The sequence below is a fragment of the Haliotis asinina genome, chromosome 6 (assembly GCF_037392515.1).
Source record: "Haliotis asinina isolate JCU_RB_2024 chromosome 6, JCU_Hal_asi_v2, whole genome shotgun sequence".
Classification (NCBI taxonomy): Eukaryota; Metazoa; Mollusca; class Gastropoda; order Lepetellida; family Haliotidae; genus Haliotis; species Haliotis asinina.
This window is the reverse complement of record NC_090285.1, coordinates 52,464,587-52,608,765: the sequence shown is the minus strand read 5'-3', so window position 1 is coordinate 52,608,765 and position 144,179 is coordinate 52,464,587. Positions and strand designations below refer to the sequence as shown.

The 144,179-nt window shown below is 39.1% G+C and overlaps 3 protein-coding genes across 4 annotated transcripts; 1 reads left to right on the top strand and 2 right to left on the bottom strand.

Annotated features, from left to right (window-relative positions):
* The first annotated feature begins 50,929 nt into the window (after nt 1-50,929).
* On the top strand, nt 50,930-131,466 carry LOC137286768 (small ribosomal subunit protein uS9m-like). Of its 2 annotated transcripts, XM_067818760.1 has the most exons (15): nt 50,945-51,044; nt 51,893-52,028; nt 52,567-52,670; nt 55,938-56,000; nt 56,461-56,491; nt 57,249-57,328; nt 65,217-65,314; nt 67,510-67,585; nt 68,249-68,374; nt 68,980-69,022; nt 72,451-72,556; nt 74,815-74,984; nt 75,203-75,281; nt 76,254-76,312; nt 131,456-131,466. In XM_067818760.1, exons 1-14 carry the CDS (start codon nt 50,952-50,954, stop codon nt 76,264-76,266), a joined length of 1,218 nt encoding a protein of 405 aa, XP_067674861.1. In that variant the 5' UTR covers nt 50,945-50,951; the 3' UTR covers nt 76,267-76,312; nt 131,456-131,466. The 2 variants fall into 2 exon arrangements, with proteins under 2 accessions (XP_067674860.1, XP_067674861.1); XM_067818759.1 differs by lacking the exon at nt 131,456-131,466 and having other exon boundaries at nt 50,930-51,044; nt 76,254-76,341.
* LOC137287950 (beta-1,4-N-acetylgalactosaminyltransferase bre-4-like) lies at nt 77,963-102,844 on the bottom strand. Its single transcript, XM_067820318.1, has 6 exons — nt 102,706-102,844; nt 85,927-86,168; nt 85,141-85,328; nt 84,725-84,847; nt 79,281-79,373; nt 77,963-78,137 (listed from the first exon to the last, which is right to left on the bottom strand). The coding sequence occupies exons 1-6, from the start codon at nt 102,842-102,844 to the stop codon at nt 77,963-77,965; spliced, it is 960 nt and encodes a 319-aa protein (XP_067676419.1).
* LOC137286770 (carbohydrate sulfotransferase 15-like) lies at nt 122,350-142,492 on the bottom strand. Its single transcript, XM_067818761.1, has 8 exons — nt 142,447-142,492; nt 139,820-140,054; nt 132,238-132,445; nt 128,665-128,787; nt 127,522-127,678; nt 127,067-127,220; nt 125,177-125,324; nt 122,350-123,674 (listed from the first exon to the last, which is right to left on the bottom strand). The coding sequence occupies exons 2-8, from the start codon at nt 140,027-140,029 to the stop codon at nt 123,490-123,492; spliced, it is 1,185 nt and encodes a 394-aa protein (XP_067674862.1). The 5' UTR covers nt 140,030-140,054; nt 142,447-142,492; the 3' UTR covers nt 122,350-123,489.
* Nucleotides 142,493-144,179: the final 1,687 nt, after the last annotated feature.

Below are 144,179 nucleotides of genomic sequence, written 5' to 3'. Positions count from 1 at the left end.
TTCATGTATCACCTGTGTAATCACATATTGTGAAGAAAACATGTGGTTGTACCTCGTTCTACTTTCGTCAAATAAGATTAGGCTAAAGAGTTGGCAGTTACCCAATGACCAAGAACCAAACACTAAAATTAAAGAACAGAATAATTCACAAAGATATTGATTTATTTGGCACTTCCCAAAACGACTGTCAGTAAACTTTCTATAAGTACGTTCTTTGAACGTATAAAAGTTGGCTGTTAACGAGCACACCTAAACATCACATATCGACGCCTTCATTTGACACTAAACCCGAAGCATGCCCAAAGGAGACATATTTCCCATTAATCATGAATATAAGAAGGAAAGTTTCAAGTCTTGGAAGCGAACTATTGATTATCCGTGCATCAGCGTATTGCTTCCAGTCATGCAGATGAAGTGCTGAGCAGAGATAGCTAGGGGCGTGAAGAATGCACTGAGGTATGCTTAATCATAACAACAACAGGCAAATGAACAGTGGTGTGGATGAGGACACAAAAACACTATCTTCCTGCATATCATAGCCGTGGTCAATATGGCGGTACGATTGTGAGGATCCTACGAACAATGTTAATAATACGGAAGTTGGAGATTTGTAGACACATTGATTGATACACGTTTTAGTGTTGTTAATGCATATTGAAGACGTATGTATGATAATAGAGGGTTGTCATCAAATGGTCTCGCATGCAGTATACATGCAAAAATGGACGTATACATTCCAAAGGAAGGAAAATATTTTCATCTGTTTTGCTTACTCTTGGTTCATCTAGACTTTAGTGATCCATTCTGTTTACTTCGTGATTAGAGTGTATTTTCTGTAATTTGTATCGTTATCGTTATTGATATTGTGATATTATTGGGTCACAATGTTTCGAGTTTTGAGTGATATTTATTATGGGTAACATTTCGTATCATCGGTAATAGTGTTTCAACGACATACCTCTAAGGTAGTGTTTTAGAGCTGCCTCCCTTTGTTTTGTGTTTTGGCTGTTGGTAAACCAGAGGCAGATCGCGAAGCTTCGATACCTCGCTGGAATGCTCAAGAATCACAGGGATTTAGAGTACTTTTGCTACTTACATGGACCCTAGTTGGATTTACATCATCCTTTCAGCTGCTAGCGATTGTAGGAAATGTTAGCCAAAATTGAAACAACAAGAATACCACGTTTTAAAACTCTGGTAAGTTTAAAGTGACTTTAAACATTTGGGACTCAGCCTCGCACATGACCTCCTCAAATCAGGACTGACAGAACATACAGGTGTAGCCTATAGCAGTTTTATAGCATGTATTTTATTAATACCTATTTGAGTGTCCTACTGCTTCTGCATCAGATCATGGATGTAAGATCTGCTGACTGCTTTAAAATCTGAGCATGGATTAAGAAGTGGTGTCACAGATTTGTTGAGTGCTGCAGCAAGATCGGAAACTGTATTCCCAGAATGCCATCGTGGCTGGGTAACCAACAAAAGACAATGTCATATTGACAAGTAGATGGAAGGTTGAGATGTACAGACAGTGGGCATATTGTTTAGACAAGAGTTTATGCAAGCGATTAACAAATGTGGGTAGACGTCAGTGATGATCTGATTGACTTCCCTGGCACTGGGTTGGTGCACACCTTGGTCGCTGTTCAGCTGCGGTTGCAACTGTCTTATCGTTAAAGACTCTAACAGTTTGTGCTTGCGCCCATCATGAATGGTAAATACGGTTGATTGTTGCCAGTCAGCTGAGTGGGACAGTTTTTGATGATTGGTTCTGACAGAAGTGAGTTTTTTATCCATTTTTAGTATAGGTAATTTTGTGCTCATTCAGTCTTCTGTAAAATGGGCGGGATGCAACCGAAGTACAAATGTTGGGTGGAAGTGCACACATTACGCTGCTTAAGTAAAGACAAATGATTTACTTTACAACACAGTTGGAGGTTGTATCGACTGACATAATGGGAAGGAAGGACATCCGTGATTCGAACCCAAAGGCGCCTATGCACCAGCTCCCGAAGTTATATCTTGTAATCAAACAATATGGCCGTGAGATACATATAAGCGCCAAATGTCAAGCTCGCTGTGTTTCCATAAACTCGAGCATGTTCTCGAACACATTTCTTATATGTTTTAGCGGGATATACGTCGTGACCAATTCTCTAATTATATCGCAGTAGCCACGAAACTGCATCGTCTAACAAATAATACCTTATGACATTATTTGTCATTGACTATCAATGATGACTGAAAATAAGATCAAGATCAATCATGTTATTGCATTTCAATCCGGTGACATGTTCAGATGAACCGGGCAAACTAGAAATGGATTAATACAGCATGATGTAAATAGCAAATCCGGTGACGTACGTTCAGGGTCTGACACCATGGTTCAAATTATAATTTTGTTTCTGTATGATTAAGTGTTTGGATAAAGCAGGGGATGCGTGTTGCGTTGGAAAATTAAGACAAATATATTATTTTCAGAGGAGCACCTTTGCACATAATCATCACAATAATCTGTTAGTAGGAAGTGCGATCAAATGCATTAAACGCACGTGTAGTTTCCCAGCATACAATACAATACATTAGTGAAAAGGCCACGAAAAGGATTTGGGTGGTGTTGTCTTTGCACATAGGGAGTTTTATACGACACGGCAAAACATATTTGGTGTTCGCGTCTGTCAAAATACCAATAGGTCAGCATCACTTAAGCTGTGTAACCTCACTGAAGTTGAATATCTGTGGCCTGCAGACATTATTTTTGTAACCGGCGTCTTTGAGGTAGAATATGTTCATGTATTCGGAATGTATCTGTGTCCTCAGCTGCAGGTTGTCTGTCATTTGCAAATTACATTGTAATCTCATGTCTAAACGCAAGAAAGTAGATAGGCATATGCCGTTTCTGCGATGGTGTGTGGTCCTGTGCATTGCCCTCAAGACACAGATCAGTTGGAGTTTAGCAACGTTGGGCGCAGACAGTCCCTTGATGAGGGACCGTACGTGTTTGGCAGCTCGACTCCTGAGAATTTCTGGTACTTCTGTTCTGACCCGGAACGAAGCACACGTGATACGCGTGGCCTCACTTAATACATTTCTTCCAAATTGCATCTGTTCAGCTTGCACGAATGGGTACCCGATGGGACAAATGAAGGAGCAGTTACTTCTTCGAAATGCCCTGCGATGTAGTGGAGGTCCAATCAGGTTGGATTGATACAGGTTCAAAGAGGATTTACCGTTCCATGCGAACTTGTTTTACAAAAAAAAACTGAAACAAAACACATGGGAAGAACACAAAAGTTACAGTTTGTTGTTCTAGTGCCATCGAAACTGAATATTTTCCGTATATAATGTGTCCTGTGTATCATGATTGATTAAAGACATCAGTAAACTATATCTAATTAAATTTACAGATAATATACAATTTTTATTTTTATATAATAATCAGATCGAAAATGTGAGGAATGGAAATTCTCTTGCTCATGTGAAATATTGTGACATTTTTATTTTTATATAATAATCAGATCGAAAATGTGAGGAATGGAAATTCACTTGCTCATGTGAAATATTGTAAACAAAAGCGACGAAATCCCTTCACTATGCGCAAGAAATCTCTGACGTGATCCATATTATACAATATATCTTTCAATGCCGTCAGGGACATTCCTAGAAGCACGTAGTCAGCATGAAATAGAAGAGCGATTGGTTGCTTCATCAAATCTACGAATATCCCAGTTTCAATTTGACCGCTTCACGTCTTGTGGTGGTACAACAATGTAGTGATCTGAAGATTGAATAGAATGCAATTACTTTCAAACTTGATATTTTTTTCAACCGGTATTGGATAAATTGTACAGGATAATAGAATGCCTACTGAATGCTATGGAGAGTTACCGACCTGGAAATTTGGTGATAATACACAGTTAACGTATTTAAACGAAACCATACTGTTTTGTGAATCGTCATCTTTTTAGTGTGATGTCAAGCTGTACATGGGTTAGCTTCATGACTACACACAACGGCAAACACCATATCATTGAGTCCTTTGTGGTGTTTGTATTAGAGCAAAACTAGGGGTAAAACCCAAGCACCATTTAATGAATAATGTGCATTGTGAATATTCTCACATAATATGTATTGTAAACCAAAAGTTACTGTGTTCTGTAATCTGATTGGTTGAAAAACATGATTAAATGGTATTAGATTCCCGGAAACTGAAAGACTATTCACAGCGTATTGACACGTAAACAATTGTTTTGTTGTGTCATCAACAGTGGTGACGTCATTCAAATCATATTGTGAATGACGTCACAAATGAGCAACTCCAGATGCTACCATGAGAACCGGCTGAAACGACCCGCTGATGACACTTCACCGCTGTGTCCGTATTCGATGTAAACGAGTGCAGACACTAAAACCCTTTGGTTTACTTTAGAGTAAACCGCCGTCGGTTCCAAATGCATTCCCGTGCTTCAAATACTCAATAACACCCGGAAATTGGCCAACACATGACGTCTATCTCCTAATTCTTACACTGTCTCTTTAAGTGCAGTTTAAACACGTCCGGCATTCACAGCATTGTAGTGATACGTGTGGACGTATTTGCTTTGCACAGCTCTTTAAATATGGAATCAAATATGTTAATAATAATATGTATTAGCAATTAATGGTAAATTGAAACACATAATCGCTATTGTCATTAAAGTATCACTCGAAGCAGAACATTGTTTTCGTAATCACCTCAAACGAATCCAATGAAGAGGATGACTCTACATAAAAACATTTCATGACAGTGAGATGTCTGCCATTGAATGTACCATAAAGCTTCAGAAAATGCTGCATATATATGTGTGTGTGGCTGTGTCAAACATCACCAACACAAATGAAGAAGCAAATTCAATTTCACTTAAGAGACATTGAAAGCTCCAGGTAGCATATCTATGCCAGCCACGACAATTTCGTTCGTTCCTTTAGTTTAGTAGAAACTAGTGACTGTCTCTTAGCATCAGTGATTTTGACTTCCCGCATGCTTACAGTCTGTGGGACATCATGACAAGAGGACAGATTGGACACCAAGCGGAAAAACACTGAAGAATCGAAAGAACTCGGCACGGGACCAGCCAAGTTCTATATCTCTATTTTGTTGCAAGATATTTACATGTACACCATTTGCCGCTTCCACTAACTGACTGATGAATCTGCAAGAACTTTAAAAACTTATATTTACGACCGTTTAAGTAACGGTCGTATTGCTGCAGACCCGGGTTTGAATCCAATTATGGGTACACTGTGTAAAACACACTCCTGGTGTCCCCGCCATGCTGTAAAACTGCTATAAATGTGCCGTAGAAATTGTGTAATGAATCTTCCACGTCAGTATAAAAGGGGCTGTCCAAAATACTGAAACAAGGGCAGGTTACTTTCCAAAATGAATCCTTGCAGATCTGTTTTCGAATAACATCCAGTGTGTGTTAGCATGTGACCTCTGGTCAATATTTGCCTTCCTTTGTTAATAAATAAAATCATTTGGAGCCAGACAAGCCCAGAGTTTTAAAGTCAGGCACAAGTAATGTGTGAAAGAATGCATAAATCTAAACCTCAGTCTCAGCGCTCACATTCTTGAACTGTTTGTGAACGATACAATACGTCTTAATGTCGTCCTGGGCTGCTCTGACAGATCACTGACAGCTAAAATAAGTGGCACGGACGTAATATATTAACTGACGTATTACGTCGTTACCATTATATGAATGACAAAATTTCCTTTCACGGCCATCAGGCACATTAACTCTATTGCGGATTCCCATGGTTTAGTAAGTGTGCTAAAATTACCGGTTTCTAATTTGGTGTGAGACGCTTATCATTTTAATCGACAAAAGACTTATAAAATGATTTATACAGAGTTATCTTGACTTTGACGTATAATCAATAAGAACAACCTTATCTAAGAATCTGCCTGCCTCTGGACATTTTATATTTTGTTTGGAATGAGTCTAGAGTCTATAAATGTGCCCACACACAATTCAAAATATATATTCAGTTATATATATATATATATATATATATATATATATATATATATATATATATATATATATATATATATATATATATATATATATATATATATGGGCACATTTATAGACTCCAGACTCATTCCAAACAAAATATAAAATGCCACACACACACAGAGAGAGAGAGAGAGGGAGAGAGAGAGAGAGAGAGAGAGAGAGTTAATATTTAACGTCACATTATTGCAGCCATATCGTGACGAGAACAATTTAAAATTAGACTGCATACCACAAATATCACAATCTAAAACCCTGTTGACGAAGCACAGTAAAACCACTAGTATAGAGTAACTAAGAGGACAATACAGTATAAAAACGGACTGTGCATTGCCAACAACTGAAGGTAGTTTACCATACTAGAGACCATGGTATATGTATTCCGAATGGAAAAAGACTTCAGGTTACCTTGCGTAATGGCTACCGTATTACTGAAACTATTGCTTGCCTCAAAATAAGTTCCACTTTAGCAAAATTACGATGCATAGCTCCGTGCGTTGCTTTCATGTTCGATTCCCTTCAGTTGTATTAAAATGATGGTAAATCATACATTATTAGTGATGTTCATGTCATTCCTATTTGTGTGTTTGCCTTACCAGCCAATCACCAAAGTATTCACTTCTTCAGATGTTCTGAATTTATAGGTCTGTGATGCCATAGAAAATGGTACCTAGTTCCAGTGTCTTGAAACTGCTGATACCTCACCCGCATGTTGCTCACGGGACACTGATCTCAATAACGCAGGCGAATATGGATTCGAAGCCACAATCACACAATCTTTGCACGGTCTCTGGAATGTAGTCACTGACATCAACAATTGGTGTTCTGGGGCAACTGGAGCAATACAAGAACTGACAAAAATTAGGCATTAAACTATACATGTCGCAGAACTCTGGAAAAATACCAATACTGAAATAACAACAAAATAATGCGTGGAGACAATCTAATCTTCCCGGCAATTATCTCCATCCATTCTAACAATTATTTACCAGTTCCAATTTGATTATCAGCTATCCAGAGGCGTGTTTTGGATTAGGAAATTGCAATCTTGACATGATGATTACCTTAATTGTCGAGTCCAGGAAGAAGGAAAATGACCATTTTTCATTGATAACTCATTTCCAAACAACTACTCATGATCGGTGACATGTTTATTTAAACAGAATTCACTGAGTAAGTACTCTAAATGTACACCCCCGACTATACACAGACACCATTTGCGGTGATTTTATGATACACCGAATTTACAGTCGTTTTCGTTTGTCAGTTTGACGTCAGGGTAACAGAGAATGGTATTTGTAACTATATGATTGTATCTCAGATTACACAATAACGACATAACAACTAGTATCATACACTGTAAAACACATGCATATGGTTGTATAGTTGAAACATATGACTAACACTCACAACCAGCAAAATCCCAAAGTTGTTACCGACATGCCGCCTCTAATGTTTGGACTAATGCCACGTGAATAAATAAATTCTCATACTTCGAGTTAAAACACGCACAGCAAATCCTTCAACTTCAGGTTTCTGTAAAGCCCACTTGTGTAAAAGCCATATTCTCATGTTCCTTCTCTTGAGCTCTTGAGTAAGCAGGTTCAAATAGACCTGTACTGAGAATAAAGACTTAAAGGTTCTTTAAAAGACGGTGTTTCAACCGACTTTCTGGGCTTTTCCTGACACGCACAACAATGCCATTAGTTAGCCCTAATGCGTATTTTACACCATCTTGCCAAACTGTTAACTTATTAAATGCTCGTTACGCAAAACGTTCTTGCATCCTGGCAGTGAAATCAATGAACGGATTCTCTAATTTGGATTGTCAGACACTTTTTGTGTGAAATCCAATTTAAGTGTTATTTCTACTAATTACGAAAATGCTTGGAACGTAATGTTTAACAAACTGCAGAGCCGACGGCTGAACACGTATCCACAGGCGCACAGGTGAACGGTAAATGGGGCCAAGTGTTCTGTAACTGTTTTGGAGATGGGCATTACATGATCTGGGATGTGGAAACAGCTGCAGCAAGGACATGTATTACTGAGTGAGGGGATCCTGAATACTGTGAGAAATCGGGACGAGATTTTGCAGGTTGACGCTTTTTCCCATTTGGGGTGAATAAATACGTGCATTTTGTATACGCAGTTTTTTAGCCAATCAAAGAGCAACTCGTCGTTGGTGCTAGCCTATTAAGGGTGAAGAACAAAAATCACTCTATGCTGCTAGTTTTCTAATAAAATCGTGAGAAAAAGGTAAATCAAATAACATTTTTTTTATATGAGAGGTTACAACATGAGAGCAGATCATCTAGCGCTTACGAAAAGGTTAAAGAAATATTTAGTGTTTCTTAGCGGAGAGGCGATAATGTTCTAATGCATGAGTTTGACCTACAAATGAAAACGTTGTCTTTTCTCGCGTTCCAACCACAGTTATTCGGTGAACGGATTTTGACATTTAGATTTAATGAAAAAGGAACGTCTCTGGCTTTCGTTTTGTACGAATAGCCGCTGTGTGTTCTGTGCTTTGCAACCCTGAATTCGTTCACGAACGTGAGGAGGTGATTTTCACCTTTGAGTGCGTTACATCTCTGTATTTGTAGATGGCTGTCTGTGTACGAGGGCCCCTTTTACAAAACTCTCGTAAGCCTAAGATCTCGTAAGTTTTCTCGTTATCATTGTACCTCCTATACTATAACAGATGAGTTACGGATGCTACAAGAAAAGTTACGAGATCGCAGGCTTACGCGAGCTTTGAGAAACGGGGCCCTGGGACGTATCATGTTCATAAGTACAAGCCACGGTGAAGGTACCACAGTCAGAGGTATGTTAATGATTACCCTGGACCGCAAAATCTGTGTACGTCTTACCTTTACGTCTTCACCTTCCACCAACTAACAGGAACTTAATTGACAGGGTGAAATACTGACCATGTATTTACATGTGTCAGGTGTGCTGTGATCGTTATCATACCTTGAAACAAGTATCTTTCCATGTGATAATATTTCACCCGCAGATGATTCACTGATTCTGTTTAGTGGCTGTATGTCACAATTACTTTTGCCTTCTAATTATTTTTATCCATTGATATCTGTTTGTGGAAACAGGTATATGTCTGCTGTACTGGCATATATCCGAGAAATATTTTCTTTCGATGTGCCCTGAATGTAGACTGCATGTTTGAGATCATTATGCCAAAACAATTTAGCAAGACAACGTTATATATAAAACGCGGGAATGTTAATTATTAATGCAGTTGCGGCACATTGAAAAAGACAAACGCCCTCGCAACCATACGGAATCTCTGCTAAAAGCAGAGCCAGTTAGACAGTTGCAACTGTATTGTGAACATGCGTTTGGTAAATTGTGAACATGCGTTTGGTAAATTGTGTTCACTCGATATTTGCTCTGACGATAAACAGGTTCTAAAGTGAGCACAACCTGACATGTTGGCAATGATAACGTTTGTAAACATTCACAAAAAGACGTGCTTAGTGTTTCATACTATTCAGTGGCTCCCCTCCCAATTCAGAGGTTGTCATGGGAATAGTAATTACACCATGCAACTTCTTATTCCAAATATGTTCATAGCTAGGTTAACATTGTTCTATATACGCACAACGAGCGTCTTTGTTATATAAATTCCTTGGGAATTGCAGGCAGAATATGTTCCCACTATCCTAGTGAGGATCTTCAAATCTCAGAAAATTTACAAATACCAATCTTGTCAACATGATGTATCATCCTGTCAAATATCATGTCTTGTGCATACTAGAGTTTTCAGACCTTACCTTATGACAATTACTTTAACGGATCAAGTTGTCTGGCCTGTGACGTGGTTGGAAGTGGGACACCTTATCCAGACGATGTAGATCATAGCTCACCATACTAATCACTACATTTTGCTACAGCAGATAATGGAGACTGATTATGTTCTGAAGCTGCATTTGACGTTCATGCTGAGAATTATGGAAGCCTGTCTGGGAATATAGTCTGAGATGCGAGTAGTTACCACGGCATCCGTTCCGAACACAACTTCTCCTGATGGTTCACTGGAGGGTACAGACTGTTATTGCCCTTGGTACGACATTGCTCCGGAGGGGGCAGACAAACTCAATATAGTACACTCTACGAGGGAGTGAATATCGATTTAGAGATATTCGCAATTTGAGAGCCTTTTGTGCGAACGGGCACAAAACATGTTGGTATCATATAAACACATCTGTGTGTGGTTTAAAGAACTGAATGTAATTGCTCATTATATCAAATCGGAATATGTCGAATAGTAATCCACAGTTCAAATGTTACCTTATACATTTGGATGCAGATGTTTCAATTGTGCAGTGGTAAACAGAAAAATACAATATCCACTTTATCGATCCGCATCACGTTTCCTTTCCCGAAATCTAATATCCTTGGGGCGTTATTATATCATGACATCAAATAAGCAGAGTGCGGTTTAGTACCGAAAAAATAATAGGTTTTCTCGTTAATGACAATATAACCGCAGGGCATTGTTGATGGGATCAATAAAAGTAAGATACCAGAAAAATCATTCTGGTGAAAGACACATGCCATTAAATTTCACGTCGCAATGGCATGAAGGTGATGGTAATGTGATGCCTGTTCTGTCACACTCACTGCATTAAGCGGACAAACAATTGAAATTAACACACGTTTCGATATTTGATTACATTTTTTATCGTACATGACAGCTGCCTCCTTAAAGTCCTCAGCAAGCAAAATGTAGTTGCAAGATATGTTTAACTTAGTCATAACGGTTCATTAGAAGAACACTTTGCGTTCTAATGGCAGTATAGCGATATATGGCATTACCTATTCACCCTAGTTGCACATTTTGTTTATTGTTGCCTCATACTCATCCAAGTCACCCCTGCAAATGTCCTGTTACAGGTATCGATGCTTATCTTTGGATGTCCGTCAGTAGGCTTTGTGGTTCGGAGGCAGAAGTAAAAACTGCATATACCTATGAGTAAATGAACCTTGTTAACCAATAACATCAACAAGCAGCTAAATTTTTTAATGATTTTGAATGTTGTGTGGATGAACCAGTCAGGTTCACATGCGTCCCTATGAGATATATGACATTATGAAACCCCATGCTGATATGGCGTTTATATTTTATCCTCTGTCAGAATTCAAGATTCACTATGACGTGAGCGACAACGGTTCAATAACGCATAATGCTTTTAAGCTCTTCGGTTTTACTTTAAATCAGTCGGAAAATATTTTCATGAACTCAGCTAACGTCAGAGGTCAACTTCAAGCTCAATAAATCTACTTTATTGAAAACTTGATGAGTTGGAAGACGTCTCGTTGTGCGTCACACATCTTATAAAGGATTAGCAAATTAGAGGGTTGCAGATGTTAGTAGTAATAATCATGTTGCCTTCTGACGTACTTTTTCTTGTTTAGCACTACGAATATTAGATTAAAAACTATTAAAGGTGTCAATGCCCGTTATAAAGGAAAACAAAAATCAATGCCCTTTGATTACAAGACACCTGTTTGAAGCTCTTTTATTCATTAACTTTTGACAGCTTAATGCAATAGTAACGTTGCGAAGAACAAGAACAGAATATCAGAGTCAAATGCAAGCTTCGAACAAAACAGTTGTCCTGAAGCAAAAGAATCAGTGACTTTGTACATATGAGGCTGGTTGTTGTGTTCATAACACACACACGAACTTACACTCAGAGTAATAACGAAGTTGTGTCATCATTTGGCCTACCAACATTTCTCTTCCTATTCGTCAACGTAGACCTACATAATAAGAACATTCAAGAAACCTAGCTGTGAAAGATTTAGTAGAACTATTTCTCACTGAAAATCAAGACTTTGGTGTGTTGATATTATATTTGTGTGCAGTTACTTCAGATTTGACTGATTTGCATTGTACAAGAAACCTCTATTGTGAATCGTTGTATCTTGCTATTTGTCTGGTCAGTACAATATCTTAGACTTGTCTGTGTTCTGAGGGGACTTCTTACACCTTTTGTCACGGCAAATTATTAACCGTAACACCATGGTCCCTAGCATGGGGATCTTCCTTTACTTGTTCGTGATGTATAGTCCGGGTTTTGTGGTGTTTAGTCCGAATAGTGTCACTAGGTTTAACTTTCCAAACTGGTTTTAATTTCTGCTGTGATAATCTAGTTGTTTTAGTTTTCTTTTGACGACAGGATTTTGTAATCTACATATTTTTATTTCAATATCAAACATGTTCTCGTCACGATATGACTGAAATATTGCCAATTTGACGTTAAATATTAACTCACTCACTTACTAACTCACTCACTTACGCAAATCCCACGTGGCGACATGGCATGGTAACAACTGCAGCAAATAATTAGTTATTATATGATTATTTGAAACGCCGTATTTATAAAGAGTATAGAACCTAGGTGCATGCATAAAACTAGTGGTACTAGTAGCAAAAGGTGAGTGAGTGAGTGAGTTTAGTTTTACGCCGCACTCAGCAATATTACAGCCATATGGCGGCGGTCTGTAAATAATCGAGTCTGGACCAGACAATCCAGTGATCAACAACATGAGCATCGATCTGCGCAATTGGGAACCGATGACATGCGGCAACCAAGTCAGCGAGCCTGACCACCCGATCCCGAGTCGCAGTAGCAAAAAGATGCTGTAGCTAGTTACACAACCTACCGTTTTCGACGTTGCTCGCTAGACCTGTACAGGTCCATGATGCATGATAATACAACAGCACACAGCCAATAGTATTCTCCAGTAGTGTCAGGTGAGTGGTCACCTGACAGGTCACCAAGCAGAAGATCAGACCATAGTAAGAGATACTGTAATGTATGTACAGATTTCAGGACCCAGTGAGGATGCTTCCGCCAAAGTATATATACTCTACAAAAAAAGTAGGGGATAATGAACTGTCAGTTTGGATAGAAACTGTAAACGTTAGCAAACGTTTCAATGACAGACACCTTATGAACGCACCACCATTTCCTTCTAGTACCACTCCTAAACACAACGCAGTAGCCCCATAGACGTGCATGGGGTCCCATTCTTGATTTTGACGTTTATTTTTCAAGAAGGTCGAGAAATCACTTAGGACATTAATTTTGACACTCATCTTGCATCACATATTTGTTAGTGTTTGGTTTTAGTCGCTTGTTTTAAAAAAAATCGTATGCATGCAAATTACATGCCATACACCAATCATCTCTTAAAAGCGACTACATTTCAAATAGCTGTGGTTGTAAGGAAGGGCAAATGGTGATGCACAGTCAAACATTCAGTAGAATCATATCAACATTGATTGACTCAGACAAATCTCCTAAATATTTGTAATGGTAAATAAAAAAAATGAGGATCCCCTACTTTATGTAAGAGTGTGTATATATATAAGAGTTGTCTCCCATACTAAGTACTGTAGGACATTATGTAACACCTGTTTTACGATTAATTCTGTTATCCTTATTCGTAATGTATAACTTGGACTTCACTATCTCCTTGTGTATTGTGCAGGATGCATTTGTTGACGCTTTTATTTATTGCTATTGTGGCTGGCTTCCTAATCCCTGATGTTTATAGAAACATATCCCCTAACTTGTATATATGTTCCTCTATCGTTATGCTGTTCATTACTTGTTTGATAGCGGCGTTAGGGCCTGCACTGAAACGTTTAGGTTTTTAAAGCTTTCACAACCACTGACCTTGTTCAACAGTTCAACCATATACTGATATCCTTCCTTACTGCCCTAACATCTAAATGCCTCCTAAAGAAGTGAGGGAACGACCCCCGTTTTAAATGATTTCCTAAACATCGATTCTTTCTACGCTGGCACTTTCATTATCTTTTTAGCCACAGTGGTGTTGGTAATTTGACCATGAAATGTGTCGACGTATACCGCGGTGTCTGAAAAAAAACTGTTGTTACATACCTCTTTATCAAAGCCAACACGTCAGCCTTCGTAATCAGCACCACCTCAATTTGGTGTCTTTCGCTCATGCCGCAGGTAGAATCCCCGGGAAGACACCGGCGTCTTTGAGGTTCAAAATTTCCTGATTACATCCCCCGTGTAATCTTTCGATACCTTACAAATAACATTATATTCAGATATACTGCGCATGGTTTGCTAAGGATCAACGCCTTAGTGCAGTGTGCGTCTATTGACATGGCAAAGAAAATATTGCGTGAAGACGTTACAATTTGACGACAAATGAAACGTCAAAACAAATCTCGAAGACAGATTCAAGTGCCCTGGTCTGGTGACATGACAGGCCATTCCATGTGGAAAGATCAGTTGGCATCAACGATGACCTCGTGTATTAAAGTCCGTCAGGTTAAAGTCCCGTCTGGTTGCCCGATTTAAGCACTGTCCATACGGGTTTTACCATGTCTTTTAAAGATGACACCGCCATGTCTTCCTTCAGGTGTTGTGATCCCTAGTAGCAAATGGTGTTGTGCTCTGTGATAACGATGTGTATGGACTATGTTGAGATACATAAAAAAAACAGTTACATTCAACTCCTCGCGTACTTCTTTCCCAAAGCGACATGACCTTTCATATGGAAACTGATGTCCAACAGGCGAACCGTAATATATCAATCTTTGTTTTTGTCAGAAGATAAATTATAGTAATGTAAGTGTACTTTACATTGTCAATGACGGTTGATAACTTATTTTAGAAGTTAATTTGTATACTCCGAGTGAACGTGATTGAAAATACATTCTCATTGCTTCGACGGACATTTGTCAATGAGCTATATTACACGTGCATGTTGGGAGATGGGTGAGTGAGTGAGTTTAGTTTGACGCCGCACTCAGCAATATGCCAGCTATATGGCGGGGCTATGTAAATAACTGAATCTCAACCAACCAAACCGTTGATCAACAGCATTAGCATCGCTCTTGGCAGGTGGGAACCGATGACATGGGTCAACCAATCCTAAGCATACGAGTCGGTTAGTCGCCTCTAACGACAAGCATGGGTTGCTGAAGATCAGTTGTAACCCGGACCTTCGCGGGTTGCCTGGGGAATGAGGACGATATCATGACATAGAAGTGTTATAATTTCTTGGAAGACTATTACTTGTATATATTCCACAGCAGTGACTCAAATTAGACTCAATAGACGATTTTCAAAACTGCAATGCTTTCAAGTTTTTATGTTGGTTCTCTTATCTACACCTGTATGGGTCAGTGACAACAGGTTTGTCTCAACATTCTGGGATATAGCTGGCATACATTACAGCGAGTGAGTGACTGTAGCAGCATATTGTTCTGACCATTGTTGAAGTTTCTCTCAGTGTGTCCTTGAACCCAAGATCCTGACTCGAGCAAAGGATAAAAATCACAGTGCCATGGCCTTTACCCCCACAAACATTTGCAGCCTCCACAACGACCGCAGTGTCTGATGATAATATCTTCAAGACCCTTAAAACCCGAAAGGAAATTGTTGCATACTCATGTGTCATTAAGTTGTCAAAACAACTGACGCTAGCCGCCGTCGAGTTGTCAGCCTGTGGCATAATACCTTAAACAATGTGCTTTTAAACAAATACATGATTGGAGTGTTTTGTGCTAAGCAACATGAACACTTTAGACCTTCCACTTCCAACTGCTGTACAAGATGACGTTTCTGAGATCGCAACTAAAGACTTGATGTTTTACTGGTACATGGGTAATTGACAATATTCATACGTAAGTTACAGAAATTATTTCATGAACGTCTTTTCTAAGGATGACTTTTGCAAATATCGTAGTACCTAATTAACGCTCCAGCCGTTGCATAAGTGTGCTAATTACAGTCTGAAATTAATCGTAAAGGAAATATTTTCATTAGACTGTTTAGAGTTTTCTTGATTATTTAACAGTGAGAGCTGTTCAGCGTGAAAGGACATTTGTTACTAATGTAATAAGTATCAAAGGTTTGCTGGCACATGAAGGACCAACCATTTGGAATTGCGGCGGCGAGACAAGACGGTTTTAGCTGCAGCTGCAAAATACGTAAGATAGCACTATATTACACCTATTCTGATTAAAAATTACACTCAATGACCGTGGCCCCGTTCATGCTGATGTGTTTCTTCTCATTTGAAAACAAGACTGTTAAGTCAAAACAAACCGGTTTGGATGAGTCGTTTATGTAAAAAACACTACAGGTACATCGATGATTTGATATCCATTAATCATCAAGAGTTACGAGGGTTGGCTGAAAAGTTCTAAGCCTCACTGTGAAAAAAGTTACAAAGTCCACGTTTGTAATTTATTTTTCTACATAGTCCCCGTCCAAGTTCACACACTTTTGCCAGCAATGCTGCAAGGCCCGAATCACGGTCAGGAAGAAATCTTCTTCAGCTACCCTAAAAAAAAATCAGTCACAGCGGAAATGTGACCGGCGAGTTCCTTTTTCATTTTGGGGAACAGGTGGAAGTCAGAAAGAGCCAAATCAGGTGAATAAGGAGGATGGTCAATGAGTTCAAAGCCACAATCGCGGATTGTTGACATGGCCACCACCGATTTGTGAACAGGCGCATTGTCTTGGTGGAAGAGGACACCTTTAGCGATCATCCCTCGTCGTTTGGCTTTGATTGCTTCTCGCAACTGGTTCAGTAGATCAGCATAGTATCTGCCGTTGATAGTTTGACCTTTTTCAAGATAATCAATGAGCAGAATACCCCTGGAATCCCAAAAGACTGATGCCATCACCTTTCCAGCTGAAGGAACAGACTTGGCTTTCTTCGGAGCTGGTGAATCAGGATGCTTCCACTGTTTTGACTGTAGTTTTGTTTCTGGTTGAAAGTGATGTATCCAGGTCTCATCCATGGTTACAAATCGTGCCACAAAATCATCGGGATCTGCTTCAAAACGACGCAAATTGTTAAAGGACGTCTGGAACCTGACACGTTTCTGTTCTGCTGTCAAGAGCTTTGGCACCCATCTTGCAGAAACTTTATTCATTCCTAATTCGTTGGTGATAATATGCTCAACCCTCTCATGAGAGATGCCCACTACACTAGCAATATGTCGAGTAGTCAATAGTCGATCATCCATCAACATATCGAGCACTCGCGTGATGTTTTCTGGCGTGGTTGCTGTTGAAGGCCTTCCTCAGCGTGGGTCATCATCAAGGCTTTGTCTGCCACGCTTAAATTCTGCAGCCCACTTCTTTACTGTGGAAAATGAAGGAGCATCTTCCCCTAGAGTGGAGATCATGTCAGCATGTATCTGTGTTGGGGACATCCCTTTCTTTTGCAAGTACTTGATGACTGCCCTGTATTCAGTTTTGTCCATTTCTGATGATTTCAGAGGGTAGGTTTACCAAAAGAGCTGTAGTTGAGATAAAACTATTAGTACGTTTGTAGTTCTTGTGTCTATGATTCACTAAATGATTGTCCTCATTGGTGGCAAACACCTGTCTCTACCTGGTGGGGAAAAACCACTCAGACTGAGAACTTTTCAGCCAACCCTCGTAACGACACATAAAGGAGACAGTCGAGACATGCTCGTGTGCTTCCTGATTATTACACTCACGAGGCTGTATGACAAAAGACGACTGAATTAAAATGTAGAAACAAATATTTAACTTTCCCATTAATTATACGCAATATTGTGGACATTTCATAACAGGTAAGGTACAATGGAGCATATATGGAGGTTTAGATTCTCAACTCAGAAGGGTAGTGGCTGTATCCTCAAAATATTGTCCTCCTGAGAAGGTACGCAAGTTATATATAAACTTATTAACTGTTTAGAACGTAGCATTTTTGTGATTTTTATTTTGGCTAAATCTTCCTCCAATCGCCAGCTGCTGGTGGGGATGGTGTAAATACAACTAGGATCCGTGCAGGTAGCCAAGGCACTGTAAGTCCCCATGGTCCCTAGGTGTCCTACCTTCAGTTGTTGGTGATCTATAGCCCATTTTTATATTATGTTGTCGCTTAACACTTTAATATTTTATATGCTCTCTAAAAATTCTATGTACTAGTTGTTTTACTGTTCCTTTGACGACAGGATTGTACAACCTTTAAATATATTTCATACTTTTTATGACCTCAACGAGCGCAACCCGCTTTGGGGAAGTGCCCATACTAATAATAAAGGTAAAATCCTTGAGGAACTTATTTCAGACAATAACCTATGTATATTTAACATTGATTCACCAACCTGTTTGCATCCAGCAACGGAGACGTATTCTTCCCCGGATCTGCCAATCAGCGATTCTACCTTATTCATGTTTAATGAATTTGAATGGATGGTCCATTGAAGACCTATGTTTGAGTGATTCTCAAAACACTCCACCCTGGTTATGATCCACCTTTATCACGACGAAACTTCGCCAGGGCTGACTGGTCATTATATAAGACAGTAGGTACTGATTACTTAAAACATGACATTTTTGCGACCAGATCCAATACTGTTATTTTCAGATATACTGAACGACATTGCTGATCAGTCTATACCAAAATCTTCTACAGTTCCACACATTCGTAAAACATGGCTTAATAATGAATGTAAACAGGCCAGAAAGAGTAGGAAGAAAGGTGAAAAATATTTTCGATGCCAACCTACTGTTTATAATTTGAATAAAGTAAAAATGTTAAATGCTAAGGCTTCCGCATATCAAATCCCTAAAATCTAAATGACTAAAGGCACTCGATCTATTAAAAGTCGTGTCAAACTCAACGTAGGGAGGGGATCAGGCCACTCTCCTGCACCTATATAGATCACTTGTCCGCTCGAAGCTTGATCATGGCTCCACTGTATATGGTGGGGCCTGCAAAAGCAGCCTAAAACTGTTGGATTCTATCCATCACCAAGGTCTGAGACTTTGTCTTGGATCTTTCAGAACCTCTCCAATTGACACTATTTACTTAGAGGCGATGAGCCTCCTCTTAGCCAACGCCGTATAAAATTATCTTTGCAATATATCACTAAACTATATTCTAGCAATTTGAAACCTGCATATAACTGTGTCTTTCATCCTCTCTATAAGGATTTATACAATAAGAAACCGTCCCTTGTTCCACCTCTTGGGCTTAGGATTAAACCTTTCATTTATGCTGCTGGCATTCAGCTAGACAATATGTCTCCTTCTCATCTTCTTTCTTCTCCTCCTTGGCAGTTGGTTAGACCACAGGTTGACCTAACACTGACCACATTTAAGAAGTCAGAAACTAATAAACTACAGTATAAACAAGAACATAATCAATTAAAAGTCAATATACTAATTACAAGTCCTTATTTACAGATGAGTCCAAGGACGGTGGCGCTGCAGCTTATGCTACTGTCATTGGATCGAAAACAATATCTTTTAGATTACAGGATAGCAGTTCTATTTTCACAGCTGAATCTAACATATTAACGGCTCTTAAATATATTCAAAGACACCCTAAACATAAACAACACATAATCTATTCAGACTCTCTTTCTTGCCTTCAGGCGATTAAAAATATTTCTTGTAAACATCCACTTTTAATAGAAATTATTGAACTGTAAAATGATCTTGCTACTGGCCAATACGACATCGTCTTTTGTTGGTTACCCAGCCACGTATGCATTTCTGGGAACACAGTGGCTGACCTTGCTGCTAAAGCAGCACTCAACAAATCTGTGACACCACTTCTTATTCCATACACTGATTTTAAAGCTACCATTAGATCTTACATCCGTGATCTGATGCAGAAGAAGTGGGACACTCAAGTAGGTATCAACAAATTATATGAAATAAAACCCTACGTCGGTTATACTTACATGGGTTGTCAGTCCAGATTTGAGGTGGTCATTATGGGACGATGTCGATGACGACGTATACTCACGAATATTTATGAAAAGGTGACGATCCTCCGTTTTGTATCCCTTGTAATGAAAGAATCACAATCAAGCATGTTTTGCTTGACTGTGCTGAATATTGCATCACAAGGGAAACGTATTTTAATTCACAAAGTATGAAGGATCTTTTTAGTAATGATAATTCTCATTTAATCCTTTGCGTTTTAAAAAGAACTAGATTTGTTACATGACTTGTAAGTAGATAAATATTTTATGATTGGAAGTTGAATTAGGAAACAAGATTGTTAGTGGCTGTATCCTCGAGGGAGGTTTAAGTACCGTAAAATTATTGTCCTCCCGAGATGATACGTAAGTTCCCAAACTGTTGAAGTCAGATTTAATCTTCCAATTTTTTACCCGTAGAATATGTGTCATTGTAATTTGTGGCTAATCTTGCATGCAGTCGCCAGCAGCTGAGGGGATGGTGTACATCTAGCTAGGGTCAATGCAGATAGCTGATGTACTGTAAGTCCCCATGGTCCCTGGTATGGTGATCTAACCTCTGTTGTTGGCGATCTATGGCTGTTTTTATATTGTACTGTCCAAATAGTGATACTATTATATTTTTATAAGTTTCCACGCTAGTTTTAATACTAACTGTGATAGTCTAGTGGTTTTACTGTCCTTCGTCGACAGGTTTTTCATAATATGCTCACATATTTCTTTCTTTTTATGTCACGCATGTTCTCGTCACAATAGGCTGCAATATTGCCTATGTGACGTTAAATATCAACTCACTCACTCACTCACCTTCTGGCTATTAAAAGTATTTCTTCTAAACATCCACTTCTAATAGAAATTATGGAATTGTATAATGATCTTGCTACTGGCCACTACGACATCGTCTTTTGTTGGTTACCCAACCACGTAGGCATTTCTGGTAACACGATGGCCGATCTTGCTGCTAAGGCAGCACTCAACAAATCTGTGACACCACTTCATATTCCATACTCCGATTATAAAGCCACTATTAGATCTTTTATCCGTGATCTGATGCAGAAGAAGTGGGACACCCAAATAGATATAAATAAATTACATGCAATAAAACCCTATATCGGTTATACATGTACCTACTTTGGCTGTCAATCCAGATTTGAAGAGGTCATCATGCGACGATGTCGTATTGGCCACACAAGGTATACTATTGGAAGGTGAGGATGCTCCGTTCTGCATCCCTTGTGATGAAAGAATTACAGTCAAGTATGTTTTGCTTGACTGTGTTGAATATTCCATCACAAGGGATAAGTATTTTAAATCACGAATTATGAAGGATCTTTATAGCAACGTAAAATCTCATTTAATTTTTGCATTTTTAAAAGAATGAGATTTGTTAAGTGGTTTGTAAATAGATATATATTTTATTATAGGAAGTTTGAATCAGTAACTAAGATAATTAGTGGCTGTATCCTCGAAGGGGGTTAAAGTACTGTAAAATTATTGTCCTCCTGAGAGGATACGTAAGTCCAAAACATATGAAGTAAATTTAAACTTACCAGGATTTTTAAAAGTAGTATTCCTGTATTTTAACTGTGGCTAGCATCTCTTACAATCACCAGCAGCTGAAAGGATGGTGTAAATCCAACTAGGGTCCATGTAGGTAGCAAAGGTACTGTAAGTCCCCATGGTCCCTAGTATAGTGATCTACATTCTGTTGTTCGCGATCTATAGCGTCATTTATATTGTATTGTCTAAATTGTGATATTAGTTGTAACTTTCCACACTAGTTTTATTTCAAATTGTGATATTCTAGTTGTTTTACTGTCCTGCGTCGACAAGTATTTGGAATATACATATAGCCCTTTTCACTATTAACTCTTCTCGTCACGATATGGTTGCAATATTGCCAGTGTGACGTTAAATATTGACATACTCACTCACTCATACTTTTTATTGTTGTATAAGGTTCTCTCGTCTCGATATAGGTAAAATATTGCCGATGTGATGATAAGTTGTAACTCACTCCGTCACTCGGTAGTGTCTTATAATCAAATGTTTACACATGTTTATTGTGACATCGGAATGGAACACTAGATGTATTTGTAATAAATATTAGCAAAGGAAAATGTGCATGTACACCTCGCATACATTTTTAAAATAGTGAGTGAGTGAGTGGGGTGGGTTTCACGCCGCTTTTAGCACTATTACAGCAATATTACAGCGCTGTACACCAGAAATGGTCTTCACCCATTGCATCCATGTGGGGAATCGAACCGGGTCTTCAGTGTGACGAGAGAACGCCTTCACCAAAAGGCTAACACCTCATCTTTGAAATAAGTGACTACATAATAACTTCACTGAAGAAAGGGATTGTGTATGCTTATTGTTATTTCTTACGCTGAAAACAAAATACGGTTGTTTACAAAGAAATTATTTGAATATTTATCGTGCTGTGCCAGAAGAATGCAGATACCGAAATACATACTGTGATGGAATTGTATATATACACAACACACACACGCATATATATATATATATATATATATGTGTGTGTGTGTGTGTGTGTGTGTGTGTGTGTGTGTGTGTGTGTGTGTGTGTGTGTGTGTGTGTGTGTGTGTGTGTGTTGTGTGTGTGTGTGTGGTGTGTGTGTGTGTGTGTTGTATATATTACAGTAATAATGCTTATCGTCAACCACAGAAAAGAGGTATATCCTCCTCGGGATATATATAGTTTCTAGTTTCTTGTATGGAGGTTATTCTGTCTGAACTTACATGGCGGCTATCACTATGCACTTCACAATGCAATAGATCCAATTCCTCATCATTAAAGAACGATGTCACATGTAATCCAACGCGATTGTTGCTACCCAATTCGCAAGGCATATCTAATTTGTAAGATCAAACTTTTTGTTACCACAATATTCGAAGTACGAAGGAATCCAAGTTTGCCTGAAAATAGAGATAACGTCAGCACATTCCATATAAAGGATTTAACCTTTAATTTTCACTGTGATGACATAACATATAGTAAGTTAGAACTTTTAGCGTCTCTATTATGTTTTCAGTGAAATCTCTTATTGAATGTTTTATGAATAAAATATTGACAAAACAAGCTTTGTTACGTAAGCTATTGGACTTATTTGCTTTTATTAAGAACTTATTTTCCACCCAGCAAGCAAAATAGGCGGTGTCGTAATATTGGTTATATTTACCTGAAACGTGGGTACATATTTGTATCATTTACCTCATCGAACAAGATCGAATAACTATGCCAGATAGTATTGTTATCACATTATCAGAGTATAAAGCCTGCAGGGTACAGTCCTACTGGATCAGATTGGAACATTCCTACTGGATCAGATTGGAAGTGTGGCATGCTTCTTGTTCAGACGAGTGATGCTCTGCACTTGCTCGTGACAGCAACAACAAGCACTAATTGCATTAGTGAATGTCTGAAGTGTCAATAGACGCGCGAAGGCCCGGGGTAGAATAGGCCTTCAGCAACCCATGCTTGCCATAAAAGGCGACTGTGCTTGTCGTAAGAGGCGACTAACGGGATCGGGTGGTCAGACTCGCTGACTTGGTTGACACATGTCATCGGTTCCTAATTGCGCAGACCGATGGTCATGTTGTTGATCACTGGATTGTCTGGTCCAGACTCGATTATTTACAGACCGCCGGCATATGGCTGGAATTTTGCTGAGTGCGGCGTAAAACTAAACGCACTCACTCACTGAAGTGTCAATAGCTTTGTTGGACGCACTGGTTTAGCTGGTCGAGACTTGGTTCTAAACAAATTCCAGTAGAGCGGATATATTTCAACCCGAGACGTTTCACTCTTTATTTCGCTTTGTAAGTGATGTTTTGACATATAACTTCTACACGAGTTACAATCTATATATTTTGGTATTGATCGTGTTTCACCGACAAAGTCATTACTCTCGAGAAACATTGTGTTACACAACAGTGGGTGAGCTGATAAACAGTTTGGTTGATAGGGTCTGAGCCAGATTATACTAACGAAAACGTTACCTTGCTTCATATAAAGTTCAATAAATATTCTAATTCTGAAAATGAATGTAACATCTTTCAGTATCTTCATGGTGCCATTTCATCGACTTTAATTTCGTGATGTGTCATTTCGGAGAAATGCGTGTTTCCCGGAACCATGGTACTTTTGCACATTTTGGTCACTGAGAACAGCGTACAATGATTGTTTAGATATCATAGTTTGGAGTTTTTACTATAATGTGTGTAACGTTTAACGCCCCACTCAGCATTATAACAGCTCTGTAAATAATCGAGTCTGGATCAGACAATCCAGTGATCAACAGCATGAACATCACACAACACACGTTATACGATAACGTGTCAACCAAGTCAGCAAGCCTGCCTGCCACTCGATCCTATAGTGGCCTCATATTTGAGTATGGATGTTGTTGAAGATCAGTTCTTACCCGGATCCTCACAGGTCCTTTTAACTGTAACCAATGCATACGCAATGTCATGGCTTGCTGGAACTCTCTGCTGTGAGATTCATAGGAAACAGTCATACAGTACCATTTAAATCACATTTCCACGGTAGCATTTCGACCTCGTCATAAACAAGTGTTTCTTGTCCCAGCGGTAACTACATTTTCATCGTGTATTTGTTGTGTGCAAGGTTTAGTTACCAATGACAGCCATGGGATCATTGATCAAATGGATCTGGAAGGAGACAAGCCAGGTTCGACATCAGTCAATTCGCCTGCAGTTTGTTGTTGATCTTATTTCGATTACTATAACCGAGTCCTCGTTCATAGAGACGAGTTTTGATCAAAACTTATAGCATCGAAACACTTTTAAGAAGTTTTGTTCAATACACAGTTTGCAATCAAGAGTATTTTCCTTGCCGACGAGCCTAGTCTCACAGTCCCTGAACCACATTATTTCCCTACTGCCACGCCCTTTCTTTAATGCCTTTAATGAAGCAAGTCCAGATTTCCTCAGGTTCTCTGGTCTATCTGGGACGCCTTTTCAATTTTTATGGGTTAGTTTGTTACTGTCAAAATTATCTATATTCACAGAGTAAGCATTAGTCTACGACGAGTCACCATGCAAACGACTCGACACATACTGATATATAACGTCCGCCATGGAAACATTTCTGAAATTTTCACGTCTGTTCCATGTTGCATAAAAATAACAAACCATTGCAAAATGTAAAAAGAACGAGAAGAAGAAAATATCGAATTGCCTCTTTAAGACGTCAAGACCTCAAACTTGAAAGTTTCAGAATTTCAGAATATTACTTTCCGAACCTAAAGGGGAAAGAAAGGGGAACTTTGAATGTATCACATTCAGGCTAAGTAAACTTATTCCAGTTTCGTTACACTCCACTACTGAGTCTAAGAAGGCCTAGTAGGAGGTCGCGTTAGGTAACTTTTGAGCGGCCTATGACCGTCCAATCAAACACGAGAAGGCCGAATGGATTTAACCAATCAGATAACGGAAACTGTTTAGGTTTTGGCGGGACTTCGCTATTCATTGACACTGATCGACAATGCACATAAAACACATGTATTTGACCTGCAGTATATATGCTTAGGGCTTTCTGGTGACATAGCTAATATTTCCACACGCTGACATACCCGAATGGTGAAAAAATGGTGTTTAAAGTGATTGTTTAATCACTGTTGACAGTATTGTAGGGTGCTCCCTGTGCATTACCCGGTAGCGATCGTAGGGAAATAACATTCGGAATCGTTGGGTACAAACCTTTGTTACGAGTGTGTATTTTCTGTATATTTTGTTATTAAGTAATAATTGTTATTGGGTTACAACGTTTAGTGTTTTGAATAATAAGTATGATGGGTCACATTTGGTATAATAGTTGGTCAGCATTTTTAAGATTTTGGCAGCGGCTCTCCGGAAATGATCTGCCTTGGTTTTCTATTTGTTACTTCCGGGAGACTGTTAGAGATTTTCTGCTGTGTTGGCGATGGTCGTATGTGCCCGAACTTTCGGGAAATTATGACTGAGTATATGTATATAAAGGCTAGTTGCCGTGTTGAGACAGGGGGACACACATAACTGGAGTATACAATCGCTGCCAACGCCTGAATCTTCATAGCCGCCGTCAGACCGCTCACTGTATTACATTCTGCATATCTGTTTCTTTCTCGCATTAAGACTTTGGTGAGTTTGTTATACTATATTTTGTGACTCATTGCCTTAGATTTTGTCTCAGTTGTATTGTATTTGAAATCGGTGTTGTGAAATTGACTTGTGACTTTGTATAACTTGCTCTTTATGCCAAATAATACAAAATTTGAATGTTTTTTACTTGTCTTTGTTCTGTTTTGCTGGTTCACGGAGGATTTCTTACATCGTTTGTCACGGCAAATTCTTAACCGTAACACCTTTCCGACGTAAGAATTCAAAAGGTATGTGCACATGTTCACTTTCGCGATTTGGTAACCTGTGTACCGATTGGTAAGTCTCAAAGGTTACCTGACACGCCCTCCGACTAGGTTTTGTTAGACTCAGTAGTGGAGAGTATCTAAGTTTACTTAGACTGGTAACGTCACCAAATTCACTTAAAATCTATTTAATGTCTTGCATATTCCCACTGACATTTATTTACTTCTTCAACCACTCCACACATCCACAACAAACGTTGTCTGGAAAGAAATTATCGGTAGTTTGTGGGTGTAATCTTCAATGGCCCTGAAATATCTATAATGAAATAAACTCTTAGGTCGATCTAATTTGCCTGTTTAGATATGATCTACAAAATGTCATTTATCTATTATGAGCATCGGTCGCATCTATTATGCGTGGGGAGTTAGTGGGTTTCTAGGTTTCTAGATTGGAATTATAGCCATAACCACATTAACCGACATATAGTTCATAAACAACCATTTAACTGTCTCGACGGCGTTCAGATCACCACAGAGTAATTACTTCGGTGTCACTCTTATTTCCGTTTGCCGTATCAGCCAACCAATGTCTCACATTTATAAGGAGTATGAAAAAATATTCTAATAACCTTCCTAAATTGCTGGTGTCACAATACCGAGCAATCATTAACTGCACAAGCTATTTGTAATGATAGTGAAATGTTTAGTATCCTTGTATATTTTGCAGTACTTAGAACTAAAGTCCCCATTTAGACCGATCGGTGAAGATCCTGGTTTGAATCGTTCTTCAGCAACCCATGCCTGTCATACGAGGCCACTAGGTGGACTGGGGCTGGCACATGTCATCGGTTCCCAATTGCGCAGAGCGATGCTCATACTGTTGACCACTGGATTGTCTCATACAGACTTGAGTATTTACAGACCGTTGCCATATAGCTGGAATATTGCTGAGTGTGGCGTAAAACTAAACTCATTCACTCACTCGATTTAGTGTGAGTGAGTTCAGTGTTACGCCACTTAAAATCACACATTGTACTCATGTGGGGAGGTCTTTGGCGTCACAAGGGAACACTTTAACCATAGAGCTAACACACCGACCATCTACATTTAGAAGCACCCTAGATAATACATTTTCCTTCGTGGGAATATGAACATGCCCCTTTTGTTGTGTGTATTTGTCATATTGTGAAAGAACACTATCATATGTCATAAAATTCCTGACAGGCCATGTTCACATCTTGGATCCAGGTTGAGACACTGGATGCAGGGTTATGTTTTTGGCGTTACGGAATACTGACCTAACAGTAAAGGGGAGTTTCGGTGTCTAACCCTCGACCCACTCTACCTTGGCACGGCTAAGGTGCACACGTCATTGACGTTATCAAAGCAGATATTTTATGAGGAATTCACTAATCATGAAACAGTGGCTGTTTGACTGATGTGTTAAAGTAAAGACGAAAGACGTTTGACGCCTTCACTAAATAATTACAGACTAGATCTGTTATAATCAGTGAATGTTGAAATACTTGTTTTATAATTGCTCCACATTTCTTCAGATTTATCCTCCAATTTCGACCTAATAAGCGCTTATCTAGCTACATTATGCTGTTTTTCGAAGAAGAAATAATGAACCTGCATGATTATGACCATCCTATCTTCCTTCAAACAGAATCTCAAAACGACATCTTCCGTCAAGATTATATGTTACCAAAACTGAACCCATCTCGTTAACAGCACTGTCATTATCTTTCCTCGGAACGAAATTCTCCCAAACGATTTCGAGCATAATAAAAATACATTTCTGGTGTAAATGTCAAGACACTATTGCAATCAAGAAGAAACAAGTCATATATTAATGAGAAAAAAATTCTCACATATCGTGTGGTCTGTTATTCGGTAACTATTTTGTAACAGTGCTTAACGTATTACCAGATGCAGTGGCACCGCAGCCGTGTTGACGATGGCAAAATGGCAAACTGATACGCTGGTGAGCTTATACGGGGCTGTTCCGCAAGGTGTTGTTTAAAACAGAAACTCAAGTAATATTGACAATGTATAAAACACGTGGTTGATATCCCCACGGACACTAGATGACAAGTGTTCTTGTTAACATACGGATCGGATCTTTGCGCGCTTTATTGAAACTGCGAAAGGACAGGCTGTCATGGAAGTTCATCATTGATTTTTAGTGATATATGCCATTAGTATGATTTAGTTGTTGTTTCATGCCTCACTCGCCAATTCATGGCGACGGTCTGTTAATAAACGAATATGGACCAGACAATCCAGTGATCAACAACATGACCATCGATCTGCGCAATTGGAAACCGATGACATGTGTCCACCAAGTCAGCGAGCCAAACCACCCGATCCCGCTAGTCACCTCTTTCGACAAGCAGCAGTAGCAAAAAGATGCTGTAACTAGTTACACAACCTACCGTTTTCGACGTTGCTCGCTAGACCTGTACAGGTCCATGATACATGATAATACAACAGCACACAGCCAATAGTATTCTCCAGTAGTGTCAGGTGACTGTCACCAAGCAGTAGATCAGACCATAGTAAGAGATACTGTAATATATGTACAGATTTCAGGGCCCAGTGAGGATGCTTCCGCCAAAGTATATATACTCTTCAAAAAAAGTAGGGGATAATGAACTGTCAGTTTGGATATGAACTGTAAACGTTAGCAAACGTTTCAATGACAGACACCTTATGAACGCACCACCATTTCCGCACAGTCACCTTTTATGGCTAGCATGGGTTGCTGAAGGCCTATTCTATTCACGGGTCCAGTGTCAGATACGGTATGCCAACACCACATGTTGGATTAAGAGATTTCTTATAGAGGACCGATGCATTGCCAACACAAAATTCCTTACACGCCACTATGTATAACCAACATATGATATGTAATCACAGAAAAATGCAGGCAGATGCAAGAGCTTGGGCACTTTATATACGAACATTTTTCTAACAAGGAGCAATATCATAACGTGTTGGTGCTTTCAATGAACGTATCCTCACATTTCATCTTCTCGAGGTGATGGATCCTAACCATGTACATGACATAACATCATTAACGGGGAAACCCGAAGTGTCACACAGAAGGAATCTGTGATACTAACCTACGATCTGTTGATCCAAGCATGAGAAGGGAACGCATATCGATGCTTGGCTACGGGAATATCCCGTAAGGTCGATTCTAGAACCAATCTGTCGTGCCTGAAGTTGCCTTGTTACAAAAAAACATTTCTTCTTGCAGCTACGGACTTCAACAAAAAGGTCACTTTCCACCTTGGTAAGTCTTGAATAGATTCAATTTTAACCAAATTTCAGTGGGACATTTGTGACGTAATCATTTACAATCGGTTTGAACAAATGAATTGTTGCACTGCCATATTCTTCATTTTATTGTAAACAATACAGAGCTACCACTTGAATCCAATGTGCACGATGAAAATGTTTCGAAAGGTTATAAACATATAGCCTGTATTGCTTTAACCTTTCCCCGTGAGAGGATAATTAGGAATCGTCTCTGCTTATAAGCTCGCTGATCCTTAAGGTTCCTTTTCCCCGTATGAACCTCTTCAACACAACCATAATTTTGTTTTACTTGATTACACTCAGCTCTTGCGTGAGAAAGTTGAAATAGGTCTACAAATCTATTGAACAAAGCGAGGATAAAACTTCTGAAAAAGGTGGTGTTTTCATCCGGGAGGACTGAGTTTTTTCTGCGCATACAGATGTCGCTTGTGACCTTTAGCGTGGAGTTTGAAGTGCACTCAAATCCATCATTTTAACTATACAGCGCTGGCTTTCACGTGATGTTCTAACACTCGGACAATAAACCATTAATCTCAAACGTGTGAATGATGATATTCAAATCACTTTGCCAATTACAACCTTTTGATTGAATTATCAAAAACTGAGAACGAAATTATTGTTAAGATCATGAAATGAGGCATACCTATAGTGAACTTTTTTCTGTGGGTATGCGTGTTCTTTGTCTTTCCTTTTCTGAGTATAATTGTGTTCATTATCTTTGAGGGTTTTTTTTTCACGTATACAGTTGTTCCCGGGGGAACGTCCATTGGCGTTAAGGAAGACACAGTAGACACATTCCAATAGAGTAAGTGACTCGGGGGAGCAGTGGGGCGGGAAAAGCTTACCGTTTCTTAAATAGAAGCTTATCATTGTTTGATAATAAGTCACATGGACATGCTCAAGCACATGTCAGGAACTAAATCGGGTTTTCCTAGATAATGGAAAGGCTTTCCTTACATTTATTCAGATGTCGCATATCTGTATATGTTACTGCATTCTTGAATGTGATGCTGTAATTATAATTGTAATTGAAATTACCCTGGTATTAGGACGTAAGAAGTTGTAAGCATTCATTGCCTTTTACCCATGGTCCCGACTATGGTGATCTTTCATCAGTTCTGAAGCATCAGAATTGGAATGTCCCAAACTGTACATACCTTTAAGTCATATGCTAGTTCTTAGATCTCTCATTGTGGTAATCTTTCATCACAAGGGATAAAAATTTCAGTTTCAAAACCGTTAAGAATCGTTTTATAATGTTCATTTTCATTTGATTATTGTTTTTAGAGGAAATGGAATTACTAGAAATATTGCCGTTGTGACCATAAATTGTAAGTCACTCTCATTGCCCTTTGAGAATGTTATATTAAATGAATACCTATTTGGTGACGAGTCCAACACCTATTACGCCTGTGGTGTTCTCATCTGACCGTTTATCGTCAACGCAGGAGAGTAACCGGTGTTTCAGAAACTAGATTCCAAAGGGACCAAAAAGTGGAATAACTATGAAAATTGTATGAATGGGTCATTGGAACTCATGAGCTCGGAAAGTCAAATCTCGAGTTGTATCGACAGCATCCGCCACTTCCCAAAGGAGCACAAAGAGCATGAATAGTCAGAATACAGCTTTACTCCATTGATACCCTCTATCGGCATCGAACACCGTTTCCTGAATGTCAAATGCCTCGTACACGTTGTTTTTCGCCTCTTATGCACATCTGTGAGTTTAAGCTAGTACATTTGAAAGCGTGTAACATCAATAACACTATACATGGGACAATTAGTTTGCCTTTACAAGACACATCGACGGGTGCAGCTTTGTATGGTGTGCTGTTTAACTGCGGCGGTCTGCAAATATTCGAGTCTGGGCTAGACAATACACTGGTCAACAGCATGAGCATCGATGTACACAGTTTGAATACGACAACTTGTGCCAGCCACTTAGCGAACCTGGTCCCATTAGTCGCCTCTTACAACAGCGGTGGATGCCGAAAACCCTAGTCTTCATGGGTAAGCTGTGTATTGGATAAGTACTAGTTCTATAATACAACTTATTTCTAAAGGACCGTGGACACTAATTTCTAATACAAAGTTGAAGGGGGAGGAGGAGGACGTATTACTTTAAACATGCACACATCATTGATTACCTACAGAACACACATACGTTATGAGCTTGAAAATCATTTCAACAATATCCTCGAGCTCAATGACCCCAAGTGGCATTGTGAAAACATTTATAGCTTTCATAATATGTACAGGGTCACCCGGGAGAAAGCCCAGGCATTGCCGTTCGTGCGTGCGTGACCAAGAGTCTGCTTAACGCCGATTGTATAAGGGGATACAAACAAAAACAACATGGATAATCCCATTTTACCAACATAAGTACACTTTAGAATGATTTACGTATTTTATGTTCTCGGTACTCAAGCAAGAACGATTCATGAGAACTGTATTTTTGTTGTATGGTTTGGTTACTTTAGATTGGTTTTTAAATGTCTCATGTGAGACAGATACCATTGTAAGAAACATCCTACGCGCTGACGTACGTTTGACATTGTCAGAAAAAAATCGAATTGGGGAAAGTTCATTTCAAACTTGTGATTTATGTGTTATGATGTTCGCCCATATTCTTACAGAAGGTCGGATGAGCACAATGGGAACACGATGTATACAACGAACACGTGAGATATCAGTTTCTAATAATGTAACAGTAATGAAAGAACTGGTCACACATCAGAACCAGTAGCTGACTGCCAACGACTATTGCGATGTCATGTCCCTGAAGCTTGAGTACTATTTTTATGGATATACAACTTCTTGACTCTGTGTAGGGGAAGTTTTGACATAGATTCTAAAGTGGTCAAACACCTGTTTGGATCTATGTCGAATAAGGAAGTCGTATATTCATGAAAATATTCCGCATTCTTCATCTACCCAACTTCTAGATGTTGTCCCTGACATGTCCAGCGAGTGAAAGACCCGAGCGCAGTGTTGTCACGACGGACACAGCCGGTGTTGTATTGTGAGACAATCCATCGACATTCACGTCTTGCAAATGGAAACTGTTTCGTTCCAAATCTGTTGAGAGGTATCGAGTTGACAATGACTCCTTGATTGTCGATGACGGCCCGGAAAACATGACACGTAACCAGCGGCGTGTTCAAAATGGACTCTCGGCATTGTGTGCGTCAATAACATCAGTAAGCTGTGACGATTTGTAAAAGTGTGAGCATGGTAGATATGTTCCATCTGGACGATCGGCAATAATCGGACCCTAACTGATTAATGTTGCAGCAATTAGAGTTCGGTCACTCAAAACCAATTAAACCTTCAATGTTGTCGCTGACCAGTGACGATTTGAAAAGTATCGATCCTTAATGGCAGATTGTGAAACACTGAACGGATCCGACTGCACGCTGATTTCAAAGGGCTGATGAGCTGCAGACTCTACATTCCAGACATCGCATCGCTAGTACTTACATGAATGATATATGGATGTAAGATAAATGCTTCAAAACTCTCTGACAAGCAGAACTAATACGTTTTGCAGAAATAGTTGCTTATTGAGATTTATCGAACGTCATTTAGTTGAATCCTTCGTTGACAGGGTTATATATATTACGTGTATGTGTTATGAATTAAGAGCTAGTTTAAGTCACGACATGGCTGAAATATTGCCGATGTGACATTAAATCTCACTCACTCACTCACTCACTCACTCACTCACTCACTCCTTTACTTGAACATGTCAGACCCAGGAAAGACACCCTTCGACTACTTCGTTCGGCAGGTGTAGATTATCGGATGTGTTCTGACATCCACTAAACAAAGATAGTTATCTGATATATAGAGCTGCATCGGTTATCGCTTCAAAATATTTATGTCCTCTCCAGTGTGACCCTCACTTCTTTCTTGGTCCCCCTGGTCCAGCCGTTCATCACATAAAATGTCCCGACAATGGCAACAGTATACGCTCACAGCGAAAAAGAGGTTTGGTAAATTCGACCATGTTTCATTTATTATATATATATAAGTTTTTTCATCCATTGCTATAGAGATGCTGGATATTTGTAGCAGCTTAACCGGATGGCAGGGCATTGGCTGGTTTTGTCCTTGGGATGACATTCAGCATGAACCGGTAGGAACATAGTGACATATTCTATTGAGTGAGCCATAATGTATATGCGATCATCATTTGGTTTGACAGTCGCTCGTGACAATGTTGTATGAGCAGTTTAAAATACTGGTTGCAGATCTGGCAAAGTCACAATATGTTGTCAACTTACCGCTGCATTGAATACATCGAAGCCATGTTGGCTGTTGATAACAGTGTCAGCCTGAGGAATGAAGTTGTGTTTTATTCTCTATTTTGGCTCTAAAACAATTTCTCACTTTCATAAAAAAGTGTTCAGCCTGGAAAAAACCCCTCACCATTGAAGTTACATTTCTCCTGGTTTACCGTTCTATTTTCAACCTGTACATTCAGAAGCAGATATAACTGTTAAGCTCTGGGAATCTGGCGAGGAACATTTAACATTATTCTTTGCAACCTCATCTTTCTGGTTTAAGAGAGGTCTGAGTGCCTCATTCAACAATCATTATGGAATAAATAAAGAAATTTCTTCTTTAGCGCCAGCAAAATCTGTTGTGACGATATGGATACACATGGGATAATGGTGATAGGAAGCAATAACAATAAGATGCCAGAAATCGTTCTGCTTGGTAAAGGCCAAATGTCATTAGAAAGGTCGCCGTGTCATGGAGGCTTGTGTCATGGTGACCTACGATGCTAACTCTGCAATCACGCAAGATCACGTATAAACTGGGTTTGTGATGAATTATACTCATGGAAAGAAATAAGGATGCACCTGAAACTACAAGTTTTTTCTTCATAAGAATATAGAAACACATGTACTTTCATGGGTTTCCGTATTCCTTTTCATGAGCATATAATGTGTCCTGATTTGCTGCATTACCCCCACTTGACTGTATACAAGACACCTGAGAAGATCCGGGTTTGATCTGATCTTCATTAACCCATGCTTGTCGTAAGATGCAGCTAATGAGATCTCATGATCATACTTGCTGACCTGGTTGACACATGTCATCATATCCCAGTTGCATAGATCGGTGTTCCTAGTGTTGATCACTTTAATAATAGTCCGGTTCAGCCGCGATTATATACAGTGTTGGTTCAGAACTTCGGCCATGTTGAACTGTTGAGAACTGTTGCTTGAAGAAATTGATTGACAAGCTAACTGCTAACAGGCATTGTACGTACAATGTGTTTGAAAAGGATATCTGCCAGTTCAACATTATTGAAATCATTTGTATTAAGTATATTGTACAGTAGCCATTTGCATAATATGTGTGTCCAAATGTGGAAAATAAGCCACTCTTGGGGAATTGAACTATGTCTCAGGTTCCAACACAGCGAAATGTGAAAGAAAGTGAAGTGAGTAGGCATATTTTCTAACGAGTTTCTAAGTTTTAACGAGTCTTTCTTTAAAGAAAGAAACAAATGAGAACATGTCACCCACGTCTTGGACAAATCAACCATTTGAAAAATACACACATTTCTGACATCTGATGCGCTGGCATTTTTAATGATTATCATTCGCCCTTTCTTTACTTGTGAAATGTCAAATATTTGTTCACAAATGGCATTGCGCCATTAATTTTTCATATCGTTGACATCAGCAAGCACATTAAAATAAATATAGATAAGACGAGAAAACACAATGAAGCCTTAAAATTCGTATCTGTATGAGGCAATATGAGAGTATATTAATGTACCTGGTGATAAGTTTGTGATAAAGATTTAAACTTTTCTAAGCTGTTTTCACTGTTATTCCTCCACGTACAACGTGTGCTTTTGTACCCCGTTCATTGTTCTGTTTTGTTTGACAACGGTATAAGGTTCTATGCCAATACGTCACTACTGCCGGTAGTTTGACTTATGATAACATGAGCGTAATTACAAACATTTAATGTTTGTCGTGTATGACTGCATATTATGAAGATCTGGGTAACAATTGGCCTTCAGAAACCCATACTTGTCGTAACAGGTGACTATCGGAATGAGAAGATCAGACTCGATACCTTGGGTGACACATGTCATCGTACCCCAACTGCACAGATGTTCAATGTTCATGCTGCTGATTGTCTGCAGACCTATTATAAACGGAAACTCCGTTGTTATACAAAATATGGTTATATCGCACGTGACTTGTCAGAGAACTGATACAACCCACATTAACAAATACAGCAGAAAACAAGAATCCACTGTCGTTATCAAATGTCTTGGCAACAAACCAAAATTCTCCACAACAAAGTCGCAAGAAAAAGAGCAAACGTCCACAAACAACTGGAAGCAAGAAAGCAGGCAGTCATTAACAAACACCATGGATTTCTAGTAAAACTAGATTCGTGCAATAAATTATGCAACACTTACATTTGCTGATTGAAATAAACTTTCAGAACAAAAATACTCGCGGGAACAAGGACACTGATTGTTGATATCACAGTTTCTAACTAATGGTCTATTTACCTCTACAAACAAGCTCTACCAATATCAGTTGTGTTATTATGGCTAACGATCAGTACACTCGCCAATGGCTGAAGAGATGGCTTAAATCCAGAATGGGTCCATGCAGGTAGCCAAAGTCCCCATGGTCCCTAGAGTGGTGACCTACCTTCAGTTGTTGGCGACCCTCATCCCGTTTGTATATGTATTGTCCTAATATATGCTAGCGTTGTATCTTGATGTTGAGGTTCTTATTACTTACATGTATTTATGCTGAATCTAAACTTGTTGTAGTCACGGTATAGCTGAAATACTGCCGTTGTGATTGTACGTTTACACGCGCTCTCTCAAGCTGGTGCCTTCGAGAAAATGAATGTAAATTTGTTTTCAGGAAAACTATAGAAACGCTTTCATGCATCCAAAGTTCAATCGCCATGACACAATGTAAAATTGACATTACCTTGATAAAACATAATAGAATCGGTTTTCTTCAAAATTTACCCTCTGATTGTGCCTCGAATGAAACTGTGAACAAAAGGTTCCTCTCTTGTGCTGTATTATACATCATACGTTTTCAGACAGACAAAAGTGACTCTTCATGATATCAATCAGTGTGTCATTCTTTACAACCATTTGAAGATAACATCCCGATGTATCTTTGCATACATCAGCACTTATACCAAAGGATGTTTCCATAAGAAAGAATTACGAAATGTCTCTATTTAATCACATTCCATACAAATATTATGTTCGATTTGGGTTTAAACACATAATATACTCTTCAAAAAACAGAAGGGGATCTTCAACTTTTTTATTACGATTAAATATATTCAGGAGATTTATCGGTGTCAAGCAATCTTGATATGATATTATTGAATGTTTTGAGAGTGCATCACCTTTTGCACTTCTTTACAACCAGAGTTTTTTTTAATGCACTCGCTTTTGAAAGATCACTGGTGTATGGCATGTAATTTGCAGGTATACGATTTTCATTTTAAAACAAACGACTGGAAACAAACAATAAGAAATGTGTGCTGCAAGATGAGTGTCAAAATTTAAGTTCTAGGTCATTTCTCTACCATCTCCAAAAATCAAGAATGGGACCCATGCAAGTGTATCGGACTACTGCGTTGTGCACGTGCATATCATACGATGTGTTTACAGGTGGTAATAGAGGGAAATAGTGGTGCATTCATAAGATGCCTGTCCTTGAAACGTTTTGTTAACGTTTACAGTTCCAATTTGAAGGTTCTTTATCCCCTACTAAGAGTATATATTGCCTGTCTAATCTGCATGGTAGTAACATTTTATGACTACATTTATTACACGAATACATGAAACCAATTATCCAAAATTAATATAATTATAGAGAAAGTAGGTAGAATATGTTGGTTCTTTGACCAGACATTTCATTGACCAGCGGCATGGACATCTATCTCAGCATCTGGGATACGTTGACATAACATGCGTAAACCATGTCAGCTCGCCATCGAAGTGTTGCTTGGTAAATAAGATTCAGACTAATGGACCATGCCCATTGCATTTGGTGTGACAGGTCCCCACTATACGTGCCACAGACTCACTACCATACTTGTCAAAGACAACAGCCATACTTGTCAAAGACACACCACCATAGGTGTCACCAACACACAACCACCCTTGTCACAGAACCACCACCATACGTGTCATAGTCCCACCGCCATACTTGTCCCAGACCCACTACCATACTTGTCAAAGATCCATTACCATACTTGTCACAGTCCCACCACCATACATGTCACAGGCCACCACCATACGTGTCACCAACACACCACCATACGTGTCACAGTCCCACCACCATACTTGTCACAGACCCACTACCATACTTGTCAAAGATCCACCACTATACTTGTCACAGACAAGCCACCATCCTTGTCACATACCCACCACCATACTTGTCACAGGTACAGCACCATACGTGTCAGAGACACACAGCCATACTTGTCACAGGTCCACAACCACACGTGACCCAGACCAGCACCCAAACTTGTCACAGACACGCTACCACACGTGTCACAGACCCACACCCATACCTGTCACAGACAGGCCACCATTGGTGTCACCAACACACCACCATACGTGTCACAGGCCCACCACCATACGTGTCATAGACACACTGCCATACGTGTCAAGTACCTATCACAATACGTCTCACAGACCAACACCCACACCAAGAGAAACCGTCACCCCTGTAACAGACAAACTGTGATACTTTGCACATACCGCATACATGTCACAAAGCCGCATACATGTCACGGATCCGCCATTACACTTGAGGCAGTAGTTTACGCGACTTTGCGTCATTCCCGTGGTATCAAGCTGCACGCCGTTTCACCTTTTCGAACGGCACTCACTTTCTTCGAAGTGTTTGGCGTAATTACTGCTAAACCTCTGACTGTGGCTGGCGTTTCTAAAAGACGTCTGTTTAGTTCATCCCACGGATGCTCATTTAGGTTGACTTCCGGTGACCACGCAGTATGTTACTCTTCTGAACTCTCCGGACATCAGCACACACTTCAGCAAGGCAAAGACGAGCACTAGTGAAATGGCGCTCGGAGACCGCATATCAGTGACAAAGCGATGATGTCAAATATCGCTGTCTGTGTTTGTTTTTGCGTTTCCAATCTCCAGACACTTTGAATTATCATTCCGACAATTCTATCTGATGCCGTGTCCCGAAGAGACTAAACAGATACCATTAAACTTCCTCCCCAAATATTCCATCTCATCGTGATCTTTCTTCATTTTATTTACTTAGAATGCATTTAGCAAAGGATTCCACATCATGCATTAGGTCTGAGAGTATTACCACGGTTCCTATAATTTCAAAATTGTGCTAAATTAGTAACACAGTGAAAGTTCTCTCATTTGACGTATTCTGCAGTGAACAAGAGGGACATCAAAGATGCTGAAACAACTTGTGATAAAATAAATGCCACTTCAGCCGCTGAAATCGTTGAAGAATTATATGTCACCAGAGTAGGTTCTTCTCGGTCCCTAAACTATTTCAGATAGTTGAACGTAAAATACACGTGTGACGCGAAGGAGGACTCGTGATAGGTACACAAAGGCCCGTGGGGCGGGACAAGGACACCTGAGACGTAAACAGGGACATTTGGGAAGTGAGCAACGAAGTCCTTTTTCGAAGGCGTGAGATCCGGATGTTGTAACAGAAATTTTCCGTGCTAGTGACCGCGACTTGCCATGTTTCCTTCACCTTGACCAAAGCCAGGAACATGAGCTGTGGACAAAGGTTAAGAGCCATATTGCCTGCTTCCTGCTTTACGTTCATATTTCTCGGAATATTATTAATTTGTGCTCAGGGGAATTTTCGAATCAGACTTTGTGAAATGTGTTTTAAATGAGCTTAAGAAACCCAAGTGAGGCTCCAAGATTTTGACGTAAATGACAACTGCGTGATGTAAATGTCAACGTCATCCATATTAACGTCATCACTGTTTTGATAGTCCGTGAATGAACAATAACGTAGAGACACGGACTCGATTTTTATTCAGCAAGTGCAAAAGCTTCCTATCAACACTCACCCCTTTTTCACCAGTTGTACATTACATTATTGACAGTTCTCGCGGATCGTCATACGACTCATTGAGTAATATCAAGATATCGGAAACATGACACTTTGTCTATAGACGCATGTTCTGGGAGAATGAGAACTAATCTTTTCGTCTGCATCTAACTCGTGCGTTGTATGTGTTGCATAAGACACTCGTTGATCTTCTGAATATGAAATGTAGTCAGGAACGTCGAAATGTTTTGTCCCCATCATCCACATGAAAATCGATGCAGATCTTGCAGCACTGCAACGGTTTCCTGAAGTTTTATGAATCTATAAAAGATATTTACAATCTTATGGTATTCCTCTCGGAAAGTTTCATATTCCCAGCACGATTCCAACTGATGGAGCTTCGCAAATGAATTGACATTGTGAAAGATTTTCTTGTCGTTAACCTACCAGGAGAACCATTACAGTAGAACTTTGCGTATTGCACGGAGGGATACGAAATGTACACAGAAATGTAAATTACATTATTGTGATTTAAAAAGAATTAGAAGATTTAGAATGCCGGTCCTACGAATCCCAGACGCTTTCACATGGAAGCAAAGGATGAATGGGCCAAACACTGGTCACGCACTGTCGGTAGGAAAGAGTCCTATTATTTGCTTCATTTTACGTGGATTGAGTAAACTGAATCAGCAATAAGTTAAGTTGATCAAGCATAGACCATCCCTCCTCCCAGTGCAAAACATGTATGGCAAGTCGCATTTCAGACAGACACTTTATTCGGTAAGATGTGGCCTTATGGCACATTCTACAGTCAACATATAATGTATTTATAATGTCACGTGAGCACAAATTGTAGTATTTATCAAGCAATAAATATATGTTCTAGTAATGCGGCAACTGCACGTATAACAAGAGCATTTTGAAAGTTTAATAAATTTACCGTTAACATATTGTTTTCATGGACACGTTTAACATGTTGAATATACTTCTTATTCAGATCTTTATTATTATCACAAGCAAATAATGCAACAGTTGCATATTTAATTACATCAATATCGTTGTGTTTTATTAAAATGGTGTAATGGTGTAGGTAAAAACCTAACTAACGGGATCGAGTGGTCAGGCTCACTGACTTGGCTGAATTGCGCAGATCGATGCTCATGTTGTTGATCACTGGATTGTCTGTCTGGATTGTATATACAGACCTCCGCCATATAGCTGGAATATTGCTGAGTGCGGCGTAAAACTAAACTCACTCACTTATTTTCTAACGGTGTCAAATATTTCTCTGGTTCTATAGCTGACTTAATGGTATCATAATGGCTTAAATGACTATCATCAGCAAGAATTTTTAATAGATTACAGAACTGATTAAGGTGTCATTGTCGTTCAACCTTTAGTAATTTACATCAGTTTTCAACTGGTATGCAACTTCATAAAATTCATCATGAGACAGCAGCTTTCCCCCCAAAACAGGTGCCGAATTCCATTTTTGCATTTAATGCTGCATGTGATTGAAAAATGATCCTAAGAGGCGGTATCTGATACACCACCAAGTAAACCAGCCATACGGTATACTTCGTTGTACATCTCATAAGACCGTATAGTTTATTATATATAATGTCACATACATGAAAACAAAGCCATGTTGTATGACGAATCACATGAAGCTTGGAGGTCATTCTTCCTTTGAAAAACACCAGCAACAAAATCTCCTTCTACATGACATTCAAAGTCAGCCGGCATCTATCTAGTCTACATAAGTACAGAACTCACAGTCAGAGTCAGTTCAATGTTGATTTGATACTTGGGATATGTACTCTAAGCTGGAATAAGTAGCTCAATGATTACTTACTTGACATATACCAGACTGCACTGCCACCGAAACGTCTCTGCATTAGTCGACGTGACAGGTGTTTTACGCGAACACAATGTCAACCTGTCCACCGAGGGCTTTAGCCACAGATTTGTGCGGTATTCATTACTGTGACCAGAGCGAAGAGTGAATGCTGGTGTTCCCGTAGACAACGTTTATCACTTCCAAATGAGCACCTGCCAATCAAGATGGGACACTTAGATAATCTTCGGAGAACACGAGACCTTGGAGGTCTGTATAAACAAACATATAAGGTCAATGACTTCACTATTACCGTATCCTACCAGGTAATGATAAACTTTTACTTTTCATTCACCTCATCCGTGATTAGAACGCCGTGGCGATAATTGAGACATTTTTGTACATGAAGATTAAAGTGTTTGGTTCCATGTACATCAGTCCTGTTATACGGTAACTTGAAATCTTTGGACAATTAATCATCTGAACAAATATGTATTTCTTCAAGATAATGAGAAAAGAACACCACATTCAGTGACCACATTCACAGAGCACAATGTAATTTGGTTCAGAATTCTGTGATTAGGAGTTACTGGTGATAAATGTTCTACATGATAGCAATCGTTTCGCTGTCCGCCGTATGGATTAGACCACCTTTATCAAGCGGCGAGTTAGTGTCACACTCGCAAGGTTTCAAAGCTTGTTTCGTGTTTTGAACGAGTCAAATGACTGAACGGCCACCACACAGACACAAACACAAACACACACACACACACACACATAACCACACAGATATATATGCCTTACGTCCCCGCGTTGTTTTAATAGGTTTTATGACGTACGCTCATCACTTAGCAAACACCTGGCACCATCGCTATTTGAGGCTGATTCACGAACTTCTGCTCATGCTATGGTTAAAGTCGACTAAGTCTGTAGTAAATAGTTCTTGTGAATGCAGAAAGGACAGGCAACATCGGTAACAGCACGACTCGGAAATAAAGACAAGGAGAACATTAGTTCTGATTGGTGATAGAGACTGACAAAATAATCTCGATGGATGGAGACATCCATGTAATTAAACCGATGAATCCCACGAGCTGGACGGTGACGTTCTCTGCTCGTGGGTGAAATCTATGGATCTCTGGTAGTTTCTTTTGATGCCAGATATGGATAGTGGGCAAGACTTGGTTGTCGCTGATGTGTTGGGAAAAGCGCATCTCTAGGCAAGCCTGTTCACGTTTGTGACCCTCTTAGTCATTTCACGAAATGACTGTAACGTATGTAATACCTTTCCATTATAAAGTCTTTAGAACAACATCAAACCCTGGTTGTGACTTAGTGCACTTTGACTATATGAGGCATCAGTGACAAACAAAGGTATCGTGTTTGATGTGTCAAGGGAAACAGGGAATCACACGTTACCTCGCTGTTCGTCTCTTCCTGGAGGCCCACTGAAACAAAAAACAACCACTGACCTGGAATTAACAAGCTCAACTAAGGCATGTATGTTAATCGTATTTTAAGTCACCATCAACGGGTATGTAAGATATGGACTGCCCTCCTCGTATAAGCTTTTAAACTAAGGGAGTACACGCAAAAAACGGATTAAATTACCTGCAGAAAAAGGTCCTTTAGATAAAAGGATAGACTATTCCGAGACGTTTTTCAACATCACGTTACTCATCGATTCAGTCTCATTTCCATTTCTGTCTAAAAGACACACGATGACGCATTGGAAAACTTTTAATGAGACTTCACATACAAGATAGATATTTGTTTCTTGAACTAGTAAATCACAGGCCCCATTGAGACCTTCATCAAGCGAATCGTATATGTATCGTTTTAACATAGTCCCAATAGTTGCAAAGAAAATTAAATATTTAAGGGATATTTCAGGAATTTAGTCATCGACGGGGACGCACGAAACTTACTTAATGATTGGGTGAAACTGTGTATTTCTCAAACACAGTCAGATCCTAACTCGTGAGGATTAGGGTTAGAATTTGTCGTCAGGTACGCATGCTTATCAGAAAATGCGACGATCGGGATCGGATGGGCAGGCTTGCGTGACACATGTCATCGTATCTCAGTGGCGTAGTACGATACTCATGATATTGATCACTGGATTGTCTGATCCAGACTCGATTACATGCAGACCTCCGCCATAATCCTAGAATATTGAGTGCGGCATTAAACAACAAGCCAACCAACCAACAGACAGAACCAAATACAATCATACCACTTTGATAATTACGTTGTCGACAACTTACATATACTTTGAAAGTCTTCATATAAAAAAGTCCTTTATAACACTGAAATTATACAGCCCACATGGACGTTAAGCTGGTGATACTGAGCTTAAAAACTGTCCTGTTCTTTCAATAGCATACTTAATTCCAGTAATTCTTGTTAAGCCGTTGGTTTGTTGTTGATTTCATGTTGTATATTTTTTTAAAAATAAACAGTCCATCACTCTTCTCTTAAACAATGCCCTGCACTGCGTTAAAGCTTGTTACATCCACAGGGATATATAATTCCTAAATGTATGTTTATTATTTTTAAGTAATTTACATGGTTACATGGCTACTTATGTTAGGTGTTTTACTTGCCTACTGTTTCAATAAAGAACGTCTTTCTGTGACTCGGGCACAAACCAGGACGAAGGACATCTTCGTGAAAACGTATATATACTGGACAGCAAAAGAAATGCAACTCTGACTTTTTGTCAACTTTTTGAATATGAACATAAACATGAAGGCTTACTTTCGTGAGATTTTATTTTTTCGACACTTGCGTTTCCTTTGCTGTCCAGTATACATTTTGTAGACTGGATACTTGTACCCTTCGTCTATAAACTTTGTGTAGACATTCTTATCCCCAGCAGACATTTATGGGTATTGCATTCTTTCAGTTTATATTTTTTCTTTTCCTTTTTCAAAACCCTTATTTCCGAAACAACCTTTGATAAGTACTTGAGGCTAAACAATTTCAGACACAATCAACGTTTTTACGGCAAATGTCGTCGGACTTCCTATATCTACTGTAGGATGGCAGTTTACTGTCGTTCTAACAACGCTCCAGGTGAAGTGTGTGCATTGCTGGTCGAATCGTTGTTACTGTACCTTTATTACTCAACGTACCATGATTCTTAAAAACAATTGCAGGCGTTGCATTCTTTCAGTTAAAGACAATTCCGTTGGTTTTAACGACAAGTCCTTTCAGAAATTGTTCTTGTTTACAGTTTATGCACTGATGTCCAGAAAAGGCAACTGCCTCAAAGATCAGAGGAAATAACCATACTCCGCTGTTCAACAGTGAGTTTCAAAGACTAGTTATCTTCATTTATTATACTTTCATTTTACGTTGTTGTGTTTCTTTCTGTCGGTTGCACAGTTTTGTTTCGTCTATTTTACAGCTAGTTGGCGCATTCACTAAAAAAACAGGGCCTAGATTTTCGAAGCTCTCTTAGCACTAAGGTAGTCGTAATTGATACACTTTAACATTAACTTGCGACTTAGCGCTAAGAGAACTGCGAAACTCTAGACCGTATTCTATTTCTTAGTATCGTTGCGTCCCTTGTTTGATTAGAACTGACACTGCCATGTCCTCAAAATGAACCTTTGATAAGTAACGACGGGTATGCTCAAATGTCCGATGTTCTGTGCTTTGTACTCAAAAAGTGTAATCACAAATATAGCATGTTTTATTTCATATCTACCCTTTCATGCACACGTCACTGTTTCCATCAGTGTTTGCTTGAATTGTCATTTGAGAAACCGATCTTGAATGTGTTCCCTTCAGATTCCCAAGAGCCAGTATTCTTGATTCTGAATCTAAAGCTGCCCTTGTTACAGGTCGTGACTACCTTCGTTCTTACTGCTAGTTTTATTGGGACGCTGAATAGCACAACGGTGAACCATATTTCACCACCACTGCACACGGAAACGAGATTTTCTCATTATTTTTCACCATGTGGGAACAAGACTCTGTCCCTTTAATTTTGAACTAAATTAAAAGCTTTCCTTTCGGTTTTAAATACCTAACTTTATCGACCTTCTTAGCCATGTCATCGATGTGGGTAGCGCATGCTGATATGTAATACTATCTGTACTCTCCACGGGGAGATATCTGAAAATATCACATGATTAAAAATATTGCATTAGTGTGATGGTGGTTTATGGAAACTCATCACGAGGTCGAACAAACGGGAAAGTCGACAAGGATGTGTCATCAAGCCATGAACGCTTTGGGGTAACTACAACAGTTATAGGTTCAAACATTCATTCGTATACCGTGTAAAGGTCTTTTAAAAATGAGAGAGTCTGTGGAAACTGACGTTTGCATGACGTACGCTAGGAAGCCTCGGTTGTTCATCCCTATAGTTTCACACACGTCTATACGTACGTTAGAATCCTGCAAATGTCACAGACCCAGGTCAGACTTCATGGTACCAAACGTTCATCATGACGTTCGCATGAAGTAAGTCAGGACGCCGCAGTGATTCCTCCCCGTATCTTCACAGACCCACGTCAAACGTCAAAGCTCCATACGTTGACGCTTACATGACGTACGCTTGGAAGACACATTGATCCTTCCCATATCATCACAGATCCATATCCAACTTTGTCATGGCACCATACGATGACGCCTACATGACGTACGCTAGGAAGACACATTCTAACTTTGTCATGGCACCATACGATGACGCTTACATGACGTACGCTAGGAAGACACATTGATCCTTCCCATATCATCACAGATCCATATCCAACTTTGTCATGGCACCATACGATGACGCTTACATGACGTATACGCTAGGAAGACACATTGATCCTTCCCATATCATCACAGATCCATATCCAACTTTGTCATGGCACCATACGATGACGCTTACATGACGTATACGCTAGGAAGACACATTGATCCTTCCCATATCATCACAGATCCATATCCAACTTTGTCATGGCACCATACGATGACGCTTACATGACGTATACGCTAGGAAGACACATTGATCCTTCCCATATCATCACAGATCCATATCCAACTTTGCCATGGCACCATACGATGACGCTTACATGACGTACGCTTGGAAGACACATTGATCCTTCCCATATCATCACAGATCCATATCCAACTTTGCCATGGCACCATACGATGAAGCTTACATGACGTACGCTAGGAAGACACATTGATCCTTCCCATATCATCACAGATCCATATCCAACTTTGCCATGGCACCATACAATGACGTTTACTATGCTGTTCGTTAAGAAGCCACCGTGATCCTTCAGAATATCATAAAAAAACTTCATCCACTTTGTCGTGATACCACGCCATACATTATGGTTCGCATAACGTACCTTAGGACTTCTCCAGACACGTTCACCTCCATCCAGATGGATGCTGGACTCGTCTGAAGAAAACTTGGTCTTCGATTCCCCTAGTTTCTGTGAAAATGAGCTATTGCTGTAAACACCATTGCCACTCGACTTGTTAACTTCTTTTGAGGACCTTTCACTGAAGTGCAAAAGTGTAATATTTGCCCCTGTCCTCGTAGGAAGAACGTAAAGGGCATTGGTTCGAATATCCAATTCGAAGCTCTTTTAGCGCTAAAATAGTCGTAAGTGCCATACGTTAACATTAACTTACGACTATCTCAGCGCTAAGAGAGCTTCGAAAATCTAGGCCCAGAATCATTCATCGTGAGCATCATCTTGGATGTAATACTATCAGAGGAAGTGAAAACCTGCGTTCCTACGTAAGTATAACCGCCGAAGTCCGACTTTCTTCCATCGTACAAACAGAGGATAATGACTTAATATTGCCCTAGGTGATTACATATAAGAAATCCTGCAACTGTTGAAGAATTGCTTCTGGTCTGTTATAGCATGTTTTGAGGTTTGAATGTGATGCTGCGTTGTGTTTTCTTTTTTTCACAAACAAGCGTCCATTATATAAGCCATACAGTGCGTAATTGCACATTTTCAAACAAAAGTCTCCTCGTCAAAGTACATGTACCTTACTTCGTTTCACGACACGTGGCCTACCCGCGGATCTGTCAGACAACCTCGTTCCTGGAGAACTTTTGTTTCTACTGGATCAGACATCCATCGACTTTGAAAATTTTAAGAAACTAGCGAACTTCAGATGTCTGATTCTTCTCGTCTGGCAGCAAAAAGAAAATCCCACCAGCGCATGAAATATACAGATTGGTTTGAAGTTAAACAGAAGCTTGGAAACTTCAGCCAGACTGCTACGTACAAGACATGAGATCTTTTTAAGCGAGAGGAAGTGGGTAGCGTGGTTAAAGCGTTCGATCGTCACGCTGATGTCACGATTTCAGAGAGTGATGTTCAACTCGGGTGTCCCACGCCGTGATATAGCTGGAATATTTTTTAAAAGCGACGTAAAATCAAATTCACTCTATCATGATGATTGGCTGTTTCTGAAATGAACATACATATGATCAGGGATGATCTACAACAAGCTTATGTAGTCTCCCTGATATGATCTACAAGTCTCTAATGCATTGTAATGGGGTGGTGCCCCTATATAACCTGTCACCATGTGGCTAAATGAGCGCCGGTGGAACGTTGAAGTTGAACACTATGATCATAGGTATCATTAATGCCATCACATTTTATATCAAGCTCTTCAACTGAATAAACCCTAATATCCTTTAGGAGCGGTGGGGTAGCCCAGTGGTTGAAGCGAATGCTCGTCGTACAGAAGACCCGGGTTCGATTCCCCGCACGGGTACAATATGTAAGGCGCATTTCTGGTGTTGCTGGAATATTGCTATAAGCAGCGCACAATCTCACGTCGTGTGGACATTCTCCCTGTCCAAAATGTTCTATATCACCTTTTTCATAACGGTGTTAACATCTACCCCGAAATGTCGCATCTATTACAGTGAGAATAAGTTGTCAATCGATGAAATCTGCTCATTTTCATCATACCAGTTTCTTAAGGCCACTTGGATAACGTTGAACTCGCTGTACACGTCCAAAGTGCGTAAAGTGCCAACTACACGCTGTCCTGACAAAGAGATTATAATTCAAGCGTATTTTGTTATCATAATCAAATCATATATGGTATAAACATTGCACTAATCGAGCCTTGTCATTAAGAAACCTTGTAGGATTACAATAGCTGTGCTTCATACATCGTATTTGGCAAATGATTTGCAGCAATGATTGTTAGCCTGGGTACTCATCGGTTACGATCCCTCTTTATGTTATTTGAATGGTTTACAAACGCTCTTCAGTGTAGACGCGTTGAATCGATCTATCTGGTCTGCTGAAAGGGGATCATTTTGTATGTCTCTCCCCTGGTTTCATCGGACTGTGATAATATAAGTAATGGGCTGATTTATTGCCTCGAAAATACAATCCATTTAATGCTGAAATCTCATGATCAGGAATTGGAAGCGCACGTAAAATCCCTTACAGCTTCCATTCTCTTTGAAGATGTGACCTTCAAGTCTGACAAAAAACTCAAGACCATTCTGAAGGCCAATGACAGATGTACAGATGTACACCAACCAAGACCACTCACAAGCCCAGGGGCTACATCTACAAGCTTATGCGTGACTGTGGCAGTAGCTATGTAGGAGAGACATCTCTCCCCATAGACATCAGGCTGAAAGAGCACAGAACCTCAGCAGAAAAATCAGATCTAAACCAACCCTTTCTGAACATGTTGTCAACAATCCGTCACACTCCATTGACTGGCAAGCAACTACAATCATAGCGACGAACGTCCATGATTGGCGACGACGCAAGCTCTCAGAAGCCAGCAACATCAAGAGATTAGCCCCACAGATGAACAGAGACCAAGGGGTTTACCTACCCAATGCCTGGGAAATCAATTAGACACGAGGCTTCACCAATTATCTGCTATCCACCGTTACAGCATAATCCCCCCCTTAGTATCTTAGCTTTTGTAAATTGTTAGTCTATCATCCCCCACCATTGTACACCTATCAATACATTGGCTTCTCCTGATTAATCCATTGTAACAACACCATACCAGCTTTTGTATATTTTAATCCCCTTTTTCATCTGCTATGTTTCAGTTGTATATACATGCTTAAATCACCACTCTGGTTTCATGTACATTACTAGTATATATATCCTGTTTAACCGTTAGTTAGCATCCACCTGACGAAGGGGCAAGGAATAGCCCAGAAACGTGAAAACAATAAAGAAGAAGTTGACATCCATAACATTTTGTCGTGTATTAGAATACCGACTTCTAAATGCCTCTCAAGAACCTCAGAAGGTCACCAGTTTCTCTCAAGTAAGATCGAGTAATTATAAGTGAGCTTAGGTTTACGTCGCTTTTAGCCATATTCTAGCAATATAACGGTAGATAACACCAGAAAAGTGCCTTACAGATTGTACCCCGAGTCTTCAGCGTACGAGCGACTATTACACCGATCCCTGTCGAAGAAAAGCACGTAGCAATTTTAGTATACGTTTGGCATTTTTAATATTCATCTCAATTTCGTACACAGGGTAGACAGTTCTCGATCAAAATTAAAATCTGTAGATTGCATCATCAGTATAAGGAGTACCTATTTTCAACGTTGTTTCATTTCAAAGACCCGTCGACGCCGTGATATGTGTACGCGTTTAACGATCAGTGCAGACACCTTTACATTTCGTTATGGATTATTTGTAAATCAACCCAATACCCGGATTAGAATTGGTCTTCTGGTTAAACAAAAACTAAACTTGATAAACACATCTATCATCGTGACTATAGTCACCTCCACAGTCGCAATATGACGGAAAATAATGTAGATGCAATGTTACGTTTTGACTCACTCTTACCGATAGCATGGGAATTGTCCGGACAAAAAGAGAGAAACATACTTATTCGCCAGTCGGTCTGACCAACCGACCGCGCTTAGTCGCCTAGCTGCATCTTACGACAGGCATGGGCTAGTGAAACCCAGTTCGTGAGTTCTAACCCGGATCTTCACTGGTGGCAGTTAAGCATATGGTCTGCTTGTGTGGATTGTGACTTTGGTTGCCTCAGTAACAAACCATATTGCTCAATTGTGTATCTGAATATGTTGACATTTCATCGATAATATTGCAGCAAAATATGGCTTGAACACGCTATGTAGTAAATGCTAATAAAGTCTCCAATAATACAATACAAAAACTAATCGGCAATGTACAGTGGAACTTGAAATACCCAAACTGCATTGGCACGCGGTTTGTAAATGTTATAAAATATAAACAAATAATAAAATTAACAATAATACATTACACTGAGTGCATTGTACTTCATTTGCAATCTGTATTCCATATCGGTATCGTTAATCTGCATATGGACCATCTGGAATAACGTGTTTGTTCAAGTGTTTGTTCGCCACTCATCTCATCGTCGACAGTACAATTCAGCAACAATATATGCTCCCTTCCTACAATAAGCGCTCCCGTTCAAAATGGCCGGCCACATGGGCCGAATTCGGCATGTTGTTTTGACAAATCAGACTTTATTGAGTAACTGGAGAGTCATCGTGTCTGATGTACTACCAGTAAGTTTGGAACTAGTTATTTCTTGTATTGTTTTAGACCAATATGCGTTTTAACTTCTCAACGCGTTTCACAGGATGTTGACCTATAAACATACACAGTGATTTAGATTTCGTGAGGGCATGTCATCAAGTGCCCTTTTTCTTGTTTGGCGAAAAGTGAGCTCATTATTGTTGTCACCATCTGCTGATATTCCTGTTTGCACCTTTAGAGATTTGGCTACAACAGTTGACATACTATGTGGTGTAGTCCAGCATATAACTAGACGACTTCGCACTATACCAAGGTGATATAGGCCTTGGCTGCAATACGAGTGTATTCATATGAACTATATGTGGTGCAGTGTGGACTGCGGAAAACAAACCCTTGTACGATTACCTTAGTTCAGAGAGCTGAACGTCGTGTTCCTACCAAGAACGTCGGTCTATAGATTTATTGTAAAGATATATGGATCCATGTAAAGTGGTTATGTCGACCAACAACTTAACTGATATTCGTGCAGGACATAGACACGATATGTAGAGTGCTGTTTTACAATGAAAACATAAATTGAAAAGACAGATATATTTATAAGTATGAGCTATACTAAGATCTTGCATACATGTATATAGGTTATGTTTATACGTATATCAGTCGGGCCCCAATGAGGCCGATAGACATTTGAGCATCAGTGTGCCAGGTTAAACCAATGTCAACCATTGATAAAGTATGGTTTGTCCAACCAATCTGCAGAGTTTATTTGGCGTTAAGAGTTCATATGATATAACTAAATTGTTGCAGACTCTGGAATCCCCAGGTAAAATGAATTGTTGCCAAGGTCACTGCTAATTGCTGAGTATTTACATTTCAGGGGCAACTTCACTACACCTGTACATCACAAGCTGACAGCCCAAAGTCATCAAAAGCATTCAACAAGTCAACCCCAACAAAAGCAGAAAAGATTAGCAAAGCTATGAAAGCATACATGGAAAGAGCTCAAGCTCATGGTACAAAATATGTTGACATCTGCAACTTGAATAATGAAGTTAATTTCAATTACCATTTTTAGCTTGCAGCTTTTTCAAGATTTTAATGCTGTTGGGTTTTTTATGAATAAAGAGATGAGGGTAACTGATTTTGTACATGACATAGTGGGGGTGGGTGGGGTTTAATACAAAACACTTAGGAATGGGGTGTGGTGGCATTCACATTGCACATGGTTCTCTATAAAAATCATCATCACATACTGTGTCCTGAAAGTATAGATTAGTGGAATGTTCAGTGCTGAGTCAAGCAATAAACAAGAACAAATGGGGCATGGGTCACGCTGTTTCTGAAGAGAAACAGCATCTAATAACATATTGGAGTAATGATGTCATCAGGTCATTCTTTGATTTCTGATTCACAACAGTGACCCATCATTTACTTTTCCCTGTTCTGCCTAAAAAATATCTCTGGATTATAAAAAGGTCACATCAGTCTCCTTGTGCTTCATTAACCAGCTCTTGCTATGTGCTTCATAATTCTCTTTCATCATGTTTTCAGATGAAATGTTGAAGAAGGAGACAGCTGACTATGAGATTGGAAAACGACACCTTGCAAATATAATGGGCCTTGATCCGGACCATATGACAGACCAAGATGTGAAGGTATGTGCACAGAGTTTCACTGCATAGTTGCATGGCAAATAAAATTATGTTTAGGAAAGTTTCCGTATAACCTATCATGCTTGTTATAACACTTTGCTAGGGGCTGATAGTTATGGTTAATGAGAGTAATGCAATATTTATTGTTAGAGAAGTACATCCTCATTATCTCCAGGGTTTCCGTTCCAATAAATCTCCACTGTACCATGGATGCATCTCCGGCTCAGCCCGATAATTCTATTACCTCCCTTTGTCCAATCAGCAGTCTACACTGGGAAGATGAGCATACTAATCACATCTCACTTTCACTTTTTTTATCATCTAATTAAACTAGGCAACACCATGCAGAGGAGCTCTGAAAGATATGGAAGGAGTTCGTACATATAGTCTGGCAGAAAATGTTTCAGGACAGTGTTTGGTAACTTTAGTTTAAAACTATAAGTGCTATCCGTTTCCAATTTGGTATGAGGCTTTATAATTCTTCCACCATTGAGGATTTTGATTGTCATGATTTATTGCTCACTAATAAGAAGGTTGTCTATAAGAGCTGTCTTTATTTCAAGTCATAACAATACCTCACATGTCAAGCATGTTGAGCTACTTACCTGAACAGCGGCCCAGTCATGCAAATAGGCAGGTCACCGTTAAGTATTTCAAGTTATAACAACACCTCACATGTCAAGGGTGTTGAGCTACTTACCTGAACAGCGGCCCAGTCATGCAAATAGGCAGGTCACCGTTAAGTAGCTCAACACCCTTGACATGTGAGGTGTTGTTGTGACTTGAAATAATGACAGCTCTTATAGACAACTTTCTTATTATTGAGCGATAAATTATGACAATTAAAATCCTCAATGGTAGAAGAATTATAACGCCTCATACCAAATTGGAAACAGATAGCACTTATAGTTTTAAAGTACAGTTACCAAACACAGTCCTGAAACATTTTCAGCCAGACTTCTAATACTGTAATGGAACAGCCAAGGACTAGTCAAAGATACTAGTAGACAAACTACACAAATATAATAGATGCTGCCACTGGTCACAAAATGTGACAAAATAAATACCAGAGTTCAGAGACGAAGTTCAGTGAAAATATGTCACAGGGACCTAACAGACAAAGAATGAAGAAACTGACGATATGCAGAAGGATCACACAAGTAGATAAAGTTCCAATTATGATTTTATTTAATGAGCACTAAACTGAAAATACACGGTCTTGAAACTGTCACCTGGACTGTCATCAGGACTAGATATCTTGCTCGTCAAACCGTGTCTTTGTGGTTATATAATCCATCGGAATAAATCTGTCGGAATGAATCTGTCAGAATGAATCCAGATCTCAACAAGGTTAAAAATACAACCATAATAATCACCTAACTACAACTAGATACTTAGAGAGCAGACCAAGTGTTAATAATATCCTTGTTAATTAAAAGTTATGCAATAAAAATGTCCCATAATACGAAAATGAGAATTAAGCTGTGACATAGCCCTGGAACTCTACCTTTGCTTGTGAAAGTCAAATCTGCCGCACAGATGCTAACCTTGACAGCTCTATTTATAGGTGACATAAGGTCACATGACACGCAAACGTGACGTCAGGGAATTCAAGATGGCAACTGTAAACATGACTGACGTTACTTGTGCTGGAATTTACTGTTTACTTGATACTGTAGCTTGGAAACTGACTGCACAAAAGGTAGGTCATATTAAATAAATGCAGCATAAGGCTGGTATCTTGGCAGGAATCACTGTGATGGCTGAGAGCTTGATTATCTCGGTACTTGAAGCCAAGATCAGACATGAATTTTTGTTACAATATATGTTTTTGAAGTTTTGAACCTGACAATTTGTCCGTATAATTTCCCACAAATCTGAGTTGCACTGCCAATAACTTCTTATCTGCTACTGCTACCTTTGTTAACACTAGCAAGCTTGGTTGTAACAGCGGCTTTGTTGACTGGCTAATTTGAGAATATGGAGGCAGCCAAGGGAGGTAATAACAGTATTGGGCATCCAGGGTATAGTGGAGATTTATTGGAACATATACCCTGGATATATTGACTCCAATAATTGCAGTTGAGAGAAGTGTGGCATGACAGTGTGCCTTTACACAGATGGATACATGCTTAAAAAAATTCCCCAACAATCAAATACAGTGTCATGTCATCAAGAAGTATATGAAGTTAATCACAAGTTAATCATGTTGTGTTCAAGTTAATCATTTTGCAAGAATTAAGTAGAGTAATTCACTTCACATGGTAATAAAAAGTGTCCATTGTTTTGTATTTTAGTCAATGTATGAGAAGCGTTAATTGTATTCTTGGTTAATCATAGGAACAGCTGTAGGAAAGAATCTGGTAGGATTGTGATGAAACTTATTTTGGTGTCTGGATGTGGTGACTGGGTTCTTTACACCGGAGTGGACCTGTGAAAGTCCCGGCGTAGAATAGGCCTTCAGCAACCCATGCTTGCCATGAAAGGCGACTATTCTTGTCGTATGAGGCGACTAACGGGATTGGAGGGTTAGGCTCGCTGACTTAGTTGACACGTGTCATCGGTTCCCAATTGCGCAGATCGATGCTTATGTTGTTGATCACTGGAATGTCTTGTCCAGACTTGATTATTTACAGACTGCCGCCACATAGCTGGAATATTGCAGAGTACAGCATAATAGTAAACTCACTCACTACACTGTACCTTTAATCACCTTTAATCATTTTAACACAACTCTTGTCCCCCCTCACAAAGCTTTTGAAGTGTTACATCATTCTTAAGCCTTTCGAAAACTACAGCAGATTGAAACATTATGAACGCTTTGTAGATCAGGACCCCAGATCTTCAATACAATTTAGCTTCAACACAACAGCAAAACAATTTAATTCAGTCTCTCCCCATATGACTTTTATCATCTTTGGTTTAATCATTTTAACACAGCTCTTTGTCCCCATTCACATAGCTTTTGTAGTATTACATCATTCGTAAGCCTTTTTAAAACTACCAAGTTACAATAGATTGCAACATTATGAACGCTTTGTAGATCAGGACCCTGATCTTCAATACAGTTTAGTTTCAACACAACAGCAAATCAATTTAATTCAATCTCTCCACATATGACTTTTTTTATCCTCAGTGATTTGTTGTTTCTGGTTTGTCCTTTGTTACCATGCTGACCATTACTGATTGAGACCATTTTGATATTGCTGACTATGCAATAACATCTTTGAATTTCATTGCTTGTAAAGTTTGATGCTTTGGTATTTTCAGGAATCGATCCGGTACCTGTTGCCATCAGGACTGTATGACCCTGCTTCAAGACCTATGATGAAGGTCAGATTTCTCTGTACTCTTACATTAGAAATGGAGGCCTTACAAAATAAATGGATTGAAATACACCTAAAGCCAGACAGTTCCATTATATGTATCTGTATGAGTGAGGATATCCTTCTTGATATTTAGTTGACTGCTATTTCATATGTACGCCATAATTATCTAGGTCATGTCTTGAATCAATAATAATGCTGACAGGTCATTTTCATGTTATTATTTCCTCGTGATTGAAGTTATTAACCTTAAGTGTTAGCTTCGTGACCAAGGTAGCCTGGTGGTTGAAGTGTTCGCTCATCATGCTGAAGTTCAAGGTTTGATTCCTCACATGGGTACAATGTGTGAAGCCCATTTCTTGCGTTTCCTGCCATGATGTGGCTGAAATATTGTTAAAAGTGATGCAGAATCAATCATAATATGCCTCCTCATTTGTGGTCATCACTTTCTTAAACTGCTCTTTCAGCCACCTCAAAAAGTCTTTCCAAAACGAAAAGGTAAGTGGAATATTATTCAGTTGTATCGTGTACATGACACGGCTTACCCTCTCTTGAATGCAAGATGGACTTCCATTTCTTGTGTAAAATATAAATCTAACTAGGGTCCAAGCAGGTAACACAGGTACTGTATCATGTGTATGGTCCCTGGTATGCTGATCTGTGTAGTTGTTGAAAATCTGGTGTTCATATTAGTATTTTTTTACTATTTCACATGCTCCCTAACTAATTTTAAATAAAATGTGATGTAGTAGTTGTTGTACACTTTTGCATAAGGATTTTACAACCTTTCATACTTTTATATATGTAAGGTTCTCTCATCATGATATGGCTGAATGCTCATGATTTCAATCACTAGATTGCTGGGTCCAAGCTACATTACTAACATGCTGCCGTTCTAATATATCAACAATAGTTCTCAGTGTCAAAGATCAAATTCTCATGATTTCAATCACTGGATTGCTTGGTCAAAGCTACATAACTAACATGCCATAATAATACATCCAGAATAGTTCTGAGTGCAGCATTAACAAAAAACAAACCAAAATGCAAAATAAGTGTGATTGTTAGTTTCTATTGATCTGTCGAAAAGAAATAACACAAAGTGAACTTTACCTTAACATTTGTTTGACAAAAACCGTGAACTCTCCACAAGCAAGATTTGTAGTTTCTCCAAGAAATAAAATATGTAATTGTCATCCCACATTTCACGAGACACACATCACAAAGTCTATCATGACATTTCTCTCTCTCTCAGATGCCCAGTTCGGGATGGATGGACGGCCTTTCCATGCATTCTTCTACACCGGCAAGCCTCAGTTCTATGAACTTCTCTATGTGAGTACGCTCTTAGTAAAACAGTGGAAATCAACCAGCATTATGGTTTTGTAATAACAGAAATTCTGGGTTAGAACTGTGCTGACCTGTCTGACCTGATGTCAGATTGACATATGTTGTATGTGCTTTCTTCATAAAATACAGATTTTGGTACGGTTGGTGGGTTGAGTCACATGCAGGATTCGAACCCACACCCTCAGAGTCAGGCACCTAATCGCCATCACACAAAGTGAGCTTCCTAACCCACTCACTCATTGGTTCAAATCCCTAATGGGACTAACCCCAACAAAAGTACTAGAATTTGTTCTTTACTAAGAAAGTGTAATCTCAAATATAACGCGTTACAATTTTTAAACTTTTCCTATCTCACATTATGCATCTCTCGTCCTCTCTTTGACCCAGTGTGGAAACGTGCTGTCAGCTAAGTTGAATCAAATTTTCTTGGCCTCTGACCATCCAACCACTGCCCCCGCAATACATGCATGTCAATCATCCTGCACTTGCAGTCAATCACGTGATGTCCTCTACTTGTCATTCTCTTTCTTGTCGCACTACAGGCTGGACTTGTTGTTTTACGAGAGAATTGATAGCTTGATTTAGTGAGTGATGATGTTTCTAAAGAGAAGCATACTTCTACAAAATGCAAACTGCAACTCTTCGTCAGCAGATCCGCACAATTCTTGTGTTGACTGTATTGGCTTGTGTGAGAGGTCGTTACGATTCTTGATCACTTGTCGATTCAGTAGAGGGATAGGCATTCTTTTACCGCTTCGAATGCGCTTTTATCATCTACACGAGATCGTGACATCCCAGAGCATTTGAGTGAGTCGGACAAAGGGTTTCGTTTGAGAGTGTTATCCCATCCTCTGCATGTATTCGATTCATTATTAAGCATTTCAACAACATGATGTGGCGTTCGCTCAACCTCTTGGAATCAATGCGGCGATTCGCAATGCGACAGCATTCACCTTACCTTCGGTGGGTGAATCGACAACCTGTTCTGGGGTATCATTTATTCACAATCATGGTTCAGTGCTTCCTTGCGTCAGTCGTACTCCAGTGATTCCCCAACCAATTCGTTCCAGTGCATCGGCATGTTTCGATTCACCGATGACAAGTAGTACTTTGTCTACAGGTGTGCTGAGTGGAATCACCACTTCCTCAGAGTGGTTTCGGTTCAGTACCGATTCACAGGATAGTGACTGAACATGCTGGGCTGAGTGGAGGTGGTTTCGGGAGTGTGTGGTATGGGAATGCACCTCTTGTTTTTATGTCAGTTCCATATGTGCTTACTTCAGCAGTGAGGGTGTCTTCAGTTACCTGTTCAACGGGGTATTCAGGTGTTACGGGAGCAACGTATGGTGTACCGCATTCGACTGCTGCGCATAGCTTACCAGTTTCATGGGTTCAGGGATCGGAAGCAGTTACATCACAGCCCATGGATTTTGATGATTTTGCATTGCGAGTTGCTGCGGCACTTTGGCGTCAGGATCTGGTGACTCCCATCTCGTTGCCTGTAACCACGTCACAGACTACAGCGACTCATGAGTTGGCTAGACTTTGGCGATCGGCTACACTGTCTCCGTTATCAGACAGTTCTTTGAGTTCTGAAGGAAGTTTTGATACGGTTGATACATCCTCACTGCTTGTGTTGATCGCTGACAAACTACATGTACAGCATAGTACATCTTCTGATGATACATTGTCTACTTTTATCATGAAGTCTGGTGATTTTGGTTTGATGCATTTCTCAGTTGGTTGCAGCATTCACCAATTTGAGGAAGATTAAGGATGGTTTTACCTCACCTCATTTCAACCTGTCTGTGGCGCATGTCCATGGGTTCTCGTTGTTGATCACATACCCGCCAGTTGATGATGATATTTCACTTCTGGGTTCGAAGCAGAGGTCCTGTTCTCCTTTTATGGTAGAAGACCAAGAGCCGAGCCACTTGGATGGGACGATTAGGGAGATTTTGGCACCCTTGAACATGGTACTCACGACTTCTGAGGGAGTAGCCATGGCACTGCAACATGCTTCTACACACCAACAAGTTTATATCAGGGTTTGATACAGGAACAATTCAACTGCATTTTGGAGTTGATTGCACATTTCCTTTCGTATTTGACAGCCATGCGCAGGTGGGGTCTGTTGCAGTTGTCGTCGTGGGAGGACAGATTTTGTACGGACCTATTCTGTCAACCATGGTCGGGCAGGATGCTCTTCAGCAGCACTATTAGGGAAGTGGCTAGCAAGGTGAGCCAAGATGCGCACCTGCAGTTGTCTGTGGAGCTTTTGAAGTACCAGAGATTGCAGATGGAGGAGTCTGCAAAACAGCGTCAATCAGTCTGGTATGAGCCCTCCAATCCAGATTCGCGTGCAAATGTCTATTCATCCTTTCGAGGCAGAGGTAACGGGCCGTACTAATCGACAGAGGCAATCAGGTGATGCACCTAGACCCACTAGGGGATCTGGCCTGGCTGACCCTAGGAAGACAGCCAAGCAGTGACTTAAGGACATCAGAGCCAGACTGGGTTCTTCCCCCTCCAGTTGTACCCATTCAGCCTTCTCCCGTGGGAGGAAGATTGGGGATTTATGCGGTGAATTGGATGTTTTTAGAAGATCCGTTTGTGATGTCCATTCTGTCCAACGGGTAACAGTTGCCGATTGTGGGGTAGCCTCCCTTGACCAGGTCACTGGTGCAAAGGTCTTACCCGACTCAACAGTTACTAGACACCTTACTGGAGAAGCAGGTGATAGAGTCCTTGGGGGCAATGCCGGTGGATCCAGAGTTTTAGTCAGCTATTTTTCTGGTTTTGAAGAAAGACTCAGACAAGCTGAGACTAATATTCAACATGAAGGTGTTCAACAAGAAGTACCTACAGACCCCACCTCACTTTCGAATGGTGTCTGTAGCGTTGCTCAAAACTATTATCAAACCAGGAGATTTTATGGTCAGACTGGATTTGCAGGACGCCTACTTGCACATTCCGATTAACCCAACACATCAGAAGTTCCTGCAATTCATGTTCCTGGGCATTCACTACCAATGGCTTGTGTTCTCAATTGGAATTTTGGCCCCATGGCTATTCAAACGAGTCATGAGGCCGATCACCAAATTTCTGCATCGCAGGGGGATTGTGTTTGAGGCTTACATATGAGATTGCATCCAGACTCAGAACAACGATTGCACTCTGCTACTTCACAGAGTGCGATGTGGCTTCTTCGCCAATTAGGCTGGTTGGTGAATCTAAAGAAGTCGGAATTGATCCCTACATGCCGTCTGCATTTCATCAGGGCGGTATTCGACACTCAGACCAGCAAACTTTTTGTTTGGGAGACGTGCGACAAGATGTTACGTCTTATTCCCCTTGCATTGTCTCAGCCCAGGACGCTCCGGCAATGGCAGAGTCATATTGCAGAGGGAAGGGCTTTATGTCGCCCACGGCAGCATCGCCACAGATGGTTGCAGAGTATCTTCAACACCTACGGCCTACTAGGAAGTTGAAGGGTGCAACGGTATCTACCTACTTAGCCGCAATTAACACATCAAAGTCGGGAGTTGTCTACTGTCCCTGAGCTCCAGTCTCTGTTCAGGTTGTGTAAATTGGTGGATCAATTAGAAGTTTTGAGCCTCGGCTTGGGATTTGTCCGCTGTTTTGGCTCATCTTACATCAAATGAATATGAACCATTGACTGTGGCACTTTCAAGACCTTCTTCATTCCGGCCTTAGCTACAGTCGCACGTATATCCGAGTTAGATGCGTTGGATGTTTTGTGGGTAAGCTTTGAAAAGTCTGGACATGCTAGAGTGTTAGGCTTAAGGTGGGATTTCCTGGCCAAGAACCAGATACCAGGACAACCAGATTAAGGATATACTTAGCTGCCTCTAAACCACCGCAGACTACACAAGAGGCTCTTCATCCTACTTTCGACGGCTTCCAAAGCAGAAGTATTGTATAGAACCTTGGCTCACTGGTTGAGATCCATGATTCTGCGAGCATATGCATTCGCAAAGTTGCCACCACCTTCATCCACAAAGCCTCATGAGACACGTGCGCTCGCTTCCACCATGGCGTTCCATAGGAACTGTTCACTGCAAGCCATTATGGAAGGTTGCTTTTGAAAGTCAGATACTGTGTTTGCCACTCATTACCTATGGGATGTATCAGGAAGGCCTTCATCTATTCGGTCCATTTTGTCATCGACCCATCCATGCAGATAAGCATCTCCGCTTTCTCGGTCTTGTTATGTACATAATAAATGATATCAATGTTAACCATATCATATGTACTTTGTTCAAATGGGCTAGATCGTTCTCACCTAGGGAACTACACTGTGCAGGTAGTCTTGTGCATGTGCAGAGATGATCGCTACTCTGCTTATTGACCTCTACTCTCTGAGCAATCACGTCAGTGAAGCGTTGAATTCTGATTACCTAACGGTTTTCGAAGTGTTCGCTCCTAGGTCCTTTCTTCACCTTGGTAAGTAGGGAGATCGGTACCGAATGTTAAACTAGTTGAGCATCCGGGCTACTACTCCTTTCACCGCCATCCAGCGTGTGTCTGTGGGGGGGGTAGTTTCAAAGCAGGGATGTGCCAGATCACTGGAGTGTCCTGATAAATCGTGGGGCGGCAGCGTTAATTCAACAGTTACTAGACACCTTACTGGAGAAGCAGGTGATAGAGTCCTTGGGGGCAATGCCGGTGGATCCAGAGTTTTAGTCAGCTATTTTTCTGGTTTTGAAGAAAGACTCAGACAAGCTGAGACTAATATTCAACATGAAGGTGTTCAACAAGAAGTACCTACAGACCCCACCTCACTTTCGAATGGTGTCTGTAGCGTTGCTCAAAACTATTATCAAACCAGGAGATTTTATGGTCAGACTGGATTTGCAGGACGCCTACTTGCACATTCCGATTAACCCAACACATCAGAAGTTCCTGCAATTCATGTTCCTGGGCATTCACTACCAATGGCTTGTGTTCTCAATTGGAATTTTGGCCCCATGGCTATTCAAACGAGTCATGAGGCCGATCACCAAATTTCTGCATCGCAGGGGGATTGTGTTTGAGGCTTACATATGAGATTGCATCCAGACTCAGAACAACGATTGCACTCTGCTACTTCACAGAGTGCGATGTGGCTTCTTCGCCAATTAGGCTGGTTGGTGAATCTAAAGAAGTCGGAATTGATCCCTACATGCCGTCTGCATTTCATCAGGGCGGTATTCGACACTCAGACCAGCAAACTTTTTGTTTGGGAGACGTGCGACAAGATGTTACGTCTTATTCCCCTTGCATTGTCTCAGCCCAGGACGCTCCAGCAATGGCAGAGTCATATTGCAGAGGGAAGGGCTTTATGTCGCCCACGGCAGCATCGCCACAGATGGTTGCAGAGTATCTTCAACACCTACGGCCTACTAGGAAGTTGAAGGGTGCAACGGTATCTACCTACTTAGCCGCAATTAACACATCAAAGTCGGGAGTTGTCTACTGTCCCTGAGCTCCAGTCTCTGTTCAGGTTGTGTAAATTGGTGGATCAATTAGAAGTTTTGAGCCTCGGCTTGGGATTTGTCCGCTGTTTTGGCTCATCTTACATCAAATGAATATGAACCATTGACTGTGGCACTTTCAAGACCTTCTTCATTCCGGCCTTAGCTACAGTCGCACGTATATCCGAGTTAGATGCGTTGGATGTTTTGTGGGTAAGCTTTGAAAAGTCTGGACATGCTAGAGTGTTAGGCTTAAGGTGGGATTTCCTGGCCAAGAACCAGATACCAGGACAACCAGATTAAGGATATACTTAGCTGCCTCTAAACCACCGCAGACTACACAAGAGGCTCTTCATCCTACTTTCGACGGCTTCCAAAGCAGAAGTATTGTATAGAACCTTGGCTCACTGGTTGAGATCCATGATTCTGCGAGCATATGCATTCGCAAAGTTGCCACCACCTTCATCCACAAAGCCTCATGAGACACGTGCGCTCGCTTCCACCATGGCGTTCCATAGGAACTGTTCACTGCAAGCCATTATGGAAGGTTGCTTTTGAAAGTCAGATACTGTGTTTGCCACTCATTACCTATGGGATGTATCAGGAAGGCCTTCATCTATTCGGTCCATTTTGTCATCGACCCATCCATGCAGATAAGCATCTCCGCTTTCTCGGTCTTGTTATGTACATAATAAATGATATCAATGTTAACCATATCATATGTACTTTGTTCAAATGGGCTAGATCGTTCTCACCTAGGGAACTACACTGTGCAGGTAGTCTTGTGCATGTGCAGAGATGATCGCTACTCTGCTTATTGACCTCTACTCTCTGAGCAATCACGTCAGTGAAGCGTTGAATTCTGATTACCTAACGGTTTTCGAAGTGTTCGCTCCTAGGTCCTTTCTTCACCTTGGTAAGTAGGGAGATCGGTACCGAACGTTAAACTAGTTGAGCATCCGGGCTACTACTCCTTTCACCGCCATCCAGCGTGTGTCTGTGGGGGGGGTAGTTTCAAAGCAGGGATGTGCCAGATCACTGGAGTGTCCTGATAAATCGTGGGGCGGCAGCGTTAATTCCTTGCCAAACTGTGTCCTTTTGCTTAGCAAAAGTTGATGCTGAAACCACATTTACTTGGGAGCGCCCACTCCCTAGACTTTTTGTGCTGTGTAAGCCAAGGGGTTTCCAAACTAACCCATCACAAGTACGGAGTAACATATCGGGAGTTGGTGCTACTCTTGGCCTCCTTGTGGAATGCATCCTAGCCTGTACAGTGTGTCAGAGGGTAATCTGCGGCCCTCCAGCTAACTGTGAGATAATGCATAACTTGAGTTTGGATAAGTTTAAAAATTTGGAAATTTTAACCATAAATTGCATATCTATATACTTATCCCATCTCACGCGATGGATGCCCACCCTTCCTTCCACACATCACGGATTACTTGGAGCTCCAAGAAGAGAATTACAAGTAGAGGACATCACGTGGTCGGCTGCACGTGCGGGATGATTGACAGGTGTGTATTGCAGGAGTCAGAGGTCAGGTGGTCAGATCCCAAGAAGATTTTATTCAATTTAGCTGACAGCATGTTTCAACACTGGGTTTAATAGAGGGAGAGAGATGCATAACGTGAGATAGGATAAGTATATAAATATACAATTTATAGTTAAAATTTCCAATTTGACCACTTTCTAGCTGTCATTGTGCCTGAAGTACAATTTGTTGTGTGTACTTGAGTCCCATCGTTGTGAGAAATGGGCTTTGATTCGATTTCTATATTTTTTTATGGCACTGTGTAATGGTGCATGTCAGTATGTTACCCTCTCAGCCTGAGGGTACCACTGTAGCTGATGAGGTAGCCAATGGTTCAAGCGCAGCAGTGAAAGTATTGGTTCACTGTTCCAGTTAACTACATTGGTATAATTTGTCCGTTTGTAAGTGTGTCACAGGTGCCTCACAACTAAATGTTAACTTCTTTGTGTGACATTTTTAGAAGTTGGAGAGTCATATAGGGACAAACAGTATGGAAGAAAAACTTCTTCATTCAGGTGATTTTTTTATACAGATTCTTGTATTGACCTGATTGACAATGATACATGAATCTGCATAGCAACATCACATCACTTGAATATAAAAGTTATTTATCTGTAAGGTTTGTCCTCATCTAATTTGAGTCAATATAGAAGTCATTCATCTGTAAGGTTTGTCCTCATCTAATTAGAGTCAGTTTAAATTCTGCAAAAACCTCACAGAGTTGTTCTGACGTTTTGATTACGATCAGCATTTCATTGAGTATGATATATGTGTAATGGTTTTCAAGTTAGATTGCAATTCATGGGTTTTTTTTTTACTCGAATGGACTGTAAATATCTGAGATCAGTTTTGATGTCATATTCAGAAAATAACATGGAAGCTTGAGGCTCTGAAGAAAGAAGAAGACAAACTCCTTCAAGTGGGTGCCTTGTTCCACGAGATTGAAGAAAAGGCAAAGAAGCTGTAAGTACCTTTGTTCTAAGTCAAGATGTTACATACTTCAACGTTTCTAGTTTAAGTGATTCAAACTTTGTGCAACAAAAATAAATGTGTTACATGCACCTACAAAATAATGGGAGTGGGTGATCACACAGATATCCTGGTTGTTGACATGTTGATAAAAGCCGCTGAGGGGGCATAGCCGATTCCTATCTTGGGAGGACTGCCATAGATGATATCCCCAGTACTAATAAACAGTTATAATCATTGATCTAGTGATAGTCATTAGGGATGTCAGTGCCAAGTCCAGTATACTGTTAATAACAAGCTCAACGAAACTACTTGAATTTGAATATGACAAGAACATGGAATCAACCTTGAGTCAAGTCACCAGCATGTGAAGAGCTGGGTGATGCTCAGTCACCCATGCTTGTTGTAAGGGGCAACTAATGGAATCAGGTGTTTTAGCATGCTGACTTGGTTGACACATGTCATCGTACCCCAATTGTGTACATCACTGGTTATACGGTTTATCACTTGATCGTCTGGTCCAGACTCACTTATTTACACACCATCACCATATAGCTGGAAAATTGCTGAGAGTGTTTTGCTCACTCACTGACCTCCACTGGCCACCCCATTTGGCCAGGATAAGCTGCTGGCATCATATTTTCTGACCCAAAATTCTGTAGAGAAATGTCCACATTTAGGATAAATTGAAATTTCTTCAATATATAGTCTGACACAATTCTTATGTAAGAGTTCTGTTCATTTTCAACAGAGGAGGGCTGGTTTCTCTGCTATTGTCTTTGATTTCAATGACTTCAATGTGCAGGGCATAATCTAAAGGCCTGGAGTTTGCATCAGACACACATTGACATGCAAACCTAGTTGCACCAAACAAAACCAACTGCTGCCGGTTGTTATAAATTGTCAGATTTGAAAGATTGGCCTGTCTGCTGCCTTAAATTAATGAAGTATTGATCTTAAACATACTTGGAACATGTGCACATAAATCTTTATAACCCACAGTTTCATACACATTACGCAAAGATTATTGACGTAGTATTTTAAATAAAACATAGAGGGTTCAAATGTTATGTGAGTGAGTTTAGTTTTACGCCACTATTAGAAATAGCAATATATGATGGAGGATTACACCAGAAGTGGGCTTCACATATTGTACCCATGTGGGGAATCGAACCCAGGCCTTCAGCATGACAAGTGAACACTTTAACCACTAAGGTACTAAGCACTTAGCTCCATCCTGTTGTTGTTGGAACAAGAAATGACTAGTCAGACACAAATCTTAAGAATTTTGAAAGCACTTGGCACATTTAGAAACACTTGTGAGATTTTTCAGTAATGGACACAAAGGTATATGGCATATGTTGATTTATTACTCACCCATTGAAGATATCACTGTTTTATAATTTTACAAAATGTAAATGTAGGCCGTTAAAGTGTTTTACAGTTATGACGTCACAATGCTAATACCTCTGTCACAGTAGTATTAGACCTTGCTTGACTTGCGGAAAGCCGAGTGTCATCACACTCATTGAATTCTTAGGAAAGGGGTACTTCGCTCGATATTATTTTTCTAATGTTGGGTGAGTAATAAATGAAATACTGACTATGGCCTGAGTAACACCATGTTTATGAATCTCGTGATTGGTATCAGTATCTAACTTGTTTTTGCTCGTTAGATACCAAACAATTCACTCGTTTCATAAATATTGTATTACACAGGACATCGTTTAATATTTTCTATTTATTACTCACTTGTGGAAGATACTGCCATGTAATATTTTTACAACAATATTACACTAGTGTAATAACTCTAGATGTATGACGTCATAAGCATTCAGAGTTAACGACATCACAGTGCTGGGAAAACTGGGAGTCCTGACACTGTAGCCACAGTTTCTATCAATTTGTGTTGGAAGTAATAAACAGAATACTAAACTTGCTTCTGTGAAATACCATTTTCATGAAACCTGTGAATGACTTAGTACCAATTGAGCAAAATCATTCACTTGTTTAACAAAAAAGGTATTACATGGGACATTGTTTAGTACTCTCTATAACTTGAACACTATGCAGTATTGAGAGTCAGATCTTCTGGACCATTGTTTGGTTAGCTGAAAAATTAACCTTGACAGTAACCAGAAATATTTATGTTAAAGAAACCATGCCAGTCATGTACTGTTTATCTGCAGACCTCTCCATGAGAATGAGTGGATCAGCTATGACACCTTAAAGGCAATGGTCATGGAGGAGATCAGCCAACAAGATGTAAGTCTGTCATTTTTCTCGTGGATCCTGACGGTTGTAGAATGGATTATTTTGTCACAGGACATGGAGAAACCAATAAAATTCCAGGATTCTTCTTAGAGATGTTATATGGATTATTTTTTGTCACATGACTTGGATAAACCAAAAGAATTCCAGGATACATATAGACTGTCAGTGAGGGATAATTAGATGATCATGTAATAAAGCGACATAACATTAACTGAAGTGCTAGTAAAATCAATTTAATGACAGTAACTATGAATAGATAATTTAACCCATGTGCCTCTGTCAGCTTGATGGCCGTGAGGTAGAGCATCTGCTTTTCAACCTGTCCGATGCTGTCCAATTTTTCTTGGGTAAATATTTCCATTTTGAAATTGATCTTGACAATACTTTTCAGTTGATATCAAACACTCCCATATCATCCAAATTTGAATGTTGACGTTGATATCAAGCTAGGAAAATATAAAACCTGAAAGAGGTTGTACTTTCAAAAAGTAGAATGTTGACATAGGTCTTACTTACTAAAAGGAAAACCTGTGGGCAACAAAAACCTCAAATCTGGTTATTCCAGGAAAAGAAGCCATGTTATAGTATAGTGAGAAGCACCATTCAGGTTGATGTGGTGAGGTACAAGATGTAGCACTTCCCTCTTTACTTCAGTATGGCCAGTTCCTGAAACTGATGACGCGGTTTATTGAGCACCCACTCGCCCACAAGGAGGCCAAATATATCATGAAGTTCCGTCAGCGGTTGAACAGACAGAGCTTTGGAGACAAGATTAAGCCTGTGAGTATACCCCTGGTAATTCTGAAACACACACTGACACCCGGATGATTGTAGCTGATGCAATATAGCTTATTAAATATGTTTTCTTGTTGATCGAGTGAGCATTGAATGCTAGCAGTGTCATCGCAGAGACTGCAAGAAATGGGCTTCACACATTGTACCGTTATGAGGAACTGAACCTGTGTCTTTATCATGATGTCTAAACACTTATAGCACCAGGTTAAAGACAACCAAATATTGTGAAGACCTTGAACTTATAAATTAGGTACTTAAAACCTTTGCCCCCGAACTGTCAAAGGATTGTCTCAAAAGAAATTGAAGAACACCTGTGTTCATAGTGGAATGAATATATTGAGTGAGTGAGCGTGATTTTATGCCACTTAGATTAGCTACATCATTGTGAAGAACATCACAAATGGTCTTCACACATTGTATCCATGTGGAAATTCAAACCCGGGTCTTCAGCATGACAAGCAGATGCTTTAACCACTAGGCTACCCCACCATCCTCCCTACGAGAGATTCTGGAGTCCTTTCACATCGAGTGGTGCCACTTAATGCATCTTTTGATAGATAATACTACATTGACTGATTTATGTTTTGCAGTTGAAGACTGACAAAGATGGGAGGAGTTTCATGACAGCTGAAGGTAACTGATGTTCTTCCAGTGGTTCAAACAAACACTTTCTGGCAAATCCTGTAATGTGGACACTGGGTAACTGGGTAAAAATGGGGATGGTTTTGCTTCAGATTTAAGGTTTATAGTGGGTTGATTTAAGAATAATACAAGAAAAGTGTTGTGGGGTTCAAATGTTTTCTTTAAACTTGTCAATCCACATCAGCACTGGGCGGGTTAAAGGGGCACTGATGCGGAGCAATTTCCGTGGACTGGTGTAAACTTTTGTTATTGTTTTTCTCCCGTGAGTACCCGGATGATATCCCAGAATTTGTGACTGGTTCGTGACCTCTGCTGCGCAGTCCGTAGGCGCAGCTGATAGTTTAATTATAGACAGATCAACTGAGGTGAAGTCATTTTTTACTTCATTACAATTGTATTATGAAAACAAATGAAACACTTTGAAGGTTAATCATCTGCCAGTGGTAGAAATAGTAAAAAACTATTAGGACGGAAAAATAACGAAGCCAATGTACGTCTCTATATTTTGCCTCATAACCCTAATTAGTTTATTGTCATATTTGTATGATTCTGAAAATTAATAAAAGAACACACGATCTGCTTATACTCATAGTAAATTTCTAACATAACAGCAACATTTATACAGTGTATAGATTGCCAATGTGGATCCTATTTCACACACATACACGATCTAGTGTGTGTTTTCTGTCATACAGATTCTGCTGAATGCTACAACAAATAAATTAAAACAAAATGCAAATAATGAATGTAAAACAGACTAATTTTATAGCAACAATGTCAGGCTACTATACCTTGTTCAGGAGTGTATCCATCAATATCCACGTAAAAGAAATCGTATTCCATTCATCTGCAGCTGGTAAATAATCCTGCTCTGTGTCGCGTGTCTTACAACTGTCTCATTTTTCGAAAAAGTAACACATCGTTTCAGGTCTTTCGTTGGTGAAAACCAGATAAACCTCTCATTGGTCTCCCAAGATAGCACACCTGGCAACTAATTGTATGATGTCCACTATTCTAAGCAATTTAGTTAACCAATAATGAACAATCAATCAATCAACGCAAGGGTGGTTAATTCTTTGAAGGGGGGGATGTTGTTTTTGCACTCGCACTTTACGACAGGGTGTTGTCATCTACACACACTGCCTTTCGACAAATTCGCTAGAAGATAAAAGTAATTAATCAATCAGTGTGTTATCGGTTAATCCTTTGATCGAACTCAGCTGATAAACCCTCTTGCATCACTTACATGCACATATTACATAACACACAATACATTTGCCATTACAGACCTTAATTTATAATGTTGAGTATTTACTCCAGACAGGAGAAATGCCAAATGGGAACCTTTGTTGAGTAACCGAAGTGGTGTTACTACTAATTATACCTGTTAAAAAATCATTAATTGACCATCCAGGGAATGATGACAAATAACACGTGTAGGTTCACACCATCACGCGCGAGTTACAGCAAGGAAGATGTAATCTCTGTGTCGCATGCAGCCTGAAAACACTTATGGGCCGAAACTGTTTTGAGGATACCAACGGAATTTCGTTACATAAGGAATACACACTGGCATTTGCTGTGTACTTGGGTAAATAGGTGAAATAAGGGTTTTTTTACGTAAGAAAATTTTCAGATTTCTCTACCAAAGGCAAAGTCATCGTTTTTTGTTTACGAATTCAAATAAATCAACTGTGTGTTTTTACTATCATAAATAAGAAACCATTGTAGCTACCATAGCTACCAAAATTTACGTATGATATTTGCTATCACAGCTCAACCAACACTCAAAACTACCTAAATATAAAGCTTTGCAATCTTCCATACTGAAACAAATGGCTTGCTACGTGCCTGTAGACATCATATTTTCATGTAACATGATTAAATATCGAGGTTAAAAACGCAGAAATAGGATCAAATTGGATCAGTAACTATACCATCCAAGCATCCGAAAAGTACTACACTGCTGCGATATTTGGTTACGATCGGACAAGGAATACCATAGATATTTTTAAACAAATGGCATATGATGGGCATCCGGCCTTCTGACTGTTTAGGTGAAGAAATTCTACTAATATGGACAGGAGCCCAGTTCCTTTGTCCGTCACGGTCGAAGGAGCGGGCGCTGACCAAATTGCGGTTTGGTTTCGTAATTAGACCGTTGGCGAGAAACATTATTTGCTCCGCATCAGTGCCCCTTTAAAGAGATTGATGAATGGAAATGTCATCAATAGGAACAATTATTAATGATCATCAATGATATCGTACATAAAATTGTTGTCATGGAATAAGGATTTAAAATAAACAAAATTATTCTTAGTTTGCTTCTAAATTGTGTTCATGATGTGTATTTGTTTGTAAGTCATGCATTAACATGTCACCACCCACCAGTGGCGTGAAATAAATTCTTTTCTTTCAGACTTTTTTGACATGTTTGTTCTCAGTTATTGCACTGATATAACAATAATTGTTCAGTATTTTGTTAAGGATTATCAATGTCTTTGACTATATCAGTAGCCAGCGTAGCCCTTTATCTTTTTCAGGGAAATAAGATATTTCCTAAATTCGAAAGTGAAGTACCCTTGTAATACTCCTGATGACAGGAGTACTCTTTCAACTGATTTGTATTTTTATCCCTGCCATATTCTATGTGTTCCTTGATCTTTATTGATATGAGGTACTGGGTCTGATTTGACAGAGATATTTGATCTAATTGCAGGATGACCACCTACATTATAGATTTTGATTCCTGTAAATATCATGGATTCATGTTCAGCAACCATGTGACTTACTTCATGCATGTCATCGTATCCAAATTGCGTAATCCGAATTAGAATAGATCTGCAACCCATGCTTTGCCACAAAAGGCAACTATGCTTGTCCTAAGAGGTGACTAATGAGATCAGGTGGTCAGGCTCGCTGACGTGGTTGACACATGTCATCGGTTCCCAATTGTGCAGATCGATCCTCATGCTGATAATCACTTGTTTGTTGCTATATAGCTGGAATATCGCAGAGTGTAGCATGAATTTATATTCATTTATATTATATAATCCGGATTAGAATTAATCTTCCGCAACCCCGACAGTCATAAGAGTCAAATAGTGGTATTGGGTGGTCAGGGATATGATCTGGGTGAAACGTGTCATCGTATCCCAGTTGCACAGATTGGTGCTCATGATGTTAGTCAGTGAATTATCTGGTCCAAGCTCAGTTATTTATAGACCGCTGTTATATTGCTGAATGTGTCATTAAATAACAAACAAAGAAAGAACACTAATCAATGCTAATGCCATTTACTGTATTGTTTTGTCTGGCTTGAATTATTTCATATTTTCTATTTGGTCATAATTCTGGAATGTTTCAGGGGATGGTTTTAATGACCAAATGAATAATGGATTGGTTTACCTTCTGCTTAGGTCATCGTAAAAGTGCTGTGGCTGCTGTGACGGTACGAGGACATGGTTCAGGGCAGGTGACCATCAATGGCTTAGACCTGGAGTATTTCACTCTCAACATGCACAGGTATTGTTCTGAACACATTGTTGTTTTTCTATAAAACTGATCTCACAAACTCACCCAGTGCATACATGGGTTGTGGTGCATCTGAAATGCTAGGTGGTTTAGAAGTATTTCAGACAGTGGAGAACAACAGACCAACGTTTTTTCACTTGAAGCATACCGAAGAGTGAAAGAAATGCAAATTTGAAAAAAATGCAATCTCACTGAACTATGTGTCCATGCTTTTGTCATCTATTTAAAAACCTCACAAAAAAACAGTTGCATTTCTTTGGCTGTTCAATATATTTTTATTACAGTGTTGTAGGATTTAGAGAGCCTGGTTAGATAATTAGCTCTAGTTAGCCTTTTCATTCAAATTTTTCATTTACATGAAGAGAATCACATTTAGTTGATTATAAATTCTCCATAGGTTTTCATTTGTAAGTGTTATCAGGTTTAGTTCCTTGTTTAGGCCAAAGTAGTTTCAAATTTAGTTGATTAGTTTTCAGTTAACATTTTAGACAAGCCCTGCGCATGTTAATTTCACTGCAGTCAAAGTAGTCAATATTTACAACTTTCAGGAGCTATGGGGTAGTCTAGTGGTTAAAGCATTGCTGGTCACACCAAATGCCTGGGTTTCATTCCACACAAATGTGTGGAGCCCATTTCTGGTGCCCCCTGAAGTGATATTGCTGGAATATTGTTAAAAGTGGCATAAGCCTATACTCGTGACAAACGGTGCTCAAAATCTCATGCTTTGGTGTAAGGTCAACTGACAAATGTCCCAAGGAGTAAATTCAACAAAGTACTCAGCAGTCCTTTCGTTCAATAGATGATGGTTGAAAGAAGAGGTGTAATGATACTGTTGGGTCCCAGTGCAGCTGTATGCTATTTACTATCATGGCTAGGTTTGATACAGTTTGTATCCTGATTCAGTTCTTAGATACACTGAGTTGAAATTCTTCTTTTGCAACTGAATCACTATCCGGAATTATGGGTTACTGTAGGGCATAAATATTTAGGCTAGAGATTTCTTTGAATGTTGTGCTATTTATAGTACGGATGGGGGCTGAGTGGTTAAAGCCAGGGGCGTAGCTACCGTTGGAAAAGAAAGCCCAGTCTTACACATAATTGGTAGTAAAAGAGTTGGGCAAGCCCTCAAAACTATCTAAATATACAGCTTGCAGTTTAAAACTCTGGGTTCGATTCACATGGGTTAAATGTAGGAAACGCATTTCTATCAGACCAGAGTATAACTGAAAGGATCATAAAATCATACTCATTTACTCCCTTTGTACAGCACACCAGAACAGATGGTTGTAGAACAGGGCTTCCTTTCACAAAGCAATTAAGTCACACAGGTAACCTTAGTGCATTGTTAAAGATTGGGTGATAAGTTTAACCTTAGTAAAGGTTGCTTTATGAAAGGATCCCCGGGTATTTTTTTCAGCATTATTGTTGTTTTACACCAATATAACTTATAACTTAACAAATGAGATGTATCATAATTCAACGATATGGTTAAATCAGTGTGTTGTACTACGGGCCACCTGTCAAGACAAATCCTGGATTACCTGATCTTTTCTCCACTGTTTATCTTACCTCTCACATAGATGTTGTTTTCTGATTGGCTTAGCACTCTCCTATTATTTTCAATGTACCCAGCTTACATGCGAGTAACATTTCTATGTACCCTGCTGGAAATGCCAAACTCATTTGGTTCTTTGTGGCAGTGATTCTTTGTATCAAATCACATTGAATATGGTATGATGTAAGGAAATTACCGATGTTTTGTGGATGCAAACTGATGGAAGGGTGATAAATCTAAATCTGTTTCCTTTTCCTTTTCATCTGCCAAATCTAGCAATGGCAGCTAAAAGATTTGTACCAGTGCTTCAAACAATTTAAAATTAACATTGAGGTGTTCGGTAAGATAAATTCACTGGTCCCACAGGGCCCATAGGCTCAATGAACATAAACATTGGGGGTACATCAACTCAACCTTCCTAACCAGTGAATAACTTTTAATGTCACTGGAGTGAATGTGATTGATTTTACGCTGCTTTTAGCAATATTCCACCAATATCACAGTGGGTGACACAAGAAATAGTCTTCATACATTGTTCCCATCTGTGTGATCAAGTCCAGGTTTGTGGCATGGCGAGGGAACACTTTGTGAACTCTAGGCTGCCCCCATATGTAACTCTAGGATTATAAAACATATATTTGATACATTTGTCCATAGTAGCTTGTCGCCATGATACAATATTTAATGTTTTCAGAGAGCAGATTATGTTTCCAATCCAGTTTGTCAACATGCTAGGGGATATTGACATTGAAAGTCAAGTATCAGGTGGTGGTCCTAGCAGCCAAGCTGGAGCAATTCGTCTTGGACTGGCACGAGCACTGACCAGCTTTGTCAGCCCAGATATAGTGGAGAAAATGAGACTTGGTTAGTAGCTTGTTGACGCTCATTCCAGATTTGTAATGGATGGAGTGCTGTGGGCTAGCAATTTGTGAAAATCGTTATTTTCTAAATTTTGAATTTTTGCTGATATTTGGGGCTGAATACCCACCTACAAGCAATTCTGGATAAATCCGGGTTTTTGATATTATATTGAAAGTATATGTAATCTTTTCTTATGGTAATGCTAAGGTATATCCTTGTAGCTGGGCTGTTAACAAGGGATCCAAGAAGGAAGGAGAGGAAGAAGCCAGGTCAAGCCAAAGCAAGGAAGAAGTTCACATGGTATGTACAGAGATGTTGAACTGTGTGAGTGGAACAGAGAGACCGAGTAAGTCGAGGAGAAGGGAACAGTGATTAGGTTTGAGTGAGTGAGTGGAGGAGAGAGAGTGAGAGGAACAGAGGTCATGTTTGAGTGAGTGAATGGAGTAGACAGAGTGAGGAACTGAGATGTTTGAGTGGGTTAGTGGGTGGAGGAGAGAGAGTGAGAGTAACAGAGGTCATCTTTGAGTTAATGAGTGGAGGAGAGAAAGTGAGGTGATGTTTGAGTGAGCAGAGGTTCGTGAGAGGAACAGAGATCATGTTTGAGTGATTGGAGGAGAGAGAGTGAAGAACGGAGATCATTTTTGAGTGATTGGAGAAGAGAGTGAGGAACGGAGATCATGTTTTAGTGATTGAGTGAGTGGAGGAGAGAGACTGAGGAACGGATACCATGTTTGAGTGAGTGATTGGAGAGAGAGTGAGGGGAACAGATCATGTTTTAGTGATTGGAGGAGAGAGAGTGAAGAACGGAGATCATTTTTGAGTGATTGGAGAAGAGAGTGAGGAACGGAGATCATGTTGTAGTGATTGAGTGAGTGGAGGAGAGAGTGAGGAACGGAGATCATGTTTGAGTGATTGAAGGAGAGAGAGTGAGGGGAACAAAGATCATGTTTTAGTGATTGAGTGAGTGGAGGAGAGAGAGTGAGGAACGGAGATCATACATTTTGTGAGGTTTTAGCTTGTTTGGCAGACTAACTATACTGATGACTGTACACACTGTACAAAATACATTTTATTGACAGTTGTCCTGTGTACATATTTGGTGCATTGTGTTTGAAATGTGTTATAATGTTGAAGGGTGTATAGTTCACTTAAGCCATGCTATTTGTGTTACAATGTTTAAGGGGTGTATTGCTCAGTTAAGCCATGCAGTGTGTGTTACAATGTTTAAGGGGTATATTGTTCAGTAAAGCCATGCTATTTTGTCTTTTTCAGGAAAAAGAGATAACCGAAATGTGTGATTTGCAGAGCAAGTGTGATAGTCCAGATTGTAATTCAACCAGAATAAAATGTATACATGTTTTATTGTCCTTGTTTTCATGAAATTGTTTATTAAGGAAGCAAAAACTGTATAGAGTTGCCACAGCCTGAGATTGAAGCGACATAATTCTAGAATATATTTCTCTTCATGAATCTTAATCCCTGCATATAAGACAATGCCTAGCAAAAACAAATTAGTATTAGAAAGTTAAATAATCTTGTTTTGTGATGTTGTAATTGCATTTGATCGATTGTTTGTTTGTTCATGCAAAGTGATGTACAATGTTGTTTGCTTACCCCCTTAAAAAAGTTTGACGAAAGTGAAACCCTTAGATATGCTGACTCCCTGGTACAGACTGCTATATTTTGGTCCTCAAAATTTGGCTCATCTAAGGTAATACACGGTGTAGAGTATATGCTCTTTTGTCTCTGTCAGTTAAATGAAAAGTGAAGTAAGGTATTGCTGTCTGGTGCACTGGACATGTTTCCGCAAAGCAAACATTTCACTATCTCAACAATAAGATCAGATTTAAGGCTGCCTGACAGTACATGACAAAGAGCCAAGCCTGTTTTAATTGCTGACCTGCTCAAGTCTAGATACCCTGACACTGTTGTACCTGTGATTGTGCAGGCACTGAGCTGTCCTTACTCTAGAAATCAAACAAGTTTGAATCTTTTAGCAAGCTTGTTTAACAAACCACAGACAAAAGTCGTAGATAGTGACCCAAACAAATGATAAAGACTTGTGTCCTTTATCTCCTCGATTCTGTAGTTCGATGCTCATGTTGTTGATCATTACATCTGGTCCAGACTCATTTGTTTGGAGACCACTGGATTATAGCTCGTATAATGCCGAATGCAGTGGTAAACAACAGTACAAGAAACAATACAAAATCCATGTGCTCTTATGGTTTGTTTTAATCAGATGCATAGGGGAGTTTCACATGACAAAGATTGTGTACATTTGTAGCATGATTTAATGACAAAAGATCTACTGAACTCGTAATATATCTTCCATACACTAAATAAATGTTACTTCTGGAAAGTCACAAGATGGTGGAAACAAAACAGACAATTGTTGCACTCTAACTGAAGGCATCTAGCATCTGCAAGCATCATTTAAACATAATTCTCAATACCCAAACATATCCCCATCATCAAAACATATTCAGGGTTTAGAATGTTTAACAAATGTGAACAAAGGAGGATTTCACATCAGTTATGGAACAGCTAGTGGATAGGCATCCTCCATAATCTCCAGGGTGTACATTCCCATGAATCTCCACTAGGATGGCGAATAGGGGAACAGGGATTCGAATCTCTGTTAGGGCATTAATTTTTAAAAATAAAAAATCTAAACTTTTGTAATCGTTTATTGTTTTTATATATGTTATGATTAACATTTATTTCACGAAATTGTTGAGGAATTGAATTTGTCAGGAAATTATACCTCTTCACTCATTACCTAAAATACGCTCAGATAAAACTGTTTAATCGCCAGGGGTACCTTATTATTTATTACTGTGGGGTTTTTTTTCAAAGTAGGTTGTAACTGTGCAATAAATACACATTCAACTTTCATAGTTACTTGTACATGTGGATCGCTTACAAAAAGAAGAGAGATACAATAAAAACGTTTCGTGTATTCGACCAGTAGAGGGTATTTATACTTTTATTCCATAGCCCTTTATGCGAGCCATAACGTCAGTGTGATTGACAGAAACATATATACGCGTATATAGAGGCCTGTAGTCTACAGAAATTAACCGGTAAATTCCCCCCATGTTGCTGAGTCCATCGCTGTCATATCGATTTTTTCCTGGTCTGTAGACAGCCCATCTGAAGAAAAAATACAAATCTCTCGTAACTGATCAAAATTAATCGATTTGCCATTGATGAATGGATTGTAATTTAAACGGAGTTTAGAATCTATTGTTATTTTACAACAAATTGTGTGAAATTTCAATAACAATATACCCCGTGTCATGATACCATGATTCAGTAACCAAAGCTTGTCGTAAGAGGCGACAAACAAGATCGGATGGTCAGACTCGCTGACTTGGATGACACTGTCATCGGTTCCCAATTGCGTAGATAGATGCTCATGCAGTTGACCATTGGATTGTCTAGTCCAGACATGATTAATACAGACCCCCGGATTCTTAAACAGGATCCTCAAACAATATTCACTGAATATGCAAATGATTGGTAGTAAGAATATTAAACTTCACGTGAAGGTCATAGCATGTATGTTTGTTTACAAACATTGCTCAAGGTGTATAAGCCCGACAAAATTTTGCCATCAGAAACCTATGCGAGTCTATGAGTCAAGCTTATGTTGTGACTATGTTCATTAATCACCAGGTAGTGATAGGTTTTAGCAAAAAGTTGAACGTTTCCTTTCACCCCGATAACCACTAGCACACAGAAGGCAAGTCAATTCATATGGTGCACGTGGATCTAGGAAATTGATCGGAGGTCATTTGTGTCAGATTATTCGGGCTTGCTAACGTTCTCCATATCGCTATCAATTTTTAAATGTGTTACTGTCCTTGATCAAACGGGTTTTTTTCAGCATTTATAGTAGGAACACAGGAAACGTTCTTTTCCTTCCTACATGTAGGCCATTGTGTTCTGTCCAATGGTGTCAGTTACTGGGTTTTCTTATCCACACACCAATACGTTTGTGTACCGTGCTTACATCTGGAATATTGCTGAGTTCGACATTCCACACCACCAAAGCCACCTTGATCAACAGCAGCAACAACAGCAACAGCCAGACTAAAATGTTCATAGACATGTTCTACAAACATTCGAGACCGTTCGGTAGTCTCTGCTCGTCACGCCGATGATCCCAATTTCTTGAAACATGTTTCTTGTGCTCCGCCGTGATATTGACTGAGTTATTGCTAAAAGCGTCCTAAACTAAACTCAACTCGCTACGAATATTTAATAAACAAAACCTTCGCGACATCAACCTACTTTTTTTCTTCTTCCTTTGGTAGTCTCGCATGCCCCAATGTTGTGTAACGAGAGTATTTGCTGATCTCGAACGGCAAATGTTTTGCCAGCATCCTGTAAATAAATGTTTACAGATATGTAAGGTTTTTCACAACATACACTCTGTGACGCCCATTTCTGGTGTCCCCAGCCGATGGTATTGCTGGAATACTGCTACAAACGGCGTAAAACAATATTCATTCACTCATTCCAAAATACGTGTCCGTTCCTTTTAAAGACTGACATAAAAGGGCACATGAACGGTGAGAGGACGTGGGTTTTACATTACAATTCAGAACAATTTCTACCGAAATTCTACCAATATGTTAGGGCTGGGTCGGGTCCAAATTTTCTACCCGGGTACCCCACACACTCTTACCCTCCCCTACCCGGATACCCGTCATGTTAATTCCTAACATCAAATTTACGAGAAATGACGGTATATTCTTGAACTCAGGGGCTAAACTTTTGAATTTTGAATATTTTAACCATGTATTGCATTTAAAAGAAGCGACTGTGTATAAACTATTACATTGTTTAATCTGTTGGGTACTGAGAAGGGTACCCGGGTCCAGCTCATTACACACAGTTCCTTGATATCCTTGTCACCCGTCCCAGCCCTACTATTAGTAATGATGTCCGTAGGTAGGTAACACAAATCCTTTAGATAACAATATGTCTTTACTTAAACTACTTCAGTTTTGTGTGATTTGCAATGCTTCACCAACAGAGACCTTTAGACACGAATTTTACCTAACCATTGTTGTTTTGTAGTCTTTAGTCTTTATGAATGTAAGCACAATAACCGAAACAGCAATACTTCTTATCTCAAACAGTTATCAGAAAAGGACAAAACATTGAAATCCCTTAACCCCCTCATAAGTGAAAATGAAAAATTGGTTGTAAAATCATAGATGATTCGTAAAGGTAATTGCCTACATACAGAAAGCAGTTAGTTTGATATCAATTATGTACGGTATCATGGAGGAGAAAGATATCATTGATTAACATTGCCAAGAGAGACACATTCACACGATCACTCAGCCACGCCCATTGCCGATTGAGCCACACCATTTTCAACTCTGTTTTTCTGACATGTGGCTTTTCAAGGCTGTATCGTAATTGTGTGTACTTACACCTCAGTTGCGTGAAGGATTGTGTATGTGCAATAGAGACAACAATGAGACGATAATATAAAAGGCGAGGGCCCCGTTCCTCAAAGAGATCTTTGCGAGTACCGTAACTCAGTATTAAAGTACGAGCGTTAAGATCACCTTAGCTCTACGATCTCCTTGACGAACGGGGCCCATGGGCTAGATTTACGAAGCTCTCTTAGCGCGAAGAAAGTCGTAAGTGTCATACATTACCATCACCTTACGTCTATCTTAGCATTAAGAGAGTTTCGAAAATCTAGGCTCGAGAGCCTAACTATTCGATGCTCAATTACCGCTAAAATAGTCGTACGTTAATGTTAATGGATGGCTCTTATGACCATGTTAACAATAGGAGAGTCTAGAACTGCATTTGGGTCCTGAGTGACCACTGGGAGGAAAATGGAGTTACCGCCCTTACTGCGCCGTCTGCTACGCCACCCTTCTTGTGTCACGTTGTCTGAACAGGATTAATTTGGGTATGACTTGAACATCGGTATCGAAAAAAATGTACGTAGTGAAGAGTTTAGAACGTCCGACCGGAGAGCGGAAGGTAGCGGATCCGATCCCCAAAGTGACAGAAGTATGACATTTGTCGGTCCCTGTCTGGCGCTCGGCATTAGTGGATGCAACAAGGACGGGTCATTCCGGAGTCAAGAAAATATGTCTGAATTGGGTATTCATGTTTGTCTGCAGCATGGTATCTCAATGAGCTGGCACAATAAGACCTGGTTAAAGGTCACATGAACGCAAAACACAGATTTGCAAACTTTGCAGATTCTAATTCCTACCGTCATGAACTTACTGTAACATATTATCAAAAATGCAAATTCAATCTATATAGTTGAAGAATAACGCGATGAAAACAATCCCGCGAAATCTGAGTTCAAACGATTCCACAGGGTGGAAGCGCTGTCCACACAAAATGTAGAGTTCCCACCAAAGCAGCTACATTTCCCCTGAGGACAGTGAAAGAAGATCAGGTGACACGAGAGTAAAGTTGTTTTCCCTCACATTTTCACTATTGTGCAAGTATATGACGCTTTGCCATTTGGCAGACGGGTCTAGAAATCTACAGATCTTTCTGTAATAGCTTGACACTCTCTATATTTATTGCAAGCGAGGGCACCCTCCTGAGGGTCGAAGCAATGAAAAATAAATGATCATTTCAACCCGGAATATGACATCCTCATCCGTAGACGTGCATACTTTTAGCTGTCATTTCTTAGATATAGTCATTTTAGATCTTCATTCGCAATACAGACTTTATAGCGTCTTTAATTATTCAGCTACTATCGAAAAATCAAAATGTTTATGTTATATGAAGTTGGTCACATGTAGCAAAACAAACCTGTCCACTGCGTTGTGAATTTACTGTCCATGGGAGTTGACAGTTTGTAATCTTAACCGCCATGTCATCAACCGTTGTTCTAGAGGTGTTGTTGTAAAGAAGAATGTTTTGGTCATGATCGTTGTTGTTTCTGAATAATATATACGCTTAAAAAGTTAGGGGAACCTGAACTTTCAATACTTTGGATAGGAAGTGTAAAGGTTTACAAACGTTTCAAGTACAGACATCTTATGAACGCACGACCATTTCCCTCTATTACCACCCCTAAACACAACGCATGATATGCATGTGCACAAAGCAGTAGCCCCATACGCGTGCATGGGGTCCCATTTTTTACTTTAACGGTTTTCAAGAAGGTCGAGAAATCACTTAGAATATTAGTTTTGACACTCATCTTGCATCACGCATTTGTTAGTGTTTGTTTCTAGTCGTTTCTGTTTTCTGTTTTAAAATGGAAATTGCACACATGCAAATTACATGACACACCAATCATCTTAGAAAAGCGACTACACTCCAAGCAGCTATGAAGTGCAGATGGTGACGCACTCTCAAAACATTCAATATTATCATCTCAACATTGATTGACTCGTTATTTTTAATCGTAAATAAAAGAGTTCCCCTACTTTTTTAACAGTATACTAATGGCAGAAAGTCATTCAGTCCGATAATGTTCAGACGTTATGGAACATGAAGTGCCATTATCACTGCTAACGCTTTTTGATGACACATATTGGTGGATGTCTATCAACCAATACTTCAAGGGTCCTAAATATCATTACAAGAGATTAGTTTTACGCTGCACTCAGCACTGTTCCAGCTATATGGCGGCGGTCGGTAAATAATCGAGTCTGGGCCAGACAATCCAATGATCAACAGCATGAGCATCGTTCTGCGCAGTTGGGAACCGATGGCTTGTGTCAGCCAAGTCAGTGAGCCTGACCACCCCATCAGTTAGTTGCCTCTTTCGAAAAGCCAGTGCATGTTTGCAGTGTAATGACGTGCCATCAAACTTGCATTGTGCAAGTCGAGAGTATCTTCGAGAGTATTCACGTGCAGCATGAGATCTGGTATCATTTTGTTGAGTGTGATTGAGTGACGTTTTCGTGTATCTTTACATGTGCAAACTATGTTCAAATCTAACTACCTGCAAAGAAATCATCATGTACATACTTGTCTGCTAACTTTTTACGATCATTATATATACTTTAGTTTGATATGTCTATGGTTTCAGCAAATGAATTTTGAAGTCGAACGAGTCGCATATATACTTCAAAACCAGTCGTTTGCTGTCAAGCACACCACAAAAAAAACCAGAAATAATAACAGAAACAGACTGGGGTCTGTACTATTGCGCAACTTAGTACAATAACCTATCCAAGTCTTTTAGACCATCTCATTCAACTGGATATACAAATATTAATGAGTATTATTTGATACATCTATCCACTTGTATATAGCAACACTACGCTCCTTATATTCCGCCGTGTAGCACGTGTTCTGTCGTACAGCGTGCTCTGAAAAAAATTGGAGATCAGGAAAATCTCATAACGAAACGAGACTCGGCCACTAGAAACGTTTGACGATCTTGTACGACCTTGACATTATATTATTTACATTCTACGTTACAAAAATAAGCGCAAAGAATGCATGACCGATGTAGCCACACAGTAGTTCACATCTCAGTATTTGTTGACTGGATCGAACGCAAGTGCAGAGAGCATGTATTTACAAAACTCAACACCTCTATATATACATTCTTTATGGAGAACAACTTCTTTTATTATATTTCATGCGACGTTTCGGTATGGAGTCTTATACCGTTGTCATTCTTGCTTGCCAACAGCATTTGACCCATACCGAAAGGTCGCATCATATACAATAAAAGAAATTGTTATCCATGTAGAACCATACTTTTGAAATGCCAGTCAAACAGATCATCTCTATATACACTCAGTGTATCGGCAAATGAACAGACCAATGAAAAGTCTTACACCTGAGTGCACACCCAACCGCTCTGACCAGGTTCGGTCTCTCAGGTGCTTCGTTTCGAAGGAAGTAAGCCCAGGTACAAAATATTGCACTACTGATTTGCGATTGTACGCTTATGATTTTGGTAATTTGAAATCTCACAATCAGCAATGAATATTATACACCATGAATAAGTGATGATTGTGTTTTAATTACGTTTGTTTTTTTAGGTGGTTGCATGTGACCTTTAAGTCTGGGCTAGTAAAAGCAGCCACGTAGAGTACAGTGATAAACCCCATTTCAGCTGAATGTGGCGTTCAACAACATGCAATCAGTCAATGCTACTATAACTGTATTTGTTGAATCTCCCGTAAACTCTACCATTAAGGGTCCGAGTGAGAAATATTCTTCATTAACATGCTTGTCGCAAAAGGCGACTAAGGGGATCGGGTGGTCAGACACAAATCATGGGTTCCCAGTTGTGTACATCAATGTTCATCCCGTGGATCACTGGATTTTCTGGATCAGACTCGATTATTTACAGACCGCCGTCATATACATAGTATACTTAGAATACTGTTGAGTGCAGCGTAAAGCTAAACTCACTCACACTCAAATAGTCTGTTCTACAGTCCCTGAAGGACATCATTTTCCTTCTGCTCATCTTAAATATTTTACCATTTTTATGTAACAACCGAAACAATAGACGATGTTCTGAAGTGTCATAACACGACTATGTACTGAAACGCACCTTGCGTACAAGGGGCATCAAATCACAGAAACACGTTAACAAGAAAAAATAAAAGTACATATATATTTTTTGTAAAATATCTGTCCTGCGGACCAGTTCCAGCCATAGTCACCAAGTAGGACTACCATAGCTCCCTTGACTCACGAAGATGAGGTATAGCATTTGATATTGATTATATCACATGAATGGACAAAGCTGGTCTCACCTGTCGAATAGGTCATCATCCTCCGCCCCCCACATAAAGAACAAATTGGAGTAGCCATTGATGGTCGAGAAAAATGTCTCGTTGAAAGTGAGTACGCCCCCAAAGAGCTTGTCTTGTAATTGCCTGGAATTAAGAGACTTCGGTTAAGAGACTTCACATTTGGGCACAGATGCATTACAATGTGTTAGCTTAAAGAGTGAGCGAGTGAGTGATAGGCGACACAGGGATCGGGTGGTTAGGCTCGCTGACATGGTTGACACATGTCATCGTATCCAAATGGCGTAGATCGATGCTCATGACATCAGCCTCTGGATTGTCAGACCTAGACTCGATTTACCGATCGCTGTCATTTATGAAAATGAATGCGGCGTTTAACAACAACGTACATGGGAGGTTTGGGAGCATTTCTTTTTTACCTGTAATTCCATATGTCGAGTTTTCGAGCGTGATGAACAGCCCGTGGTCCACACCAGTAGGTGTTCTTTTCACTCTCTGTTACCAGGTCAACGTCATGGAAGGTGAAGCAGTCAAAGTGACACAGTGCACTCGCTTCAACGTATCCTATGTTTTTTATCAAACCGCGGTTGAAAGGTGTACCTGTTTCCTGAAAAAAACCCGTAAAAATATCATGTGCTATTTGTTAAGATTCGCATGTTCCTTTCATTAATGGGTTCTGATGTGGAGCTGGTCGTAGGCATATAACCCTTTTCTGTTTTAACAAATGTTGTATTTGGGATTACACTTACTTTGTAAGGTACAAATTATAGTACTCTTGTTAATCATCCGCCCTCAGGGCCAGGCACCTAATCGCCGACACATACGTCAGTCGCCTAACCAGCTCATCCGCCGCGACTTACACAAAAATGGAAGTGTGACAACTGATAATCAAAACCACGCACTTTATGTGCCTCCCTGATAAGTGTAAGTTGACACGGCTCACACGACCGAAAGCTTTTAATACAAACTTCCATTTACAGAGCTGTCAAGTGAGTCATATGTTATGTATGGGATTACACAGACTTAGTAAAGTACAGATTCTAGTACTCCTATTTGATTGATTCCGATCCGGGATTTGAACCCACATCCTCAGAGTCAGGCGTCTAACCGCTACCTTTTTTGGGAATAAAACTGGGCTACCACACCGGTGTTTGTCGGGCAGTGAGACTACCTGAACGTACCGACGAGTCTCACTGTGAACATACCTGCTCCACTACAAAGATGGCATACTCTGCCTGTTGTTTCTGAAGCACTCTGTGGAGGTTGTTGAGAAGGACCTTCAGGTTTTCCTCTCTGTCCCTGAATGGAATTATGATTGCCAGTCGTTTTGGGGATTCGCAATCACGGGGTCTGTGGTAACCCCCAGGGAGAAGCGTCATGGTCGCCTTCAGTGTTGCCTCAAGCTCAGGCCAGGTCAGTAATTCTTTCAATACCCGTCGTGTCTCACCTGCAATACTAACGCTCTACAAAACCATTCATCACAGATATCCATGGGTATGATTCATACCATTATTCCACTCTGATTCTTTCTCTTATCAGACTTAACGAGGTTGCACACCAAATATCAAAATGCCAGGAAATTGCAAAATTAGGTATCATTTTGTACAAATCTTTCTCCCGAAACTAGCTATGTCATATAATTAGCAAATCACTAAGGCATTTGTTTGACAAGTGGCGCCCCTTTGTGGCAACGTGTGTGCGGCCCTTAAACCCCGACAGGTCTTAAGTCCCGATTGAACATGAATAATCATTAGTGGGCGGGCCTTATGTGCTACGTCACATATGGGCAACAATGGTTTCTGTTGAACTAAGGATAGAATACATGTCTCAATGACAGGCCTCTTTGCGTTATGCAATGTCTCAACCACAAGATGCATACGAGATATGTGTAAGTATTTAGTATATGTGCCGTTTATTCAATATGATGTGCTTTTGATTTTTTTCGACGCAGCTTCCTACAGGTAGCATTGGCTGAGCTGAAGCGATTTCCAAAGCCATCTCGAAAACATCCACTGGCTGACATTAGACTATGCCATGTCTCAGCCCAGTCCTAACTTTTCATTGCAATCCTTCCATACACAGTAAAATATATTGTCAGCCGACATAATACTTATGCGATGCACATTGCCACACCTAATTAGGCTATTTCCGCGCATGTCAAAAGTGGGTCAACTCTGATAGTGCACTGATGTAAGGCAGGTTACCCAGGCCGAAGCAATGCTAGTCACGCTATGTGCTAGTTCACATTTTGAAAAATAAAAGGAAATATATATATCCCCAATTTTTCCTAGAATGACAACTCATTCTTCTGCAATTTTGGTCTTGTGTCTGAAGTAGACAGATAAATTCTTTTAAAGTGTAATAGTTTCTGGTATGAAGCCAAATTAAATATAAAGCATAAAAAATAACCACTATACCAAAACCTTCACCAGTTAATATGTGTGCAAGAGGCCAGTTCTCTCTAGAATACAATTGTGTAGAGGTTGTTGTTACAGACAGCACACTTATTAACTCTTAAATGTCATTTATATTTCTTTCATAACTGGAAATCACTTAAATATCAACAATCTCGTAGTATTTGTGGAATTATTTTTATCCCTTCTTGACAATCTTGGTAATTCCTGATCACTTGGAGCCTGTACAGCCTTCTGTAGACCAAATATTTCATTCACTCTCTCTCCCATTTCAGTCACCCCTTTCCGCACTCTCGGCGCTTCATGGCGAACAGTAAGTGGGCAGATGACAGGTTGTGGCAGCTGCTCAGGGGAGCTCCATCCAGCCCCAGGCAGCCCAAGAGACTGGTAGGACATGAAAAGCATCTTCATTTTGCCCTACCTTTTCAGAAAAGGACCAGTCGGAACTTAAGACCCTGTCGGAGCTTAAGACCTCGTCTACCAGGTCTTAAGCTCCGACAAGGTCTTAAGCTCCGGTTGAAGTCTTGCCCCCTACCTGGCCCCTCATGGTTGATTGTGGCTGGTGCAGACCATTCCCCTGATCACTTGGAGCCTGTACAGACCTCTGTAGACCAAATATTTCATTCACTCTCTCTCTCTTTTCAGTCACCACTTTCCGCACTCTCGGCGCTTCATGGCGAACAGTCAGCGGGCAGATGACAGGTGGTGGCAGCTGCTCAGGGGAGATCCATCCAGCCCCAGGCACCCCAAGAGACTGGTAGGACATGAAAAGCATCTTCATTTTGCCCTACCTTTTCAGAAAAGGACCAGTCGGAACTTAAGACCCTGTTTGAGTTTAAATATTTAAATATTTTAACTCTGAAAAGGTCTTCAGTCCCGGTTGAAGTCTTGCCCCCTACCTGGCCCCTCATGCTTGATTGTGGCTGGTGCAGACCATTCTCCTGATCACTTGGAGCCTGTACAGACCTCTGTAGACCAAATATTTCATTCACTCTCTCTCTCTTTTCAGTCACCCCTTTCCGCACTCTCGGCGCTTCATGGCGAACAGTCAGCGGGCAGATGACAGGTGGTGGCAGCTGCTCAGGGGAGATGCATCCAGCCCCAGGCACCCCAAGAGACTGGTAGGACATGAAAAGCATCTTCATTTTCCCCTACCATTTCAGAAAAGGACCAGTCGGAACTTAAGACCCTGTCGGAGCTTAAGACCTCGTCTACCAGGTCTTAAGCTCCGACAAGGTCTTAAGCTCCGGTTGAAGTCTTGCCCCCTACCTGGCCCCTCATGGTTGATTGTGGCTGGTGCAGACCATTCCCCTGATCACTTGGAGCCTGTACAGACCTCTGTAGACCAAATATTTCATTCACTCTCTCTCTCTTTTCAGTCACCACTTTCCGCACTCTCGGCGCTTCATGGCGAACAGTCAGCGGGCAGATGACAGGTGGTGGCAGCTGCTCAGGGGAGATCCATCCAGCCCCAGGCACCCCAAGAGACTGGTAGGACATGAAAAGCATCTTCATTTTGCCCTACCTTTTCAGAAAAGGACCAGTCGGAACTTAAGACCCTGTTTGAGTTTAAATATTTAAATATTTTAACTCTGAAAAGGTCTTCAGTCCCGGTTGAAGTCTTGCCCCCTACCTGGCCCCTCATGGTTGATTGTGGCTGGTGCAGACCATTCCCCTGATCACTTGGAGCCTGTACAGACCTCTGTAGACCAAATATTTCATTCACTCTCTCTCTCTCTTTTCAGTCACCACTTTCCGCACTCTCGGCGCTTTAGGACCCTCTCTGTACCCTCTTGGTTGCTTTGTCTTGTGCAGAGACCCCACCGCATCCCTTTTACCATGTGCAATGCCCTCTTGACTCAACATTTCATTCATTTTCTCTCTCATCCCAGCCCACTTTGGCCACTTTCTTGGCATGTCAGGCAGACAGTCAGAGTGTACCTTGGACCTGCAGCCAGCAGCCCCAGGAGAGCTTCATCCAGCCCTAAGCAACTCTGGGACTGGTAGGAAATGAAACGCATCTTCTTTTTGCTGGGCCTGTTCTTGAAATGCATTGTGTACAGCCTTCAGTGCTGACCGAATCATCTGACATTTGTGATTTGATGATTTTGTGTAAGAATTTTGTGTTCTTGAAATTTTGTATCCATGCAGTAACTACAACTGATTTCTAATATTTAGTTGCTTCTTTTCTAGTCTGATGACTTCTGCAGAATGTGTGGAGAGAAGTTTTTAAGCATGCTGAGTCAAAAAAGAAATATTCTTTCTTTAGGGCACTATGAAAGAACAAGAGATGGTAAGGTGATTAAATTGTTATTATTTCATCGCTGAGAACTGAGTGATGTACTCGATACACTGACAGTGCCACAATCAGTTCCATTAGGCTACACCTCCTTTCCAAAACATGGGTATACAGAATGTCAAGTCACAATATGGAGGTTGAGAATGGAGACTGGCTGCCTGCATATGATTTCAAATGGTTCGTGAGGACAGTCGACCTCTTAACATCTCAGCCCTGGTTCGTGTAGCCAGCAGAAATCTGTCACGTAGGTGACATAGGATGATCTGATGGTCTTCTGCTTGTGTCGTCACACATGGACAACCTGACCTTTTGCAATCAGAAGCGGTGCCAGTTTTTTTGTAGATGACCTCTCAAGTCATACACAGTACGATATCTGCATCCCATTGCTCTTGCGACGTCAATAACTGATCTCGCTTTTCACATGCCAACGGCACATTCATGTTGCACAGTCGTGCCATTTAAAATATCGTTAGAACTGTGGTTTAAAGGTGTTTTTTATCCCCCCGTCATGTAATGTGGGGGGATATAGTTGACGCCTCGTCTGTCCGTCCATCCGTAATCATTTTGTTTCCGAAACATAACTCAGAAACCATTCAATATTTTTAGATCAAACTTGATAGATATGGTAATCTCAGCCAATGGTTGTGCCTTTTGCTATTTACAGATTTTTGGCATTTATATTTATTTTTTTTTTACGTGGAACATTTTGGTGTTAGTTTTATAATTGGGTGGGCTTCGTTTCCGGAGCAGAACTCAAAAACCCTGTGGTATTTTTCTGCAAAACTTGGTAGATATATCAGTCAGAACCTGAAGTGGTGCCTTTTGCCATGTACAGGATCTTGTGATGTATTATTTTCTCGGTTTCCATGGAAACATTTCAGACTTAGTCTCGAAATGGGGGGATGGTATTCGTTTCCGGAGCAGAACTGAAAAACCGTTCAGTGTTTTTTCTGCAAAACTTGGTAGATATATCAATCAGAACCTATAGTGGTACCTTTTGCTATGTATAGGATCTTGTGATCATGGAAACACTTTGGACCTTGCCTGAAAAGTGAAAGGTGTGTTTTATTTCCAGAGCAGAACTCTCAAACTTCTCTCAAAATGGAGGGGTGGGCTTTGTTCCCAGGGCTCAACTCGAAAACCATTTCATATCTTTCAACAGATCTTGGTAGATATATCAGACATGTCTTGAAATTGTGACTTTGCTGGCTACAGATCTATGGCATTTATAATTTTCATGATTTCCATGGAAGCAATTCAAACTTAGTCTATAAAAACAATGAGTAACTCTCAGATTATTTGTCCTTTCAAACATGTGGGGGCCGGATGGATATGTCATCTTCTGATGACTCTTGTTTCACTTCTTGAGGCCAATGCAAACATGTGCAAATGAGGAAAACTTTGATGCAAAGATCACATGAACGATTGCACATACAAAACCTGATGTGGCACTAACGTCATTTGCTCGACGAATTGATGGGTTTGAGTGGGTTTTGCTAACGGTTTTCTGGAGTCGAAAGTTTGGGATCCCATTTCGGATATACAGATGTATCATCAGAGAAAAATTATTCATTATTATCCTCCCGGCATACAATGGAAGAGGAGAATACAGTGTTTTGTGTAAATGGGCTGTTCTGTCTGGGCTCAATTTCTTCAGGGTGACTTGTGATAGCTTTCATTAAAGATCAGATGAAAGACGCTGAACTTTACTGACATTTCTTTTGATCCACAATCTGCACATTGTATTGACTCCACCCATCCATGATTTGACCCCAAGTTCAAGGTTGTTTAGAGTGTTTCAGATTGAAACTTCGGGTGACCATTGTTGACAGTGGACACAGCAAAATTGAGATGGTCATTCCATGCCGATATGGCTGTCAAATAGTAATTGCTTCCTAACAGTTATCGCCAGTATATCAGCATCAGTGTGCACAGTTCGGGGCATTGAATTAACAATTTCTGTTTTGTTTGCAGTGTTTTTTCACAACACTAGAGGACAGCTCAAGAATCTTGTGCGATGTAACATAAGAGGAAAATTAAAGAAAAAGTTATGAACTGCATAAATGTTTTCACCTTAGTCAGGGCAATATCACACAATCAACATAATAGCAATCTATATCATACATAATAGTGCATGTTAACAAAAGTGATTAATTGCTCCATTCCCTATCAGTCTAGCGCAAAAATCAATCAACTAGTCACACAATCAAATATCAGAGGTTACTGTATCATGATACAAACATACATTAATTCACAAATGAGACAAGGAATTCTGAAATGGCGATAGAGTAAATTGTGAGGAAACACCTATTTGTACTGCCATGATTCTCTTCTGCCATCTTATATAAAAACATGATCAGCAGCAGTGAACTGACAGGCCATATTGGTGAATAGCTCAGTAAGTACCATGACTAAATCTTATTGCACGGAATATTTTCGTAAATACTGCTAAAATATGGTGATAACTTTTCAGCAACATGTTAACAGCCTGTTAAGAAAGGATAGTTTTCAATGAAACATAATGTTGCTGTGGAAGTTAGTGGGAAAACACTTCAGTTTTAAGCAACCTGTAAAGGCAAGTACACACTTTAATAATTCATACTTTTATGCTTTCCTGTTGATATTTTACCATGGATACCAGTTGGCAAATAGTGACAGATTTCATAGTACTGGGCGTGAAGCTATAGTTACTTTAAATGGAATGGATTGTTTAGTGGCCCAGATTTGAACACAGCTTTGTTTTGTGGTCTATCAGTGACAAGAGCCCACATTGTCGAGTCATTGTTACCTGGTTTCTAAATTCATAGAACCGATAAATTTGACAACAAATTAGGATAAAGTCACCTCTGCCACTATTTGGGTGTCTGAGTTAATCTTTTCAGTGTAAAGTCACAAGATGTGAGTATTGTGAGTATGAAATGTGTTCACTGTTATTGGCACAACATGCCACAAACCCTTTTGATTGAACTAAACAATGTTGCATATGATTCATTCATTCTGTTTGACCCTTTTGGCATATGAATAGACATGGTTTTCTTTTTAAAAAACACTTTTTTCATTTATGACTTTCAAACAAGTATGTAGTCTCATGGCTGTTAATTTCCTATTTGACATTTAACATGATATTGACACCATTTTCAACTTGTAGAAAGACTTGTTGTGACAGGGGAGGTGTATCTTTGCACAATCAGCATAATCAGAAGCCTTCACATCCAAGTTAGGCTAATGTTGGCAGTATGTAATCAAGCACCCTCATTTTGCACTGATATCCTCTACCACCTTGTAGATGCTGTCACAACTGGACATGTAGGTACATACCATGTTTAGTAAGTCTTCTGGTCCAGGCTGTGTCTCAATATCAAATTTAATGACTCACTTACCCTTATTCATTAGATTTGTATTTCTGAGGGGTTTTTTTTTCACTTTGAGAAGAGTAACCAATAAACTCCTTAAGTTTTCTTCATTTTTTTAAAAAACTGACTAATCTGTGAAATGTGGGTTTGTTGAAGCAATTTTAAATCTCAATCACATGAGGTCATGAGTATCAAAATCATATTCCTTTAATGTAGTAGACTCTGATGTGTCAGTATAGGAAGGCAAACAACTGACCATTACTGAACAGGAAGTTGTGTAGTTACCAGTTTTTAGGTTTAAACATTATTCGATATTCGAAATATGCCTTTGCTTGGAACTATCACATGCCCCCCTTCTTTTGTGACAAATGAGTGAAATCCCATGGTATCTGTTTGATTATAAAAGATTCTTCATTAATGCAGAAATACATTTTGCAAAGCATTTTTGAAATAATGTTACCTGAGGGTTACAATAGACCTAATTTGTCTCTAACAGCTATTTCAATGCAACAAATCTCCTCTTTATGGATATGTTGGACAGGAGAAAGTATTGAAGTATCATTCAGTTGCCTTTTATAGTCGACATCTCATCTGTCTGTCCGTCTGGTTGTCCATAATGATTTTCTTCCCAGAGCATAACTCAAAAACTGTTCAATATTATACAGTAAAAGTGGTAGATATACCAAAAATACATTTTGGTGGTGCCTTTAGCTATTTACAGATTTTTGTCATTTTTTTTCCTGGAAACAATTCAGACTTTGTCTCAAAAGGGAAGGGTGGAGTTCGTTTCCGGAGCATAAATAAAAAAACGTTTCATAATTTTAGACCAAAATTGATAGATACAGTAATCTCAACCTATGGTTGTGCCTGTTGCTAGTGACAGATTTTTGGCATTTTTTTTGGTTTTCTATGAAACGTTTTGGTCTTAGTCAAATGATGCAGTGGGTTCGTTCCTGGAGCAGAACTCAAAAACCGTTGAGTATTTTTCTGCAAAATTTTTTTTTGACAGTCAGAATGTAAAGTGGTGCCTTTTGCTGTTTACAGGTTTGTGTGAGTTATCAAATGGAGGATCTTGAAGTGGTGCCTCTCTGTTTACAGATATATGGCGTTTATATTTTTCTTGATTTCCATGGAAACAATTCAAATGTAGTCTAAAAAGTCATTAAGTAACTGTCAGATGATTTGTCCTTTCAAATATGTGGGGGCTGGGGGGATATGTCATCTTCTGATGACTCTTGTGATTTATTATTATCTCGGTTTCCGTGGAAGCATTTAGGACAAAAAGTTTCTCAAAAGTTATAGGTGTGTTTCGTTTCCGGAGCAGAACTCAAAAAACTTCTAAATATCTGTCAGTAAACCATGGTAGCACAACTCAAAAACCATTTCATATCTTTCAACAGATCTTGACACATATATGATACAGATCTTGAAATGGTGACTTTGCTGATTACAGATATAATTTATACTTTTAACCTTAAGTGAGATATGATATGATATGATATGATATGATATGATACGATACGGTACGATATGGTACGATACGATATGATACGATACGATACCATATGATACGATATGATATATGATATGATATATGATATGATATGATATATGACATGACATGACATGACATGATATGATATCACATGATATAGGATATTTATATAGCACACATATCCACACATTAGTACATGCTCAAGGCACTGGTATTGTTTCCCTCGATCACTGGATGTCAATCTGAACAGCACACTGGGACACATAGTCACAGTACTTAGTCCAAGTTCACTGCATGTTGCTGTACTGGAGTTTGCCAGTATCCATTTGGCCACCATCTGGTCATTTGTGGGTTGTGCACTGTACATTAGAGGTCTGCAACACAAATAGTCTGCACACAAAGTTGACTTCAAGGTTCTTTACACCCGATCACAGTTGGGCTCGATCCTGACACCTCAACCTCGCTGGGTCACTAGCCTGGCACCTTAGCCAGCTCACCTACCATACCCCCTGTAACTATTCTTTTAAATATTTGGGGGCCAGGGGAATATGTCAGCTTCTGATGACCCTTGTTTCATTGTGGTTGTGACATGATGCTGATTACCACTTTTCCAAGATATAAAACATCAATAATTTGGAAGAACAACAAGTGTATAGGTTAGATGTAAAGTATTTTTATAGTCCTCCTTTTTGGAAGCAATGATATTTGAATCCAGCAATCCAGCAGGACAAACGGACTTTTTCTGTAGGCTGGTGCATTGGATCATAGACACATTTTGGTCAGTGTCCAACACTGTAAGTAGTGCAGCAGCATCAACATGCACATGCTATGTAAGTTAAGGCTTGCTAAACTTATTTGGAGTGCAGAAGTCAACAGTAATCATCATGCTCATGTATTTTTGTACTAAGGTTTGGAATGTACAAATCATGTTTTATTTGGAAAACATTTTTCAGCCAGGACTATCATGGACATGTATGATTAATAGTCATTCTTCTTTAGTCAACACATTATATAGGTTGAGATAGAAAAATGTTATCACTAAATATACTGCCAGTGCCCTGTTGCCAATACCTGTGCATTGTAAGGAAGTCTGTCTTCTTCATGCACTAGGCTGTTGTGTTTGGGAGTTTGAATCAAACTTGGTGCTGGTGTGTTTCAACACCCTTGTTTTTTGCTGTTTTTGACAATGTTTCTTTTCACTCAAACTCAACGAATATTGAATTATATTTAAGGTGACCATTAAGCGCACAAAAACTTACATTTATCTAAGAGTATAAATGACTTCACCATGATTCAGTTTATGTATATATATGACTATCAAATTCTGTGATGTTCCCACTTTCTTTTTTTTTTGTTGTTGTTGTTGTATATAATGAACAATATACAATTAAGGAAGAGTCAGTTTTTGAATAGTATGTCCTTGTACCTAAAATGTATTTTTTCACATCCATAGCTAAGCCAGTACATGAACATGTCAATAAATATGGATTAGTATCTGTGGCTTTTGCACTGAATGTGTTTCTCTACTCTTGTTCATTTTCAGTAAATTTTATAACATTATTAACATTAATCACATAATGTGAGATAAAAAAAAGAATGGTAAACATGACATTATGTATTACTATACCTCTCCATATAGCTTAGATATTGTTGAGTGTGGCATTTGATAACAACAACAAAAAATAAACAAAAACATGTGAAATACAGTTGATCCTAATGATTGATATTGATACATTTCAGGCACAACCGGCAAGAAAGAAAAGTAAGGAAGTCGCAGTGGCTGATCCGTCTAGACAGCTGACTTTGTGTGCTGGCGATTAGGGTGCAGGTTCAAGTCCCAGGTGGGACTCAACCAAAAAAGTAGTAGAATTTGTACTTTACTAAGAAAGTGTAATCCCAAATATGACATACATTACATCTGATCACTTCCTAAATGGCAGTGTAATCACAATCAGTTATGCCTTGATATGGGAACAATAAGTCAAACTCAATATTCCCTATCTCAGGGAAAGGTAGTTGACAAATATCAAATAAAATATGTGTGATCTGATATGAGATATCAAATGTGATTTTTATGGTCATATCTAAAGTTTTAGTCACAGATGCAGAAGCATCTTCCTGATGCCTGATATAAAGGAAATTATTGTTGATGTAATTATTACTGAGACAGATACACAGAAAAGATGTATTTGACTTGCACGTTTCCACTGGTGAGGCAGTATATGCTCAGCTTTCTGTGAACCCTTAGTACCAATACTATATGCCATAGTAACAATCAGACAATTCCCTCGGCTCTGTAGTGGCATGGCTAATGACATATTTGTCATTTTTCCATTCAGAGAATAAATGTATTTGACAGTTCAAAGGCTTCTGACAGATTTTAGCCGTAATTGTCCAATAAGACATTTTTATGTTTGATGTTAAATTCATTATATTTTTCTCATATTTTCCTCCCTTCAGGTTATCATGACATTAAAACCAAATGTTTTTATTAATGATTAACTTCATATGTTCACAGGTTGTTCACCATTCATCCCATGTTGGGTTGATCGCCTAGTCCAGATCAACAATTTGCAGACAGCTTGGAATTCAGTTGATGTCTACTCTTGCTCTCAAGTGAAGCATTGTGAACTGAGTGCAGCGGCACTGTTGAATTTCTAGATTTAGCATTTAGTTAGGGTAATTCATGCACCCACTTGCCATTGATTTTAAAGGCATGTGACGAATACAAAAGTTAAAAATCTGTAAAAAATAGAAGTCTTGAGCAAGGACATTGAAAAGTTAATGACAAGTTTGAAATGCAATTTGGTATCATCAGCCCAGAGAACATGTCCAAATTCCCTAAACTGTAGATTTTAAAGGCGTTATTCCATTTTTGGTCTCAGTCATGTGACGAATAAAAAAGTTAAAAATCTGTAAAAAAAAGAAGTCTTGAGTAAGTACACTGGGATGTTAATGACAAGTTTGAAATGCAATTTGGTATCATCAGCCCAGAGAACATGTCCAAATTCTCTAAACTATAGATTTTAAAGGCATTATTCCATTTTTGGTGACAGTCATATGACGAATGAAAAAGTTAAAAATCTGTAAAAAATAGAAGTCTTGAGCAAGGACATTGAAAAGTTAATGACAAGTTTGAAATGCAATTTGGTATCATCAGCCCAGAGAACATGTCCAAATTCCCTAAACTGTAGATTTTAAAGGCGTTATTCCATTTTTGGTCTCAGTCGTGTGACGAATAAAAAAGTTAAAAATCTGTAGAAAATAGAAGTCTTGAGCAAGTACATTGAAAAGTCAATGACAAGTTTGAAATGCAATTTGGTATCATCAGCCCAGAGAACATGTCCAAATTCCCTAAACTGTAGAATTTAAAGACGTTATTCCATTTTTGGTCTCAGTCATGTGACGAATAAAAAAGTTAAAAATCTGTAAAAAATAGAAGTCTTGAGCAAGTACAGTGGGAAGTTAATGACAAGTTTGAAATGCAATTTGGTATCATCAGCCCAGAGAACATGTCCAAATTCCCTAAACTGTAGAATTTAAAGACGTTATTCCATTTTTGATCTCAGTCATGTGACGAATAAAAAAGTTAAAAATCTGTAAAAAATAGAAGTCTTGAGCAAGGACATTGAAAAGTTAATGACAAGTTTGAAATGCAATTTGGTATCATCAGCCCAGAGAACATGTCCAAATTCCCTAAACTGTAGATTTTAAAGGCATTATTCCATTTTTGGTGACAGTCATATGACGAATGAAAAAGTTAAAAATCTGTAAAAAATAAAAGTCTTGAGCAAGTACATTGAAAAGTTAATGACAAGTTTGAAATGCAATTTGGTATCATCAGCCCAGAGAACATGTCCAAATTCCCTAAACTGTAGATTTTAAAGGCGTTATTCCATTTTTGGTCTCAGTCATGTGACAAATAAAAAAGTTAAAAATCTGTAAAAAATAGAAGTCTTGAGTAAGTACACTGGAATGTTAATGACAAGTTTGAAATGCAATTTGGTATCATCAGCCCAGAGAACATGTCCAAATTCCGTAATCTGTAAATTTTAAAGGCGTTAATTCAATATATTGTTAAGGTGATGTGACAAATAAAATTGTTCATAATCTCTCAAAATTTGAACTATTGACTAGGTAGAATCACAACTTCTTAACAAGTATGAATGCTGTTTACTGTAATAAGCTTAGAGAACATCTAAAAAATTCCATACACTGTAGGTGTTAAGGGCAATGTTCCATTTCTGGTCAAGGGTGTACGTGTATGAGAAATAGAAATAGTTAAAAACCTCGGACAGTAAGAACTTTTGACCCAGTACATTCAAAAATTGACCACAAGTTTGAAATGTAATTTACTATCATCTGTACAAAAGAAATATTGAAACTCCATAAACTGTAGGGTTTGCATGCTTTATTCCAAGTGCATGGGACTAATGATTCATGTATAATGTAGAGTCATTTAAAAAGAAAGGTGCAGCATCATTAAGGATGGGTATCCCAGAAACTACAAGTAATTCCAATTACTTGTATTATTTATTTCACCAGATTATTTATGTCACCATGACATGCAGTATCACTGTCACAGTTCTTAGGTACTGATTGCTGCAGTTGTATGAACCACCAGTGGCTACCACATCAGTACCTAATGTAAACACCCCTTGTACAGACATCCTCTGTCAGTTTTCTCCTCATATTGACAATCAGTCATCAAATCAGCAGGATTAGAATGTGCTCCATATTTTGTTTCTGTTGGCCTTTTTGTGACAGGTAGCTTCCTGTCATGAGTTCATAACAAAATACCAGATTATTTTATAGCCCTGGGGCTTTTTTATAGTGGTAGCTAAGCTCTTGCAAATACAAAGGGTATAATGTTCAGTGTCATAGAATTGTAAATACCATATACTGACACATTCATTGTTGGTTAGCCAATGGCATTACTTGTTTGTTGGATTCTTTTCGACAGACATAAAGGTATGTGTGTATACCAACTTAATGACTTTAGTACTACATATCATTATGTTTAACATGGTATTCTTCAAGTCTACTACTTGGGAAGATATGCAGCACTGTTTTGTTTTGTAATAAAACACCTTCAACAAAATTGATTTCTTTTGTCATTTTATGGGAAAATGTGACAATGGTTATGTTTTACCTGGCCAGCTGACGCTCTACAACATTTCTGAATACACAGACAAGTAACACCATGATTTGGACAGAAAATGTCCACTGTGACATGTTCACCGAGAACATGATTCAGCTGTCAGTGTTCAGCTGCATTTATAGGATGCCACAGATATTGGCTTTACTCTTACCTCAATGCAAATATTTACAGTTGATATCCTTGATTGTGATGTGACTGGTATGATATGAGGCATCATAAACAACTACCTCTCATTTTACACTTTATTCATATTTTAAAAGCTGTCCCAAACATGTAAACTTCTGATGTCTTAAGAGTCACATGTGCATGTGGTACCTTTTGTAAAATGTACTAAAGGTGTCCTTAAAAAAGTGCTTCTCATGATGTATAAGCACACCTATATTTCAAGTTTATTATTAAAGAACATGACACATAACCCAAGCATTGATCACCAAACACCAAATTCAGTTCCAACATTGGGAAAGTCTGCAAACAACCCAACACACTGCTGAAAGTGTGTGTATGGTTTTACTTCACTTTTAGCAATATTCCAGCAATATCACGATGGGGAACACTGTGACTTGGGTCTCATGTTGATCAAACACTTTATAACCACCCATGCTAAAGGAGTAGAATTCATGCTCTCAAATTTTCTTCAGGTACATGCTCACCCATACTGCTTAGTGGAAACAAAACAGGCTCAGTGCTGAGGAAAATGTATATATTTTATATATTCTTTGGTTTTATGAATTTACTGGAATCACTGACTGACTATATAAACTGTAATTATGACTTGACAACAACAACACTCCATTTCCATGTCAAACTCTTTCATACAACGATACATAACTGATACAGTTTAATGAATGTACAGTGGTAAACATGTACAAGGAGTGCTTTCATTGATTTTGTCCATGCCAACCCTGAGGGTCACTTGGTAGACTTACTTTGGTGTCATAAAGAACATCATCACCCCGCCCCAGCGGTAAATTATCAACGGTACCTTACATAATTACGATCGATTTCTGAACAAACATTGGGACATGTCTTTATTTTCCGTAGTATTGAAATGGTAGTTAGGTTGAAATACACTCTCATTGCACGCTTATCAACTTAACACGACTGAGCAGAAGTAAACCGAATGCTGTTCAACTGAGAAGTTGTGCGTAAGAAAGACGCACGACCTGGTCACATAAGCTCCGCCCACTAATGATTATTCATGTTCAGTCGGGACTTAAGACCTGTCGGGGTTTAAGGGCTCTACAAACGTGTGTAAAACAATAATGTGTCAGTGAAAGTTCTCGTTAAAGTAAAATAATTGTTTACTTTTATTATTCAATATTTGTTCACTAAGATTTTTCAGTGTGTCAACATTATCTCCAATTAAAACAGCATACGCTATCATAAACTGATAAGGGGAGATAACTCTTGCCCATGTTCACCTCAGGATAAATGCTTGAGTTGCGAAAATATCATGAAGTAAAGGGTAAAGGTAAAGGGAAATAACTCAGCAACAACTATGCAGTCCTACATCACATCACGTCGTATAAGGTATGCGCACAAACCACGGTATCCAACCCCGTTAAGGAACCGTATAGACGGTAAGATACGGTCATAGCAAACTGAAAGGCATCACTAGGTTATAGGACTGAGCAATATAACCGGAGTACTTACCGGTTCGGACATGAAAATGCGATACGCTGATCGAAAACCGGCATTTTCACATGCACTCGGAAAACTTTGTAACTTTAGGAAATCTTCGGATATTTCAGTTTTTCAATTGTTCTTTCCCTTTTTTCATTTGTTCCAAATATTGTTTACATTTTTATTTTGTCAGGAATAAATTTTCCCTTGATGCGTAATCAAGCATAGTGATTTTGTTGTTGGTGACGTATAAATCAAGCATTAAATCCATTATAGTAGTTTGTGTTTAAAAAACCTGTTGCAATGTATAGCAATAGATATCGCAATATGGAAATTCTCTGTAATACCCACCCGTATAACATTAACAGTGCGACTGAATATACACAAAGTGCTCGAGATATATAATATAACATTGCTAACAATATCGGTTATTTCACTGTATTCGAGCCCGTTATAAACGTAGTAAACAGTATCACTTGAAACATTCCACGAAATACACAGTGCGATCACATACACTGACTTTTGCATAGTTCGTTTGAAATATCAATTGTTCAAAGATTTTGATCTAATTACACGGATGCTATTCACATATTTCGTGATGGGTTTCCTGGTTTGTATTAAGCAGAAACGCAACCAAACAAAATTGAACATTACGCAATTGAAAACGCGTCTTGAAAACCTGAAACATAACGTAACAGGCATCATCGACGACTTTCAATTTCGGTTTACTAGTACAATACAAGGATTGATGCAGTATGTTGATGATTCAGCGTAGGCATTGGTAGAAATGTGAAAAAAGTAATTACTAGTACATGATCATGAAACAGTTTTCAGACATCTATCATCATCCAGGGTAAACAATCTTTTCAATGTTTGGATATTTTTATTAACAATGGACCTTAGTTTTAATTTTAGAACGGCTATTGTAGCTGCATCTTAAAAATTTATAGTCACCATATCAAATCCCAGCCCTCCAAAGATATGCAAGAGCAAAAAAAAAAACGATAAATGTGAAATTATAAACAGAGTGTGTATGCTTTAAACAGTTTGGTGCAATGTAAAATACAATTCGATGTAAACATGGTTTACATTCCCAAAAAGATTACTTTATCAACCGGCTCCAGTTTGAAACATCACCAAAAAATACTATTATTCAATGGAGGAGATAACATGAGTTATCACATCGTGTCGAGGGAAATACGGCGTTTATTAATCCCTCGTAATGGTACTTTATCAGTCACGTGTGCCAATCCAAACTCGACATTCTTACATGAGACTGGATAAAGTTCATTATCCAGACAAATATCCGATCATTAGAACTCATTATTGTCTTAAATGCTTTCAGTGTGTGTGAACAGGGTTTTACGCCGTCTTTAGCAATATTCCAGCAATATCACGGCTGGAGACACCAGAAATGTGCATCATGCATTAGACCCATCTGGGGAATCGAACCCGTGTCTTCACCGTGAAGACAGAACGCTTTTACAACTAGGCTACGCACAGCCCCTTGAATCTTTATACCCTGAAAAGGTTCCTCAAAGCTGAAATGTCTGAAAAAAAAAGATGCACAGACACATTTTGGAAAATATGTAAGTTAGAAATGCAACAAGGAGAAAATAAAAAAAATCACCCCACTCACTTAAGTTGTTCTGCCGACATTGCACTCGACTTGAAGACTGTACGGGGAAAACACAAGACTGTCTGTTTCGCCTTCTCCCTTCTCGGTCGTCCTTTGGAGAATGGGTGCATTGTGCTCGTTCAGCAATCTTCCGATTCATAATACGACGGGAATCCAGAAAAACAATGGCCATTATCACCCCAGTGACAACACTTGCGACCAAAACACATTTGAATTGTCTCTCAATTAACATTTTCACAATTTCCTTGGGCAACTTCAGGATGAAGAGTCGCGGTAGCTTATGGTTTAGGACAGTCTGTCAATATTCGAGTTCTTCTTGAAGCACCCAGAAAAGGCCTGAAAGTAGAAAATGCGGCTCTCACTACGATGGGATTTTGTCATGAGTAAAATACATGTTGCAAATGTGTAGCTGGGTTAAAGGGACCAAGTAAGGCAGAACACTAAGCTATTTATCCCTTCGTTTCGAGGGAGGTGAACCCAAGTACAAAATATTGCACTTCTGTTTTGCGATTACACGCGTATAATTTTGTTTATTTGTTTCTCTTAACCACCAATGCTTTTTATATATCATGAATAAGTGATAACTGTGTCTGATTTTTAGTGCATGTGACCTTTAACCACTGACAAAGAAGCCTATTCTTGCATTTGTGTCTCAACCATATCTTTTTCTAAGTTTAGGTTTATGTTCAAAGTGTGAAACATAAGTCCAAAAATTGAAAGTAACGTTCTTAGTCCAGCATCCACCATCTTAAGGTAACGGATAAATATTTGTCACTCAAAACATTGCTAAAACACTTCGTGAAATGAGAGCTTTTTATTTTCCTTCTTCTATTTCTATGTACAAGGATTAGTGGCAAGACAAAACCCTTTATTATATATATATAATACACACACACACACACACACACACACACACACACACACACACACACACACACACACATATATATATATATATATATATATATAGATATATACACATCTTCTCACATCGCAATATGTCGCAATGTAATATATAATACATATATATATAGAGAGAGAGAGCATGTATTGCGATATCTATTTCAATATATTGCAAGACGTATTGTTGAACAAAAACTACTAATAATCGATTTAATGCTCGATTTATAAAGCTAAAAGCAACAAAAACGCTATGCTTGATTAAGTTTAATTAACAACTTCTAATCATGACTGCATAAAAATGTAGATAATACTTTGACACAAATACAGAAATATCCGAAGATTTCCGAGTGTTACGAAATGCATGTCAAAATTCCGGTTTCCGATCAGTATATCTAAACCGGTTATCTTGCGGATCCTCAGTAGCCACTCTACAGACGGTGTTAAAAAAGCGTTCTCTCAGTTTGGCATCGGGTGAAATTGCCGTCTTCCTGCGTGATGCAATATTTGGTCCCGTACCTAAACCATGACTAGGTCACGTGGAACCCACAAGTAACAGACCATCTACATCATATTCATTTTTGTAGACAATACACACTACACAAAGGCCCAGCATTGCGTTTATGTGGTATTATTATAGGGCTCTAAGATAAACACCATTCTTAGATATTACGTTTTATCAATATTTGACCTTTCGACCTATACGAATATGCAAACACTAAAAACATGAAGGTCCTTGATCATGATCCGTTAACATGTGTGTCCAGTTCAAAGTGGATGAAATTAGAAACCCTCCTCCGCCAATACAAAAGCACGGATCCGTTTCAAGCTTTGTTTCTGCAAACAATCTAATTATTACTTTTTTCCAATTTCAATAACATAATCTCTGATGTTCAGAGGTAGATTTTCAGCACAGACCACCACAAATCGATTGTCCCGCAGTCAACCAACAGTAGTGAAACGGAATTGTTTTGACTGACGAGTAAAGCTTGACATAGCGCTTTCCTAAAGGCAAAGTACGGGGCTAGCACAGATCCAGAATGTCACGTACGACAGTGTGTTCGTGAGGCTGACTGATAAGAAGTGGTCAACGTAATGATTTGAGGGTTATTTTTCGCATCTCAACCAATGGCAGCAGTGGCAAAACTACAATATCAGGACAATGTTTACCTGTTCACACATCCATGCAGCTACAATGTCATGGACAGACATTTCAACCCGACAACGATACGCACTGCAGTTACATAACGTTGGTGTTAATGTCATGGTTTGGCCGTCCCGTTTCACAGACTTGAACACGACCGACCAAACATGGAAGGAGCTGGTAAGACGACTGGTCATCATCAGCAGATTGATCAACAAACACACCTTATGTGTATTAAAGTCTATGTCTACAATCATGCAATGTGTACAATGACTGAAAGAACCAGTGTTTTGTGTAATTGTGTACATTGGCTAAACTTTCCAGACAGGGATTAGCTCTGGTTTCTTTGTGTGATCACTGATGCTTCTTTTAATAAAGCCATGTCTATAGTTTAGAGTAAGCCAAACTACCTTAGAGCAAATGCTGTTCAAGAAATGTTTCTTCCTTTGAGTGCAGGCTTCTTTAAAATGCCTATTAAATGCAAGTATTTTCTTACTAGACTTGACATTCATTCATGTTATCATCATGGAGTCTACATTTCGTGAACATCACCTGAGTAGAAAGCAGTCCGATTCAAAGTGAATCTTGTTGACTAAGGAGGAGTACTATGATTTGATTGAAACGGTCAAGGTTGCACCTGGAGCTGAGAAGACAACGTTCCGGCAGTATTACGGTCTTGGGAAGTATGAGATCATGCTGTGTGGTGACGTTGAGAAGTCAATCAGAAAAAGAAAGCCAGAATCTGAAGTTAGCTATTTCACTCATATTGATGAGACGTTTGATATCATAAAACGTGCCCACATTGCTACTGGTCATGGAGACAGAATGGTAAAAGCATTAGTAAAATATGCAGAAGCCACTCGTGATGCCATTGAGTTATTCAAATCCCTTTGCATAGAATGTCAAAACAAGAGACGTATTACAACAAAAGGTGTTGTGAAACTTATTGTCTCCAAAGATTACTTGTCCCGTGGGCGGGTAGACGATGGTGACAATGGGTCAGAGTTCATTGCCTCTGTTATCACTAAACTGAAGCTCATGTGGTCAGACTTGGTGATGGTATATGGCAAACCCAGACATCCGCAGAGCCAGGGATCAGTGGAGCGACTTAACTGTGAGATTTGCTTGTAGCTTGGTTGGAGGATAATATGACCACTGTTGAGTGATTACACAATGCCATTTAGAAAGTGGTCAAATGTGACATATGTTACATTTAGGATTACACTTTCTTAGTCAAGTGGCTGACTTTGTGTGCTGGCGATTAGGCGCCTGACTCCGAAGGTGTGGGTTCGAGTCCCGAATAGGACCGAGCTCAGAAAAGTACTAGAATTTGTACTTGACTAAGAAAGTGTAATCACAAATATAACATACGTTACACTGCTGAGTGGTCTGTAGCATTAAAGTTTGTCCAATTTCAAAGGAACAGTAGTTACCACTCGACCACCAAGATGACACCATTTAAAGATTTCGTTCTGAGCCCAAAGTTGGACTGCGTTCCTTAGACGTACCTGATGAAATATTGCAACGACTCGTGACAGAAGATGATCTACCAGAAACCATACCAGAATCCCAGACCATATCAGCAACAGATACATCGACGGAAGCTTCAACGTCAGCACAGACATCGTCCACATCTCAGGCAGCATTAACATCAGTGATACCAGAGATATCATCTGCAGCTGAGACAGAAGCTGCAGCAGAGACATTGTCTCAGACCAGCTCCAGCTGCAGGAACATCGTCCTCATCTCAGACATCAGACACATCAGACACATCAGAGATATCATCCACAGATGAGACAGAAACAGCAGTTGAAACAGCATCAACAGAGACATCATTGACAGAAACATAGCAACGCCATGGGCAACATGCCAATATCCTGTCGTGTAGGAAGAGCGCTGCTGAAGGTTTACTATCTCAAGTTGAGAGAATGATCAAGCGTAGCCGTATTATCAGTGTTACTGCTGACCCAGGGATAATGTGACCGTCCATGTTCCCATGGTTGATCAGGGAAAAGGGGATCCACGTAACATTAAAGATGTGATTGTAGACAAGAGTGAAAATGATCTCTATAAAATCGGTGTACAGGCAGGTGTCCTGAAAGGTAGATATTCAAAGAAACAATTTGACGTTATGTTATATATTACACTAGACATTTATGTAGCGGCGATGTCCTTTTCCCGAGTTCTACTGCTCAAGGGCGCTTTGTTTTTCCCCGGACCATTGGATATCCATCACAAAGTCACATCGTATTAACAATCTCAACTCCCTGGGGATCATACAACTCTTGCAGCCAACTAGGCGCATCGAGTTAATGTGCCATCCCCATCCTTACGAGGTACCCATTCACAGCTGGGTGGACTAGGACACACAGTCCCAGTACTATGTCCATGTTTACAGCACGTTGCTGTACCCGCAACTAGGTGTTTGCACGAATTCGTGTGGTCACCATCTGGTCATCTACCAGCGGATTCGTGGGTTCTTTTAAGTGCACTGAGAGGGAAACTTGACTAAGGGAGGCAGTGAAAACGTTATCTAAATGTGGTGGCCAGGGTTATGCAAGATGTATCTGTTCTAAAAGTGGGAAACCGTGTGCCACAAATTAGTGTAAATTGTATAACAGTAGATACTACTATTTCGTGTCTGTAATTGTTATTGATTTGTATTTTTGTGTTATGAAGCTGATGATTTTCTATTACGTCAGAACATCGTGTTTAATTACTGGTTGAAATAAGTTCATTTGGTCTTCAATCAATGAATCTGTTCGGTATTTGTCACAAACTTATTCAAACAAAGCGAAACGCAAGCTAATCCTGGCTTCTCTATAATCCCTGTTCAACAATCAGAGACAAAGAAAAAAATGATGAATGCCTTCGGATTGGATACATCTAAGCCACATACAAACATTACTTGATAAACAGTGATTCCAGAACGAGATCAGTGCTAATTAATCCTGTCTTCTCAAAAATCCCTGTTCAACAATCAGGCAATTTGTACAATAATTGGGCTAATTAAGCAGGCAATGTACACAATGCCTAAAGATTTCTAGACAATGTACACACTGACTGGTTACTTCTGTCATTATACACACTGCGTGAGTGTAGACATTGACTGTAACATATGTACAAGGACTCTGGACCATCACTTGGTAAGGAGACAACTTCCTGTTAGAGTGTCCCCACATTATCTCCTGTTTATGAGGATACGTAATGGTAACGCCAGATCACACTATGCACAGACCTGTTCACTTGGAACAGGTGTGTCAGTGTGACGTTACTGTGAAACGGATATTAAATGACATGGATATTCATTTTCCGATCAAATAATGCCGCCATACTTTTTCATCATTTGTATCTGGGTGACAGCAGTGTGACATAGCAATTTGGCAAGTGTGATTTGGTCGGGTACAGAAATAGTATTTTTAACAATCATTATCACGCGTTCTTCTGAAGCGCAGAAGGTGACTAGGGCTGTCCTAGCGATGACTACAGCATTATTTGTTTTGATGTTGATCGCTCTTTGGAATGTAGCATGATTATAGCTTTACACATGCTAATGCCTTTCAACTGCTTAAAAAACGAATTCAAACATAGACATCATTCATTGCTGTGGCGCACTATGGTGTGAGCTCATGATCCTGAGCATTAATGTCCGTGTTTGAATATCTTGAATTTCTTGTTTGTTCGGGGTTTTTTATTTATTTTTGTTTGTTTGTTTTTTTGTATTATTTATTCACTGTATCTTATGTATTCGTACATTCAGTGTGTGTGTGCGTGGATGAGGTAATTTATATGGGACTCAGGTTTGTATACAAAATTAAACACAATGGGTCCCAAATATAATGAGAAACGATACGCAACTCAAGCCAAAATTACACCTGACGGTAAAGTTAAACGGTTTGGTTATTCTTAATATCAATCCTGTTATTGATGTTCATGTTCAATTCGTATTTGAGATATGGTATTTTGGACGCAGATATTTGGTTTCAAATGAATACTGACGTAGAAGCTAATTTACCCTGAGATTCACTCACGTTCTACACGAGACCATAAAAAAGGTTGAATGTAGACACTTCAGAGTCCACTTCAACATCCACTTGGGTTACAACTTAGACTGACACTTCATAGTTCAATGTACAACATCTACTTGGGTTACAACTTAGACTGACACTTCATAGTTCAAGGTACAACATCCACTTGGGTTATAATTTTGATTGACTCTTCATAGTTCATGGCACAACACCCACTTGGTTTACAACTTAGACTGACACTCATAGTTCACGGTACAGCATCCACTTGGGTTACAACTTAGACTGACACTCATAGTTCACGGTACAGCATCCACTTGGGTTACAACTTAGATTGACACTCATAGTTCACGGTACAGCATCCACTTGGGTTACAACTTAGATTGACACTCATAGTTCACGGTACAGCATCCACTTGGGTTACAACTTAGATTGACACTCATAGTTCACGGTACAGCATCCACTTGGGTTACAACTTTGATTGACACTTCATAGTTCACGGTACAGCATCCACTTGGGTTACAACTTTGATTGACTCTTCATAGTTCATGGCACAACATCCACTTGGGTTACAACTTCGTCTGACACTTCATAGTTCACGGTACAGCATCCACTTGGGTTACAACTTAGATTGACACTCATAGTTCACGGTACAGCATCCACTTGGGTTACAACTTATTCTGACACTTCATAGTTCACGGTACAGCATCCACTTGGGTTACAACTTTGATTGACACTTCATAGTTCACGGCACAACATCCATTTGGTTTAGAACTTCGATTTTTGGATTTTGTTACATGCAATATTTCTTTCAAACACATACCTGTCGTAAAGGTAAGGTTTACTGTGATTGATATATAATGTTGATTTAAAACCTTTACAGAATGTAGCTAAGGTCATCAGGAGGTGAAATCATTGTACATTATCAGTATATGTAATTTTCCTTCAGATCAAACAGAATCAACTGACGATAAAATTTCAAATGATGGATATGTGTGCATTTTCACCCCTAAATTGCCGTTCCCCCTTCCTCAAACCCTTCCCTAACACTCACACACATATGGTCGATTCCAACAAAACGTGTACAAGTTAGGTACAAAGCGTCCAAAGCAGAACTGCTTGCACCTTGTGTTACGAGAGTGTATTTTCTGTAAATTGTATTTATCATTACTGGGTCACAACGTTTATTGTTTTGAACAATAATTATGATGGGTCACATTCCGTATGATAAATGTACAGCGGCATTAGTATTTTATCGACAGGCCTTGAAAGTAGGTCTCTAAAGGTACGTCCCTATGAAAAAAAGGTAAACATGAGACTACTACTGTTCTAGAGCATTCCACGTTAGTGGCAATGGTCGTATGTGATCTAACGTTCAATAAATGACTTAATGTATATATAAAGGTTAGTTGCCGTGTTGTCGACACGGATACACATATTTGATGGAGTACATAACTCTGCCTCCGTCAACGTTTGACCTACATAACCGCTGTGTTACATTCTGCATATCTGTTTTTCTCTCTCACATCAAAAACTTCGGTGAGTTGACATTATAATTGTGACCCATTACTGTAGATTCGACTCTTTTGCATTGTATATGAAACCTCTCTTATATTCTGCATATTTTTGCCTTTTTCTTGCTCAATATAAAGAATTTATGAAAATCTCAAACTTCTCAGTGTTATATATTTTGCTGGTTCTAGGGGGATTTCTTAACCTTTTGTCGCGGCAATTTATAACCTTAACACAATTCGGGACTCGTCCAGGATAGAATTCATTTGACTTTGAGACCATTTGAGATTTTCTTTTCGAATTTTGACAATTTTCCAACAAGTTAATTGTGGAACCAGCAAACTGGTGTTTGAACTTGAGAAGTTTGAATTGTCCCCTGACTCTGAGACAATCAGTCAGTTGGTCAAATCAGATTTGTTGCAAATTTCTTCACATCACAAACTTGATGCCAAACCTGAGGAAATTTCAGATTTTGAAAATTGTGTTGAATCACTATATTGATAAGGTAGTTTTTGGTTATGATGTTTTGAAAATGGTCCAAGAGGAATATTCAAATCAGTTGGAATTAAGGCAACTTCAAAGTTCAGTTACAAATTCAAATAGAAGAAAATAAAAATACAGGAAGAACTGAAAGGATGGAAATAGAAAAGAAATCAATGTTTGAGGAGAAGGAAATAGAAAGAGAAATGGAAAGAGACAGAAAGGAATTAGAATTGAAGAAATTGCAAGCTGACAAAGATATTGCACTGAAAAAAGCTTCGCAGACTCTGATTCTTCCTCTTTTGAATTTGCAAGGCATGCTAGTCTTGCACCCCTTTTAATGAGATGGATGGAGACAAATATTTTCTACATTTTGAAAAGGTTGCTGAAAATCTCAAGTGGCCTAGGGAGTCATGGACCATGCTATTGCAAACTGTTCTGAAGGGTAAAGCTCAGGATGCCTATTCAGCCTTGTCAATACAGTAAAGCTCAGATTATGATCTTGTCAAGAGTGCACTTTTGAAAGCTTATGAGTTAGTGTCTGAGGCTTATCGTCAGAAGTTTGGATGGTTTGAGACAGTTAGTTTTGATGGAAGATTCAAGCAGCGTGTTCATTCTAACCCTAAGACTTATTTGGATGAACAAAAGGTTGATGGCTTACATAAGGCAGAAATGCTGGCAGATGATTATTGTTTGACTCTCAAGATTTCTTATAGGTCTCCGGGTAATGCAATGTTTTCTGTCCAAAAGGGCTTTTCCCCGGTTAAGACTTCAGGACATGCAGGTTACGGTGGTGTTAGAACAGGTTCAATTTATAATAACAAGCAGTCACATACTTTTCTATCTAAGCCTAAGACTACCAGTGGCTCTGATCCTGTTTGTGCATATTGTAAGAAGCCAGGATAATTTCGGCATGTTACAAACTCCAGTTTAGAAATCAGGCTAGAGATTCCCCAAATGCTTTTGTGTCCATCGCACCTTGGCCTTTCTTTCCAGGTTTTCTGAGGAGAGTTTTGTTTGTGAGAGAACTACAGAATCCCCAGATTCTGCAGTTTGGAAGGAGTTTTTGGCCTTTGTTTCTAAGGGTTCTTTGTCGCTTATGGGAGATGAGTCTTCCCCACGGCCCGTTGTTATCTTGAGGGATACTAGAGCTCTCCAGTCTCTGATTGTGAAGGATATTTTGCCTTTTTCCGATGAGTCTTCAGCTAACGCAGATGTTTTGCTTCAGGGTATAGGTGGCAATTCTTCTGCTCTTCTCCATTTTGTGAATTTGACTTCAGATCTGGTTTCAGTTGAGGTGACAGTTGGTGTTCTTGACTCTCTCCCAGTTCTGGGTGTCGAGATGTTGATCAGTAATGATCTTATGGGGGGCAAAGTTGGTGCTCATCCAACTGTCACTGTTTTCCTGGAGAGTTCAGTTAGTGGAGGATGAGTATTTTTCCTTCTTTTGCAGTGTCTCGTTCAATGTCGGAAGGGATTTCTTCTAAGACTTCTTTGCCGGATGATTCAATTTATGATTTGTCAGGTACATTCATGGATCATTCTTTGTGTGAGGTAGAGACCGATGACTTATCTTCAAAGAGTAGTAGCTGATAATGAGGAAAAGCCACAATGCCATGTTAGTTTCAAACTTTATTCTGACTGTCTCAAAACGATGTTACACTGACAAGCTCGGCTATCTAACTCACCCCCACGGGCAGTCACGTGTCCCCTCGTTGACGGTTTCCCCACGAGACGCACGTGATGAACAAGGTGTGTGTTCTCACGAGCGCAACATCTCACGAACAGAAGCTTCTCAGGTCTTCTTGATAAGTCTGATAGTTTGTCAGGTGGTGATCACATTCTTTCCAGAGAGCAGCTTATTAGTGCACAGGGTGAGGAGGTTGAAGTGCAGACGTTGGCTAGTAAGGCTGTTTCTTTTGAGGAGGTTAGCAAGGTTCAATTGTTATGACTACAAGGATGGTGCTCTGATGAGGAAATATAGGTCGCCGGATGTTCCTGCAGAGGATGAATGGAAATTGTAGTACCAAATTGTAGTACCAAAAGTATTCTGAAAGCATGTACTTTCATTGGCACACGAAAGTCCCATGGCACGTCATTTGGGTGTAAACAAAACGTGTGAGAAAATTTTGGCACATTTCTTTTGGACCAGTTTGAGACAAGATGTGGTTGAATTTTGTAAGACCTGTCATGCATGCCAAATTGTTGGAAAACCAAATCAGAAAATTCCTTCCGTTCCCTTGAAACCTATACCGACTTTTGAGAAACCTTTCTGTAGACATGACTGTTGGTTCACTACCTAAGACTAAGTCTGGTAATCAGTATTTACTCACAATCATGTGTGCCTCTACCAGATTTCCTGAAGCAATTCCACTTCGTAGGAGTGTTGCTTCTGTGATTGTCAAGTCTTTGATCAAGTTTTTCACCGTAGTTGGTTTGCCAGAGTGTTGCTTCTGTGATTGTCAAGTCTTTGATCAAGTTTTTCACCGTAGTTGGTTTGCCAGATGTTGTCCAGTCTGATCAGGGCTTAAAGGACAAGGTATGATAAGGGTGTTTTTTGGCCCACTAATTATAACAGAATTGGCTGAAAACATGTTATTTGTTTAGAGACAAGTTAGCTTTGCATAAAAATGCTACATTTTACATGATCTGAGGTGTAATTTCACTGCAGAGGGGCCCAAAATGGGTTTTTTGTTCCCGTGAAAAGTAACAAGGAGTCTGAAATATCACTGTGCCATAATGACTTATTTACACCTGTCATTTTATTTACATACAAATTACAGCAGTTTTACGACAGGTACACATGGTGGAAAACATATCAATGTCAATCATAATGTTTTAAGCCCAAGGGGCCCAATTTGGGTTGCAAAACATTTTTAAGTCAATTACTTGCCAATTGTGTCCCCAAATCTCAGTCATTATTCACAGCATTCTTTGCAAATGTAACCCATTGGTCAATTTTACAACATGTAAGCGTGATAACCAATCATGTTGTACTAAGAATCACAGGGGCCTGTTTTGGGTAAAGCTACATTTTGGGCACAGCTTCATTTTAACTAGTAAGAGTTACAAGTCAGCATTTACAACCAGTTTTAGCAAATACACAGCTAACATCTCAATCATCATATGTTATTACAATAACCAATCATGATGCACTAAATATCACAGATCTTGACCTCAAAGGGGCCCATTTCGGGTGCAGTTTCATTGTCAGCACGGGTACATATTAACACCATGCAAGTGTTAAAGTCAGTATTCAAAAGACTTCACAGAGCAATTATTCACAACTTATCCACTTTAAAGATACAAAACATCCACTATTACTCTTCATTCACACAGTCATCAATCTCAGTTTCTGATTCACTGTCAAGAACTGCAGTATTCAAGAGTGTATAAACCTAAAGTAGATCAAAATATATAAAATATGAATTTTAAAATATTGGGAACAAAGGCAACTAGACTGACTTGAAAAGGTGAATGGTCAGTGTCTTAATGAAAAATTTACATGATGTTAATTAAAGTTTGTTTCAACAATGTACATAGATTACCAAACTGCAGAAAAAAATCACAATATTTGGATTTGATGTGAAACAGTTTAGTTAAACATTGTAGACTGGATAAACCAACTTTGAAAAAAAAAAGAAAAGTTACATGGATTTGAACCTGCATGTCTGATAACAAAAAAAAGTCAACAGTTCACTATTGCAACCATTAGTCCACATATTCCTTTACCTCACAATGTCAATTTAAGCTTATATAATTGCACTTTACAACTATGTATGACTTGACGTCTGTTTGTGTTCATCATCTGCCAGACCTTGATACAATGTTCTTATTCTAGCTAAAAAAATCCTTTTCATACAGTTAACTGTAGTCATTTTGGTTAAATGAAATCTAATAGGTCATTGGAAACATCAAGGTGCATAAGGTCTTGGAAAATGCATAAGTTTATGCATGGCAATCCTGTTGAATGACAGTGTTATTTTGACAGTGACAGGTGACTCAAAGGTGTTCGATAAATAGATGACAGAAAGACTATGATCAAATTCTGACATAATAACAAAGATTCTCACCTTTACAATGCTGCTTGATCATATTTTGAAAATCTTCAGATATCTTCTAACTTTTCTAGCAGAGACCAACAACCAAAAACCATTGTTTACCTCTCATAAATCAGCCTTGCGATAATGAAGATGTTTGATATGTGTATTTTAGAGCACAAGACCATTTAAAATATAATGTACCGTGGCACAGATGCGTAAATGTGATGGATTGTATTTAGAGATGTTATTTTATGTCAATGTTTATTTTTTGAGATGTTGTATGGGGCAATTGCATAAACCGAAAAAATGTACTTTTTTAAAGATTTTGATGTTAGCAAAAGTGTGACCCACCACAATTTTTTAGGTGTGCATTCTAATTTACTCTCTTCATATATGGTGAAAAACTTGGGATGGGTCACGCTTTCACTCATACTTTTCTATCACTCTGAAAATCAGAAAATGTAGGTTTCTAGAAGATATTGTAAAATATGTTAACTTTGAGGTCTTCAAAGAGGAAAACTAACAACACGAAAAACATAAAAATGCAATTGGAGGTAACTTCAACAATTAATTTAGCCCTTTTTATGCTAAAATTATCGTGTTGTAAAATTTTGATAATCATATGTTGTGGGCCAATAAGGGCCTCTATCATACCTTGTCCTTTTATGTCTAAGGTGTGTCAACAAGCAATGTACCAGTTAGATATTAAGCAAGTTCAGTCTAGTGCTTATCATCCAGAATCACAGGGAGCTTTAGAGAAGTTTCGTCAAACTTTGAAGAATATGATCAAGAGACAGAGGAAGATTGGGATGAGGGTGTGCATTTGTTGTTGTTTGCTATCAGCGGGTCAGTGCAGGAAAGTTTAGGGTTTAGCCCCTTTGAGCTTGTATTTGGTCACAGTGTGCGCGGGCCACTGAAACATTTGAATGAACAATGACTAAATGGCAGTCCTGAGATCAATCTGTTAGTCTATGTGTCTACATTTAGGGTCAGACTTTCAAAAGCAAGTGAGTTGGCCTGACAAAGTTTGAAAGTTTCGCAAGCAAAAATGTAGCAAAACTATGACAGAAAGTCAAAACAGAGAAATTTCACATGTAGTGAGAAAGTGTTAGTTTTGCTCCCCATTCCTGGTCAGCCACTGAGGGCAAGATATCAAGGCCGTATGTTGTTGACAAAAAGGTTAGTGACACAGATTATGACATTTCGATGCCTGGCCGTTGTATAGAAAAGAGGTTGTGTCATGCAAACATGATTAAAAAATAACATGACAGGTTAGAAACCAAACATGTCAATTGTATTGCCACACTCTCCCCAATTACTGATTGTACTAAAGACAATGTTGAACACCTTGACAACATTGATGATTGTGTTGCCAGTGTGAAGTTTGATGATCTTAGTGATAATGTTTCACCAAATTTGAGAAATTCTGATGTGTTAGCTAACTTTGATGAGAACTATCACATTTATACCCTGAAGTTCAGACGTCAGATTTGATTCATGAGTTCTCTCACTTTTTGACGTATTTCCTGATGTGATGTGATGTTGTTAGCTATGATATAGAATGATGTAGGTGATGCTGTGCCTGAAAAACAAAACCCATATCGGATGAATCCAATGAAGCGTGAAATTCTGTGGAAGGAAGTGAAATACATGCTGGACAATGACTTTATTGAACCTAGTGACGGTCCATGAAGTTCACCATGTGCTGACATGAAAGTTGTCAATGCACTCTCACGAACTGACTCATATCCTATTCAGAGAGTGGACGATTGCAGTGATCGCATTTGTCAAGCTGGTAAGTAAGTAAGTTTGACTTGCTGAAGGGCTTCTGGCACATTCCACTGACAGACCGTGCAAAGAAAATATCGTCATTCGCTACACCCGATGGACTGTATCAGTACAAGGTGATGCCGCTTGGTCTGAAGAACACACCAGTGATGTTCCAGAGACTCGTCATCAATGTGAAATCTGGTCTTGACAGAGTTGAGGTATACATCGATCAGGACATGGAGTGGGAAGACCATCTGAAAAGAACTCGCAGTTTCTTCGAAAGACTGTCCGAGGCAAAATTGACTATGAATCTAGCCAAGTGTGAATTCGGGAAGGCACAAGTTGAATTTTTAGGGTATGTTGTATGGCACAACCAGTTCATGCTGAAGTTGAAGCGTAAAACTAAACTCACTCACTCATTCTTAAGAGGTTCTACTATATACGGTAACATGTTTAACTCATCAAGCCCGAGGTTTAACGTTCATTCTGACCGTATATATTCGCACAATATATTTGATATAGAAATATATTATATAAGTTAAAAATGTATTAACATTTGAGAATTGTGATGATAAAATCCATTTCAGTAATTTGAATGTTCAGCCAAGATGAAGTAACTCAGACACGTGGTCTGTGTAGTTCAAGTCAGTAAATCTGTCGGCAAGAAGGTCGGCCTTCAACCCAATACGATGGACTGGTGGCATATGTACATCTCCAGTATGTTTTCTGAGCTCTGCGTCTGTTGACTCTGTACTTGAATCCATTGTGGTAAAGATTGTGAGCTCCATTAATGTTACCAGTCAGTGTAACCTGCACCTTAGCATTTGCCATTTTGACAGTGATAACAACATTTTCCTGATCTATTGTATATACCCAAATAATGTATGTTTTCAACAGGGTTTCTATAATCCTGCAACTCCCAATTTCACAACATAACTTCCGGGGATTTTGTTTGTTTTGTGGCATGTGAAACTCCAAAATGATAACCCTTAATTCTCTCACAAATTGTTGAAAAGATTAACTTAATTCATTTCCTCATGATACGCGCACAACGTAATATAATAGTCTGTTTGCAACCCTATTTCTCTTACAGTTTTTTGAAAAGGTTAACTTAATTCAATTACTCTTGAATACCGTCATGGTTTGTTGACCACGCTATGTCGACACTCCGGGTTTTTAGTATGTCGGCGGTTAGCAACATGTCGACAGATCGGGCTGACACCAAACCCAAGAACCACTTCTCTGCTCAACACCTGGAACCCAGAGCTGATTGCTTGCTCGCTGTGACGAGACTAATTAGGGCTTTTCACCCCTCATATCCCTGGCAGGTTTCGGAGATTACAGGAAACTGTCTCGTCATACGAGCAAGTCCTGATTGTTTTACTGTTTAATTGTGTTGTAAAGATATATGTTGAAAGAAAGCAGGTGTGAATACATTTCACATATGTAACGTTTTACGTACTTTGATTGCACTTTCTCATGTAGACCTTTGTAGGCGTGTACACTTATATTTTCTTTGTATGTAAGACATGATACGTATATATACTTAAACCGATTGTCCCTTTCACGTCAATGTGTGAGGTTAAATTGTACAAAACATCTAGCAGTAAAGAATAATTTACGTACATGCTTAATAATCTTCCATGAAAGAAGTGTGTTCGCTGATACATTGGTAGTGTATACTGAACTTTTCAAGGAAAGCACTAATATGGTAGTCTGTGACTTACACGGAGCAGATTCACAGTTTGCCACTTTGGTTCATCTAGATTTAACTTAGAAAATATACGTTATAATACGAACACACACACACACACACACACACACACACACACACACACACACACACACACACACACACACACACATATATATATATATATATATATATATGTCTTATATATGTCTTATATATGTGCAAGGAATAGTATATATATATACTGCATAGTACATAATATATATATATAGTCTCATATATATATATATATATATATATATTATGTACTATGCAGTATATATATATACTATTCCTTGCACATATATAAGACAAAGGGTCTTAGGATGGGGCGTCATCAATGTTCCCGATTAGAACGTTTGGTATCTCAAATGTTCAATATAGTGGCTGATTTGTTGTCTATCACCAACCGTATCATGAAATACCTGTCACAGAAGAAATCACAGGTGATGGGGCGTGGGGTAAATTTCTGAAGAGCACGTTTGGTCACTAGACTACTTGGATACAGATTGAATATTCGCTAGATCGTTGACCAGTCGATATGCTGGTTTGTGTATCGTGAACATACATAATTGTAAAGATGCAAACAAGATGTCCACACAGGACTAACAATCACTTTCGGAAGTTTACTTTTCCTTAAAGCGCTCAAAGCGCTACAATCCGATTATAATTGCCCCGAATAACCCAATCCAACCATTGAGTAGAGATAGTATTTATTTGCATATACATTTTGCGCACACTACCAGAATCTCAAACATAATGTCTTGCTGAACATTTCAATATAATCAGCAGATTGTTATAATGAATGTTCTAATTCAAGTACATGTATTAGAGAATTCGAAAAGTGACACGATACTGATTTATTATAATGTGCATACTTGCAAATATTTATGAAGATGGACATGCCTATATATACTGAATGCAAACGAGGTTCAGAAGATTTGATAATAGGCGTGACACCTAAAACAGGTTTTCCAATGATATAACAGCGCATTAGTTTGCTTCACACTTGTCACGGGACAAAACTGTCATCAAAGGCGGAGAAGCATGGACATGCATTCTGCCAGACGCTGTTATTTCGAGGTTGACAGAGGTGTTCAAATATCTCATTACTGTTGTCTGATTGAATGATCATGCGCATGTGTATCAATCCTGCGTTTACTGACGATGGATCAATAGAGACTTAGTTCATTGTAACACGTAATAATTACAGAGATCAAATACAAACGTTTCTTACACAATGCTTATGTAAATTTGCTCAACAGCTCGAACAAAATGCTTCAGTTACCTTTGTTTGGTTTATGTGTAATATATATGTGTACATATATTATGAGTCGATGCATGAGTTATCACTTCATATTGCACGATTATGTAACATTATCAACTTTAGAATTATGAAAAATCAATAGTCGCCTTTGAGTTAGGTCTACAAATTAGTAAATTGGTTTATTTCGAATCTATACGAACATGGGTGTAATACAGGATTGTTATCTATGTCTACATTTCATTATAAAAACTATTACAACGAATGAATGATTTAATTTAGAGGAAGGTTTTGTAACCTTGTCATCGTTAATTCAATCAATGTGCACAAATTGTATTATTAGTACTCACTCCCAATGACGAGCAACGAACACTTACCTCCTGTAACAACATCTCATAATCCCCTTTCTCGCAGACATGTGTTCAGTTACCTGTATAAGCCTATGACATGATTAGGAATTGTTATCAAAACACTTTGATACTTCATATGATGAACACAGAAGGTACCCTCTCTCGTAAGAAAAGCTAACCTTTGATCAGTACTACTAAATTGATTGAAATACTAGCTACAGTACAAATTTTAAATGTAAAACGCACATGTGAGTCTCTCGCTGAATGAGAGGTGGTTTTTGTTCCCGAACATACGCGGCTCTCGCTGTGAGTAGCTAATTACTTTGCCGCACATGCGCGTCTCCTCGCCTTAATGAGTTAATGGTAGCTGAATGTGCAGTTGTTGAACGTATTCATCTTTGCTATGCAAAGTATGGCTAATGACGTGTCTCATCCTATGAATGACACCCGATTACAGTTTTATATTGAATATGATATACTATAAGGGGTTATTTAATTAATCATTATTTACAATCGCTATGCCCAAACACCTAACAAATACGGGAAGTCATCATGAGAAATTCCACGTACCTGATGCTAAACAGGAGTCGTGTACTCCAAGACAGTATACAACTGTATCGTCAAAACTGTTTCCCTCTTTAACGTCCTTGTAACAGACTTATGAGCTATATTGGGTTGCGCAACAGTGAATTGCGTCTCCGTGTCATCCGGGTGAGTGGTGTCTTTATGAGTGTATTCAGAGTTATGAAAGGGAGAGCGTATTTTTGCGACCAGAGCTTGGATAAGTCCAAAACTGGGATCAACACAATCTAGAATTATACGTGTTACTTTCAAGTATGTATTTAATCGACAAGTATAAAGTATAAAGTATAAAGTATAAAGTATAAAGTATAAAGTATAAAGTATAAAGTATAAAGTATAAAGACTAGAATCAGCTGCAATACTCATGTAGTTTATTATAACTAATGTTTCCATAAAACGCCAATGGCAGCGCTCCTCAGTAGATGTCTGCGGCGTAGGAAAAAAGTAGAAACATTTCCACTAATGTATCATTGTGTTTACTTATAAACTACAAAAATGGTTCTTTATCATTTTGCATAATTGATAGAATAACTTTCTGTACTGCTCTGTTACTGATGAAGAGTGGTATCGGGTATGCTTCATTAATCCTTCTTCAGAATGCTCCGGATTCAGGTCACATGTTTCTTCGTAGTAGCTTAAACACATGTCCTATATGTAACAATGCAGTTAACAGAAGTTCACAATCAGGAGTTTCCTGTGCAAACCTAATTAACGTAATTGATCATGGTCTTCTTTCACGAAGCAGCCTTAACTAAGGTTAACCGAAACTCCCATTCTTCAACAATGCACTGTGGTTACCTTAGCGGCGTACGATCACCTTAGTGCTCTGTGAAAGGAGGCCAAGGGCAGGAAGGCAGATCCCTACTAGTAACGGTTCATACATATATGCACCACTAACGTCAAGTGATCCCGTATTAAAATTGTTTCATTATTTCAATAACAAATCCTAATTCTATAGGGATGATATCACTGTTCCTCAAAAGAAATTTACCATGTTAAGTAGTCATGTATTGTGTATCAATGTATCTTGCGATGTAGGAGTTAAAAATGTATGTATCAGAACAGTTTCCGCAAAGGATTTCTTAAGAGTGAGCTATTGTTTTCGTTGTGCTCTCTCTCTCTCTCTCTCTCTCTCTCTCTCTCTCTCAAGTGCGCAGATCGATGCTCATGTTGTTGAGCACTGGATTGCCTGGTCCAGACTCGATTATTTACAGACCACCGCCATATAGCTGGACTATTGTTCAGTGTGGAGTAAAACTAAACTCACCCACTCTCTCTCTCTCTCTTTCTCTCTCTTTCCACACCCCACATAGAGGAACTTTAATAAAAGCAAAATCCATATTATGATCCGTGATTGATTATCTATCACTTAAGTGTTTAATCTATCCACACCTGTTCTTGGCTTATTGATTGCGAGTACAGCACCCATCAATCAACACCATCAAGACAATATAGGTCCTTGTATGTGATGACAGCTGTTGCCTCCACAATATAACCATATCATATGAATTACAGTCTTCGGTGTCCAGAATGTCCTATCTCAAATAATTTTACAAAATGTTAACAAATGACATTTCAAAGATTGCTGTACTATACAAGAGCATATCGGCAAACAGTATGCACGTTTTGTACATAACAAAAATAAAGTAAATGTTCTTATCTACTTCTGTGTTCCTGTGAGAGTACCAGGTAGAAACGTTTTACAGATGAATGTTGTTGTATCTCCAATTATATTTTTAATAAGATTTTTCAATTTGCATTTATACTCGTACAAGTTATATCACCGGGTCACTAATATTTTCATTCACCCTTTTAATGTGGCAGGAAAACATGAGACAAGTCGATAAGAAAATATTTATTCAAGCATTCATTACAGCATTTCAATGTTTGGATACCGTTTAGATGAGTGCTGTGAACACATCTTCAGTGGAACATTTATTCAAGAATTCATTTCAGCATTTCAATGTTTGGATACCGTTTAGATGAGTGCTGTGGACACATCTTCAGTGGAACATTTATTCACGAATTCATTTCAGCATTTCCCTGTTCACATGGGACTTCATCAGTTACCACTGATCTGTCCAAAACTAAACTCGTTGGGTATGATGAATTTGCTATAATAAAAGTGCAAAGGACACAGTTATAATATGCACACTCCAAGACATTTCATTTTCGAGTACGATGACAGAGGCTCACACTTTACCACCGGACAATCTACACACTGCAAAACCTATACACCGTTGTAAAAAATTAGCGTGAAATGTGGTTATTCTGTATATTAAACAAACCTCTTCTAGCATTAGTGTTTTCATTTAACGCCGTTTTCAAGCTATTCAAGTTCGCGTCAGTCGGGATACTTTTAAATATGGGAGTTCCGAATGGATGCGGGCCTCACACATTTTCCATTATGCTGACCCTAACAAGCTGAGGCACCTCCCTCACACTATCAAGCTGAGGCACCTCCCTGACCCTAACAAGCTGAGGCACCTCCCTGACCCTAATACGTTGAGGCACCTAGAAACAGTTGATGACACCAGACTACAGTGGTGAGTCTCTGGCGTGCCTGATGGCAAACTGCAGTGCATCAGTGTCAAGGCCACTTATATCCCCTCTCACATGACGAGAGAACGATACTGCTGAAACCAGTTACAATACTGATTATTGGTAGCAAGGCGATGTTATGATAATCTGTACCTTCGATTATGATGATTGATGATTTACAGTTTTTCCGTATCCACAAATATCCCCAAATGGTGTATCAATGTACTGGGATTTCACGAGAAAACAAATTAGTATCGTGTAAGTATTTCGGACACTAAAACAAGTGGTTGATAGGAAGCAATGCTCGCCCCGTCGGGGTACTACACAAACATCCGTGCCACAAATATTGCACAATATGCTCCAGATAAATTATCACTATTTTATGACATTTATTTACACGATGTTTGAATATTAGACATAACAGAGGGTAATGACACCCTGTCATGTTTCCCATAGGAATCTGTCATCGTGTAGCATAAAAGCGAGTTCTTTATTATATTCAGCGTAAAATTCATGGAGTATTGTTCTTGTAATATTCTTCATTGCAGGAGCACCTTTCTTAGCCTTCGTTTCGTGTTGTCTTTTAAGATGGGTGAGACTGTCCATAGCCGTTTCATTCAGTGGAGCTGAAAATACATCCAAATGGATTATTTATAGATGTCTCAGATTTGAAATATACATATTGGTATAATCATTTTGATTATTTATAGATGTCTCAGATTTGATATTTACATATTGGTATAATCATTTTGATTATTTATAGATGTCTCAGATTTGATATATACATATTGGTATAATCATTTTGATTATTTATAGATGTCTCAGATTTGATACATACATATTGGTATAATCATTTTGATTATTTATAGATGTCTCAGATTTGATACATACATATTGGTATAATCATTTTGATTATTTATAGATGTCTCAGATTTGATCTATACATATAGAAGCTTCGTAGTCACGTTCCAAGCGTGTGAAGGTATTGTCGGAGGCAAACCTTAAGTAATTCACATTGGGGAAACTCACAACCCAGGGTATGGTACAGACAAACCTACAGACAATGGACCGAGATCCGAACCCACGATATTACGGTTTAAGTGTGTATGTAGTACATAAACATTGCATAGTGAACTGTGGCGCAACACACAGCAGAAACATCCACTAGCCTAATGTAGGTATTATGTTAGGTGTCATGTGGATATCATGTAAGGCAGCATGTTTGGTATTATTTACGTACCATGTTAGGTATCGTGGTGGTAAACTATTACGTAGATATCACTCAGGTAATATCTAGGTATCATGCAGGTATCATGTAGGTACCACGTAAGGTATCATGTTCTTTATCATGTTATGTACCTTGTTAACCCCGTGAACATGTGGGTATGATGTAGGTATAATATAGGCATGATGTAAGGGACCATTTAGGTACCATGTATGTATCATTTAAGGCAGCATGTTAGGTATTCTGTATGTATCATGCTATATATCATGCTAGGTACCATATGGGTATCATGTAAGCTTTCATGTAAGGTACCATATAAGGTACCATGTGAGATACGGTGTACGTATCATGTAGGTATCATGCTACATATCATGTAAGGTACCTTATCTTACCTCACTCATGAATGTCGCTTTCTGATTGGCTAAGCTCTATTCTATTATTTTCAATGTATACAGCTGGGAATTCCGAACTCTTCTGGTGCTTCATGGTAGTACGTATTTTTTACCTCGAATAACACTGAATCAGGCATCAAGCACGGAAATTACCGATGTTTTGTGATTGAAAATCGATGGAAGGGAGATAACTTTATATCTGTTTACCTTGTGTCGTCTGCCAAATTGCGATTCACCTCGCATTCAACAGAAGTGCTTCAGACGGTTCAAAATTAAAATTCAGGTGTTCTGCAAGATAAATACGTTGTTCACTGGTCGCGAGGGGTCCATGGGCTCATGTACATGAGGCCATGGGCCCCTCGTGACCAGTGAACAACTTATAATGTAGGCATTATGTTATATATCATATTAAGTATCACGTTAAGTATCGTGAAGGCATCGTGTAAACAAAAATATCAATTATCGTCTTCTTCATTTTTTTTAAATGGTTCTTAAGCATTATGCAACATACGTAGTAATAAAAAGTTAAAGACGTCTCGGAGAGTTCCCTGTGAATCTGTCTTGTAGTCCTCTGTCTTCAAGATGAGGAAGTCCTCCCTCGGAAAGACAGCAAGCCATTCCTTGAGAAACACCGAGTAACAGCCAATATGGAGTCGGGTCTGAAAGATGGTAACAGATAATGAATGACTCCGTACTCGGCAGTATTTCAAATGTATCCGATAAAAAGACACAGAACTCGCTGGTTGAACCAGCGAGGACGTACACCGCCTGATGGGCAAGGATCCAAATCAAGGTGACTGGATGGATGGAGCCTGCTTCTGTTGGCTCTGTACAGGTGTGCCGTGTCATAGTCGGCTGTGCCCAAACCCCGCTTCCCGCTTGAAAGTGATCGTGCAGATAACCTTAGTTTAAAGCCGTTTTCAGGTTTTCACATTCGTGAAAGCTCAATGAGGGAGTGAAGAAACCAAAGAGGATGACAGACCTCAATGCAAAGTTTCTTGCGTGCCCGATGACAAATTGAGGTACTTCCGGAGTCTGGGCCACTCATTCCCACTTAATCACATGACGAGTGAAGTAAAATGCTGGAACCAAGTGACAATACTTACTGACAATTTGCTAGTTAGAGTCCAGTGGTGATGTAATGATGACTTAGTGAGTCAGGCACGAGTTAGTCACGTCGTCAATTTTTCAGCCATATCATGACTAAGACATGTTTTGAATTCACCCAAAATACATGTAAATTATAAAAGTCGCCAACGAAGGAGAGTAAAACAAAAACGAATGTCACAGTATCAAGAAAAGAAACTTGTAACTCTCTTTGAAATAGCATTTTACATTAGGACCGTGCAATATAAAAAAGGCTGAGGATCGCCAGCAACTAAAAGTAGACCACCACTCCAGGGACCATGGGCACGTACAGCACTTTCCCTACCTGCATGGACCGTAGCTGGATATATGCCATCCCTTCAGCTATTGTGAGTTGTACCGATATTTAGCCATAATTAAACAACACATTCTGCCACTGAAAAGGTTTGTAGAGTTACACTGACTTTGAAAGTTTAGGGACTTACGTACCCTCTCAGGAGGACAATGGTTTTACAGTACTTTAACACCCTTTGAGAATACAGCCACTAACTATTTTAGCTCACTGCATTCTCATGATTATAAAATGTGATGTAATTATGATATTCGGTTCGAATAATCGCGATCTTACAACGCTCTTATAAGCTATACCTACGATTTAATGGCCTAATGTTTTACGGTTTTTCTGTGTCCAGAAATAACCTAAATGGCGTATCAAGTTACTGGGAATGGAACGTCTGGTAATATTAGACTGGACAATCTTGTATTAGAACCCAAGATGTTAACATCGTCATTGAATATGCCTACCTTTGCACGGTGACTTTTGATTTAAACATATTTTATTCATTGAAGAAAAGGGCTGTGCATAAGTTATCGAACTTAATGACGCCCTCTCCCAATATTTACAAAGATTATACATGAGAAACAGAGAAGATACACATGAAAGGTCTTCTGTTTGAGAATATAACTAATTAGAATGAACAGGGGAATCGTTTTGTTTGATGCAATAACGGTCATGTTTGAAGATTTTCTTGTACAGTGATTAGTAAAGTCTCAGATAAACTGACAACACATGCTTGCTTCGTAAACAGAGAGGCTATTATCAGTATACTCTCTTATGGCACAGATTATATTTCTAGGTTATTGAACACTACACATGTTGATTTCACGACAGTGATGAACTTCTGAGACCTGCATTACTCTGGGGGTTTCTCCCACATTAAACAGAAACGCCTTGATGTAATTGGAATATTGTTCACTGCGCTGTTAAATCCAACTCACACACGCGCTATGAAAGAAAGTTCAAGCCAGGACATACCGGCAGCTGATCGTACATCTTCTCACTGAACATGCATGTTCTCAACGAATTGTTCCTGGTGCAGCGCTCCATCATTTTGATAGAAAGGATAACATGGTCATGGAACGACTCAGGTGAATGTCCATAGTTCAGGAAAAAGTAGTCAGAATATAGCCTGAAAAGCAAAATAGAGCTAAATCAGAATTGTGCGGACCCGTGTTTATCCGGAAGCTTCAGGCCATGGAAGTTCAGTTTAGTTTCAAGTCAAATAGATCGAGTGTAATCAGAAAGTAACAGTACCACTTCACAGTTAAACCCGGGTTATCCTGACCGTCGATCCAGACATATTAGAGGCTCTTCTGAAGCGATCACAACACAATGTTACACAAGAAGCACGTCAAAATACAACAAAAATAAATGTTAGATTATAGTGACATTTCCATCCTTAAGTATCCATAACAACATTGACAATATACCTGTCTATCGGATTCCTGAAGATTAGAAGGAACTTTATGTGTTTATACACATGGCGCATTAAATGTGGAGTAAGAACTAAAGGTTCTTTTAGCCCTCTGTTCTGAGGGATTCTAGTCCATCCACGGAAATCCCAGAAGTCCATCGGAGTTCCGTCCCCTAGGGAACAAAATATATTTGAGAACGAGATACCTTGCAAAATGCAAAGTTTATTCATAGATTTGACAGTTTAAACAATGAGGTATGGTCTATTTTATGATTGATTTCAGTTTCACTGATATCTTGGCATCAAAAAACAATGCTTGATCCATTGTATATCCATGACTCTGTCGTATATGTCATGTGAACTTAAGTGTATATTGTTTCCCCAAGCCATTAACTGAAACTCTCTAAGAACTATACATCTTGCCAAAATGCGAAAAGGGACTCATTCAAACACTTCAAACAAGGAGGTATGAGTTGCTATGAAATAGCAGTTCCTTCACCCTCCACTAACAGCTTGGCTTCAGTAACCCAGCCTTTTTAAACTTTGACGCCAATTACCCACCTTATAATATGTCCTCTGAACTTCAGTGTAGATTCTGCCCTTTATACCGCCAGGATATATTTCACTAATCCCAAAATGACTCCGATTATGATCTTTATCCTATCAGCTATATGTTCGTGCTATTCGTCTTTACCAAAAGGGCAGGAGGCTATCATTCTCCCCGTTGCCCCCCTTACGATTATCAACACAATTACAACGAATCAAAACAAGGGATTTCTAGTTTTAAGTATCCAGCAACTACTGGCAAAGAATGATAAGTTGAGAACCGACCTGATAATTGACCTGTATTAGCATGTATGAGTTCCACACACTGGCGCTTGCCATTGTGAGCGAGGGGGTCCCAGGTTGTCCGCGATCAATTGTAGTGCGCTGGGTGAAACACGTGAGTTTTATGAGCAAGACGTGTGCAGTTTCGCGCGAAATCAATTTCTTCATCAAGCTCTGCACATGCACTAGCATACAGCTGCTCTCCCTTTCACGAACCAAATGGGTTTGCTCATTGTCATGCACCGAATATTATTTTCAGCGCCTGCCCAACTTATCCTTGTTTGCCTGTAGCTATGAGCCAATAATCAATATGTTCTATTTTATAACTCACCTACAATTCCAGTGTGATAATCATTGACTGTATGAACTTTTATTTTGACGGATGCTTCTCTGAATACGTTGATGTAGTCAGAAAATCTTTGATGACGATCACTCTTTCTTTTATTAAAGAAACCTGGAAAACATATTGGAAACAATACATATTATGCATTGTCGTGATTTATCCGTAGCCATACGGCTGTATTACAAGTGTTACAAGGTCAAAACTGAATATTATAAGCAATCTAGACTGGCCAAATGCCACTGTCTCAGTAGTACACGACAGAAATGTATGCTATTCAGTTCGATTCCAGTCTCTTTGGGTTCCAGCATACCTGTGTATGTGTGAGAGGTTAATCGCTTCGGGTTTTCTCACACATCATGCTATTACTAAAATGCTGTTCAAACGTGCGTTATACCCAACTAAAGCACTCCCTCCCAACTCAACCACTTCCTCCCAAATCAAGCACCCCCTCCCAACTCAACCACTCCCTCCCAACTCAACCTCTCACCGATTGTTCAAACAAGGATGATTACAGCTTGCTCGGTTTGACCTGATCAAGTGAATACGGATACATTGCGTGGCCGTGTCACTATTGGTAGGGTCTATTATAAAGGGGCGCACCTTTGTCAGTTGACAATCAACATGTCCGAACAGCCGACACAAAGTCGCCGTTTGACATCTGTGTCGAGAAATCGCCAGCAATGCCCTAACTTTCTTTAAGCAGGAAGCTGCAGATGGTTTAATGTTTCCGATTTGGACTTCTGGCAGCGAACAGGAATAGAAACTGGTGTTTCCAGTTCCACCTGACCTGGGTGTGGAGAGTGATATCGAGAGTGAATAGGATTGTGAAAGTAACTGACGTCTGTACGTTGTTAAGTTAATATAAACCAACCTAGATGACATATGATTGTATAAACAATTCAATTAAAACATGAACTGATTGGGGGTTTCTTTCAGAAGTGTTGTTTTCCGGGACAAGTTAAATATTCTTTCATGACAAAAAGGTTGCATTAGCTTTGAAGATGTAGACATAATTTGAAGTCACTATTGAAATATGAAACATGGATATTCAATGTGTTTTAAAATTTTAGCCACCTTGCTGAAGAATATAACAACGGTTATCCGAGTCGGGTAGGATAATAAGGGGTGGGATACGCGGGTTGAAAATTTATGTGGCCAGTATCAGGTTGAATCTGCATGAATCGTACCTCAGAGGGTCCATTGTCACGTTGCATCAATCCGCGCACAGAAGTTGGTATAGACATTAGCAGACACTTTAGAACTGGAATTTGCACGGAAAACCTTGAAATCGTCTATACATATGAACAATAGTGCGTGGCCTTGACTATATGGATTCTTAAAACCATATGTCGTTCATTTCCCAATTTCATAACTACCCTGTCCTTTCAGTAGATTGTTAATGATTGATAGTAGATATCTCATCGTGGAATAGGCTCACATGAATCACTATCTTCTTTAGTTGATGAACGGCGACAATATATCATAAGTTCTACAATATAGACAGACCTCACCTAGGTGAACACTACCAAGTCGGCTGTAGTCAACTGAATCGTTACAAAAGATATAATGAAGCAGCCAGCTGTGATCAGCAGAGCGTGTTTTAAATGAACGACACCTACTGCTTTCTCAGAACTGTATACAGTGAATTCTTGCATAACAATGTTTTGCTTAGCCAGCCAATCAGTATGAAACTTCGTTTCAAATACGTCACACAAAGTTTGTTGTTGTTGTTGTTTTGTGATTAATTAGCTTTAGCACTGGTAAAAAAGCATATACAATGTTCAAATACATATCACTGACATCCTGAATGATGTACCGTGGAAGCTGTCTAAACCGGCATTCATAAGGACCAAATACATAATCCATTCTAGACAACGTGCCGGATTGGAGAGCTGATGATAATGTAAAAACAACAAATGGGACTGAAATTTTAAGTCGGTGTTGACAACGTACCGGAATGGACAGATGCCGGTTTTAACAGCTTCCATTGTAGAAGTTTTAAGGCATGAAAACATGTATAAATGCACCAATTTGCAAATGTTTCCCCTCCTACGAAAATATTCATATTTCGAACCCACATAAGCTTAAATAAGAACTAGAAATTACATCACTTATTACAGTTAAAAGGATTCCGAATGTATCGGAAAAAACTGTGTATTGTAGAGGTATACGAGGAGTGTGTAAGATACCAATACACCATTCTGATCAGTGTGCTAATGATTGTCAGTGTAACATAGATCGGAGACATGCCAACTTTATCTTTCATATTTGGTATCGTTGATACTATGTCATGACCTTATGTAATATTGCTGATTTAAACACGAACTAGCGACTTTTGTTTCATTGTAATCGGTTTTCATAAACACAATGCCATCCAAAGGAATATATGATCTTCAAATGATATACCAGAATCAGGAAAAACATAATTTGGGAAAAATTCTGCGGTTAGACTTGCCAGAGGCGGAGGTGGACGAGAATGCATAGCGTGGACTCGCGTGGGAAATAGCATGCCTCTTTCAAGCATATGGTACCAACCAAAGGTATCTATGATCTATAGCTGAATGAGAAAAAAAAATCATTTTTCAAAAAAAAAAAAAAAGAAAGAAAAAAATAAATACCTTCAATTTGTAAAGGTCATATTCTATCAACATTTTTCTCACCAACCGCCGTTTCTATAATCATTGAAATATTATTGCGATAATATCTAATATTATTGTCCACAATTTTAAGTCATGATCTGAGCATTCTAAAACAGCTATTTTGATGAAAATCTGTCAATCAAAACCAGAGTTATTAAATTAAACCGTCTCGCTTTCGATTAAAATGTTGCTATGACTGACATGACATATTGCACCTTGAAAGGGCCCCTGCATGGTAGTCAGGCACAGCAGCAGATGACAACCGACTTTAAATCAAATCTTGAAAATCATTTGGTCGGATTAATCAATGTAATTGCATTACGAGTACATCGAACATGTAAACGTGATTTTTAGTCATTCAGTCACATATCCATACCTTTCGGTTTATTTTATCATCTGTTTCATATTCATCTATCTCATATTATAAGAAGTAAACGAACTAACAAGCATAACTGGAGATTAATTTAGCACTTTAAGAAATTTAAATAACCTGCTTTTTGACAGCAAACATTTCGATTTAAAACAAGTAGGCTCTGATTGCCGTCATCCTTTAATCCTTACCTGAACCATCTTACTTTCACCCAAATTTACCCAGCCAGATTAGTATCTCAAAAACGAAATCTGTGGTTGATACATAGATACAATAGAACTTAACAATAATGTAATCTCAAATTGCATGAAAATAATAAACTCGTATAATTTCTTTTGCCCCTATTTTTTGCAAAAAGACGGGTGTTCATCGTCCAGTAGAATCGGTTTCATCGCACGACGTATATGGTGTTGACCGTTGATTTTACCCTGATGCTACACGATCTGTTTAACGTTTCATAAGTATCTTCACATGAGGAATACCATGGTGGATGTGATCCCTGATATGGGTACATTGCAGTTGTCTTTGACAGGAGATAACATGATGCATTACCATAGCGCCTCCAGCTCCAGTAGCATGACTCCTTCCCAAGAAGACATGTGCACGTCTCTACATCCGGGTGATGAGTAATTCTGCTGAACAGATCCGTAGATCCGCATTTATCGGATCCAATGAGATGGAAATACGGGAGGCAGTGAATGGTATCGTTCTGATCCTTCCAACACGGGTTCTTATAGTCCGGGAGCAGTGATGTTCTGTTCTAGAAGGAAACATACATGTACATTGTCAACAGTCATCTTGTTTGAAATCCATGTAAGTAACGAAGAGTGAAAAATTCAGCCAGTCTGCCACCTAACCCGTTCAGTCACTGTGACTTCCAATTGTCACGAATTTCGCAGTCTAAACTACCAGTTGTACGATTTAAATCTTTAGTGGATGTCGCGGTGGCTGAGTGGGTTAGGCGGTTAGGATGTGGGTTCGAATCCCGCATGGGACTCAACCCAAAAAGTACTCGAATCTGTACTTTTCTAATCCCAAATATAGCATCTGTTACATTTGACCACTTTGTGGATAACAACCTTTATTGATAACGGCTCCTTTACAATGTAGCATTCAACTTTATGGATAACAACTTCTTGTTTGTCATAAAGAATACAATTTTATTGATAACAACTCCTTGTTTATCATGAAGAATACGACTTTATGAATAACACCGTTTATGAACAATGAAGCGTATAACTTTATGGATAATAACTGCAGTTAATGATTACAGTTAATTTTATGGATAACATTTTTGTTAATAATGAAGCTTGCAACTTCAATTCTTGTTATAGTGAATCAGGTAACTTCATGGATAACACTTCTTGTTGCAGTGAATCATAAAACTTTATGGATAATGTTCTTGGTAATAACTTTATGGATAACAACCTCTTTCATTATTCTTTTTATCGGTGTTTAGGCCATCGGCCCATGCACAATACATACAATTACCAGTTAATGTATATGATAATTAGCGACTATTAGCTGACTATTTAGAGGAATAAATCTATCTCTAAGGACATTGTAGGTTTTACCCTTAAACAAAAATGTATAACAGTTTCATTCAACCAATCTTCACACATTCTACAAATACATATCGACATTCACACCTCTTATATTATACCGTAAAAGAAGGAAATTTAATCTGAGAATGCAAATATTTCTTCTAACAGTATGAGAAGACCTATTTATATTACCAAAAGTATGCTGTTTATCACAATCAATTGTTCTTTTCTTAAAACTGTATAAACTGAGAAATATAAATATTACCTACGTCTTGACTATACCAAACAAAACCGAAGTCATAAGAACTTAAGCAATATTTAACAGAGGTACACCACGTTACTCTACCAGTTGTTTTGAATAATAATCCTTGGACATCCTGAATAATTTACACCAATAACTTACACATCTGACATCATAATCAACATACATGAGGGTACATAAGTCTATGGGACCATGTGACCATGTGACCATGTGACCATGTGACCAACGTATTTATCTTACCGTACACCTGAATTTTAATTTTGAACTGTTTGAAGCACTTCTGTTGAATGCGAGGCGAATCGCCATTTTGCAGACGACACAAGGTAAACAGATTTAGAGTTATCTCCCTTTCATCGATTTTCAACCGCAAAATATCGGTAATTTCCGTGCTTGATGCGTGATTCAATGTTATTCGAGATAAAAAAAGTACTACCATGAAGCACCAGAAGAGTTTCCCAGCGGTGTACATTGAAAATAATACATCACCTGTAAGCGGGGTACATTGAAAAAAATAGAATAGCGCTTAGTGAATCAGAAGGCGACATTCATGTGTGAGGTAGCATAATATTCCTTAGACATCCTCAATAATTCACACCAGTAACTTATACATCTGACATGATAATCAACATACATATTTAATCACCACAATTTCCTAAAACTCCGTTACCAGAAATCTGCTTAGCTACACCAAGAATATAATTTTGCAAAAGTTTGTGTGAAAGATTTCAGTCGACTTCTTCCCCTCGAACTCCCACATTTCAGACGCATATAATAACACAGGTTTAACCTTGCTATCAAACAACTTGAACATTAACTTTACAGGTATACTTGGATATTTTGTACAAAAAGACTTCGTAGTAAAGAGGGTATTACTAGCTTTACTCTGAAGGGTATGAGTACACTTTTGTCCAAGACAATCTAGTAGAATACAGAACCATAAGTAGAAAATAGAACCATAAGATAACCGTAATATATTGACGCCTTAACTGGAATACCGTTATGATACCACTTCTCCCATGAACGAAAAAAATCACCATCACGAAACACTAGCACCTCCTTCGTATCCATATTTACATCTAAGCCCCAAAATCTGTAATACTTACGTAATACAGGTGTTGTATATCAATATTTCCTCTGGTAACCTATAACAGTGTCATCAAATAAATTGAAATCATCTGCATACAACAATAACGATAAATCCATATAATCTGAATAAATAAAGATACCCTTAAGACCCCAAGCTTGTAATATACTATTACCTTTACATTTCGTTATAAACATCGAAAAAAGAAATGGTTCATTTGTTATTGCACATCCTCGCCGGACACCACTCAGTGATTCGAAGTAATCACCCATCGACGAATGGCTGAGACAAACAGAAGCCAAATTCTTAGAATATGTATTTCTTAAAACTGCAAAACATCTACTCCAAATACCTTGTTTAAAAACCGAATGCCAAAATAATGTTCTCTTGACTGAATAGAAATCCTTTCGAAAATCATCAAATAAGCAATCTAGTTTTCGAAAGATATTTCTGAACAAGAAACTGTAAAGTGAAAATATTATCTATCGAACAGATAACCTTTATGAAACCCATCTTGAGCCACTGGAATCTTAATAATGTCATCATAGTCTGGAAACATTTGAAGACGATTACTAAGGACAATGCAAAATAATTACCCGAAACATCTATGAGTGAAATACCACGAAAATTATCAAGTCTATTTACATTACCCTTCTTATGTTGGGACACTATGATTCCATTCGCCCACGCCTGTGGATATACATCGGAGCTGAGAACACGAATCAATACCAAATAAGGCAAAAACAAGTTGATACAACACATGATGGTAACAGTCTTTATACCTCTGTCGGAGCAGTCTCATACCGATAATGAAGCATACACCTTTATGGATAACAGCTCCTTGTTTTTAAAGAAGCATACACCTTTATGGATAACAGCTCCTTGTTTTTAATGAAGCATACACCTTTATGGATAACAGCTCCTTGTTTTTAATGAAGCATACACCTTTATGGATAACAGCTCCTTGTTTTTAATGAGGCATGCAATTTTTTATAAATAATAAAGAATACAGGTTTATGGGTCACCATTTTTGTAGACAGCGACGTTTCAGTGTGGAATCATACTTCGTTATCATGCAAAGAATGACTACGGCCACGTGATGAGAAGCATATACATTATGATCTTAAGGACAGCATGTAATTGGCAAATACTTGCAATTGGTATGTAGAATTATGAGGTGGGAGTAAGAGGAACATATAGTACCAGTCATGAGGCCAATATACACGAGGGATTTTAGTAGTACAAAAAGAGTGATAGGGTGCTAACTGAGAGTCTATAACTCGATTAACGTCAAAATAACGCCTCCAAATGATTTGCAAAATATTTTATCTTTAACAGTTTATATATTCATACATTTAACCGTGTGAGAATATTGCTGCACAGCACAGAGTAGTTACGTAAAATGCCCGGTGGCGTATGTCCTCCATTCCACCACTTCAGTGAAATATATGAATGAAATGGGATTGACAACGTATATAAGCATCCACAACCACGGTCATGACCCGGTGTACGACGGACACATAATTAACTTGTACGACGGACACATAAGTTTCTTGTCCACTGCACTCAACATATATCAAAGTTTAATTGGAATATGCCAAACAATACAAAACCTGGACACATGTAATCTGTAACCTCGGTATGTGTTATATTTTTAATAGTTCTGACTTTGCTATACATATGAAAATTAGTTACGCAAGACCCGTATTTTCTCAGACTGGGCATAAAATCCCAACTATAAACAGATGATCTTTCTGCAGTGACTGACACACCAGTGGATTAACAGAATATCTGAAACTAAATAAATCTATATCTGAATCAGCGAGACAAGTCTTCTATTTGTGGAATTTACAGAAAACGTACACTATAAATCGCAAATATGCTTTCTGCTGAAGACTGAGTGAATGCGTTTCGACTTTCGCCACTTTCAACAATATTCTAGCAATATCACGGCGGTTCGGCTGAAGAAACAACGATCCATGTTTATGCAATATGATTAAATTAGCGTTTATCACCGGAGACGCTGATCAAGTCTCCAAACCAAACTGATGTGTTTTCCAATCCGTCCACTCACAATTTAAGGACGACGTCTTAACAAGTAACGTTTTAACGACACTTAGTCAAATTGTCAACAGAAAAAGGAAGGACAGTATCGCGTATAGATCAAGACAAGGCTTGCAGACGGGTTGTATCTGTTACAGCGTTGGCCTCCACCAGTATGAAGAAGTTGATCGAAACATTTGGTTTCCAGTAACGCGTCTATCAGGCTGATTAAATCAGAAATATACTAACAACAAAAGAAACGCAAAAAGAAATAGTTTTAGCAAGTTGTTAAAAAGAAGATATACACAGGAACGTTTACTTTTATGACGTTTCATATTTTTCGAAACTTTTGCTCTTCAGTATAGAACTGTAAAGTGAGTTCAATAATTTACCTTATTGACATTTTAACTTCCTCCCCAAATGAAACAGATAATTTGAAGAAGAAAATATTTATTGTTACTGATGGTGATGAAAAAAATATAAGGGGTAAAAGTGGTTTGATCGAAATTATATAAGTTACAAATAAGTTTAGATCTAAAAGGCAATGCTAGATGCAAATTGAGCTTTAATCATATGTTTTAAAGTAAAATGTGAGGACCATCGTCTACCTTTGGCTTTAGCCCTTTAGATGTGGATTTTTACCGCTTGTCATAAAACCTGGATCAACTCATCTTCTGGATAGAAGTTTGTCCCCAGAGTCTCAAACAATTTTATAACAAAGACGAACTGATTTTTCTAATGTCATGTCATTTTTCTGATGACTCAACACAAGCACATTTTCAACATTGTAGTTTATTGAAAATAAAGAAAAACATTTATCTGAAAATGCACTGGTCTTGTTAACAAGCACGCGTAAAACACCGAGACAATCATTTAAGTCTTGAACATTATTTGCACAATGCGCTTTAGCATGAATATTTCTGTTTTGGGAAGGAAAACAACAATATCGTTTACAGTTTTACCTACGCCTATACATGTATGTATAAGATATATACGTGCATCAAATGTCTTCCCGTATTTCATGAGTCTTCTGTTGGGATGTTACGTTTGACTAAAATACCTTTTCTATATATACATCAGTGTAACATGGGCCATGGTTGGCGAGCTGGCTAACGCGCCTGGCTAGTGATTCAGCGAAGTGGAGGTGTCGGGATCGAGCCCACCTGTGACCGGAAAACCTTGGAGTCAACTTTGTGTGCAGTCTCTTTCAGTGTTTGTCACAACCCTGTGCACTTAAAAGTACCCACGGATCAGTTGGTACGAGGGGATGTCAATACGTTTTGAACCTTGCATAGAAAAACACAAAATATTGGCATGAACCACATTTACTTTTCAACATAGTCACCTTGGGAGTCAAGACACTTGTTTAATCTTTTCTGCCAGGCGCTGATGCCATCTCTGTAGAAGGCGCCATTTTGATCCTCAAACCAAGCCTCGGTAGCAGCAATAAGCTCATTATCATCCTGAAATCTACGACCACGCAAATGTTTCTTGAGATTTGGGAACAGATGGTAATCACTTGGTGCCAGGTCTGGAGAGTAGGGGGATGCAGCAAGATTTCGTACCGCATTCCTGGACAGCAGCGGCTTCAACGCGAGAGGTGTGTACTGGAGCATTGTCTTGATGTAGAAGAATACCACGTCTGATCTTGCACCGGCGCTTCTCCTTGACTGACTGTCGCACTTGCCTCAACAAGGTAGCGTAATATTCTCCATTGGTTGTTCTTCCTTTTGGTAAGTAATCTATGTGGATGACGCCTTTGCTATCCCAGAAGACTGTCACCATTACCTTCTGCACTGATCTGGAGGCTTTGAACTTTTTCGTCTTGGGAGAAGTGACATGTTTCCATTCCATGGATTCTTGTTTGCTCTCAGGATCATAGTGGTGGATCCAGGTTTCATCACAGGTTACTAGCCTAAAGTGAAAATCTTCTGGATTCTTGTTGTATCTGGTTAGCATGGAGTTGCTTATGGTGACCCTTGTTTGCTTCATTTCATCTGTAAGCATTCTTGGCACCCATCTTGCACACAATTTAGACATGACGAGATGTTCATGAAGAATTGTCTCGATTGATCCGTGTGAAATGCCTGTAGTCTCCTCTAACTCGTGGAGTGTGATTCGACGATTTTCCAGCACAAGTCTATGCACTCTGTTAAGGTTTTCCTGACTAGTGCATGTTGTTGGGCGACCTGGACGGGGGTCATCTTCAAGACTCTCTCTACCATGCTTAATTCATTGACCCATCGTTTGATGGTAACAGATGAAGGGGAAGACTTCCCATAAACTGCTGAGACTTCCCCTTTCTTCAATGTTCTTCGCCGAGTTTCCTTCAAGAACTAAAAACTTAATCACTACGGGGTGTGTGTGTGGGGTGGTGGTGGTGGTGGTGGTGGTGTGTGTGTGTGTGTGTGTGTGTGTGTGTGTCTATCTGTCAATGTGAGCTGTTCAATAACTTCTGAGAGTAAGATACCCAAACTTATATATCACATCAGCCCAAGGTTCAATGTCGTACCATAAGCTGTGACACCTGGGTATGAAAAATGCTCAAGGCTCAAAATTTATTGACATCCCCTCGTATATGACCAGATGGTGGCCACATGAATACGTGCAAACACCTAGTTGCGGTTAATGGGTACCTCGTGAGGATGAGAGAGCCTCAGTAAACTCGGTGCGCCAAGCGGCAGCAACAGTTGTTTACCCCCAAGGGAGTTGAAACTGAAATTCGATGTGTTGTTGAGATTGACATCCAGTGATCGAGGGGAAAATACCAGCGCCTTGAGCATGCACTAGTGTGTGGATATGTGCGCTCTATAAATGTCCTATATCATATCGTTTTCATGTACAACAATGAGAAGGAAGATGTTGCGATAGCAAGAGTCCACTGCAACAGATCGATTTCTCCTTAAATCGTCTCCTTTAAACGTATAGTTTGTATAAACTAAACAGGCTGAGTTAGATTAATGTCTCTGTGATAAGACAAGAACCTTCAAACCCAGATCAAGTAAACATTTAAAATATAAACAAACGAATTGGTTTACTAATTCATGGAACCAGTCTCTATGTACAGTCTTCACATAGCGGGAATAAAACTATATATTAACACAAAAGTTACGATCCCATTGCCTGTCAGATGTTTAAATCACCCATTATGATGTGTACATTTTTATGAAGTTTAAACGATATAATATATTGAAATCTTACCAAACAAAATAGATCTTCGTCCTCGCCTTGTATGGCTCCGATGCAGGGAAACTGAGGGACATAAGCTTCTTCCTTGAACAGCCTTCCAAGGCTTAATGCCATTTGGAATCGTGTGCTCTGTCCCACATGGTTAACCATGTATGTCATTGTACACACCAAAACCACCGTTGTGAATGCCACCACACACTTGTACAGGAACCGTTTAAACATGGTTGAAACACAGTAGCCGAGAGATCTGAAAAGGGAGTGTTAAACCACTTGCACTTGATGATTGATACCGATGATTTAAAGAAATATAATAAAAATGAACGTTCAGCCAGACGTTTTCTAACTTCTTTTATGAACGGCTATCACGACATTAGCTATTAGAAACTATTAGACATTACAAACTATTCCAATACGCCGCCTTTCAACGAAAAAAGAAGTTGTATATCCTTAATATTATCATCATTCTTCAGACTTACAATAGTCAAACCATCTTCTCTGGGAAAGAGGTGACGCCAAGATAAACGGTGTTGATTTGTATTACAGTATATGAATAATGATTTAGAACTTCAGAGTAGAGGAATTCTAAGGGACAGATTCAGTTTGGTAGGACAAAACAGATGCGGAATACGTGAAAAATGAAAATCAGCCATGACACCGGATGTTGGAAAGCTTGCTCTAACACACGAGATGGCGCATAAGACGTAATTTCTTCTGTGTCCACACCGGTCTTTAAATATAATCCCTTATAAAACTGATCTTAGCTACTGTTGCCAATCGTTATAAGCACCAAAGGATAAAGGATGTTCAGGTCTTTGCGTCTTGTGGTTGTACCTCGTCGTGCTACGGCTGGGATATTGTCAGACCACTTGCACAAATCAACCTTGTTGACATCACCATCCCACTCAGTAGCTTATTGATCACGTATCCTGTGAATCCTTCAATCAACACATTAGAAATATAACGCGACATGTGCGTCAACAGCTGGAATCTGTAATTCAAATAAACCACGCGCAATGACAATAAAGGGAGAACAACACAAATGGTCGATTTTGAATCCAAGTGTGACACTGACGTATATCAAGGCCTGGTCAACGTCTACTCAACACATTGATTGACGGATACTTATAGAAAGTATATTGTATCGGAGACTCTACAATGACAATGCTCATTTACATAATATAGAAACGCACAGAATGTGTGATGCTAACTGATCCATCTTGATTTTACACATATTTCCAATAGTCTCAAAATTTTGAAACACAGCATGTCCCGAAAATAAAACTGTGAAAACCATACTAGTATCTGATATCCCAATATAATCTGACGTGTTTGCTTTACTTTTTACAACGCAATAGTGGTCTGTGTGACGTTCTCGACAGGGAGACGTCAGATGAAGTCGAGTAGATGGCGGTATTCGAGTTTCTTTTAAATATTTCTTTTACATAGATATAGACCAGACATCGCCAGGTCAGCACGTGGCGGTAAAGTCTGTGGTGTCAACGCTGCTGCATCGAACTTAAACTAGTTACGTTGAGGGTTGAAGTTCTTCATTTTCTTTGTTAGATCTGGGCTAAATACATACAATACTTGGTTTTCTGGTACGGGTGAAGTCATTTATATAAGCAACAGTGATCAAAAGAAGTGACAGATATAGTTTGCTTGATTAGCAATATAGAAGTTGATGAGTAATGAAAAGGTTTGATATTTTGCTTTTTTGTTTCTTATATATGATGCGACGTTTCAGTACAGATTTTTATAGCATTGTCAAGCAGAATTAGTATCTTTCATGTCATTATAATTATTAAGCGATTTTAAATCTTCATGTGGATATAGTTGTTCTATGTAGACACGACACGGCAATAATGCAATTTTAGACATTCACATGGCTACGTGTGTACGTGTCTTTGAAATGCAGTATAGCTGTTCCATCAGACAATGAGTGGATGAAATGCATGTGCATTTACAAATGTGATATACCAATGTGATATACATAACATATTACCGTATTTGCTCGATGTGACGGAAGTGTTTATTCCGATGAATTATCTAGGTTATATTAAATACGTTTATCTGATCCCTTTGAATCAAAGAAATCATGCTAACATCTTTCGTATTACTGATAAATGCCAGCCCATTTCATTTGATAATTCAGCTATATGGATCACAAAATGGAAAGTGTCAAATGAAAATGAGACAAAATGTATTCTCTTATCATGTTCTTTGAGTGGCATGTGTCCCTTTCTGTATCTAGCTTTAAACAGTCACGCCTTAAGGCTCTCAAACAGTACATCCATAGGGTTGGAGAAGTGTTGCATTAAAAGAAAGGGCAAACAGTTTGTAAGTTCTTTGAACGTGAACTGCACGTTTCATAGCAAGCCGTTATCTGGGTTGAATAAACTATCATCGGTGTTTTTCTGAATGTCGCCGCACGAGCCTAACATAACTGGTTTTACTGACATCAGAGAATCAGCTTCTACTGAGTTTTATCCACTGTGCAAACTGGAAGGTAATTACTCGTATATTAGATAGTCCAATTGTCAGATAACAACATAAACCTACGAATCATGATGTTGGTCGGTTGATTGGTTGGATTTTTTAACGCCACACACGGCAATATACAAATAAAAATGAGTGCTTACCTTGTACGTCTTTGCTATCTGTTCAGGTCACGGAACAGTGTTAAGTATTTGTCACAGCAGATTATTGTAGTGTATTAATGATCAATAGTGACGAGACAACCAGTCTCGCTATACGTGACAACAGATGTTTCCCATGCATTATCTAATTTACATGTATGAGCAGCCTGTGTACATAATATTTTGAGAAAAATGATTTCATGTAAACGAACTGCCATGGTCAATGCTGAAAAGTCCGATCAGCCCACAAACGTCCATGCTGTTTTGGAATGAAGATGGGTAGCTTTGTGAAATGAAAAACTAACAATTATCATCCTGAAATCAACATGCTTGAAAACATATCATTGCAAAAATGCCGTAATTAATTACCCCTCTCTCTCTCTCTCTCTCTCTCTCTCTCTGTGTGTGTGTGTGTGTGTTTGTGCACATACATATCTATACATAAGAAATAATTTAACACTGTAGTTATGCAATACATTTTGAACGCGTATGGTGATTAACAGGTACTTGATTGTATGCATACACATTTACATGCATGCTTACACACACACACATACACACACATACACACACACACACACATACTTATGCAGGAGTTTCGTTTCCATATTAAGTTCTAAAAGAGCAAACATCTGTTTCATGAAGTCTTTGAATGTCATTTAGAAGTGAAAATACATAAGAATGAAGATTTTTATGGATATCAACTTCTTTATGAGAGAACACAACGTTTCGGAGTTAATGCTTACTCCTTCATCAGGTGATTGAGAAAGGGATACAGAGGTGTATTTATATGTACAGGTAAAACAATAACAAAGTAACAAGTGGAATGAGTTAACGAAAGCTAGTATAAACAAGCACTGATAGGAAGCCGATAGTTAAGATAACAATGATGGAAGCCAATGGTAATGCATTACAGTTGATTGGATATGTTTACATAACATGATTGGGGATAAGGATGGAAGCCAATGGTGATACATTACGCATGATAGGATGATGTACATAACACACGATAGGGGGGTGGGCATGTTTACATGAGGGTTGGTGATGTACAAACACAAGTATGTACTCGGGTAGATAGGCTATACATGAATTACATAGATAGAATGTACACAGGTAGATGAGATTAATTTATCAATAAGTCCCAGGCACTTGGTAGGTACACTCCTTGGTCGCGGTTGATGGCTGGTTTCTGTCTCCGGATCTCGATGGCCTCTTGCAGTTTCCTTTGGCGCCAGTTGTTGTTGTTGGTAGATAGTATCCTAGTGTCCTCCCATCGAATTGAGTGTTCAGGGTTCTTGAGAATGTGTTCAGAGATGGCCGATTTCTGGTCGAGTTTCCTGACTGAGGTCTGATGTTCCTTCATTCTGGTGTTGATTGGTCTCAGCGTTTCTCCAATGTATAGGTCGCCACAGTTGCAAGGGATCTGGTAGATGCATCCTCTCGGGTTAGGGTGTTCACAGCTGGGTCCTTTACCGTTGGCTTTTAGGTCACCTTCTCCAGTGGCAAGACCATCAAGACCTACCTAAAAGCCAACGGTAAAGGACCCAGCTGTGAACACCCTAACCCGAGAGGATGCATCTACCAGATCCCTTGCAACTGTGGCGACCTATACATTGGAGAAACGCTGAGACCAATCAACACCAGAATGAAGGAACATCAGACCTCAGTCAGGAAACTCGACCAGAAATCGGCCATCTCTGAACACATTCTCAAGAACCCTGAACACTCAATTCGAT

What these genes read in the sequence shown, in the direction of transcription:
- LOC137287950 (XM_067820318.1), bottom strand. Translation starts at nt 102,844, where the DNA reads ATGAATCGGAAGATTGCTGAACGAGCACAATGCACCCATTCTCCAAAG. An exon ending in CCATCTTTGTAGTGGAGCAG is followed by an intron (nt 85,329 to 85,926) that starts GTATGTTCACAG and finishes GGTTTTTTTCAG; the next exon opens with GAAACAGGTACACCTTTCAA. An exon ending in CTCGACATATGGAATTACAG is followed by an intron (nt 84,848 to 85,140) that starts GTAAAAAAGAAA and finishes TCTTAATTCCAG; the next exon opens with GCAATTACAAGACAAGCTCT.
- LOC137286768 (XM_067818760.1), top strand. Translation starts at nt 50,952, where the DNA reads ATGGCCGGCCACATGGGCCGAATTCGGCATGTTGTTTTGACAAATCAG. An exon ending in GGAAAGAGCTCAAGCTCATG is followed by an intron (nt 52,029 to 52,566) that starts GTACAAAATATG and finishes TCATGTTTTCAG; the next exon opens with ATGAAATGTTGAAGAAGGAG. An exon ending in TTGGAGACAAGATTAAGCCT is followed by an intron (nt 68,375 to 68,979) that starts GTGAGTATACCC and finishes TATGTTTTGCAG; the next exon opens with TTGAAGACTGACAAAGATGG.
- LOC137286770 (XM_067818761.1), bottom strand. Translation starts at nt 140,029, where the DNA reads ATGTTTAAACGGTTCCTGTACAAGTGTGTGGTGGCATTCACAACGGTG. An exon ending in TTCAGGAATCCGATAGACAG is followed by an intron (nt 127,221 to 127,521) that starts GTATATTGTCAA and finishes TTTGCTTTTCAG; the next exon opens with GCTATATTCTGACTACTTTT. An exon ending in AGATGTACGATCAGCTGCCG is followed by an intron (nt 125,325 to 127,066) that starts GTATGTCCTGGC and finishes ACCATCTTTCAG; the next exon opens with ACCCGACTCCATATTGGCTG.